This window comes from Falco peregrinus, chromosome 2 (assembly GCF_023634155.1).
Source record: "Falco peregrinus isolate bFalPer1 chromosome 2, bFalPer1.pri, whole genome shotgun sequence".
NCBI classification, from domain to species: Eukaryota; Metazoa; Chordata; class Aves; order Falconiformes; family Falconidae; genus Falco; species Falco peregrinus.
Window position 1 is genome coordinate 52,449,603 of NC_073722.1, and position 144,179 is coordinate 52,593,781.

Sequence of the window (144,179 nt, forward strand, 5' to 3'; positions counted from 1 at the left end):
AAATTATATATTATAATCCTATCTATATATAAGAATTTTGTATATTATTATTATACACATACACATAAATATAAATCAATTTTTTATACATAAAATTTAAGTAAATTGGCATGGTAATCTCCACCTAGCAGTTCAGAAAAGTGCAAGAAGAAAAATCTAAGGCTGGTCAAAGAAGACAGCCTTGCTAGAAAACTTTTCCAAAGATCATGCAAACTTTAGCAAAGTTTGTTAATGCAAGTATCTGAGCACCATCACAGTCTAGTTCACAACTTTACATAATATCCAAATGGCCCAATTTCTTCTATGTACAAGAATTAAAGCTGCTGAACATTTTTCATGGGATAGCATAAAAGTCTCTCTCTCTATACACACACATATATATACTCTGTAGAGATTAATTCAAACGGATGAAACCATATGAAACTGGGATTTAAGCAATTAACTCTTGAACTCATCTTTGAAAATGTAAGCCTCTAGGGAAAATTGTATTTATAATTTTTGTAATCTTGGGCATGTTTGCTTTTCCTAAGTAACTATTGCTTTCCTGTTTTCAAATCTGAACTGTAAAAATATTTATATAATTGGGAGGAACAAGTCCGAAACAAAAGGTGGAACAAGTGTAAAGACATGAGCATTGCATTTAGCTTGACTCGTATTTTTAAGTGAAAGAAATGAGAATATGAAACAAAAATCAACATCTCTGTGTGGCAGCTTACATAGCAGCAGACAAAGTATCTCATAGAAATATAGAACCATAGCGCTGTTTAGGTTATAAAAGACCTTTAAGATTGAGTCCAACTGTTAACCCAGCACTGCCAAGTCCACCACTAAACCATGTCCCTAAGTGAATCTTGTAAATACCTCCAGGGATAGTGATTCCACCACCTCCCTGGGCAGCATGTTCCAATGCTTGACCACCCTTTCAGTGAAGAAGTTTTTCCTAATTTCCAATCTAAACCTCCCCTGGTGTAACTTGAGGCCGTTTCCTGTTGTCCTGTCTCTTTTTTCTTGGGAGAACAGACTGACACCAATTTTGCTACCGCCTCCTTTCTGGTAGTTGTGGAGAGTGAGAAAGGTCCTCCCTGAGCCTCCTTTTCTCCAGGCTAAACAACCCCAGTTCCCTCAGCTGCTTCTCATAAGAATTGTGCTCCGGACCCATCACCAGCTCCGTTGCCCTTCTCTGGACACGCTCCAGCACCTCAAAGTCCCTCTTGTTGTGAGAGGCCTTCAACTGAACACAGTAGTCGAGACACGGCTTCACCAGTGCCAAGTACAGGGAGATGGTTGCTGCCCTGGTCCTGCTGGCCACACAAGTTCTGATACAAGCCAGGATGCTCTTGGCTTTCTTGGCCACCTGGGCACACTGCCAGCTCATCTCCTACCCTTACAAGACCATGCTATTAATGTAGCACATTTCAGAGGTCTGACAGAGTTATATTTTGCTTTTTACCTTTTGGGAATTATCTTAAGCAGCAGCTCCAGAACTCATGCTTGGTACTTTTCTCTGGCATATGAACCAGACTACTAGTGTTCCCACCTAAATAAAAAACCCCCAACAAATCACCAACCAACCAATTCCCTGCCTCCAAAGTCAGAAAAGCATCAAATCAGTGCTTTTACAGCATCAAAAGAATTATACTATTTTCCCAGACTGAGAAAGCAAGCCACCGTTTTACTACCTAAAGACGATGAAAATGTGCTGGGTTTCCTAAGCTTAGAACGCTTTTATGCATACCATACTTTTCTTGTGTACGTGTGTATGGTTGAAGTCACTGGAGGAGATTTCTGTTGACTTCACTAATCACTGGATAAAAGTCTCCTGAAACAATTTCTTCTATGCTTTTAAAGAATCTAAATCCTAGGTTTAAAAGAATTTGACTGTAGCACAACTTTAGCAGGAACATCTCAAGAAAGAGTTTGACCACCCACTGTCAGTGTTTCTCTTAGGTCGTGAAAAAAACAAGATTAATGCAGCTTAGCTTGCAAGGAAGAGGGCTGTAGTGACTGAGATTATGCATGATTGCTTATTGAGCTGTGATTATTTGATTAGGAGTCCAACTACCAAGCTTTTGCCATGAAATTCACCTTTTCACAGGGCTCACTGCCAGATAAAATAACTTGCAGACAGAATTAAGCATGGACCCAAACATAAATTTTTTAACAGCCTGAATATTTGCGTGAACAAACCTGCTTCATAGTCTGAGTCTTTATAGTTCAGACTTTTAGACTGTATCTGAACTCTTGTTTTCTGGAGTCAGGCTGAAAGGAAAAGACCGCAGGTATTTCCTAAGAATGCTTTACTCAGATATGTTCTTCCTGCTGTGTGAGGTGATGGGAGCTCTAATAGTGTATACAGTGATTTTTGTATGAAAAAGCACATAAAAATAGTCAAAGGAAAGAAAGCAAATTTCAGAGTTGGTTTTGGTGTGGCTTTTCCTTTGGTTTTGTTTTTTTTTTTCATTTTACTCTGAAGATGAAAATTGTCCCATATGGCTGAACGGCTCACATCTTCCCCCACTAGAAAGCAGATTCTTGTGGAGTGAAAATTGGCGTCAGAACCTCAAATATGAAATTCAGGTTTTTATACATATTTCAGATCTCAGATTCTGCATATCTTTGTAGCAGCAAGTCATTGACTGAATTTCTCATCATAGCAACTCAAAGTCATCCATTGCAAATGACAACTTCCTGCATAAAAAGCCCCACCAGATTCAACAATTCTTATACACAATTACTACTACTAAGCTCATTTTAATCATTTGCCTCACACTGATGTCTTTATTTTTATTTCTAAATCCCAAAAGAAACACACGAATGAAGTGTGGAATCTGATTTGAGAAGTAAAATGTAAATTATGCTCAAAAAAATATGCAGTTTCAGGGATGATTTTCTTCCCCATAAGTCCCAACCACCCAACTGTAGAGCCCACAACGACTCAGGTCATCCAGGCGTAGGACTTGTACTGGACATACAAAACCCCAGGGAATTGAACAATGAAACTTGTACAGCTGTAGAGGTTCAGATTTACCCAGAACACAATCTACATCATTTTAGTTTAGTTCCCAAGGTTTATTTTGCAGGCAGTGTGCGGGAACATACTGGATCACACACACGTAACCCACTTGCAGTATCTGTACAAACACCATCTCACAGTACCTCATCCCAACGTCACACACAGGAAAAGAGAACATGGCACCACACAACACCTGCTGACAAAGACATGGGCTGTAGATAATCTGATACGTTCAACAAGAAAAAACAAATGATGAATTGCTGATATATTCCAATTTTTCCTCTCATTGCTGGAGAAGCTATAGCAGCATAACAACAGAAAAAACCATTACGGAACAACACAAAACTTTTGTTAGGGTCAGAGATGAGAAAGTTAGTGCAGTACCGGCACATATGAAGTTTGCTTAGAAACTTCTACAACCCAAGGCAGAAGAGACTGCAGCCACCTTCCCTGGCCAGCGAGCAAAGCACTCACACACATACACAACTGCAGACTGGAATTGCTTTTGACATGTACCAAGGGCTGCAGCAAGCTGCTGGTGAAACGTGCAACCACCGTCCCTGGCATACTCGGTTTGTAGCAGCTTCTTTGCAGCTGCACAGAAGGTGCCTATCTAGTGTATGCTATCTCAGGCAGGGCAAGAGATGGGCAAAATGGGGTTACAGAAGAGAAAAACACAAGCCTCTGTTGTTAATGCCGTACAAGCCCCTGACCTGTGATAGTAAATTCTATAAAGCCATCTCTTTACCAACACATTCAGAGCCGGGCTCCAAGTGCGACTGTAAGATGATTTTATCTTGTTGCAGAAGTGCAATACAACTGCCCTATCAGGCCAACATGATATTTTATTGAAGTTATCCATTGGCAACATTATCAACAAGTAATGCCTGTAATGTACATTAATGAACAGCACTAAGTGCCAAATAATAATAATAATGGTTTCCAATCTTGCCACCTTGACTCAAATCAGATCATATTATACCAGTTAGTAGCTGTTATTGCAAAATAAGGTAATTCTCAACCTGAACGAGAGGGTCTGAATTTGCCAGTCTTGCCCTGCAGGGCAAGAGGAAGAATTTCTTCCTGAAATTGTCTGGAGAGGTGGCATTCAAACTCATTTTTTACATAGCTGTTCACTTAGCAAGCCTCATGTAACACATGGAATAGGCAACTAAAACCACTGAAAGACAACATGTTCATTTGCTGTATATATAATTTTCCAAGTGGTTATTAGAAGATATTTCTCTTCAGTTTTCTCTGTAGTATTTGATTAGCTTCCATCTATGATTATCAGTTGGTATAATCATGATTCACTTGGTTTCTTAACAGTAGCACCAATATTATAAATCTGATTTTTTCATTCTTAATTCTCTTGCTCATACATATTTTCATTTTCTTACTTGCTGCTGTACCTCTATCCCAGTAAAAAAGCATAAATTCTGGAATAAAGGCTCAGATCAAATTTTCGTCTATTACCCAGCAGTGAAATTGCCCTTATAGGTCAGCTTACAATGTGTGTAGCAGGTATGCCACATATAAATAACGCACAGTATAAAACCATACACATAATTTAGTAATAACTGAACATTAGGATCTCTGATTTTCATTTACAGTGTAATCTACAGTGTAGAACAAAACAGACAGCTTATCACTTGGGGAAATCTGAAAAAAACAAATACTGGAGAACAATTCTGCATTGTGTGTATATATACACATGTGAATACAAATATTAATCTGCATGTCTATATTTGGAATACATATATTCATATATGCATGTATGTGTGTGTATATATGAATATATATACAATTTTCCCCCCAGAATCCTCCAAATGTATAAACTTCTGGATTAGCAAGTATAACTTGTGGAAGCAACTGGCTCTACCTACATACTTCCTTCTTGTGCCTTACTCCTATCCGAGAGCAGCTCTAAGACTTACTGACTTTTCATATAAAACAGCTATTTCACTTAAAAGTGCTTATTACCCCCTCAGCATCCAGGTACCTAGAAGGATCAAGAAAAACTGTTATCAAAATTACAAACCGGAAAGATGATGTTCATAAAAAAAAAAATTCCCATGTGGAAGGGGATGGATCACCTAACCATTGATAGCCTGCTTTCTACCACGAAATTAGACAGACCCTGAGGACAGTTTTACAAAGCTTAGAAACTTATTAATGCAAACTAGGCCCAGAGCTTCAGATTCTAAGACTTGTTTTAAAAGGAACTTGCAAAGAAAAGCAATAAAAAAATCAACCCCCCCAACCCTTGGAACATTTGGTGTTTGATTATTTTTTTAATGCTACACCCTACATGTACCATCAGTCCTCTCACTTCACCATGAGGTTTAGTGTTTTCATTTCATATTAAAGCTTCTATAGCTATTCTTAAAAAATAAAATTAGAAAAAATATATATCCATAGCAACAAAGTGCCAGCAAACCCAGAAACTAGAGACAACTCTCTAATTGATCAGGACTTGCAAGACAGACAAGGAAATGCATCAGGACCTGGAGCTCTCCATTTGTGGGAAGGTGGGAGATGTTCAAAACAAAGCAAACTGAAAGTCAAATTATCTGGAAAAGGAATGGGAGGTCAGGGGAGTGTCATGAGTCTTTTTTCAGGTCTTCAAATACCATGTGCAACTTGAATGACACAGTGGGAAACATGGAGCAATATGAGTTGGTACCATTTCAAGTTCATTTGCATCAATTCTTAGCAGAACCCTGCTGGGATCTCTTCCCTTTTCCTTGCCACCTTCCCCTGCTCCCCAGTGACTGCATGCACACCTCCCCAGGAGCACACAGGGGTGCTCAGCCAGCTGCTGCTCACAACTCCAGCTCCCCACTGGCACTTCTCCAAGTCTATATTCTCCACCCCATTCACCACAGCACCTGTTTCACAGGTGCCCAAGAAAACCTGGGCTCTGATTTATTTAATCAGCTACTGCTACTCCCACCTCTCATTTCCTCAGCCATCACCCTAGCTGCTAATGAATTCACCCATACTCACTTAAAACATATTAAAGGGGGAAGCAGTTCAGGCTGTCACATTAAAAAATACAAGTTGAGCACTGCTATAAACGTACTGAATGAAAAGAGCATTCTGGGTTTACACAATTGCCACTTTCCCCAAAAGAGCATCCTGGGTTTACACAATTGCCTTTTTGGTTTCCCCATTGTCCATTGCAGACGTAAAGTTTGATTCTTGTTCTGCACTTGATTTCCTCTCCCCCGCATGGTGGTTCATTTCTTGCATTTCTAAAGATACTTTATTCCTTTTAGCAAATGCCTGGCTGATCTCATGAAATGTCTTATTTTTTGTTTCAGGCAGCACAAAAAACAGGTAGGTAGCTCCTGCAAAGCAGATGGCAGCAAACACTAGGAAGCAGTAGGTCTGTAAACCACCCTGTGAAAAGAAAGCAAAGAAGATGGTCATTACAAAAGAAACAAAATTCAGAAGAAAAGCAACATCAGGAATGGTTTGAAAGAAAAAATGGGTGGTATGGAGCAATTTTTAACCAAGTACAGTAAGCGCTGGCATTCACTGCAAGTCAGAGTGCTTAGAAATTCATAAAAATGCATGAATAGTTAGTTCTTCCAACACTGCCTGTGGCCCATCGATAGAAAAGCAGGTTCTTGGCAGAGGCGTGCAGATCTGCAATCTGGGCAATGCTGGGAGACACCAGACTGAGTTCAGGCACCACGGGTGTGAGGCGAGCAGGTGGCAGCAGGGCTCCTGCTACGTGCACAGCTTAACTGAGCCCTGTGCTGCCACGGTATTTCTGGAAATGAGGCTGTTGTGCTGCATATTGCCTCACAATTTCTAGGTACAAAAAAACGAGGCATGCTTTTGCAATGCCATGCACCTGTACACACCTGGGAAACGTACCATAGCCAGGGGGATCTGTATCACAGTAGTTACAAACTTTGAGATTTACAACAGAAAATAAACAAGGGAAAAAAACCCTTTTCATTTTTTTGTACCATTTCTAAGACATTTGTATCATTTCTAAGGTTATGCAGGCTTACAGCAGGAAAAAATCCACAAAATGCACTTTCATGGTAGAACCTAGTGTAAGAATTAACTGAAAATGAAGTATAGGACATCGTTGAATGTTTTGAATCTTACTTCACTGCAAAAATAAGAGATAGACACAAAAAGTTCATTTATAAACTGATATTAAAGGCTCCTACCAACTAGTAGGAGTTGTGCTTCACTGAAACGTAAGTATTTCTTGCCTGGTGATTATTAGATCATTTAAGAGCTTTCAGTTATATTTCAATATTAGTTTTGAAAAACATTTGATAATTACAATATTGCCAGCTGCACTTTGTTGAACTAGGTAGAGGTTTGGTATTGTGGCACCAGTGAAGCCACTGCCAGCCTTTGAGGAAATCTCCCTTCCTCCTCTATTGATTTGCCTTGCTCTGTCCCCTGAAACCAAACATCCAATTAACCCATACTTTGGACTTGTTTTTATTAACAAGTCTGAATTAAACTAAAAGGGACATCTCCACCTCCAGAAATAAGGCAACCTTTCCATGGTGCTGAGGTCATGAGCAGTGAATACAAGGAGAGCCAGAGCAGTCACACATCACCCCAGGTGTTGTAAGGCAGGGGTTACGCCAGGGAAAATCACTCAGGGTGGAGGAAGGAGATGTAGCTTCCTATATATACATATTTACAATTGCCATTAAAGATATGTATCTGAAACAAGACAGAGCTAGACAATGATATAGCCCTGACTTCCACATTGTTCCAGTACATTCCCATCATTGTTAACTAAACCAGTCCTACACTGCAGGCTGGTTAAGCTCCTTACTTTGGGGGCTCAGGGTGAATGCAATTCCTAGGACCATTTTTATGTGTTGCTTGCTCAGTATGTATCATATATAGTGTGGAAGAAGAACATGGATTCATGTGTGGAACAAGAAAGAAAGAAAGAAAGAAAGAAAAAAACCTTGTCTGCAGCTGCTTTTTAACACCATAGCTGATTGCCAGCCTGCCTAGTCAATGATTTCTGTGGATAACTAATTATCTAGTTTAGCCCTTCAGTTCCTGGCTGTAATAGGAAAAGCTGGAAAGCGCATCCTCCGACAGTGACTATGGACTCTTGAGATCATCGATGCTTTTTCTGTTAAATCCTAGAAGCATGAACTCCTGAGCAATCTGACAATTACAAGCCAAACAGCATGGGTGACGATGGGGGAAAAATATTCTGGCATGGGAACAGATAATGATTTTCAAGCTTATACAGAGGCAGAAGCAAATGGATTTATTAGACAGGAAAAAATAACTTCTCAGTGCCTCATAAATCATCCCGTCATGTTAAGAATTCAAATTTTGCATCTGGATCCTCTGCATTTGAAATTGTTGTTCAGCTGAATGGTAGAGCTCCAATATGGAATCATGTTTTTCTCTTTTTAAAATCTTCATGGAACTAAATCTTCTCTGTGATGAAAATGAATCATTAATGGTTAGTATGAATAAGCCTGGCAATCAGATGCCACAAGTTACCTGCATCTCTTGGTGGTGTAGCCACAGCATTGCCCCAGTTTTCTTATTCCTGTTTATTTCTTTGCTGTCCATGATCTAAATTAGTGGTTTTTATCTTCTTTGATTCATGCCTCCTTAAACCTTTTCTAATTGAACTGAACACTCTTATGAGTGCATATTTTACTTGCATTTATTTTACATAATGTATTTACATTTATTGGTAATAAACTTGCTCTCCTTAATTTCTGCAGATCCCTTTAGCAGTAGCCGCCAAGGACCACCAACTGAATTTCCACAGAGAATAAGCTAAAATTTATTTTTTTTTATAAATCCTACAAGTGGGATTGTGGGAAGAGACCAAGGCTTTGCACTCCTTGTGTCCAGCAGGATTAGCACAACCAAGCCTGAATTCTTGGACAGGAACACTGCAGGGTGATTACAAAATGTTATTTTCTCACCAGCTAGTCTTCAGTCATAATATCTCCTTCCAGCTGGTTATTACTGTACACATACAGGAAAGACAAACGCTTATATCCATAAGCCTTTCGTAACTCATTCAGAGTTCACCTCTTATCACCTAAACCTGTATTTGGCACAGAAGAAGGTCACATGTGTATTAAATTACTCATTACAAGCAGAAAACCTTATACCTGCACTGCACGCTGATACAGGATGTAGGACAGAAGTACATGATAAAGCTGAAGGAAAATGTTAAACCCCAAACCCTAACTCAATAGAAGCCCTTAGTGGGACACGGGTGGGATACAGCTCAGCTTAGATGTTTAATGTATTCTGAAAAGCCTGGTGCTAGAGGAAAGGTGGAACAATTAATAGATTGGTCACAGCATATCTGATGTACCCATGAAATGATCCAGAAGGTAGGATAATGTGATGGGAAGAGTAAATGCTGAGTTACCGAATGATGGCTACTACAGAAAAGGTACTGATAGACAGATCTGACAGGAAAATGGATCTGTGTCTTTGTTCCATGAAATTACTATGCTTTCTCCTATTTATATTATATTATATATTGTTTATATTATACTCATGAAGCCTGTATCTCTCATTTACTCTTTGACATCTGTAATCCCCAAATCCACAGTCTCCTTTTGTTGTTTTACTCCTTCCAGCTTGCTAGAGACATCTACAGAGACTGTGCAGCTGCCACTCTAGAACTAAACTCCCAGAGTTTTGCTTATCTTGGGCTGGGGCGGCAGTAAAAAACTGAGGAAGAACTTCAGTTACAGTCTTTAGTGGGAAAGCACAGATACTCTGCAACTCTGTGTATTTGGCCCAAGGGACACGGTCTCAAGATCCTTTACTGACATGTGCATTCTCAATGATATGAGAATAATGACAACATATATGATAAAAATTGAAAAAGACAAATATTTTTCTATACTTTGTGACATTATTTCACTAACTACATGGGATAGAAGCCTCAGTGTTCAAAAACTGGATTCCTATCCAAACAGCTGGAGGGGAGGGTTAGAAGAGAAAAGAAAGGGTGGATGCAGAAGCAAAAGCAAGCCAATTCTGAATGGAAATTCTAACTAAAAACAGAGTAAATTCAAGGAAAGTATGTGGTTTCTGTTACTTCTCAGCTTTCCCACATAAGGATGGGTTACTTCCTCACACTCTGCTCCTAGCAGCCGCAGCAGCAGCAGCAGCAGCTCTGGCCACGCAGGAGGCACCGAGCCAGCCCCATCCATACCCACCTTGCCACTTCCACTCAGGCTTCAGACTGCCTGCACATAGTTCTTGGGTTCAGAACAAGCTGCCACCTTCACAAAGGTGCTTCTCCAACACCAGACAGGCTTGCCAGAGCTAGGAACACATTCCTTTAGCAACACTTGAAGCCAGGATTTTACATACAAGGTTAGAAACCAAAGAGTTAGAAGGAAGAAAGAATAAAGCACTACAATAGTCTGTGCTTTGCTGCCATTTCCCCCTAGCATTTCTTCACTACACCCTCCTGCATGAATATCCAAGATTTAAAGGTACCCAAAGTTTCAGGTGGTTTCCTGAATAACAATGTTTCTGTCTCCTGATAGGCTCACAGATACTGGTTCAGAGTCAAGGTCAGACACACAGGCAAAGGTCCTTGAAAGGCCAGGCTTTCTGTGAGTTACTGAAGGTCACCTGCCCTCCCAGGTGCCCAGGGGAGGGCATGAGGACAGCAGACAAACTGATGCAACTTCTGGAGGAAAGCACCTTGGATATGCATAGCCTGTTCCTACTTAGTCAGCAGGCTAATAAAACCTCTTGAAAGCAGGATTTACACTGGATTTTTCAAGCCTGGTGAGGGATATGGCTATGTGGGATTTTTAAAAGTTAAGCATGAACTTTTAAATACATCACCTTCTATTTTCATACCAGCTTTCTAAGGAGGCTATTTAAAGTGCAACATTTCTGAAAATGTCCTGCCAGATGAATCCTGAACTACTTATTTTTATCTTCTCTTTGCTGCAGTTGATCGTGGCTCTGTATTTGTCAAAAAAAGAAAAACCAGGAAACAATTCACCTAAGAGACACATGCAATTACCACAAAAAGGAATTAAAGCTGAAGGACTCGGGCAATTCCCCCAAGTCAGAGCCCAGGCATGGCAAGCAATCAAACCTGACTTTGAGGATGAGATGTAGCTGCTTAAGCAAGGTCTGTGAATAAGTAGGTGCAGCCTAGCCACGTTTTCTTAAGCAAAGAGGTCAACAGACATATCCCCAGATCGTGCTGCTATGTGCATTAGGCAGAATGTACAGGTATTTCCTCCACCTCCCTTTAAATAAAATGGTAAAGAATACTTAATTTCTACCACTACGAACAGACTTAAAGTGCCTAGAATGAATGAGAAAAAGAGCTCATTTTTTCAAGCTAAAAAATAAACTGAAACAAGTAAAAAACCTGGCATTGAAATGATCAAATTTCTGGGTTTGATTTAAAAAAACTTAGCAATTTGCCACTTCTAAAGTCTGCTAGCTGAGAACAGTCTTCCCACTAATAGCTTACATGCTGTGAACACTGTAGTCTGGAAAAATATAAAAGTAGTTGAGTAAAACACCATCATGTCCTATTTAATAAAGGCTGCTTACTGACAACTCATTCTGTAGCAAAGGTTAAATTCTAAGCAGGAGTGTGATACTGAAAACAGGATAATAGATACTCTAGGGCAGATACAGCAAAACAAATGAGCAAATGAACAAATTCTGAATCAGGTTTAGCAAGCTTAACAAATTAATATTTTTAAAACAAAACTTTTGGCTCTTCCCAGGAAATGCCAAATGTGGTTCTAAATTCTCAGCTTGCAATGTCACAGCTCCTTGGCACTGGCAAAGGGTGCTTGAATTTGGAAGTTGTCATGAAGATTATAGTCATGAGATGGGCGTCAAACTGGATTTTGAAGTGATGAGGTCAAATGATAATGGTTAGTTGTCTTACTAAAATGATCAGCAGCAAAACAGTTATTCATGTAGACAGTTGACTTTAGTTACTTTGCTTCAAATTTATCTAACCCACTGAAACAAATGGATGAGAGTGTGTGTCCTTTACCCCTTGTCCTTCTTCAGATTCAGACATAATTTAAGATTTTGCTGAAGGTGCAGGACAATGAAGAAGGACAGAGCACTAGAACATGATGTATGAAACATATTTCCTAAGTAAAAAATAGAGACATTTTCAGACATGAACTGCAATTTCAACCCCAACCCTCACACAGTCACTACCTCTTCATAAAAATCAGTTCACAGATCCTTGTATTTTATACTTGAGGTGGGTTGCTTCTAATTAAGAGCATTTTTTCTCATACCTAACCTTCTGATAGCCTGCATTTCATTTTCTCAACTTTGAGGGGAACTTTAGCTATTTTAATACAGGTGCTCTGTAGTTACTTTAGTCAGATATAGTTGCAAAAGCTTAAAATAGCTTGGCTGAGGGAATCTATGTATAGGCTTCTGTGCACACCTTTGTTATAGAAATTCTTGTACTGCGTAATAGAAGAAGTCAAGGGGTATTATTACACAATAAGGAAATAATAAGGAAAACCAAAAGAGAATCTTGCTGGGTAAATAAATCTGCATGCACAAGAAGGAAAATCTCAAGTGTAAAAATAAGGAAGAAACAGAGCAGAAGAGCAGGAGAGCCTCCAGTAACAAGTATAATGACTCAGAAGTATTTTTTCACAGGCAGAAATAGATTAGTTTCTGAAAGGGGGAAAATAAACACACATATAGGTCTTTGCATCGTACTAGTAAGCAATCTGAACTAAGGCTACAAGCCTTGTAGCACCTGTATCCCATGTGTTGCTGAGCTCCATCTGGATCACTGATGCAATCAGGTTATTTTTCAAGACACTTTAACTAGTCTAAAAATTAAAGAAAATCAAAGTTTACCCAATTTCTAGCTAGTAACAATTTATACTTTAATTTTTTCACATGCCTTCTACCCTAATCTAAGTAAAAAGCTTATATGAAGAAGACACACAAAAAATCAGAGTACTGTCTCCGAGTTCCTCAATTAAAAACCCAGCTAGTAAAAGCACTCTCTGTTTGGGGGTTGTGATGTCCACTGAGATATTTGTTCTTTCCTGTCATCTCAGCATCTGGCTTTGCCTCTCAGCATCAGCGTCTGGCAACCAAAGCACTGACCCTGACCTCCTATACTAGGGCACAAGAATTAGACCTCCACCCATCAGCTCAGAAACTGGGCACAATCTGACTGTGATGGGCTGCAATGAGCTGCACATCTATAGCTGTGTCCTCATTTTATTATCCTTATGCAGAAAAGTTAGGCAAATATCAGCACTCAATACCAAGGGTTTCTTCATTGAAAAGGTGTTCCCCAGCCACAACTGGAGAGGATACAGGCAGCTCTTCATAATAAATACTTAAATTGATCTTTTGTTATACACTATTTACTATATGAACTCCTTCATAGCCGCCTTTGCTTATGCTCTTACACTTGTTCGTTGTTCTCATTTTCTGAGAAAATATATTAATTGGATATTTTAATTAATTTAAAAGTTTTCCTAATGTTTGCTATGGCTCAGAATATGCTATCACCTTGTTGACTGAACTCCTCTGTGAAAACACACATTATTATGGGAGGGACATCGATGGGGTGCAACAGGACAGCCCCAAGGCTTTCCATCAATTTCTGATATTATTGAAGCCTGCCCCAAATCTAGTGACTTGTTCTTCCATCATAAAAAGCACATAATTTTCCATTCCTAGTGAACTGGATACGAATTACAGAGGTCATTTCTGCCAGTCACTTGGTTCCCCACCCTGAAGAGCCAGGAATTTATCTATAACTTAAACGTTTTACACAAGTCTTCACTAAGGTCTGAATGTTCTTCTCTGGAATCTATAGCACAATATATACATGTTTTATCAACATGTCCCATTTCCAATTACAGGGAAACAACGTAAAAACCCCAGATGATGGAGGATGGATACAACTATTATGACTTGGTAAAATCAAGCTTTTTTAAAAAAAGTGGACAAAACATTCAAGCTACACAGTGACATTTATTAGTCCCTGCAAAAATGATATATTCTATCTACTGCTCTGCCAGAGAGCTGCAAAACATCTTGCAGTTTATTACTATTATTGCCTTGGTCTTGCTGCAAAAATGCTGCAAGAAAATGATGCTTTGCATCCCATTTTGGGATAACACAAATTTCTCCTGTGACAGAAGTAAAAGAGGGGAAAGATCCCTGCAGTCCTCAGGGACTATATGTAGCCCTGACAAGATGAAAAAGAGGTTCCTTCCATTTCTAAATGAAACTCATTTAAGTTTGTCCTTTTTCCTCGGAAACCATAGCAGCAATTCAGTTCTTTGTCATTTTGGTAGTGAGCTACATCATTTTCATGTACATCAGTACAACCATGTGGAAAGATTTGAAGACCTCCATTGACCACTTTCCCAATGCTTCCGATGATTTCAAAACTCTCTTTCCTTGCTGTAGATGTGTAGCCCCATGGTGCCAAAGGCAAAAGTCAAACCCCAGCTGGGAGTAAAATCACCTTTCCACTTAGTGGTCCTGTAATCACAACTGGGCATTCCTCTGCGATCCCTGGTTATTAGAAACATTTGTATTGGGAGGAAAGCCTGAAGAAGAGTTGTTCTGGAAAATTACTGATGGCACAGAGAGGGAACCAGAGGAACACTAAAGATGCAGCTCCTCTCTGCAGGGCAGAAAGATGAAAAAGGAAGGCTCTGGGCAGTAAGTTTTTGTTGCCGAGATGGAGTAACCAGGCAGAGGTATCCCCCTGCTAAAGCACACTCATCAGACTGAAGGCCAGTTGAATGAGGATGGCACAGGGGCTAGCAAAGAAGGGTATGAGACAGAGGCAAGCCTAAGTTCAGCCAGATGCTATCACCATAACCCGGGGAGATGGAGGGATGCGCATGGGGCAATGGGGTGAGCAGCAGGCAAAGGTAACATGAGAGATGTTTACTTAGCGAAGTACAAACCCCCAAGAGTACTCACAGTGGGTAAAAATGACTAATGTCCTTATTTCCTCTCTGGCTTACATTTGCTTCCAGTGAGTTACTGGGAAAGGAAAGTGTGTTCATTTTACATTGTAGTTTAATATATCCATGCTAAGATTCCAATTTCAATCAAGTATATAGCAATTTAAGTATTTCTTGAATATGCCCTGACTATACAGCGTAACTCTTGACACCAAAAAAGACTGCACATTCTTCTAGAAAGTGAAAAAAATTACTATAACAAAAAACTTCTGGAGAAATCTGCTATGTTGCCCTGCAGTACAATAATAATTTGCCATATAGTCTTTAAATGCCTCATAACAATTTAATGGAAGAAACTGAAATATGAAATAAGAATGCATTAGTAAGTAATGAAAACAACATGTCATGAAAATAATTGCCAATTATTAATGCTTAGTAATTCTTTGTATTTACACAATGCATTACAAAAAATAAACAGCACCTTTTTCTAGCTAACACATAATTAAAGGTCATTCTAAACCATGAGATTACAGAAGCCTACCCTGCCAATTTACTGTTACTGAGGAGTAACAGCTTAACACAAGCCTATTTTATTGCACGAGATGTTTTCAAGAAGTTTTGATATGCTTTTTTGCTGCTGTCGTTTGTTCCCTCTGCATGCTTCAGCTCATTGCACCTATTTCCACATATACATACGCTCTAATTTCTGATTTACCAGTTTTCCCTGTTCTCCACACTCTGGCACCTCCTCAGCATACACATTTCTACCAGCTATCACTCACTCTTTAGAATAGATTTTTGAACCACAAGCTCCAGCAAAGTCAGGCAAGACGTCAGATTTTGTTTCTGGCAACATAAAATAAAACAGAAAATCTAAGTAGGTGATGCCAAATAATATCCACAAGTAACAATTTTGAGTCTGGCTAAATTAGTAAGTGTGTGCCTGTATCCATTTGTGTATGTACACATTTACAAGATTTGGGTTTTGTTCATCTGAGTGCTTTGGAAATGGTTTCTGTTTATACACGTGCCTGTGAGAAAGAAAAAGCAGGAGGCTTATGGACAAGCATGCATATTTGTTTTACGTGTTATTTAACCATTCATTATTCTTCTGTTTAAGGAGTTCTTCATTAAATAAAGGACTGGAATAAATATCCTGTGGATAAACTCCTTACGGTTTGCGAGCGATTTACAGAGACTTCACTGCCTGAAATACATTTACATAAACTCTTCAGTCAGCAATGGAAAATATGTCAAAACCCCCAGTCTGTTCTGTTCAACAGAAGATTAAAGAAACAAAAATTTGCAAGAAATAAAGTATCTGATGGCTGACTTTAAAACAGAACTAGATGTGATTTTGAATTAATCAATAGCTTATAGAGAAGTATGAAATCCACTGGAAACCTTCATTGTTAACTGAATACTGCACATGTGAGACACATTTTAGTGCAATTAGGAAATACTAATGCAGAAGTAAGTGATGTTTGACAGCTTCTACCTTAAACCAGAGAAGAACATTTAAGTTCCTCTGGTCATATTTGTTGGTTTGTGGGTTTTTTAATGAGTCACTAATGCCAAAGGGAAAATGATATGTTTCCTCTCATTATCCATAAAAGAAGGAATATATGAAACAGTAATAAGCTTACAGAAGGATGACTAATATAACCTTGAAGGCCTTCAGGTTAGAGATTCCTCAAATTTCCATGGATGCTCTATTCTTGCTCAAGTTGTTCTGAAATTCACAAGGTTTATTCCAATGTGTCAGAGAAGTTTAAATCTTTCTGATCCTTCTGAACTGAAGAAAATACGCGATCTTTTCTCCCGCCTCAGTTGTTCTCAGTTAGTCCTTCCTTTCTCAAATCTTTTCTTCTGATGGAATACCTTTAGGTTTGCTTTCTTTCACTCCAAGTGCACTGCAATTGTTGCTGTTTCTCCCTCTTAATTCTTCTGCATTTTTCAAGAGTTTTTAGGCCAAAGCATCATTACAGTATTCCTACTATGCTGTCATCATTTCCAAGGAGAGGAATAATTGCAGTTGTCTTCTACTTTTTTTTGGAGTTTGGATTCTCCTGCCACCACAACCTGCAGCAGCCCCTCTTGCAATGACACTGATGTATCATGGTAACAGTTAACAAAAAAAAGCTTAAAGGAGACTTAAAAGAGCCACATACTGTGTTTACACTTAATGAGAGACATTTCCTGCCCTGAAGGCTTCAGAGTGTCAATAAACTCATAGAAAGCCAGGAACACAGATGCCAGCCAGTCCGTTCCCATGACTAAGGCAGCCTCAGTTCTTGACAAACATCTGTCTGCCTTTGTTTTATAGAACTCCAGTAATGAACAAGCTATAATTTTTCCACACATCATTACACAGTTACACTGTTCTCATGATTAAAAGGTTTCCTAATATCCTCCTTGATGCGGTTATCTGAAAATATAACATGCATTCTCTCTGCTTCTTCATCCTTCTTGCTGGTAAAATCAGTGAACAGAAACAGGCCTGGACCCAAGATAAATAAAAAATGGGGAAGCAATTGAAAGTGAGTCTGGCATGCCTGGAAACTTTCTAAACTAAGCTGAGTATCAAAGCACCTCCCTGTTAGAGCTGTTACCTGAACTAACTCTTTGTGATGTTAAGTTACTGCACAGGACCTTGTGCTGAACCTTCATTAAATGCAAACTTCACATTCACTGTAGCAATCAATAAAAAAATCAATTAATCCAATGGAATTTGATAAAAAGGTTTTATTATGCTCCATGAGGGTCGCAGAAGCCTGAAAAACAAGGCTCCACTCCTATCTGACAGGCAGCAAAAGTCACCTGGGACAGGGACACAGGCAGGTAAGAAGCTGGGGCTTCTGATTGCTGTCACTGTTCAGCTCTGACCAAATGGGCAGGCTGCCGGACATGATGCAGACAGCAATAAAATAGCATCCTCTTTTCAAAAATACATACTATAGTTTCTTAAATGCTTTATCCTTTCTTTATAACCACAACTAAAAGAAGTATCCCGTCACCACTCCATCACCTGACTTTTTGAATGTGTGGTCTCATCTACCATTGAGTATGTTGTGCTTGGTCTGGCAGATTATGGCATGATATCAGTATCTAGCAGCCCTGCCCTTGATTGCATTAGTAAGATTCCTAAGGGCATATACTGAACCAGTAAACAGTACCACCTGTGAAAATGGGGCCAAGTGCCCTGCTGAAAGTGAAACACAGTTTCCAGATGAGCAGGAATGCAAATTTAAGTTTCTCACATTTCAAGACCCTCTTCTAAGAAGAGGTTTAGATGCAAATACAACTCCAGCCTGGTTTGGGGTGTGCGTTAAGTAGGGAGAGAAAGAGCTTTGTTGCTGGAGGTTGTGTAGTGCTAATAAAAAAAAAGGGAACCACAGGCACCAATATTGTTCCTAATGTATCCATATTTAGCAGTCAACCCATTTTGTGCAGGAAAATAGCTTTACCTATTTTCCAGACTAACACCTTTCCCACTGACAGTGATGAAGATGCTCTTAACTGACTTTGACCTTAAAGAATACCTACTCTCATGTCTACTATACAAACATTCACACTTCCATAGTGTGGAGTCACTTTCCAAGAAAGAAAGTTAAGATTTGCTATCAGGCTGTACATGTTGGAACAACTGCCAGTAAACTTAACCCACATAATCTATTACCTTGGGAAGAACAGAAGCCACATAACCACTGCTGTGATTAGTAAAATTTTGAAAGGCCTGCAAGTGCACATCTAGATTAAAAATGCACATTGGTAGGAAGAAAGCATGCAGAACACAAAGAAGAGACCTTCAAAATTCTCCTTTATGCTGCCTACAAACAGGCATGCTTTTGCTTCCCATGTAAAAAGCCTGCTTCTTTTTTTAAATCTCTTTGTGAATTCTAGTCAAAGACTAATTGATGTCATGTATTAAGCTTCTTAGCATGCTGGAGGGTTTATAAATACCTACACTGTAATTATTGAAAAAATGCTTCAGTCTGAGCATGCAGATGAACATATATTACACATATTGAAATACCTAGAATTACTCACTAAAACTTACATACTCACCAAAACAACAACAAAAAAATTAAAAAATATATATGCTCTTTTTCCCTCTAGAATTTCTGTTGGCTGAAATAAATTAAGGAATGAAGTAGTAATTATTCTGCTAGTATTATCTATTCTAGTTAGTGGATTTAATCTGAAAATCTGACATATCCAGGTTTGTTATCCTGACTTGTGATTTAGTTCTAACCACTGTTAATGAGATTAGGACAGAGACAGAACTGAGGCATTTAAAGAGGAAACACCCAGTGACAAGGAAGACCTCCATGTAAAGTAAGTCTTGGTGAAGGTGGGCTTCCTGCTCCCCTAGTTGGGGACAGTGCTATTTTTGCCCGTAGCATGAAAAGATCTTCACAATGGCTTACTCCTACAGGAAATACCAGTAGCATCATTGACACCTGAGTTCTCATCAAAATGGCATTAGTATTTTTCTCAAGAAGAAGCTAAAGAAACCGGTTGCCTCATACTCATTTCTGCAAACCATTAATATCACCGATCTGTAACTCATAAGGTTATGTGTCCCAGTTACACCTGCAGATCTGTGTATAAGGAAGAACCATTTGGCTGCCCCTTGCTTATTCTGAAACATGAGAGCTTTAATGCAAATGTCTCTACTTCACTACTACAAATATTTTGTATCTCATACGTGCACAAAGTTCACAAAATTCCCAAGAATTCACAAAAATTATACAAGAACTTAAAATGGTCCTACTTTGATTTTGCTTTTCTTCAATGCATCTAATCGTACAATCTCCCTTGTCCCTGCCCATGGCAGGGGAGTTAGAACTAGATGGTCATTAAGCTCCCTTCCAACCCAACTCATTCTATTATTCTATAATCAGCAGTATCTGATCATTTTGTCAGAAAAGGAAGATTATACAGTTAGGTGTATATATGTCCCATAGACTCATCTGTCCCATAGACTCTTCCCGATTAATTTTTTAGATCTAGTTTTACAGAGGGAGAGTAGAACATGGCACCTGTTAACATCCAGAAAGCATGTATTTGTCAAGACAGAGTGAAACATTTGTTGCAATTTACCCTATCAAATACAATGATGAGTGACAGGAAGTTTCAATTTCTTTTCCAACTTTTTTGCCAGTTTTATTCTAACTCAGGCTTGACAGTGAATAATATTCAATGTTTAAAACTGAGATAAAAAGTATTCTCAGAAAACAGCCAAACTCTGGTTGAATTTTAGCTACAATCAGTTTTGATTATTGACTCATCTGAATTTAAATAGAGGCTAATATAGAAGTAAGTAAATCCTTGAGGCTTCTAAGACACAACTGGACAAGGTCCTAAGAAACTTGGTCTCATCACACAGCCGACCCTCTCTGAGCAAGAGGCTGGACCAGGCACTCCCTGGGGCCCCTTCCAGCAGGAATGATTCCATGATTAAACCCATGATTGCCCAAAACTTTCGCTCCTAAGACTTCCTTGGTTTGTTATGTCTGCTCACTTGAGTCATAAAGTATTACCCCTATTCCTGACAGATGACATGAATAAATGATGGAATGATTTGTTGTGGGTGACTACAGAAACTCACTCTCAATATGCTTTCTGAACACACAAAAAATAAAGGTAAGTTGATTACTCACAGGTTGCAGACTGAGCATAAACTCTCTTCAAGTACGAGCAAACACTTGGAGGCTACTTTGTAACACTCCATTTGCTCAAAGTGTTCCAGCTAGCTTAGCACTTCCTGAGACAGACACCACACAAAGAATCTGTTTTATAGTCACAGAAGCTAAACCATTAGGAAACACAAGTTATGCTAGGATCATGGAGAAGATAATTAATCCTCTGAGCTTGTCATTCACATGTTGAGATCTCTTGATATCATAACGCAACCACAAGCCATTTCCATCAATGCATACTATTTTAAAATGAGTAGGTGGACTTTAACAGTAGGGACAACACCCAACACTTTTTCTCGAGAAAACAGACAACAAACCTGTCTCTGAGGGAATTTCAAACCACATCCATGTTCCCACTGCAAGCTCAACTGTGACACAACTTAACATGCTTGGTTGATCTGTACACAAGTTGTCCATGATGGAAATGATTATTTTAGATCTCAAGAAACTGCATTATTTGGAGCATCACTCAAGGTGACGTTTGACATTTCACAAGGTCAAGCTCTATGTTAAACACAAGTCTGAAAGGCCTTCAGACCTCCACCCAGATGTTTTATAATTTCTTTGTATGTTCCAAGATCACAGGCAAGAATGCTTCTTCAATTATTCTATTTTGCACTAAAAAAAAATTTTAAGAAGGCACATTTTTTGACACCTACTATTGGACACCTCTTAGTAACACAATATCAAATGTATTTGTGAATTCAATATAGTATCAGCTATCATTTTAATCTTAGTTCAGATCCTTTGCAAAACAAATTTCTCTTCTCAAATAGGTAGTGATAAGGGCTGGAACAGTAGCCATAATTAAATTTTCTTTAAATTTGTCAAAAATTGATTTGCATACTAGCTTTTCAATCTCATCCATAAATTTTAATGTATGACTCAAGCCAGTGTTCTATTATACATACCTACAGATGGTTGAGGGAAGAAAAGCTAGGCATCTAAGCTAGTTAATTGGTGACATTTGGAGAACTAAGTACTGCTTGATTTTTTGAGTAACTCTAAACTTAACATATTTGTTTCCCAAATGTTTGGGATAATTTTGTAGAAGCACACCAATGATCAAAAAAGTGGTTGCTGTTTCTCCACCAATCAGGCTACTATTTAAATACACAGAAGGGATTATACATTTGTTCTGTGAAGGCACTTAAAAGATTTTTTCCTGTTTTAGACTTACAAAAATGAGCTAAGAAGAGGGTATTGCCTTTCTGTAAAGAAACAGGTGACTCACAAGCTGAAAGAGGAGATGTGATAGTTCTGATCTTGTGAAAAAGCTTTAAAAATCAAAGTCAGAGTAACACTGCTTTCATCTTTAGGTGCAAACTCCAAGTCTTTTCCCTTTATTACTTTTTAAAGAAGAAAAAACTCAAAACCTCTGCAAGGTGGAAATGTAATTTACCTTCATTAAACCTGAACTGGTAACACAATGGGAAATTTTTATGACACAACATGATAAATTCCCCAAGGCTACAGCAAACTTCATATGGATGCGTACTAAATCACTCAAAAAGCTTTAATATGCATATGAAAAGTTAGAGAATGTAGTTTGCCTTTTAATTTGAATTTATTGAGGGCCTTTTTAAACACTTCCCACCAGGTAATCTGTCAGGTAGGATTAGCAGGACAAGAAGGGAGATCCCTGAGTTGCATGAATTCATATCTGATGGACAGCCAGAGCTCAGGTAAATCTGTTTTGTGCAGGAGACAGAAACTGCAGTTTTGGAGATTATTCCTTAAATGTCTCTGGATGATTTAAAAACATAATAAATAAAAGTATTCTGATTATATGCCCCTAGATTTGAGACCTCATTCCCTGTCACCTGCCACAGAGGCAGGGCGTGGGACTGCTAGTGCCTGGCCAGCCAGGGTGGAAGTTGATGTCTCATACTGTCTAAAGTCAGTCCCCATCCTCTTGGAGAAACAGGTATTAAACCACATGGGAGCATCCACTTGCTGGACAAGCTTGTGGCTGCTTCCTGGACCAGACTGATGCTGATGACAAAGGACAGATTTTCAAAAACACAAGGGAATTGTCTAATTCTTTCTATCATTTGGTAGATGTTCTAGTGACCTCTGCAGAAAAAGAATTATGTCTCCACCTGCTTTTGAAAATCTCACTTTAAATGTCTAAGCTGGCAAGTCCTTTACTGTGAAGCTGGTCAAAAAAATTCATTGATTTCAGTAAGCACTAGAACAAGCTCTTAAGACTTCTAGCTCTGAGCAGTCTAATTGAAGTTCATGTTACAAGAGTGCAGAGTTTGGAAGGATGACAGTCTTTATACTCATGTTAGCTTAGAAGGTGATGCAAATAATCAAAACTATTAGAGACTTTTTCCTTTTAGAAGAAATTTTAAATTGTCAAATTTAGATCAAGAGTCAGACTTTATAAAGCTTTCAAGTTCTCCCATAAAGTATGTCATATAATTTATGAGATTTTATAATAATAAAATACATAATAACATAATAAAAAACAGTACTGTTTAATAAAAGCAGTTCTACTTGTCAAATGAAAATGAATATACAAAATCTTGCAATATGATATAATTTTATAGTATCTGCAAATATTCTTACTCATATAATATTGCAGTATCGTATAATTTTCAGCTATAGGAACGCACAAACAGCAGTAACACCTTGCCTGGTATTCAAATCTCTTACTCTGCATTGATTTGAAGAGTAAACCAAAATCTCTCTCCTGGGTGTGAGGACCTGCAAGTAACCTGGAGGGAGGCTTGCTCCCCGCTACGCCCTTCCCCTGCCAGTAGTATTTTCCCCTGTGCGTTTTAAAAAACTAATTAGGACTTCTTTGTTTTGTTTTGTAGTTGTAAGCTTCACTCTTAAAATATTATCAGTGGAACAGGATGGCTCTTTCGAAGAGTTTGGACATAGTCAGTCAGGGGACTGATCAGCTGTCCTTCAGCTCCTGAAACAGAGAATCAGCTCCTATGTGAGCTCCAGAGAGTGCTGACAGTCTTTGGGAGAGGTTCATGGTCAGGAAAAGGACCTCTCATTTTTGAATGAGAAACTCTTGAAGCTGTATGATGACACGCTGACAGTGATGAAGTGTTCTTAGGAATCAGATGGGGAAAATGCTGTTCTATATTGAACTTCAAATTTTATTTTAAATTATTTTTAAATTCAATTTTTTTTAATAACTTATCCTGTTAAAATACGAACACCAGTTGTCTCTTGATGAAACTGTCCTCCGTGTAACTAGTTCAGCCAAGGAAACAAAGCAATCCACTAAAAGTGAAGTCTGGGGAAGCTGAGACAGGAACAAATTCATCCATGCAGCAACTAGGCTGCAGCAAGAAGCAACCAACTGAAGAAGGTAAAAGCCTGACAGAAGAGATTGAAAAAAAGAAAGCCATGAAGCCAAACTTAGAGGGAGGGAGAATCAGATACCATCTGTTCTCCAATGAGACTAATAAGGATTCTCAAAGTATAGTGTAAACCAGAAGATAGGTAGCCTGAGGGCTGAAGAAAAAGGCAGCGACAATCACCATCAGTAACCATGAATTCCAGACACAGATATCAGACTGCATTGCTAAAGCAATCCTGTGGGGAATTTGCCATAGAGGGTCAATTTTCTCTGAGACGTTCAAACAAGGAGACAAGTGGGTAGCACAACTGAAATGTATCACAAACATGATGGGAATTTCATCCACTTTAATAAAAAGACATTTAATATCATGTGAAAATTTTATTCAAACATCATATATCACACTATACCAACTATATCATAGTGTATCAACTATCAAGGACGCTGAGTACCTGAATGAAAGGGAAGAGCAGTCCGACTGCGAAGTTGGAGAGCCAATTCACTGTCCCAGCTATCATGAATGCGGCCGGCCTCTGCGACTGCTGGAAAAACTCTCCAGTGAGCACAAATGGAATGCCACCTGAAACAGAGTCCAACAAGTCAGTGGTTTTAGTAAACTTCCTCTGCCAAATAGCTGTTTCACTTACAGAGATGAACGTGCTCTGCGTTGCACACCTCAGTGACTAGCACTGCTCTACAGCTCTCTGCTCAGGTGCACGCAGGGACTTCTGAGCCAGTAAAATGTGATTTGTCAAAATCATACTTTAGAAAAATGACACTTCACTCTTTCACACCACTGCACCTCCTGTTTTACAACCTTTCAGTGATGGTAAGCAGATAATGGAGCACTGAATCCACACAACAGTTTCCAGAATACCATGTGACAAGTTGTTCATTAAAGATAAGAATGATTGTTTCTACTAAAACACTTGCAATTCTGAAAATTCAGCAGTACTCCAAAATACTTTTAGACTGTAACAGTTGGAAAGACAGCTCCAAAGAGATTAAACAGTTGGGTTTTTTTTAACTCTAGCCACTTTATTTCAGCAATGAAAAAGGCAAAACATTTGCTTCTCCATGAGCATACTTTTCATTGATGCTTATTTAAAACACTGCCTTACTAGATGTACTGCTGGCACTTCTGGCAAGGTCTATTTATCCCATCAGCCAAGGACTCTGACCTCCGTAATAACAAGCTCAGTTGAATACCACATTTGACACTCGTGTTTCCTTCCACTTAGGCAGTGGACTATTTTGTACAGCACTGGCATATTGCTGGTCTGACAGTAACCCCCGGGTAATAGCTGTCTAGTAGCTGAAAGTCTCTGTTTATGATCTTTGGCTTCCTGCATTCCAATAGGGTATTTCAACAAATATTTCTATTTTTATAGAATAAAACATGGATTCCATTTGCTGATTGGCTACATATTTCAGTTACTGTTGCACATCTATTTGCAGAATTATTTCACCACAGTTTGGAGAACTGCAAACCTAGTAACATCACTCAGGTCTTCAGTATTCTGGGCTACCAATTTCCACCACTAGGTCCTCATGTGTGCTGGTATTACCTGCCTCATCACTCAGCTTCGTAAACAAGATCCATGTACACACATACTATGCAAGTCCTTTCTCTGTTTTAAGCATTTTAACAAATTAGTGTGAACAATCAAAACCATATTAATAGCCACACTTCCTTTCAAAAACATCTGTAACAATCCTGATTGCCAAAATACATATAAATTAAGATAAAAACACCACCAAAGACTTATCCATCCACCAGATCTTCTCCTTGCATGTTTTTGCTTGATCTATGTGCTTATCTTTTGTACTAGCCTTACCCTTGGACAGTTGTGAATATATCTCTGTGATGCAGTGCTATGTAGCCCCTTGTGTTCAATGGCACTGCACTTAAAACAGACACATCAGAAGCTGCCCTATGGCAGTATGAGATAGGAACTTGTAAACCCATAAGAGGACATGCAGATGATGCATGGTATCAGATATACCTCCCTCCCAGATCCTTCAGATGCAGAGACCATGAATACATGCATAAAAGAAAGGCAACATGATGCAGAAAATGGCTATATATGTTAGTAGGCATCACTCTTCATCATCAGCTATTGGGACTTTTTGTGAGAACGCATCAGTAGCGAAGGCTTCAACTGAACTTTCTGTCCTAAAGACTGCCAGTTTAAGTCACACCAAAAGAAGTACAGGGTAAATACATTTATTTACTCCTACTTTATACATAGGAGACTGAGATACGGAGAGTTTAGACCATCCAAACCACAGCTTAGTATCTTTCTACAAGCCATATGTAGTATCTGAATTCTGTGACTAAAAAAAGTGACTGCTCCCAATAGCACTTTGAACATGCAGAATAAGCAGCTGAACACGCATAACTTAATGAAATTCAAGCAGCATGTGGTCTTTCAATCCTTAGTGGCCTCCACTGCCTATTCTACCATACGCTTGGGATTTGGGTTCAAACCCTAAGGTATGGCAGGCAAAACAACAATCACAACTGTTCTGTCAGCATCTGTTTTAGGTCTCAAAAGCCATGCAAGGCAGTGGCTTGCCAGGGCACTTACGCCTTGGAGAAAGGAACTGAAGGACTGGAAACACAGAAAACATGTAAGATAATTTATTTATGATCATTTATTCTGTCACACCTTTGCTGTAGGACAATCTACAGAGGTGTTGCTGTTCTTGTCAGTATAATGAAAAAATGCTGTTCGAGACCCATTTGGGAAAATACACATTGTACAAGAGAGGAAAAAAGCCAGAGGCAAAAACCAAAAAAAATCATAAAAATCCCAAAGAGTACAAAAGGACACAAACATATCAGAAAGCATAAATGTTATGGAAATTAAAATGCATGGGCACTATCCTGCAAAAAGGTTCCTTGAAATTCAAATGTAATTTCTAGATACATATTAATCATGACTGAAATTTATTGTTAGTCATACTTGCCACAAAAGCTCTTCAATCTAATTTGAAAAAGAATCCATTAATCTAGTGATGGTAAAAATATTTTGCAAAGTCAAAAAAAACCCCAACAAACTAGCAGCTCCTTTGAGCTCTTTCAAACTTTCTCATGGCATGGGCAGGCATCCTCATAGCATCACAAAACAGAGAAAGTCAGTTTCTGTAGAGGGATGACTTAAGAGAAATTATATGGAGGAACAAAGGAGCCTGAAAAGCAATAGATGAGTTATGTGAAAGACAGGCCAGATCTAGAAACATGAGAAACCGAATTAAGCCAGATCATTGCTGTATATAGATATACGTCTGGAAAAGCAGAGAGTTGACCCTACTAGGATACAGAGCAGGGGATATGAATGCCTGCCAAGAGCTATATGACTGAAGAACACACTCCACAACTGAGTGAAGTGAAAAAGAGATTTAGGCAAACAAAGAAAAATGCAAAGCAACCAAACTGGGACAGTCCCCTACAAAATCATGAGGCCAGATGGGTCCATACTGCCCTGTGTTCAAACATTGATGCTTGGTAACAACAAAAGCAACAACAAAAGCAATCCAACCAAACTTCTGTATTTTCTGAAAGTCTTCACACTTTTTGTCATGGGTTTTGCAACTTTAATACATGTTTGAACGTGGGTGAAATAATTTCACCAAAAAGCTAACTGATATTCTTCCTCATGGGGGATGAACATGGCATTAGCACTTCCCCTGGAAGGCTTTCCACACAATTTGCAGTGAAACACCTTTATTTTAGCTCTGATCATAAAATAAAAAATGTATATTAGGATTTCCTGTAGGAGTTTTTCAAAAGTTAGCTTCTGAACATGAATTTAAAGAGGTAATGCATTGACCACAATAATTACAGTGATTCATTTCTAATTCTTCGTTCTTTTCAGCACTGCAGTGAACATAATAGAAGAAGCTCTTATACTGCAGTGTCATTAAAGACTGTTATAACTGTTACCATGCTACATCTATTGGAAAATACAAATCTGTCATTGCAGGACTTGTATATCAATGAGCTGTTTAATGGAACTAGATTAAGCACACATGACACAATTAGACATGCAACAATGCTTCTATATCTCTGCATTTTATTAATTTCCTTTCATAATCAGGCCAGTTACACTTAGAAAAAAAATCATGCACTGGTAAACATCCACAATCTCAATGCAATAGTCTTTTATGCATGAAATTGGAATGCTAGAACAGAAATTATATTCTTGGTATACATTCTACAGATTGTCAAATATAAATTTAAATTTGCACAAGTATCAATATTTTCTTATGAAAAATTAAGTCCACCTATTTACTATTTCGTTCAGTCAGCAGTTACAAGTAAATACTGCTGAACAGAAGTTACTTGATTCAGTGCAAAAATCTGAATATAGAAAACATAAAAAAGAAAGAAAAATACTGAGTTCCTCATTCTGGTTTTATCCAGTACCAAACTGGGAGTTGAACGTATGGCTATATATATGACTTATGAAATCAGAATGTTAAAAGAATAAATGCCCAATACAAATCAGGGAGATGTATCACACTGGTAAATCGCCTCAAAAGGCAATGGAAACTTTGTGCCCCGAGTACCACTAAAGAGAAGGAACTCTCCCTCAGCAGCAGCTCATCTTTCAATACAGGCTAAAGACAAACCTTTGTGTTCAGGCAGTGGCCCCACAGCCAGCCATAGGATTTGCAGCCCCACCAGGAGGACCACTTGTGGCCACACAGCCCTGTGGCCTCCTGCAAGACTCAGCACTCCAAATTCTGCCCATACAGGAGTTTTGGAATTTGGAAATCCTGAGAGCCCTGATTTGGTTTAGAGCTTCCAGACTTTCTAGCTCAATGCTTTGAAAAAAGTCTTCAAAGGGAGATGTTTTGAGAAAACAGACAAGCACTTTGCAACTTCGCTCTGTTTTGGAAAAAAAAAAAAAGTCTGCAGCTCTAGACAAGATCAAGCAAAATAGCTTTTGACTGCAAAGCAGGGCATGTAGAGAAGATTGATATATCTTGATAGGGTTGGGAGATAAAGCGCTGTCTCAATGAAAAGCTTCAGTATTTGCAATTCAAGGGCTAAAAGATCTACAGGGCAGCTGTGGAAGAGAAGCAATGGAAGTGAGACAAAGATTGTGGAAGAAAACTGCTGGAAAAACAATCCAACATTCTTCAGTGAGAGAGGAAAAGGCTGTTATTGTCTACAGATCTAAGCTATAGAAAAAAACCCCACAAACACAAAGAAAACACCAAGTTTCTTCCATCTCTACAGGTCTACAGACAGAATGAGAAGTTTGCAAAATACTTATCTCCGTCTTTAAAGAGGTGTTCCGTAACCTGTCAGATTATTTTACCTTGTTCATCGTATTTGATAGAATAATACCCCACCAAATAGCATTACATAGTAAGATACAATGGCTATATTGCCCAGCTAATTCTTTTGGGAGAACTGGGAGCAGAACATGTGATAGGGGTGTACTGAGTCACAACTTCATGCTACAGACTCTCCTGTCTGTCTCCAGCTATTCTCCATGGGAGAACTGTTTATCTCATCTACTGCAGAACTGAGTAAAACAGGCACTTTGCTTGTATAAAATGGTATAGTTCATTAACCACGTTAATTTGTACCATGTGGAGAGCATGTCATTTCTGCCTTAGATTAAAGGCCACTCAACTGAATAAACAACATTTAAAGTGAAGTCAGGCTACAGCAAACCAAAACTGCAAACCATACCACTAAATTAGAAAATATAAATAACACAAAACCTGGCAAAACCCCAAGAATATATTAATTAGTACCTATAGTTATTAACAGTCTAGTTTTTAATACAGTATTGTGTGGAAGGGTTTTTTGCATTGATTAACTGACCTTTGATGCCTATAGCATCTATAAAACCTGTTACTCTAACAGCATATAGAAAGCCAGTTCTGGAGGTATTCTGGACTTAGTTGGTGCAAGGTAACCCACATAATTCAGGGTAAATAAATAAACTAAGCAACGGTGAAGAAAAAAAATATTTATATGCTCTGTTGCAGTATCATTAGTTAAAATGTTAATTCTTCGTTCTCAGCTAATTTACACTAAAATGGTTGACATACAACAACAAGGCTATTAACTAAAATATAATAAACCACACAATATTCATTCTATGTCCACTTAGGTAACTATTTCTAAAGCAGATATTCCATGTGATTTTGTAATGCAAAAGACATAAGAATACCCTTATCCAAACCATCTAATAATTTCCTCTTCAGTGAAATTCTCTCCCTCTTGAATAATAATTAGTGCATTTTCCTGTAATTTTAGTTCCATAAGGCAGTGCTTCCAAGCAGAATTTTATGATCAGTCATTTTACTGACTGAATATTTTTTCTCTGAATTTTCTCTGAAAGTTTTTTTAATGAAGTCAAAATACTTACTATGTAACTGAGGAACCCAAATAATTTCAGTACTTTTAAGATATTCCTTACATGAATTACAATAATTTCTTTTAAATACAGCTGTTTCCTGGAAGCCTGAGTAATATCTTCCATTTTTAATAGCTTTTCCTTTGCTTTCTTTATTGTAATAGAAACCAGCAGTCCAAACCTAGGCTATTCTGCCAGCTACTTTAGAAATCCAATACATCTTTTTTTGGTGTTTTCACTTGCAATCTGGTGGGCATTTTGTAATTTTTTTTATTATTGTTCTTTGATTTTTTTTTGTGTTAGCTTTTTTTTTTTTTTTGGTAAAAACTGAACATCATAATTAAATTTCTACTATGTTATCTGGCAATATTTCTTTTTTCTTCACCATTATAATTCTGCATAACGACTGAAGAATAAAATACAATTAAAAATACATTAAACTTCTGACTACATTTAAATAGCCTTTTAAACATTTCTGCTATATTTTCAGACTCACTTTATCATCAGTACCCTATTTATAGCCTGACTTTCTGTTCTTCTACTTGAACGTGAAGAAAACATTTCTTTACTGAGCTATGACTAAGAGTCTTTATAACTAACTTATAATTATTCTCAGTAACAATGATGATCAGACACTGATTAACATCTGTTCTGTTAATATTACATTAGTGAAAACAAGTACCTCAATGATGAGATCAATGATGAGAAAGTTTTTACTTTAATAAAAGCACAGAAGTGTCCCTTACATTTTCATCCACTATACAGATGGCAGTATCATGGAAATACCTGAACTAAAAACTCAAAAAGTGTGTTCAGTCCTAGGTAAGTGAAATATTCACACAGTTATATCACTATGACAGGACTGAAAGCAGGAAAAAAACCAACCCCTTTCTAGTCCAGGCTTATTACTTCTACAATAATCTACATTACCACTTCTATAATAATCTACAGAAAGAACTATAAAGTCATCAGACATGATCTCCCTGTCAGGAATTCACGTTGACAGCCCATTAGCACAGAATGCTGCTGGTTGTGAACTTATGCAAGCTAAAACAGTCTTGAAAACTCAGTGTGGCATGCCAGGCTTTCCCCACAAATATTTTAAAAAACAAATTAATCATAGTAGCAGTGCACAATTATGTTATTGTATAGCTGCATTCATCCTGAAGCACACCAAGAGTAAAAACAGTGCACCAAATTTTCGGAGAGCCTGGGACAGAAGAGTCTCTTTCTGACCTCCTTCTCCTGTTTAAGATGGGTAACAGACCACGTCTTCAATGTTTATGGTTTCTGGTAACTGTTGAAGTCTTTAGGACATGAGGGTTCAAGTGTCAGTAATTAAAGACTTTGGCTGCTGCTCCAGGATGGTAGACAGGGTATGGAGAGCAGTAGATGTAGAACTAATGAATGTAGGCCAATAAAAATACTTTATCTTCCTTACTGTGTCCAATAGCTAAAATGGACAGAGCAAACAGCAATATCTGTTTGCTAGCAAACAGAAAAGAAAATGAAGAGCATGCCAGAAGGTGCCCTTTGACTAGAATTACCAGCTTTAAGACAGACGGTAACAGTTTTGCTGCAATGAAAGATATAAACCCTATTTCTGATGAAACTCAGAAAAAAGTCGCCAAAGCCGTAACTGAGTGTTCCTAAAAAAAGTGAAGTTTTCGGAGTACGTCAGATAACAACTGAAGATTCAAAAGAAACAACTGCCTAATTGACTGAACTAACACCATCAGGCTACCCTTGTTCATGCAGTTGTCCTTCTGATCTGTTTTTTCCCATGAAAGTCTCCTACTGTTGTTTATTTAGCTTTCTACATACTAGACTGGCTAACAAGAAACACTGTCTAGACCCTAAAGCAACTTCCATTGCAACGTAAAACTAGTAAACATCTGCATTTACATGCTAGCCATGCAGCTTAGCCAAAAATAGATGAGATGAGCTTAGAAAACTTTTCTTTGCCCTGCACTGTGCCTGGGCGCAAGGAAAATAAAGTATTTTTATTGTCTTACATTCATTAGTTCTGCATGTACTGTTCTATATATTTAGTAGTTTGCACTTTCCTAAGTATAAATATTTCATATTAATTGACAGAAGAAACAGTATATTTTTTAACTGGGCTTTCTATATCTAGTCCCCATTAATCTGAATAATGTACCTAAGTCACTTACACAGCTTTGGAATAAATCTTTTTTCCACGGTTACATGAAGCTCTAAAATACCTCGGTGCATTTTTCCAGCAGTAGATGTCTTAAGTGTTGGAGTTGTGAGCCATCAGCAAATAATTAATAATCATTCAGGAAAACACACTAGTTCAGGTAAGAGGAGTGCTCTCAAGTGTCAAAGCATTCACATTTTGAAAGCTTCAATTAAGATAATTTGTAAAATCTATTTTCAAAAATATAGTTTGTAAGTTTTCCTGCTGCTAAGAACCCCATGTGTCATCTCCAGCAGTTCCTTTACCCAGCATATACACAGTCACCTACCAGGTACTAGGGGTTCTTTTTTCTTCAGAACTTCTGTAACAGAACTGTTAAAAGCTACACATTTACTCTATGCTGCTCTACAAAGAGGTGTATTCAAACAAAACATAAACCAGGCATTAATCCCAAAGTATATGCTGAATTACACTGTATTTAATATTTTCAAGGGGTACATTATCTCCCCGCCCCCCCCCCCCCCAAAAAAAAAAGAAGCATGGTGTGAAGGCGTGGCCAGATTAAAAGCAATTCTAGTTTTATTTCTTAACAGCCCCAAACCTCAGTTTGTTCACTGAGAGGCAACCAAAAGAGAAATTTTCATGGGATGCCTTAAACTTCCCATACTTTCATCTCCTTGACTTAGTAGAAGTAGTTGAAAATACTCCTACCCCCAAGTGTAGGTAGGAGCTATTTCCATTGCTAAAGAAACCCAGAAAAGGAAAATCGGATCTCCTGTGGCTGTGCTTCACAGCCCACACAGTAAAAAGGAATGGCATTAATATGGCAGGCCGCGATGGCTGCCAGCTGGGAGGGTAAAATGCCAACCCTAAGGCTACTGGTGTTGGATGGATGGCTGTCTGCAGCAACAGAGTGGCACAGTGGGGCAGGGGATAGGGCACAGATCCCTCAGCAAATCTTTAACTGACACTGGTATGTATTGCATAATAATTACACATCTCCAGGTTACTATGAGTTCCTGAACTGAGCTGTAACTCACAGTTGGAATATGTATCTGCTTTTAGTGCAGCATGTTTTAAATCTACTGTTTTGCCCACAAAAGCCTTACAACTATCAACAGACCAAAACTTCTCTTAAATACCCGGGAAAACTAAAGGTTATTTCTGTACAAATACTCTCTGTATCTGATGCAGGAGCTATCTGACATTATCAAAAGATGCTTATCTGCTGAAAAGACTGTAAAGGCTCCTAGTTTATAGAATAAAAGAAATCTTGAAAAATTAACCTAAACTGTCAAGTTTACACTTTTTAATTCAATATACAGCAACATGGCTTTATTTGTTTCTTTATAACATCATACACTTTTCTAGTACAAAGAGAAGGGTTTTTTTTCCACTCAGGCAAGCTCCAAACTCTTTCTCAAGAAGGACTAAAAGAATGCTTCTGTGAGAGACCATGAGTATTAGAAATTCTTACATTTCACTCTAACTGGAGAAGCTAAAACATCACACAAAGCTCCTCTAAGTGCCTGTTTCAGGCAATAATACTGATGCTGCTTTTCATTTCAGTACTTTTATGTCTACATGTGTGCTATCACACCTTTGTGTTTCACATCCAAGAGATTTTTTTTCTTCCCTGATGGCATTTCAGATTGAACAAACCTCATGACTTTCAAAGTGACCCTTTTATCACAACCACTCTGCTGTCAACACAGCTGCACACTGGCATTCAGAGTAAGAGCACAGACTGATTTAAACTTTAAATACCAAAATATCTTTGATACACCTCGGGGCAGAGCAATGATATACTCTGAGTTTTCTTTTGTTTACTTCATAATGTCAATTTAACACATGCTGAATATTACACCATCATGTTTCTATTGTATCAGTATTCAGGAAAGACTTCACTCACAGTCCATAAACATGACAAGGTATTATAAAACTCAATTATAAGACAAAACTCTCAATAAAGAGACAAAAAGAGAAACATTTTTCTGAAATGGTCTGATCTGTCAATGTTTCTTAACTGTGTCTGAAAATGCAACTGCTATGAAACGCAACAGTCAAAAAATTAAGATCTCACTACCATAAAGTTAACTATTTATTTCAAAATCCATCAGTGTGTGCATTTTATTGATTACCCTTTTCTGTGATGAGAGTGTGACTGGAAACATAGCACTGATCTGATTTTGTCATCCTTATGCATACTGGAAAGAAACTTATTTTTAAAGTAGGAATTGAAGCAAAATCGCACAGATTAAGGTTTGATCCTATTCACACTAAATTCAGCTTTACACAAACACCACTGAAGTCAGCAGGACTTCTGAAGGGAAGTGCTACTCATCCACGGAAATACCTACAGGATTTAGGACCCGAATGATTATAGGACCCAAATGATTACTTCTAAGATGTTACACAGCATAAGACAGAAAAGTCAGATGCCTTGAAGCCACGGCATAAGGATTAACCAGAGACTTCTGCTTTCTTCTCACCATTAGCACCACTGATTTAAAAATAGCAGCTATTGATGTAAATTGAGTCAGGGGCTGCACACTCCATGTAATGACCAGCTAGAAAATCCTCTGTAAGAACATGCTCATCTTTGTAGACACGTGGGCTTTCTGACAAATGGAAGCAAAGAAAGACTTCATATAGAGAATCAAACATCTCAGTGATAGAGGAAGAACACAGGACTTGAAGATAAAGAAACCGAGGATCAGATTAGATCATCTGGTTGAAATCCAATCCTCAGCTATTTCAGGAAGCATTTGATTTATAAAACATGTTTATTTTGTTTCTTCTTTTGCTCTTTCCATTAAGAAGCTGATACAGAACTCAGCTCCTGTAGTGGCCAGGAGTTTTCTTCCAATTTCTAGCCCAAGTTTATTCATGGCTAGCTAGCACCTAAGTTTGAGTCTTTGTTATTATTTTCTGCAGCAACATTTACCTTCAGCTTATTCTCCTTTTCAGTGTTATTTTCCCTTTTGCCCATGTATTTAAAAACAGAAATCATATTTTCAGGTTTTTTGGTTAGAAACTAAAAAATTATTCTGTATCTTTTAACATAAAAATCTGTTTTCTTCACCTTCTCTCAGCCTTCCTATGCAAACTGCTGCATGAGCAGTTTTGTGCTCCAACATTCAGTTCCAAGTCATCATCTCAAAAATGATGACATGACACATGACAACACAGTGAGCATTTTTCAAATTACAATACAGGCAATGCATGACAATACGATGCATTAGGTCTCTATGAAAATATGAAAAAGAACATGCATAAACAATTTTTCAAATTACTTAGATAAAATATAAACAGCTATGGAGAAGCCTTCCATGTGATATTTACAGATACCATTCTTATATTCTCCCTTAGCTGACTGACATTTTCAGACATCCTTAAATCCTCACCCTGTTCCTGAGCTTCTTAGCCTCTTTTTCTCTCCAACTGCATGCAGTTACACACGGCCTATTATTAGAAATGGGGAAAATGTGAAAGATGAAGTGAGGTTTCAACAAAACCTTTCCATCTCAAACTTGAAGCGCCACCAAAATAACACAAATTTCCAGCACAAAAATGGCTTGATTTACTGTAATCAGGCAATGGATATAAAAGCAGCTCCTCAGATTTCTGGAACTTCCCCTAGTGTTACTGTTTGTTGTAACAAAAGATGTTTTTTTCCCTCCCAGAAGACTCCAAGGAACTTCTGGGGAATGTTTGATGGAAGGAGGAACACTACCACACACTTGCCTGTGCACACGTGTGGCTGACCTCTCTCCCAGCTATAGTGGTCGAAGGAAGGGCCATACACTCATGCTATACAAACACCTTTTACAGATCTTACTGTAACAATAGGGTCTTGAGTTGTTTCTATTTATTCCCAATGGTAAAATAAGCCCAGTGCTCCAGATCACTGTGTTTCCAGAGCCACCAAATTTGCGAAGATTTGATCTAAACAAGACAAGACTTTTTCAATTTCTGAAAGAAGGTAATAAAGGAAGGATTACTTCAAAGCCAGCAAAATTATTGAAACAGTCCACCGCCTCCCACCCTTTCACTTAGTTCAAGACTAGCATCATACATAACCTCCTTCACCATAGTTTCCTTCCCCTTCTCTGCAGCACTGCCTTATCTATTTATCAAAAGTGGATAGAAAGGTGCTGTACTTAAACAGACTATTCCTCTAAGGAAGAAATATCAATACCTCTCTTCAAACAAAGATAATACAGGGCAACGCTTTATGCCAAGTTTCCAAAGTTCTTAAGGTCTGACTGTATTTTCTCATGCTTATTTCCATTGGGAAGGTTATCTGGGAGTCCATACCAACATTGCTGTAATCCCAAATTAATCAGTTGATTGATTGTTTTCCTGGACCGTGTTCCACCATCTGGGGTGAATCTCTTGACACATGGCAGAAAAGCCATTCTCTGGTTCAGAAGATGAACATGTAATTGTTTTATACAAATTGGAAGAGCATCAAAACCAAAGACTGCAAGCCCCTCATCCCAAAATACATGACAGACTCCCCGACAAGTGGGGTCACATCCCTGCAGGCTAAAAAGGAAACTGGACTGCACACATTCTGGGTCAGCTGGTGTTGTTGCTTTTTGTTGTTGTTGTTTTGTTTTTAAACTATTTGGCTACTAGATAAAAGGGCCAGTCTCCAGCAGCTTTGCAAAACTACGTTCAATCACCCAATGCACACACATACATATAGATATTTTTCAATTCACCCAGCAAAATAAAAAATCACTTGTTTGCACAGCAACTGTTGCAAAGGCACAATGGGTGAACTGGGAATTCAGGCAAACAGATAAAAGTAAGCAGAACCTACACATTTTTTGTTTTAGTCAGACCTTAGCGTGGTTTTCCAGAAAGAGCACAGCTCAACATGCCAGCGTTCAGTGTCCACAAAGAGGCAGCCACAAAGGTTTAGTTGATAAAGTGGGGATAACTGCTTTTAGCTTTTCCTTTTTCCTTAAATAATATCTAAGACAAAGTGAAAGAAGGAAGACTTTTTCACATGTACTTGACCCCATCTATCACAACGCAAATTCCCAAGGAACTGTGCATTATTTACCCACCCAGTAAAGGCATTGCAAATCAATGCATTTGCTCATGATGCTTAACCTGAACAGCACAAATGCTTTACAGAGATACTGAAAATGTTCTCTTACTATTTTTCTTTGATTTGTTTTCTCCATTAATTTTGGGGGTTTTTGCTTGTTGTCTACTTAAGAGCCAGAACCAATCCCCTCAGTCCTTTCTATTCACTTCAGCTGAAACGTATCTCATATTTATTTCAGGTCAAATGTATGACCAAGAAAAACATTTCCATGAAGCTTCTGCATTTTTCTTGAAGTACAACTGTAAAATTATTTACTAACATGTTCCCATAATCAAAAGTAATATTGGAAAGCAGTCTTTTTCTCTGCAACCAAATACCTCCATGTGTATAATTATCCCAATCGGCACAATGAAGCCACTGTCTGGAACAGCATGGCTCCCTAATTTATAAAACAGTAAGTGATTTTTGAAGGGTATTTTTCTTTCAGATGATAGACTGACTATCTTGAACATAAGGATCTCTTTAATTTTTAGTAAATGAAAGCTTTCTGCTGTTTGCCTTTTGAAAAAAAAAAAAAATTAAGTACCAAATCATATGCATGCATTACTGTTTCAGTCCAGAGCAACGTGCTTAAAAAACATCTGCAAGCTGAAAAGCCAAGTTCAGAAAAATGAAACAAATAAAAAACTCCACAGTTTATAGTAACAGCTGATCCTAACTGTAAGGAGCAGATGGGACTCATCCATATGCTATCAGAAAGTGGGAGACTACACAACATCTAAGCTATCAAGAAAGTATCAGATGTTCTAACAAGAGAGAAAATACTGTATTTTTAAAGGCAATTTTATCCCCTAGAAAGTTATAGCGGTATTTTTATAAGCTCAGTTCCTCATGATTTACTATTTTCAGATGGAATAATTCTTCCAAGCAGCAATAGCTCAATGAACGTAAACAGAATTTGTCCTAGTTTAGTTCTGTATCTACAGAATCATTACAACCCATAGGATATTTACTCTGAAGAATGCTGAAATGCTCTACATAACTACAGGAGGAATTAAGTAAGATACTAAGTGCAAGTAACACCATGGCAACAGTACCTGTTTAACCAATACAAACAAATGACACAATTTCTACAAAAGGCTAAAAACATTAAAAACCTGCAACTTAATAATAAAGATGATGCATGTATTTTCTTGGGGAAAAACCCTTTTACTAACCAGAGAAGTGGAAAAGTTACTCCTAAACTTCAGTCTTTTCTCATTAAACTACCAGAGCTCTAAAACAGAATACTAGATATTGAGATTTTCACTAGATGTGAGATTTTCCTGCTAAAGGAGTGTAATAAAATATCGTTGAGAAGGTGGGAATAAGACATAGCCATTCAGTCTGGAAAAATCTGGGGTGATAAAGGCTACAAGATCACAAGAAATTTAAAAGAGGTAGAAAGGGGATCAGTTGTCCCATTTCTTCCAATGCAAGACCTAAAGGGCATCACATAAAGCACAACAGCGGATGTGTTTATGACAGATGGCAGACATGTAGTTTTCTTTGCGAAAGGAGGCTAAAATTTTGCACAGTTTCAGATGGAGAATGGAAAAATCCATGGAAGACTACAAAAATCTTAGAAACTATGTCTCAGGAAGACCCTAAGCCAAAAAAATGTATACCACTTTTAAGAAGTGTCTCACCTGCTTGCCCTGTTTGTACTTTTCTCCAGACTCTCTCTTCCAGCCACTGCACTGGAGATGTGTTCAAAAACATGTTCTTTCCTACTGACTCCCTCTTGCTAAAACTCTACATTAGCAGGAAACGAAAGATAAGGTTAATTGTCAGCACTGATTCTCCCATTAAAAGAAATTATGTTATTGTGTACTGTGATACTCCACTGCCACTGCATGCTTCCATAAGAAAAAACTTAGTTCCTTTGTGTATGATTGATATATACATGTGTCATATCTGTCACATATAAGGTATCTCACTCAGTCTTGTCACAGTGTATTACTAAACAAAATAAAGCTGATTTTAAATCAATCGATAATTGCTTTTGAGTAGTACTTGCCCTATCTAGGAAGATTCAGAAATACAATTTCCCACTGGGCTATAGACTTCTCAAATAAAACAGCATAAGTACAAACTACTCGGTTTTGATCTTTGTGTAGTAATTTAAGGACTCAAAAATCCTTGGTAGCCTGCTTGACTGTCTATAAGCAGAAAGCTTTTCCTTATAGTCACTCTGCATCTTGTTTCAACATACACCTTTTATCTCTCAAGCATTCCACCAGACAGCACCAACAGCAGCCTGGCTCTGTCATCGCAACACACTCCTCATACATACTGGGGCTGCTCCTAGGTGCCCCAAAGCTGTCTCTTCTCCAGGCTGAATAAGTCCAGCTCACCCAGCTCTTTCTCGCAGGGCTGCTGTTACTGACTTGGTGACTCTCCAGTGGACTTGCCCCAGCTTATTCATGTCTTTCCTGTACTGAAGGGGGGCAAAACTTGACACAGTAATTGCACTCAAATACTGAAGTTGCGCCTTGTGATACAAAAAGCAGCGGATGCAAAGTGGATGTCTCAATTTTCGGTAATATTTGTTTAGAAAAAAATATATATGCTCTCTTCTTATTCATCCATCTTAAAACAGTGCTAATAATGAAAGCGGCTTTCATATTCTGAAAGATAACTCCTCCCAGCTAAGAGGTAGCAAAGTAGTTCAGATCTCCTAAGCACCACTAAACAGAACAGAGAAGTTTCACTGAAGATAAATCAATGAAAAGTCAGCTAAAAAAATGCTATTGATTTACAGAGGACTCAGAATATGATTCTTCACGACTTCTTCTCAGCTGCTGAAGTATCAATTACCGACATTTTCATAAAAAGAAAATCAATGTTCAATGCTACTGAAATACTCCCACTATTGTCAGGTATTACAAATGTCTGAACACACAGAGGAAAAGTGGAGAGGCCAACTAAGTAGCTACTAGTACAGTACTAATGTTCTTGGGGTTTAAGAGCAATGAGCACAGTGAAAAACACAAAAGAAGATTTAATTCCAAAGAATTTCTGTAGAAAGCAAATAAGTAATATCAAAACAAAAGGTGTTGTGTTCATGTATCTGCAGACACTTTCCTCCAAACAGAGTGCAAAATACAATAGAAAATCCCGAGCAGCATGAAGGAAACCAGAATCCATTCTGAAGAATGGGTGAGGTGAAGTGGAAATGTAGAGGGTTCATTTTAACATGCTGAAAATACAACATGTAAGAACGTACTGATCTGTAAACTCTACAGATCAGTGGAACAAGTCTGTAAAATGAAAAAAAAACCCTGTACAATTTGTTTCAACAGAATTTTTTTAGAAAAAACAAAGGTAGATTTTGCAAGTAGCTGCATTCAAATTGTTTGAGCTACTTAAAACATTGAGGGAAGTTTTCAAGCAGTTTCAAGTCAACATTTGACTTTCCATAGGTATTCAAAACACGAGAGCAGTTCTCTTCCACAGAATCCCTCTTAAAAAAAAAAATAAACTAAGAAACATATGTCAGAAATACTAGGGACTTAGCAGAATCTGAGATTTGTCCTTACAGAAGGACAAAGGCATTGCAAGACTTCCTGCAGTATTTGCCTTGCAAGAAGAGCTGGAGGTGAGGGAGGGGAATAGTCTTCATAGGCCACCTACAGTCCAACATTAACGACCCTAGTCAAGACTGTTTGACTTGTCTGTTTTCTAGTCAGCTACCATATGCAGAGGAATAAGCACAGAGATCAGTGACCAAGTATTCTCCAAGAAGCAAGGGGAAAAGGAATATTTTGGTCTCCCCATTTTCCTCTAAAGCAGCACTATCTTTCCTCAGAGGAAATTCCAAAAGAGGATCCATAGAATTACAGCAATGTTTCATTAGAGTCACATGAAACAGCAGCAACTCCTTCCTTCCCCAAATAAACCACAATCAATTAATTAGATCACTTCAGTGGTGAAGATATACAAATAGTTGATTAATGTCAAACCCTTTATAAAGAAAAAGAGGCAATAAATGGTGCGTGAAAAAACCCGAGAACTCAGGGGAACAGAAGTCTTTCAGTTTTACAGCTGAACTGTGAAAAAACTAAAAAGCTGCTGATTTTTCCCTTTTTTGTGGAGAACAGTTTGTAAGATAATCTTTGAAAATTTAAGTGCTGTTTTGACATCTCGTACATGAATTGAATTTGGATTAAATTCTTCTTTATCTGCAAATCATTTTTGTTAACATTTCATTATTTGATAACTGCAGGATCCAATCCCGACCAAGTATCTGAAGGCTAGAGCAACACTGTTTAGAGAAATACTATGCTCAGGCAAGTATTTGCATATTATCCATATCTATTAAAATGTGTTTTCCAAAGATATGCTGCAATTAGAATCACAGAATAAATTAGGTTGGAAGGGACATCTGGAATTCATCCTCTGATCAAAGCAGGGCCAGTTGCTCATGAACTTGCCCAGCTGAGTTTTGAATAGCTCAAAGAATGGACATTTCATGGCCTCTGAGCAACATATTCCAGCGTTTAACCACTCTCAGTATAAAATCTTTTCTCTTCTATACAGTCAGAATTGCCCTTGCTGAGCCTTGACTGTTGTCCTGTCTTTTCATTCCACACTTCTGAGAAAGGTCTGGCTTTATTACTTTTTTACACTTGAAACGTGTTCTTTGTTAGAGAAAATTAAATACAAATATTACAGCCTGTGAATACTGGATTGTCTATAAAGTTATATCCAACTCCAAGTAATCAAAACTAGGCTGGGAGAATAGCTCTGAAGATTTCATTACAACCTACAAAAACAGTTACCCAAGGGCACCAGATAAGAAATGCATGCAATCACTAGAGAACTGCTAGACAAGTAGCAGCTCCACCATCAGGACAACTACCTTTTCCATCATCTTCCTAAAGAAAGTATGTGTAAACCCTCTTGCACAGTGCTGCTCTGTCTCTGGAAAGGAACAGAAGAAAGGAACCAGACACAACTGTCCCCTTCCTCCCCCTCCACCAGTGTCCCATTTGCATCCTACCAGCACTGAACAGCTAAAGGAAGCATTGATAAATAAAATAACTTCCAGAATGAGTGTCTTTTATAGATTTACAAAATCGTAGTGATCCTACAATAGCCCACATTTTAATTTGGTACTGATTGCAATTTAGGCACTAGTTCTCAATTATGCTGATGTCTAAGTGGGAATGCATGTGTATGTGGGGTTTTGTCAGGAATATTGCTATCACTTTGTGTTACTATTACCTTTTATTGTCTTAGACCCCTTGCAGTCTTCAGAAAAGGGTAAAATGAAGTTCCTTACAAGCCATTTGTTAATATAGTGCCGGTGCAAAAATAACTGTGCTTTGATGTGCAAAGAAACATGAAAAAAATATAGACTTACCTGGTCCAATGCAGAATGATGCAATGATTGCAAGGATGCAAAATATACTGAGGTAAGGAAGCCAATGCACCGTTTTCTGGGTAGATACAAGACATTCACATTAAGTATATTGTATATGTACCAGTATTAAAAATATAAAATGTAAAAATATATTACAGATAACAGATAAGTGTTTTCCACAGTTCTTTATCTATTTCAGAATCTACTCTAGGATTACTTTAGAAAATTGCAGTATTTCTGTAGAACCTTATTAGATTATTTGTATTAAAGGTCTTGGTCTCTGTGGAATCCCTGTAGTGAAACACTAGACAAGCTCTTGCACCACAGAAGTCACAATCCTAAAAGTTTACAACTTCATGTGCTGAAGTTCAAGCCAACTTGGAAAAGGATTTTCTTGCCATTGAACTGATTTGGCACCTCCATCCTCCTCAGGTATTTCAGTCATGTTTAAAAAGAGCAATGATGACCCAAAGAGCTTCAAAGCTCACCAAATAAAGGCTAGCCTGAAGTCTAGACGTGATAGACTGCCTTTCAGTAGGACAGCTGTATCTGAACCTTAGCAAAGCACGTGAAAACCAAAGTCTGGGGATTTTTAGCCATAATCTGATTTTGCAGACAAGGCAGGCCACGTGTACAAACAATAGGTACGGGGGGAAAGAGAACAAACTATAAATGGTTCTTTAAGGGAACTGTAAATGGAAACACAGCAAACATGGAAATTTTTCTCTACTGGGAAAAAACATCCAAACCTAAGAATAAGCATGATGTAACGCATGAAAGAAATCTCAAAAAGACTGCATTACAAACAAAGATAAAAGAACAGAATATGGGTAAACTATTTACCCAACTATAGGTAAAATTGTCTTCATAATAGTTCATGATACGTATGTATCTTTGAGTTAGGGAGACTGAATGATACAAAGCCCCTAAGGCTTTTTAATGCAAAAGCTGCTATGGCTAACCATATTACTTTGAAACCTACAGATTCATAAATAAGCAAAAGACAGACCTTTGGATCCTTATGCCAAACTGATTAACAGGACTGGCTTATGTAGGAATGCTAAGCAAACCCGTACTGAGCAGCTGGTATCCAAAACAGGCAAAAAAGAGAGTAAAAATATGCAGTGACCAGAGTGTTACCTGTAAAGTCAGAGAGACAGTAAGTACTGCGAAGAAGACAACCATCAACCCGAAACCTCCTATGAGAAGAAGCCTGCGCCCAAGTCGTTCAATAACTAAGCCCTGGAAAACAGAAAGTGGCATGTGACTTTCTTGATAAAGCACTGAAGGACTCGTACCACGTAGTATGTTTTCCTAGTACATACAGAATCATAGAATGGTTTGGGTTGGAAGAGACCTTAAAGATTATTGAGTTCCACCACCCTGCCATAGGCAGAGACACCTTCCACTAGACCAGGTTGCTCAAAGCCCCATCCAACCTGGCCTTGAACACTGCCAGGGATAAGGCATTCACAGCTTCTCTGGGCAACCTGCTCCAATGGCTTGCCACTCTCACAGTGAATAATTTCTTCCTAATATCTGATTTAAATGTACGCTCTTTCAGTTTAAAGCCATTCCCCCTTGTCCTGTCACCACATGCCCTTGTAAAAAGTCCCTCTCCAGCTTTCTTGTAGGACCTCTTTAGGTACTGCAAAGCTGCTGTAAGGTCTCCCTGGGGCCTTCTCTTCTGCAAGCTGAACAACTCCAACTCAGTCTATCTCCAAAGGAGAGGTGCTGCAGCCCTTTTATCATCTTCATGGCCCTCCTCTGGACTTGCTCCAACAGGTCCATGTCCTTCTTATGTTGTGGGCCACAGAGCTGAATGCAGTACTCCAGATGGGGTCTCATGAGAGCAGAGTAGAGGGGGAGAGTCGCCTCCTTCGACCTGATGACCACACTTCTTTTGAAGCAACCCAGGATTTGGCTGGCTTTCTGGGCTGCAAGCACACACTGCTGGGCCATGTTGAGCTGCTCATGCACCAATATTCCCAAGCGGTTCTCCTCAGGGCTGCTCTCAATCCATTCTCTGCTCAGCCTGTATTTGTGCTTGGGATTGCCCCAACCCACATGCAAAACCTTGCACCTGGCCTTCTTTCATTTCATTTCATGAGGTTTGCACGGTTCCACCTCTCAAGCCTGTTAAGGTCCCTCTGGATGGCAACCCATCCCTCCAGCATGTCAACTGCATCACACAGGTTGGTGTCATCAGCAAACTTGCTGAAAGTGTACTCAATCCCAGTGTCCATGTCACTGACAAGGATGTTTAACAGTGCCAGTTCTAGTACCAACTCCTGAGGAACGCCACTTGTCACTGGTCTCCACTTGGACATTGAGCTGTTGACCGCAACTCTTTTGAGTGTGACCATCCTGCCAATTCCTTATCCACTGATGTCCACCCATCAAATCCATGTCTCTCTAGTTTAGAGATCAGGATGTTGTGGGAGTCAGTGTCAAATGCTTTGCACAAGTCCAGGTAGGTGATGTTAGTTGCTCCTCCCTCATCTGTCAACACTGTGACTCTGTTGTAGAAGGCCACCAAATTTTTCAGGCACGATTTGCCCATCCTGAAGCCATGCTGGCTGTCACTCATGACCTCCTTATTTTCCATGTGCCTTAGCATAGTTTCCAGGAGGATCTGCTCCACAGTCATGAATACGAACATCAAAAATAAAATAATGACAGCTGATTTTATATTATTTATCAGCTATGACATGTTCATAATTGCATTCACAATTATGTTTACACAATTTATTTTAACCTATTCAAAAAAACAAGTCAGCACAACATCCTTATTTGAGATCACTGAAAAACTTAAGAAACCATTAAAGTGGTACTTGGTTTTATGTCTGGATTTCCTACTTCAGAACAAATATGGCCATATAGATAGGAAAAATGTGCAACTGATAAATTCAAGTTTAAAGCCATTAGTGTGGTAGATTTCAAACTTACTACTATATTTAACTTCTTTTGCAACAATTTAATAATAAAACAAGCACTGTACATTAGCTATATGAAAACAATTAGTATGATGATAACTACATGAAGTTTGATTATTTTTTTTCAGTACACAAAAAACCTACATTGATTGAATGGCTTACAAATGTACACCAGATTTTTAAAATAATACTTTTAGAATATGTAATTTTAAAATGTCAAAACATTGAAATAAATTACAGTCCCTTGCTTTTGTATTTTGAATTTCTTAATTTCAACATCTCTCTGAATTTAAGCTTCAAAGGTTTAAAATTTAAGATTAAAAGCTTTTTAGCATAGATTAAGTCCAAATTTTGTTTTAAATTTCTTTTTTCTCAAAACACAGAAGAAACATTTAGTCATGATTTCAGACAGTTAATGTAATTAGACTATCCAGATAAAAGAAACCCACCCATCAGAAAACTCTGCTCAGACAAGTGATTGTAACACTGGTATTTATGCACTCACGCACACTTTGAATCTGTATTTAACACCTGAAGACAGATCAAATTCCTTAAGAGCCATCATAAAATTGCAATACTTACCTGCTAGAGAAGAACACAATTAAGAGTTTCTTGAAAAACAGCAATGTGAAACTGTCTTTGCTAGTCTGACTCATTAATATAGGCTAATGAATATTTCAGGTCAGAACAGCTGACACACTATTCTCATTGAAAACTACTCTAATTACTAATTACAGTTGGTTTTCTTATGAGAATAATAAAACAATTTTACAAAGCGCACAATGTACCACTTCAAACAACTTAAAGCCAGAATCACGCAACTTTGCCACATTATTTATTGCAGACTGAAATCCCTCTTGTGCACATCCTTTAAGCAAAAGATAAAATGAGTAATGAAAACGAAATCTGCAGTAAACCTAATTTTGCACACAGTTTCACTGTCAGCATCTAGAAGAAATGCATTAAAGGAAAGTACAAAGTCATGCAAGGAAGAAACACCTTGTGTGGCAAGTGCATCTCCCACAGCATCGGGTTCACCAGCAGATTTTAGGACAGGCTTCAAAACATGCCGACCCTGCACCCTGGCAAGCTGGGCTTCCACACCAGAGACGTGCACTGTGATGCTGCAGAACATGGAAAGCAGCTCTGAGGCAAGCTTTAGCATTCTTTATGTCTTTAAATTAGGAAGTATACTCATTTTGACAGTTTCCACAGCTCCCATAATAGAATTTATTTCAGATACATGTTTAAAATAGACCCACAGTGATGTTATTAGCATTTCACATTGTGTTCTCAAGGTCCAAATGTTCCAAAACTGCAACTTCTGCACTGTCAAAACTTCTACAAGATGCCACGTATTTTCCACTATGATTAATGAATCCACCTTGCAAACATATGCAGTCACGCATACACTCAACAAGGAGACATTTTTTTATTGCTCTGAGGTATACAAAGTTACATTATAGGTCCATGAAACCACAGAGATTTCTGCAACAGATCCTTCACATGTAATTTGATATGAATTACATGTTCAGCAATAGGTGCTGCACATGTAATTTGACATACCAGGCAATTTCCCTTATTTTTTTCAATTCTGGATTGGTGATCATGATTAAAAAATCTTGGTGTTACACCAGCTGGTGTATTTTGTATTAAAATGGGGTAAGGAATGAATGTTTCTCTTAGAGGGAAAAAGGTTCACAGATACCTCTCATACAAAGCAAAACATGGGGGAAAAAGTGACATTTTTTGGTTGTAAAGCTCAAAGCAAAGCCAATCCCAGTTAGGAAGGGCAGTTTGGACTATGTCCTCCATAAAGATGTGTGTATGCCCTTGTGCCTACATATACTAGGAATAAGCAGTGTGGACATATGTCGTGGTTTAACCCTGGCTGGTAATTAAGTACCACGCAGCTGCTCACTCACTCCTCCTCACCCAGAGAGATGGGGAGGAGAATCGGAAAGGAGTGTAAAACTTGAGGGTTGAGATAAGAACAGTTTAATAATTGAAACAGAATGAAAATGAAAGAACAACACTAACAATGATGACAATACCAATTATAATTAAAAGGGGAAGGGAAAGAAAAAAATCCAGAGGTAAAAGGAGAAAGAAAAATGTGGTGCACAACACAACTGCTCACCATACGTTGACCAATGCCCAGCCAGTCCCAGAGCAACGATCTGCCTGCCCCAGCCAGCCCCCCAGCTATATATACCGTGTATGCCGTCCCATGGTATGGAATACCCCTTTAGCTAGTTCAGGTCAGCTGTCCTGGCTGTGTCCCCTCCCAGCTCCTTGTGCCCTCCAGCCTTTTTGCTAGCAAGGCCTGAGGAACTGAAAAGTCTCACATCAAAGCCAAAACACAGCCCTGCACTACCTCCTAAGAAGACAATTAATTCCACCCCAACTGAAAACAGGACAACATACTTTGGCAAATCTAGGTGAGCCGATGAGGCACTCAGTTTTAACTGAGACCAGCCTAACAAAGATACAGTTACAGAAGGTCTGTGGGCTCCATATCTGTTTTTATATATGAGTAGTTTCTTGTACATTTAAATTCTTTCTTACTCAGACATTTTGGGAAGAAATAAAGCAAATCCATGTGCAGTTATTCTTTTCTCTGAGATGATGCCAGGCTCCTGAAGCATTTGTAATACAGTAGCAATGAAGAACTTGAATGCTTCAGCTTCTGGGCACTTCTTGCAGTTTCTGCCTGAAAGAATTTCCAGTTACAATTCTTGGTGGCATTCCTTGTGATTTATGGAATGGATCAACTTCATTCACTAGAAAAAATATGCAGGAATTTTATCCTTATCCACAGGGACACTATGATGTACCAGAATTGCTGGGAACCCTATTACCATTTCCAAAGATGATATGAAGTACACTGACAACACTAATAAATCTAGGAAATACAGACTCAGAAGACTTCTCAATTAGACATGATTAACTTGCATAATTATGAGAAGATTAATGCCTCCTTCCATTTTTAAGCTAAGAACACCTCTATTTTGTTCAAATGCGTGACCTACCTTTTGCATCACCAGTTCCAACCCAACAAAAGACATCTGCTTATGGCAGAGATTCAAATGAGGCACAGCAGCCTCTGCTGAAATGGGATACTACACAGAATAAAGCTCATGAAAAGCCAAGCACAACAACCAAAACCACGCTCCACACATGCGGTCTGCGAGTCTCGTGAAAGGCAGTGTGTGCGTTTGGAAAGACATGGGTCTGTGGCCTTGCTGGTCACGAGGCAATACAGAAGCAACCCAGGGCCCAGGGCCCAGGCCCACTGGCTAATCAAAGCTGTTCAACTGGGAGGCAGTCCACAACAGAAAAGCATCTCAGGCGGCACTATCTTTCACAAAGGCCAAAAAGGTTTTTTGAATTGTTTAAGCACACAGACGCTTCAACAGCCAGTCCATCAAGCTGTTCAGGTCTACAGTATTTCTAACTAAAATTTATTTTTGAGGATTTCTTAAGAAAATCTATGACAACACAACGGTACCTCAAATTTCTCTGCTGAATTATTTGTTCCCCTTTTCTTCATGGAAAAAAAAGCTCAGGTAAACTCTGAAGTTTCAGCAAATACTTGAAAAGAAAGTTCTAACATGTCTGCTATAACAGCAAGCTTTCCTGGTGAAAAAAATGCTGGGTTTCAGGTTATAAATGGACAACTAATTAATTTTTAGTTACGATTATACAAATACAGAACTTGTTAACTTGCAAAACCCACTAAGATGCTTATGACTAATAAGAAATGGAAGATGATTCACCAGTTTTCAAGTATTTATAGTTCTAAATGCTCCACTGCTATGTGCTGGTAACTGCTACCTACTGAAGACCTGTAAGTCGTCAAAATATACTATATGGTAGAGTAAATGAAATAACAAGAAATTCAGTATATGCTCAAGTACAGTCAAAAAAAGAATCTTACAACTGTTTTATGTGATAGCACACTGAGTTATTTGCCAAATTGTGTAGGCTGGTACTTGTTTATGTGTGATTATAAACATGCATTTGTAGAAGCCTGTACCCACAGTCATGGTAATTAACACAGCTAAAATTACTGAAAACGTGTAAAAAAATATTGCAACCAAAATTCCCTTTACACAGAAACGTTTGGTGATAATAAGGCAACTGATATGCAAACTAAGTTAACAGTTCACACAACTTACTTTTATCTGGCAGAAAACACGAATGAAGTTAAAAAAGCAAATGTCAACTTTTCACTTGAGTCAGATGCAGATACTGGAGCTGACATAATGAAAGCAGAGCACATTAATAAAGATCAGAAAAGCTTCTCTGAATAAAATTAATGTGTAAACGAGTTCTACAATCCAAACAGGTCACTAAATACTGTTCTCTTCTTATTTCCTGGTTCTAAATTATACTAAGAAAACCCTGTTAGATTTTCTTGATGTCTCAGCTCTGTAAAGAGGTTTGATCTATATGTTAATGTCAAGAGTAGCCACACTTTTTTTCCCATGTTTTTTGGATACAGGCCTGAGTAAGACAGTATGTTGAGATTCAGACTTAATACAGCAAGCTAACTCCGTGTTATTTCCATTTTATGCAGCAGGCTTAAAATGGATAATCACATTTATATCACTGTCAGGTCTATTTATGACACAATGTGTATTATTTTGTATGCAGGAAAAGGAGAGGAACAGGAGACAGAGTTATAAATATTTTTTATTCATATTTTTATGTATATCTACTTGTCTACTGTATTAATTTTACAGTTGTAAAACAAAGAAATAGGTTATTTAATTTAAGTACCTATACTGGAATTTAGAGGCATAGCACCAAGTTTGACCACATAAGTACAAGCTCTAAACAAATCTTTGCCTACCCTCACTCTCACATCAGTTTGTCTTTATCTGTGTTAATGCCATGACAGGGTAAGTTCCTACACATCTTCTGCAGGTAACAGGCTAGGGATTACTATCAGCAAAAGGTGGAATTGATTGCTAAGTTTCTATGCACAGTCTGAAGTATTTTGCAGTAAAGCATCCTCAAGCAGCTTCACTTGGCAGTGAAATTTTCCATTCACTAAAGAGGGTCTCATACTCAATGCCTGCTGGATGAGCATGACCAAAATGTAGCCCATGCAGGGATTCGTTTTAGCCAGCTGCTTTTGCCTCATCAGTGCCTGGGAACAGCCCTTAAGGCAGCATAACAAAATCCATTACCTTATTCCTATTATGTCCCTTCAGTAAATTGTAGATATTTTTAAGCAAAGCTCCTTCTGTTGATGATTTATTTGTTAAAAGCATTAAGTTTTGTCTTGTGTCAGATTCATGTTATAAAACTATCCTGGTTTTAGCTGAGATAGAATTAATTTTCTTCTTAGTAGCTGGTGCAGTGCTGCCTTTTGGATTTGGTGTGAGAACCATGTTGATGGCACACTGATGTTTCTTTCTGGTTGTTGCTAAGTCAAGGCCTCTTCAGTTTTTCAGGACCTGCCAGCGAGAGGGCTGGAGGGGCATGGGAAACTGGGATGGGACACAGTCAGGACAGGTGACAAACTAGCCAAAGGGATATTCCATACCATATGGCATCATGCTGAGCATATAAACTGGGGGAAGAAGGAAGGGGGGGCATTCAGCATTATGGCATCTGTCTTCCCAAGTAACCGTTACCTGTGCTGCAGCCCTGCTCTCCTGGGGGTGGCTGAACCTGCCTGCCAGTGGGAAGGGGTGAATGAATCCCTTGTTTTGCTTTGTCACAGGCTCTGGAACACACATTAGTAACACCTTGATGCATCACCTTATGGGATATGCTTTATGGCATAATCTTCTCAATATAGTCATAGTTAGTCTGTTTCTGTGAACATTATATAAAGACCAAATGTGGTGCCACAGATGGCAAAATTGGATGTGGGACGCTTAATTTGAATAACATCCCCTTTTATTCTATGCTGGTGTCATGGAGGGGGGGAGGAATCTTTTCACACATTTACTTCTCCCTTTCCGTTCAGCCTGTTGCCTTGTCAAAGGCAGGCACTGGCAACATTGTTCTTTCTGTCCACTGAGTAAGACAACAATTAAATTAAATTAACGTCAATTACTAAAAATTATGAAGAAGCCACAGTAGCCAATCTTAAAGAAAACTAAGTTTGTGGAGTCCCCTTACTGCAGAATTTATAGAACAGACTTGTAATAAACACATATTTGCCAGGGAATTATTTAGGTATATTCATCCTGATTAAAAGCATGGCATCGGGTTAGATAATTTACTGCTGCGATACACGTATGAGAAGGAAATCTATTTAGTATTTCATTCCAGAGTATATCAAACTTTATCAGAAGCAAACTGAAATTAGCTTGTCCAGTCAATCCTCTAAGCTGAATCTGTGTTCAGCACAATGGGTGGAGAAGTCTACAATTAACCAAAAAAACACACAGAAAATTTACAGCATTCTTCCCAGAGAGAAGCCAGGGCACCAAGTACACAATGCTACAATACAGGTATTTCATTAAGTAATCTAGGAAGTGATGGTGTAAGCAGGAGTTATGGCCAAATTGTATGAATGAAAGGAAAAGATGATGCATTTGTTTAATTTTTCAATGTCTTGTTTATGTGGCTTTTGCTTGAGAGGAAGAGGGATGAAGCTGTAGGCAAAGCATGCTGCTAGCAGGCATACAAATTGATCTGAGGCAATAAAAGGCTGTAAGAAGGATGTGATGCTATTCACCTTTTCTCAGGGACCACATCAACATTTTTACTATTATGCTCCCAGGAAACATAAAGGGAGACTTTCAAAATTCAATTTTTTTCACAGTTTGAATGATATTTTCTCCTAAATATTGTTTTGCTTCTCTCTGAAATTTATTTCAGTCTTCTCCTTCGGCATTCATATAGGGCTCATCAATGGAGTTCATCAATACCTAAGTATTCTTACTGAGGCTCAGAGTCTCATGACCACCTAACACATGCATAATGATAAGAGATGGTACATGATTTCATTGTGGACTTCTCCAATAGCTATTTCATTTACGAGAACAAAAAATCTGCCTCTGTTACTGATAGGAGTATCTATTGAAATCCTGGAAATTATTGTTAGTAAAACCTGGTTTCTGCTAGCAAGCATAACATATAAAAAAATATCAGGAAAATTAAGGTCTCCCCTTGCTTTCTCCTGCCTCTTCCCTTCTTCCCTCTGGATAGCATGTAAGACATATGCACCTGACTTAATATTTAATGCTGTCAAATAGATCTTTTTTTTTTTTTAATAAAAAAAAAGGAAAAAGAGCAGCTGAGAGGTTGGGAGTGGGAGGAAATATCCACCCTTAGTTCTAGACATGAAAAAAATTTAGAGGAAACTGCCTGTAGAAATGAAAAGCTGCAAAACTGTCATTTGAAAAACGAAATTCATGTTGTTCTTTTAAACAGCAGCAATGAAACATTTATGAAGATTACTGAAATAAAATTAAGGCTACAAAGCAACTTTTCTCTTGAACTGAAAGTGCAAATTTGAAGGGAGCAGAAATGTCAATGTATCAGCATTTTCAGACCGAGTAGCATAAACAGAAAAATTATTAAAAACACTCCTCTTAAGGCACAAAAAAAGTTACTACACATACCAGGAACCCAGGCAGACACATCCACCTCATTATGTGTGAACAGTATGCTCTGAATAAGCCCAAGAAACTGACAGCAAAGAAGGAACTGAAAAGATGTCAGACTCTATTAATAGAACAGCTTTAATATCATGGAATCACTTCCATGAATTTTCATCCATTTCCGTAAAAATGAGGTGCATTCTTCACTTAAATCACTGGCAGGATTATCGTTATTATTTTTACATATGTCTTAAACAAAGAAGCATTTTTGCAGTATCAGAAAGAAAAAACTGTAAGAGGCAGGGACTTTCATACTTCACTATTTCCACATATTGAGAAGAATGTCCCTTTAATTAAAAAAAAAGACGGTTTGCCCATAAATAGATTTGTACATTCACAAAGATCAGAAGAAGATCTTTGTGACCTTACAGTCCTTATGTATAAGAAAATATACTCGATAGCTGGATTTAGTTTAACATTTTATAGGTCGTAAGCAGTTGCTCTGCCACTGGAAAGGATTTTTTTGCTGAACTCATTCTTCTGACATTTAAAAATGCTTGTCTAGTGTGTCCAGTATTGTGCAAATACACTTGGTATAGAATATATGAAGACAAGGAAAAATTGTAACAAAGAAAGAAAAGAATATTAGCTTGTTTGCAACTTTCCATTCCAAAGACCCCTCCCATTGTTTCTTATTTATTGCCATGCAAACAGAAATGTCTTTCTGTTAGCAATCAATCCTGTATTCACCTACTAAAACTTTCAGCTTTAGTTTGCTCATTTTTTTTCCTAGTCAAATTTTCCATTCTGAAATAGGAAAGAAAAAAGTTTGTGTGGATAATGTTTTCTATTAACATCTTCCTTTACTTTCAGTACATAGCAAAGGTACACAACCTACCAAGGAGCTCACATATTATGAAAGGATGCCTGCTTGCCCTTGTTGAATGAGACAGCAGAATTTTACATAACATGGGAAAACGTTGTTCTAGCATGCTGGCTATGCTTCCACCAAGGCAGGCTACAAACTTTTACTCCCATATTTTGAAACGGCTGAAGAATTTTCCTCACTGCCTGTAAACTGCTATAAAAAACATGTCATTAGAACATGCCCAGTAAGACATATGGCTGTTTTTGCAATCCACACTGAACACACCTAGCTGTACTATGCCTGAGCCTTCTCCAACAACACTGCCCGCTTTCCAGCAGGCACATGAAGATCAAGATGTGAATAAACTTCTACCAAGTAAAGTTATTCTACCAGGTGAAATAATTAATGAGTTATCACTTAATATAGTTCAGGTCTTACTGTTCCTGCCTTCTTCCACTACATTCATACAAAGCGCCCTAGGATATGCCAACTTTTTATGCTCCTTTTATGCAACTAAAACTAAAGATCGTCTTCCAAAAAAAAAAATAAAATCCCAAGCCATGAAACTGGGTTTACGATTAAACCTAGAAATAATATTTTCAATTGTTTTATCAACCATTACACACAACTGTCAATATACTATTCTGTTTATATTTTAACCTGTATAAGGAAACAAAATCACAAATTTAAATAGCAAGCATGTTAATGGATTTTTATAACCACACTTACAGAAAGAACAGCAGCCACAGTCTCAACAGCACCAGTACTTAGAGTAACATAGGGGATTGTTTCATGATTGATTCCAGCTTCACTAAAGATGCTGTTTGTGTAGTACCAGATCTGTACCAGAGAGAAGAAAATGAGTTATTAATCATTATGTTTTGAACTACCACATATCAGTATTCACTTCAAGCGTTTGATCTGCCAGAGAACAGGCTTGTTAAAACACTGAGCACTCCCAAAAGACCAAGGGTTGGTCAGGGCAACAAATGAAGGGAAGGTGCAAACTTCAGGTGTATTAGTCACAACACTGCTGTACTTCTGCTTGCAGATCCAGGCAGAATTACAAGTAGCATTAACTCAATTTAGCTTAATTCACTTTAGGTGTAAATCAAAGAAATGCACTTTAAGCTTGAACAGGAGGATACAAATAGGTTTGGTACGGCTGAGCCACACTGCTTAAAAAGCAGGTTTGAGTGGCTTTACAGAATACTTTGATGGCATGTAACAACAGAAGAGAGAACAGGAAAGAGATGGTGAGAGGCAATGCAAAAACGGTTCGATTTTGGTCAGAAGGTGTGAGATTTCTCACCTTAACCTCACTGCAGTCAAGACATCACCCTAATCATAGAATCATTTATGTTGAAAAAGACTTTTGAGATCATCAAGTCCAACTGTTAACCCAGGACTGCCAAGTCCACCACTAAACCATGTCCCTAAGCACCTCATCTACATGTTTTTTAAACACTTCCAGGGATGGTGACTCCACCACCTCCCTGGGCAGCATGTTCCAATGCTTGACAACCCTTTCAGTGAAGAAAATTTTCCTAATTTCCAATCTAAACCTCCCCCTGTGCAACCTGAGGCCATTTCCTCTCATCCTGTTGCTTGTTGCTTGAGAGAACAGACCGACACTCACCTTGCTACAACCTCCTGTCAGGTAGTTGTGGAGAGCAGTAAGATACCCCCACAAGCCTCCTCCTCTCCAGGCTAAACAACCCCAGTCCCCTCAGCCGCTTCTCGTAAGAATTGTGCTCCGGACCCATCAGCAGCTCCGTTGCCCTCCCCTGGACACGCTCCAGCACCTCTGTGTCTTCCTCGTCCTGAGGGGCCCACAGGTGAACACCGTAGTCGAGGCGCAGCCTCACCAGTGCCAAGTACAGGGAGATGGTCGCTGCCCTGGTCCTGCTGGGCACACGGTTTTGGATACAAGCCAGGATGCCCTTGGCCTTCCTGGCCACCTGGGCACGCTGCCGGCTCGTATGCAGATGGCCGTTTGCTGCCCCAGGCCCTTTTCTGCTGTGCAGCTTGGCAGCCGCTCTGCCCCCAGCCTGCAGCGCTGCGTGGGGTTGGTGTGACCCCAGCGCAGGCCCCGGCACTGAGCCTTGTTGAAGCGCACACACCTGGCCTCGGGCCATCGCTCCATTCTGTCCAGGTCCCTCTGCAGAGCCTCCTGCCCTCAAGCAGATCAGCACTCCCACTCAACTTGGTGGTGTCTGCAAGCTTAGTGAGGGTGCACTCGACCCTCTCGTCCAGATCATTGATGAAGATATTAAAGAGAACTGGCCCCAGTACTGAGCCCTGGGGAACAACATCTGTGACCAGCCACCAAGTGGATGTAACTCCATTCACTCCAGGCCTGGCCATCCAGCCAGCTTTTGACCCAGCAAAGAGTCCACCCATCCAAGCCATGAGCAGCCAGTTTCTCCAGGACAATGCAATGGGAGACAATGCTGTGTCAAAGGCTTTACTAAAGCCCAGGTAGACAACATCCACAACCCTTTCCTCATCCACTAAGTGGGTCTTCTTGCCATTGGAGATCACATTTGTCAAACAGGACCTGCCTTTCATAAACTCACACTGGCTGGATCTGATCCCCTGGTTGGCTTGCATGTGCTGTGTGATGGCACTCAGGCTGGTCTGCTCCATGACATTTCTCAGCACCGACGTCAGGCTGACAGGCTGTAGGTCCCCAGAAATAATCACCATTATCAACACAAAGAAAAGACACTTTTAGAGTGAGAGTTGCTCGGTGAAAAGTAAAAAGCTGCTTTTAGGATGAAATGAATCATAGGCTAGATAGATAGGAGCTGACACAGCAACACAGGGGCATAGGGTTACTAGCTTAGAGGAAGCCATTCATGTTTGGTCAATAAAACCATACCCAGTGGTGACAATATACAGATGAGAATATATGGTGGTAATACTCCAAAATAAGAAATCTGGTAAGTATCAGAGCCCCATTCACATCACAAATAAAATCTGAAAACCATATAATATTTCAGTTGGACTCAAGGTGACAGCAAAGAACTAGCCAAAGATTTTGGTGGCCAAAAGCGTGCAACAAGAAGAGACTGCCTTGGAGAACAAAAAGATAACATATTTACCAGAGAATATGAAAAACCATTGAAACAACAGATTATCAGAATAAAATAAAATAAAATAAAAATAAATAAAATAAAAAAACCCTGAAAGCCAGAGTTAATGGTGACACTAAACATAAAAGTAGCAGCAATATATTTTACCATATGCTGTCCGTGTGACAAGCCCTAACAGGGCAAGCACTGCTAAGAAAACGCTTGTCTGATGAATGGAAGTGTTTTGATCACATGAGGAAAACCCCGTTGCCTATCAGCATATTATACATATGCTACATCTGTTCAAGATACTAATTCAGGAGCTTTGCAAAAAAAAAAAAAAAAAAAAAAAAAAGTAATTCTATATTCTCAACTGGCCCTTCAGCAAAGCTGCTTCTCCCAGACCAAAGAAGAAAATCCAACTCACCTTACATTTAAAAAAAAAGTAAAATAAAATACCAAGGACTAAAGTCACCAGATCACCTTACAGATAAAGAGAATCTGACTGTAGACTTCTATGCCTACTGATGGCACATCATTTCTCACCAGATGCAGTGACAATAAGTGACAGCAGCAAACCTCCATATGAAGTAATCTGCCTTCATGTAGCATGCACTGGTGCTAACTGTGCACTTCATTGGCCTGCTGATACAGAGCACAGACTAAAGCAAAACCAAGGATCAGCTCCCAATTCCCTCTGCGGTGTTTATGCTCACTAATAATTTTTTTTGGACCCAGTACTCTGACAAACTATTGACATCCCATATACCTAGTCAGTACATAAGGAAAACAAAGTAAGACAAAACTGTGATAAAAGTAAATTTTTTCTCCATACGGCAAGTTACAAGATTGAAAACTTCATGCAATAAAAGTCAGAGACCCTGTAGTTTAGGCATTTTGTTCCTGGTATCAGTTTTGCATAGCAGGCAGAGTTTCTGAGAAGGATAGCAATATTGCAAGTATACAGCCCTTGAAAGAGAAGAGGGCAAAGAGACAACTCCTGAATGCAATTTGCAAAAACATGACAACTAGAACACAAGACATTTTGCAAGTGGTTTTACAGAAGAGCATGACTAGCCATTGATGGGAAGAGGGGTAGTAATACAGATGGATTAAAAAACTGGCAGAGCAAAGACAGCATGTAGTGACTTATTAGTCTCTGTAGCAGCACAAAAATAAATTAGTGTAAAAATTAACAAGAAGTACACATTTCAAAACAATAAAAGTGAATGTTTTTCAACCTGTGTATCATTAAACAGCGAAAGACATTGCTCTAGAATATTACTGGGACAAATTTCCTAGGCTAATGATGACTGTTTTACTTTCACCAGTTGTTTTTCTGACATGTTTTTTTTTGTTTAGCTAGTGATTTCATTAGCTAACAAAATTTGCTAATGATTGGGCTAAAAGTTTTGGAATGAAGGAGCTGTGGAAAATAGGGCAGAAGGTCCAAAAACCCAGAAACAACTGCTGTCGAGTCCAAATCAACACTGGGACATCTAATTTCCTCCACCTATGGTCGGTTGCTGCTGCTTCATAGGCTGAAGTAAAACTTTGCCACTTTGGTCAGTTAAACAGCTGTCATTAAGGAACAGCTGCATCTCTGTAGTACGATCTCTGTGAGTCTGGAGGGAACAATTTAGCATTCTTGTCTGTAGATTGCCATTATCTGTATGAAATGTGCTTTCTTTGCTTATCATAAGCTATAATCTCTTAGTTTAAAGTGGCATGTGGTATATGTTATCAGTGGTATTCCCAAACTTTCTCACACCATTGATACCTCTAGCATTCACTCAGATTTCTATTCCTTTTATTTTTCATCCAGCTCCCTACATACATTTCTTCCTAAGCAATTCAACTATTCAGCAGGAAAAGAAAGCAACAAACAAAAAAGATGGGCAACAACACAGACATATACGGTGTTGCACACTGTATACTCTCCCCTTCCTACACTACCCAATGCCCAGTCTTCTCCATACCAAGTGTGCCATGGCAGATTATTTGCATACTTAAAACATGCATTGCTGTACAGACACCTGACCCCAGCATGGTTTCTTGCCCTCTGCTTTAAGGACAGATGCAACAGATGCCCAGGGATCCCACTTTGGGAATTATTTCCTTAAAGTGATACGCAGTATAGTACATTTCTTGATATGAAAAAGGATAAAGATCACCAAAGAGAATTTCACTGTAGTTTTGTGTCTTCTAACTGAGATACAATAGTGCAAGATTAATAAATTTATTATGGATGATATGTATCATGAATTTTATCAGATGAAAAGAGACTAATACAGATTAATTTATTTATGTAAATTTAGGTCAGACTGCCTGGCATTTTGTTATAATTGAATACACTAATACGATCAGGGCTTCACCATCATTTATGTTCCATGTGGAAACCAACAAATGTACTGTTTTTAAGCAAAAAGAATTTTTATTGCAAAGTAAAAGCCTTAAAAGGAAGCAAGTTTTCTCAGATACCAGCAGGATGATTACAGAAGTCTGCCAGTTGGTAATTTCCCCAGAGAGTGACCTGAGACTCTTGCCTGCAAGAAGTCCAACTTTCCCATATGCCCAGCGCAGATGGTAGCTGTGGAAAAGACCAGACTGACTAATAGAGCACTACAGACAAAGCAATTGGTGGGAGCTATGAGTTAGAAGGAAGCGTTCACAGCCAGTTAAACCTTGCTGATGCTGGCTCACACCCAGCAGGTTAGTTCAGATGCAATCAGGCAGACCAAGACCCAGGTTCAGCAGTATCTGTCACACTTGTACCTGTCCACTAATCTCTCAGCTTCAGGTGACTTGAACAGTATCAGCCAGGAGAGCCATGCAAAAGAGACAAAGAATTGAAACCTGGTCTCTTACTCAAGTGGTCCAGCTATTTCTCTTCACCTCTCTTATAATTTGATTATTTTTACAATTAACTATTATTATTAACTATTTAAATAATCAATTTCAGAATGCAAATTTTGTGTGAATATATTTTCTTCATGTTTATTGGCACTGCATGGGAGGAGTAACAAACAATAAAAAAAAGGTAAGGCTTGAAACAATCAACTCGACACACAGGTTTCCTGACAAAGTTCTTCTGAGGCATATTTTCAGAAAGTGGGCACGCAATAACACTGTACAAGAACTCTGGCATCCATTCTGGACTGGTCATGTCTCACTGTCCTCCTCTGCCTCCATTTAAGCTATGAGAGTGTGGCTTTTTTCTGCCATGGAATACTGGACAATTTCTGTCATCTATGAAGTCTCCTCCATTAAACTTCTATTTCCCCTGAAAATTTAGCTGTGCCATTTTTTGTTTTTATTGTTAAGCAATGTGCTTTATTATTTGAACAGTCTAAGTGTCATTTTATTTCACTTATGCATTGGTAAATCTTAGAAAGATTGGATGACAAGAAAATTTCATTTCTTTTCTTAAAATAAGTATCCACAATAAGGAACAAAATAGCCTGTCATTAGCACTGAAATTCTACAATTAGGAAAACACCACCTATACAAATCCTATACAAATCTTTCCTTCCTAGGATTTTGTCAAAAACTTTTTGATACCAGAGTTCTAATTGCATTAATCTTTCAAATGGTCTTGAATGAACTACTTTGTATTGGGAGTTTTAAAGTTTAGCGATACCTGAGATAAGCCTGAACTAGTTGGTTTAGGTATCACAAGCATTTACATTTATTATCACTGATTAGCCCTTGGGAAGAAAAAACTAGGTGAAGCATGCTATAAAGCACAAAGCCAGAGTGAGAGGTCCTTTCAGCAGTGATAATACTGCCTTTCATATACATAAGCATTGTACACCTTTGAACCATGATGAAAACCTGTTTTGCTTTGAGGTGCTTCATGAGAACATTCGTGCTGTGCAATATAAAGCACCTAAGCCAGATGTCACAAGCTGCAGCAAAGAAAATTCTGACTGGATATAAAGAAAAATCTTTCCACAGTGGTGAAAACACCTGGCACTGGTTGCCCAGGGAGGCTGTGGACTCTTTACCCTTGGACATGTTTAAAACTCAACGGCACAAAGCCCTCAGTAGCCTGAGCCAACCCTGAAGTCAGTCCTCCTCTGAGCAGGAGTTTGGACCAGATGACCTCCAAAGATCTCTTCCAACCTAAATTGCCCTGTGACCCTCTTCTAGCTGATGCAATAGGTTCAGACAGATGGAAATGATGACTTTGATATCCATTAGCCTCAGCCATATTAATAGTCAACAGGACTTCCCACTATTAACTGTTCTGCGTCTTTTTTCCTCTTTTGCTCCACTTTCTGAGAAAGGCATATTGAAAACACAGCTTACGCCTCAAATTGTATAAAAGAACAGCAAAAATCAAACATCCAGTGCAACCTCTTAAAATCACTTGCAGGAACTTTTACTGACTTCTACAAGTACAGAACTGAATTAATCCATTTGATTTAAGCAGAAACGTCTTCTTAAAAGACCAAGTTTACCTAACAAACATGAACAAGCAAGGGGCATAGCAGACCAGATCTTAACTGATCAGAAACAAAGAATCGGAGTATCAGAAGCAGAAGCTGCACGCTCTTTGCTGCTCTGCGCTACCTTTTCATGTATTCCTTCCAAGTTAACACAACATAGCTTCCCTCCCTTTTTCTTTCTTTTGTTAAAAAAACCCCCAATAAATGATACAGATCTCCATGGACCTTCCCACATGCTGGTCTAACAAAATCACTACAAGTAAGAAACAGCCAAAAATGAAAGTCATAGAGGTTGCTGAACGGTATAACAGAAATCTTGTATTGAGAAGAAAGAAAGAAGCAACCCAGGAGATGCCATGAACTGAAGAAGGACACTTACAGCATTTAGCCCACAGAGCTGGTAGCAGCCCATGGTGACGACCACCGTAATGATCTGCCATCGCGCGGCACGGGTTCTCAGCAGCTGAAGTATTGACACTAACTTGGTGTTTCTTTGGACTCGAGACTCTGCCAAAACTTCTTCTACTTCCTGAGACACGTCATCTTTCCCAAGGAAAGTCTGAAATGCTACAAAGAGAGGACATGTATTTCAGGCCAGGCACTTGGCACTACGTGTGCACTTACAACAGACTTGTTTCACAGAAATGAAAACGTGTGACACAAACAGGACACGTACATGGGCTACATATTAATTATTCTTCTGCCAATAATATCATTCTGCTCTGGGTATGATCTGACTCATCCCTGCAACTGGTCTCAGAAACTGCAACAAGAGTAGAAATTATTTAGCACCCTACCAGATCTCTCCTTATATTATTTCATATGTATTTTAATACAACCTAGGGTCCAGTGCAGTCAAACCCCTGTGTAACCTGAAAAAAAAAGGGTTTAATTGCAAAACAGTTCTGAACATTATTTGACTTGGCTACTTTTGCAGCCCAACAATACAGCAGACTTAGTTGCTGGAGATAGATTGGATAGAGAAGTAATAAGATGCAAAACCATAGGTAAGTCTGGTAAAGCAAGAAAAGGCAAACATTTGAAAGGAATAGCTATTACTCTTCACATTACCTCATTTTTACTAGCATATAGACAAGAATTCACTTTGTCAGGATGACTAATATTAGAAAGAATTACCCAGCGTGGTTCAAGACTTTCTATTTGTCAACACTGGAGACATGGGAGTGAACTTACCTGGCAAATGTAAGCAAACAAACAACCTTATCTCCCCAGAAAAACAGACCATTTAGTATTATATTATTGCACATTGATGACTTACTGAGATATCTTTCCACTGTGAATAATAAAAGCTTTCCATCTCACACCTCCTCCAAGAAGTAGTACAAAGAGATATACCCTATTGGAGGTGGTGTATCTCCACCAACCCTGTTTTATGGATTTTGTATATGCTGATGATACTTTTGTCACAATCTTATGAACATACCCCAGGGGCTGGCTTTTTAAGAGATGTTTAAAACGCTCATCATCTTGGAATGACTGCAGAGAAACCATTACATTACATATACCCCTGCAGCAAGGCTCTACAACCCAGTAGGATGCTAACTCTAAAAACAATCCTTTACACAGCAGGTCACTTAAAATTGTTATTTTCATTAAGTGAATAAGTTGATTTAGTTCTCCTAAAAGTCAATTTTTCTCTTATCCACAGCTTTGCTTAGTACTGCTTATAAATAAATGACCTTCACATTTTTCATTCAGTATACGTTCTTTTGGATCATCTTGACAGGATGGTCAAGAAAGCCAGAGACACTGACTAGTCATGGTTAAAACGCCTGGACTCTATTTATGGTTTGAAGTTACAAAATTTTAACTTTACCCAGTAGGTGAAAAGACCAAGTAGTGGCATTTCAATGTTGTGAGGGATAGGTCACACAAATGAACCAGTTTCTCCGACCCCCCAGAGAACCCCTCTCCATCCCTTTGGCAAATGCGCAACGCTCCACACTCTGTTAGCTCCCAGTCTGGCAGCATGAGGAACTCCAGCTCTGGGCCAAGATCTTCAGAGGCAGCTAGCACTTCTATCACATTTTAATGGGCCCTACATGACTCTGCTTAACAAGAAGGATCATATTTTTAAGGGGTGAACACTGACCACCTCTGGGCATTGAGTCAATTAATAACATTCATTTACTCTGATATCCAGTTTCTCACCTGGGAGAGGAGAGGTCAAAATATTTTAAACCCTTGGAAACAGCATGAGATTTATTTTTTCACACAGGCCTTACAATCAGAAATGAGTTAACAAATTCAGACCTCAGAACCCAGAATTAAAGCTGCTGAGTTTTGTTCTTGTGCCACTGCCCATTTATTATTAAAGGACATTCTAAACTCTTGTTAAAATGAATGTGATGTATTTAAAGACACCAGTAAGAAATGTAAACTTAGAATAATGCATGTCTATGGTATGTTAAAGTCAATGCCTCATGCTTAAATTACACTTCCCTCAGTGTTTATTAGAGCACCAATAAAGAAAAATCCAGATAAAGATGAGAACAACCAGACATCTATCACCACACTCTTCTCAGATTTTTAAGCATCTGGTTTATCGGTGTGAATTAGGTCAGTGCACAATTTTCTTTATTTTTCCTGTCCTTGGAATCCTCGGCATTACTGTAGGGCACACAAGTCAAAAATATAGGTGCAGTCAAGTAAAAAGAAAGCAATCTGTCTTTTCTGCACAAGGGAGCTTGCTATATTTCTAGAGGAACAAGGAAGTAAAAAATGCAATTACCAAAATTACCAAGTACAAAGCAAGAAAAATACAGACAACTCTTTCTTTTTCTTTCCTCCCTGGTACTAGGACCAGAGATTTGAATGTCACTAGGAAACTCTGACAGATACTTAAAATTACCAACAAGTCAAGAAATGCTAAGAAAATGCTATGCTATACATGCATAGTTTTGAGTAGACAACACTCGGTCTTCCTGGAAAAACACATTTTCCTGCTGCTCAACAGATCTTCAATTTTCTTCCATTAACATTTTTTCAGTACAGTAAAAATCACAATTTTATACATAATTAATGTGGAAATAAATTCTGCATTAGCAGGGAGATTGGAAAACTCAAAGGTCTTTCAATGTGTGATGTTCAATTCTATTCATTTTACATTTTAAACCCCTGCATTATTGGCACTGAGAAGTACAGCAGTCATTCCTCTCCCCATTGCAGTGACTCATATCCCTCTGTGACCGGCTGCTTCTCTCTCTAAGGAGGTTTTATTTTCACTTCATGCTTAAAACCATCTGAGGAGTTACAGTTGTAGCAACTTTTAGACTTTTCCCAGATTTCTTTTTAATTCCCTTGGATCAGAAGGTCCTAGATGCTCAGCTTTCAAATGTCGGGACACTGCCTTTATAAACAGCTAAAAAAGCGGATGGTTCCAATCAAGGGGAAAAGAGCTAGGAAACCCTTCCATTTACACTACCAGTTTTTATTCATCTCCTCTAAGTGAAGGTAAAACATTTGAAAGCGGTTCAAAGGTCTGAACAAAATCAGTCAGTACTGCCTTGAAAACCAGTTAGGCCTTTAAATTAACTGAAGACACTCAAGAACTCAACTACAAAGGGAACTACTAATTCTTTTTCCACTGTAGTACTTCCAGCACTGTGCAAAGAAAGCAGCTGTTATCGTAAAGACTGAATTAGCATTAGTGAACTTCGAGAAGACATTTTAAAGGATCAAAATGCTATTGTGTGATTTACAGGATAGAGACAGCCCCAGGCAAGAGGAGGCAGAAGAGAGAAATGGTCACAGGTAGTAGTGTAGGCTTATGCCTTTAAAAACTTAAAAATAAGCTGCATGAGTATTATTGTCATCTGTTTCCCAGGGACATGTTCACCTTCACTTCACTGATGATTAAGCATATTAAACCCAGTGTCTTTAACACAAAGCTTTGTCTACGCTCTGCTTAAACAGCATCTTCTTTGACCACTGTGGGAGACACAATACTGCGCTGGACAGACCAAGTCAGGCATCTCCTGTTAATGCTAGCTAGTATTCTGAGTGACAGTAAACATATGGAGTGCATTGCTGTTTGTCTCAATGCTTTTGAATTCAATACGCAGAATTGAATTGAATTCTGTAGAAACTTCATGTCAACACAAAAATATTTGGCAAAATGAAAAAACAGTTATTTTCATAAACCACTAATTTATTACAGTACTGAATAGCCATGAGACTAATTTAGATGTACATTGCCAGAAGACATTTAAATACCTGTTTAAATGTAGCAAAATATTAACTACTAGCATGTAGCAAAGTTTGAGAACAAATCTCAAATTTGCTATTCCAATTCAGTAAATATAACTGCAAGCAAAAGGTTTTAGGCTTTTCCCATGTGTCACTTCCTTCTAAGTAAAGCAACATACGGATCTTCTGTGAGTTATTATCCAGTTTGGGATTACATCTTTATCTGCTCTTATGTCTGGTTTCACAGACCATCAATAAAAACCAGGCCTGTTCAGATTCACTTGAAACTAGCCAAGATGTACAGGTAAAACAAAATACCTGCATGCCACCCTAAAATAACACAATTGGTAAACTGAGTTGTATCAAAGGTCCAGTGACCCAAGTATCCTTTGTAACAGACAGGAGATTTAAGAAAAGTTTTGGTTTTAAACAGACACACCACAAACACTCCAGCTTTTGGCAGCCAGCAACCATTTGAGATGGAGCCTCTACCATAAGCCAGCAAATACAGTAGTCATGGCTGTCTCTTCCTTTCCAATAAACACAGCTTATAATGCTTAGAGACATACAAAACCCACAGATAAACAAAACTAAATCATGGATGTCCTTGTCAGCCCTTACAACTTTATCTAAATCACTGGATTTGCAGTAATTTGTTCCTGTTGCAACTTTGGTTTTAATCTCTCTCCTGTCCATGTGGGCCCCATGAGGAACTTTGTGAAAAATTACCTACCTCCTTTTATAAATCAGGAATGGACTCGCTCTTTTATCACGTGAAAAGTATCAACTCTAATCCATCTTTCTAAGACTGATTCTTAAAACTACACTTCTTATTATACCTGTTGTAATGCTACTTTTGTAACCATGGGAGTTTTAATGTATGACTGAACACACTAGATGAGCAGACTTTGTATGTCACCAACAGATGTTGCTGTGACATTTTGTCTAAGTTATTTGACCCTTAAGACATTAAGAATATTCTGTTCTCTGGCAAACTGGGATGCCAGCTGAATTCCATTATTGATTTACAACGACCTGCAGCTGCATCAAAAATGCAAGTTTCCTCCTTGTAACAGTATTCTCCAAAAGAAACACATAAACTCTCCAACTGAAAGTGTTTATAACCAATGTTGTTATTCATAAAAATATTCTGTTTAATCACACTACTACTACTACTACTACTACAACAACAACAACTGTTTTTATTTATACTGCATCACTGCTACAGTCACAGACCAGGGGTCTACCTGGCATGGAACTAATAGACAACTCATGTCAAATTCCTGTCTTACTGTCCTACAGCTTGGATGGTAAACTGCCTGATTACAGCAGCAGGGTTTTTTTCTTCCTGTTTCTACCCCTGTTACTCTCCATTCCTAGTGCTCTCTAGCAAGTGAGTAACAATCTCCTTCCAAAGACCATTTCCTCAACCATTTAAATAGCCATTTCTCCTCTGCTGTCTGGTGAGCATTATTAAAGAAGGATCACATCGGTTAAATACTAGGCATTTTTCTCCCTTCTGTTCTTACCTCAAGAGGACCATGTTAGTTACAGGACCTGGGCGGGGAGCTGGAATGGCTCCACCTTCTCCCCATTACTAGACTTTCAGCTTCCTGAGCAAAACAGGTTTACAGATTGTGTTGGTCCAGTCTACTGTTCTCCCCTCACAACATATAAATTAGTTCTCCCACATTCAGCAGTGAGACAGGAATATGGGAGACAGCTCAGCTCCTGTTGATCCCAGTGAGTTGGATACAGACCTCCAGGAAGATAAGCAGATCCTTGCTGTTAGCATTGCATTTGAAAGCAGACAACTACAAGTCAGCCACGGTGTCTGTACAGCTGATGAGGCAGACACTGGCTCAGCCACCCACAGAATGCACTGTTCGCACTGCTAGAAGGGGAAAAGAAGGGAACCGGGTCGACCCCTGTTAATGGAACTCAGGAGACATCATTCATCTGAGGCCTCACTACTCCTCTGCTCACAGAGTAGCTTCATGGTGGTGTGGTTTATGCTTGCACATGACGTCTGCCTGCTCTAACCTCACTCCTTCTCTTTTTTCATCACTTACACAACACATTTTGGTCCTGCTCCCTCGTTCAGTCTCTTATTTTCCAGTTAAAAGACATGCTCTTTTACAGCTCTGCCAAGAAAGAGAACGAGGCTGCTCATATTTTGGTAGTTATAGTCTGGTTATCTCCTGAGGACAGAAGAAAAGGAAGGAAGAAAGCAGGAGCAGAACTTTGTGGGAACTCAATGACTTATATTATCCCACTGGATTTTTATTGCTCTAAAATGATTAGGAAGATTAATGTTGTCATCTCCATTTTAGAAGCTTTGACATACATGTACATTTTAGACTATTTCATAAAGACTAATGTAGTCATCTGCCTTAAATACAGCAGACCTTTTACAAATAACAGTTTTATATTTCTCCAACAAGATATAATCCACAGTGAAATGTATATTTGCATGAATAGCCTTGATCCGAAAGAAAAAGGATTTAGTCAGAAGAAAGGCTTGCACATTTCTGAAATTAATATGCAGCTTTAACTTAAGAGGCAAATAATTTAAAAGCATTACTGTAGTCATTAAAAGGGAAAATACTGCATTGTCATTATATGGCTTACAAGCAGTAGGTTTTTTTAATAACCCACAAACTCCTCTGATCCCTCTGATACTTAGGCTTTTCCTCCCTCATTTCTGCAGATAATGCTAACATCCAGATGATTTTTCTTGATTGCTGATTCAAAGTTATTCACTGCCCTATTTTGTGAATTCCCCTCCCTACCTGCTTTCATTATTCCACTACCTTACTCCAGATAGCTGAAACTTGGCTCATACCTAATCTGGATTTCTCCACATTCCCTGGGGTGGGGAGGAGGGCTCCAAACCCCCACTACTGGTCTAACATCACAGGAGTCCTCTGCCCAATAGTTCCATGAATCAAACTCCTTCCCCAGCTACTCACATGCTGAACAGAGATCCAAAGATCCACTTGCTTGCAAATCTACATTAGGAGAGGGGAGATTACAAAGGATGTGCAATGGCAAGAAAATTGCTTGTGTTCCTAGCATGCTTCATAATAAGATACTTTATAACACAGAAGTATATGATGATATGATCTATGCTGCCTTACAGGTAGATTTTATGAACTCCAAAACAATGTCTAAGAATCATCCTTACCTGTTTTGCACCTGATATCCTACAGGCAACCTTGCCTGTGCAACAAGGTGGACAGTTCTGGAAGGATGGCTGCTTGACAGGCAAGGAACAGGAGAGAAATTCAGGGGGACGTATACATTTGACTTCCTATGGTCCTTTGCAAACCTCTGTCTAGAATCACCAGACCCTAGCTGTTCTGAAAGCTCTGTAAACTATACTCAAAATGAGTATCACTCTGTACTAAAATGTATCTCGGTATTAATTTCTTTTAGAATTAATCAGGTCCAAAAGCTTCTACTGATAAGTAGTTACATTGAAAGGTTTTTTATACCAGTCTCCTCTTTTTTTTCTGAGTATCTAAATTTATAGTCTTTAAGGTGGTTCATGAAAGCCACCTTCTCGTAACCAGCAAGCCAATTGCTAAAACTCATTTCCCTTCAACCACCAAATAAGTGTGGGTAACTTTGCTCTCCTGATGTCTTCTCCTCCAAGATCCACCTCCAATGCCCCTAGAGTAGCTTTCAAATCATTTTCAGAACATGTATGCTGAAAACATCCCGGATTGCAGCTGGCCCATTACCAGTAACAGTAAATGGTGTGAATTTCAAGGCAGGTGGTGCTATTTTACTGCCAATTTTTTACAGTTTTTAAACTCTACCTATGAGGTCCAGCATCACTGTGAGTGCTGAGGTTTCCAGGTGCTGTGGCAGGATTTCCAACAGATCCCTGTAACAAGTGTGACATTATGCAATACCATCGCAGATCTGGACTCTTTGCCAGCCATAGTTTTGGAAATGCATCTAGAATTTATCAGGTAGAAATGAGCCAGTTTAAACTTGGCACCCAAAGGTGTTTCTTCCCAGCCCAGCTGCGGTGCTGCAGAAGTTACTACTCAAGAGCCAGCCTCAAGCTGCTCACTACTGCATCCCTGTTGGGTGCCCTGATCACGGCTGGTAGGCAAGCCCTATCCTTCACAGTCCCTGGAAAAGCTGTTCTCTGCCTCACTAAATCTCTGCTGACTCTGTAAAGCTAAAGAACTCTCCCCAAAGCCTTGTTGCTTTTGCACATTTTTTTTTTAAACACTGAACTGTATCTAAACATCTCAGGCTCCAACATTTACAGAATTATTCATTCATCACCAAACTGAGACAACACAGGAGCCTCTTCATTAGAGTGCCATTTCTGCTTCAGAGCGCTCATCAAAACAAAAAAGGATGGTTTTTCATTTCATAGCAGAAGAAACAGAATAGAGTGAGTTGTACTAATTTCATGCTAAAAGATTACTACATTTAATTTTCAGGTGCTGATTCACACCTTGCAAGTAATTTTGCAAGCAACTTGTTGGTGACTAAAAATGTTAAGAGTTATATTCTAATGAAGTTTTTGGGAATCATTTTTAAAGTCCAGTTATATTCTGCAAACATTTTGGTATTATAATCAGACTCCTTCTTTGTACACTATTTTTAATGTGTCCTTATAATCAGCAAAAACAGATTTTCAACATTCTTTCAGCCATAATGTGATGATATCTTGGAACTCAAACTGATCATAGTAATTTTACTGGGGCAGAGTATACAGTAGCTGTGATGACATAAGCAAACTCTTTTATAGATAGAACCTAAAGTAAGAACAAAACACTCTGGTCTGTGACTTTGAAACTAAAGCAAGCCATATGGAAGCATCGGAAGGCTTCAGTTAAATAGGTGTATAAGGTTTTTATTAGACCTAGAAAGGTTATTGATTTACAGAAGCACAGGGTCAAACACACTGACTACTGAAAATAAACCGGCAACAGAATTGGTAGTTTTGTTAGCCAAACTGTAAAAACTGTAGAGAAGGGAGAGTCATGAAGACTGAATCACCATTCACTCCCAAATGAACCCTGCACATAATGGCTGACACACAACAGCAAGATGATTTGGTTGGGTTTGCATCACATAATGCTATAGGTTAATTTGTTGGAGAATTTATTTTAGAAAAAAATTCAAAGCAACAGTCATATTTACACACACACAGACAAACAAAAAAGGTGAGGGAAAAATAATTCCCAAGATAATTTCTCCTATTGGAACAGTTCTGCTTTTACTGTGATTGCAGAATTTACTTAGCCTGCACCCCTACCATAAACAGCCTTTGTCGCAAGAAAGTAACACCTCATACCTTTTTCTGCCTTGCTTGTGTTATGTTTTTCAAGTAGGAGGTAACGAGGACTCTCAGGAAGAAAAGGCAGAATCATGACTTGTATCAATGAAGGAACAATGATTGCTCCAAATAAGTAAGGCCATCGAGATTCCTGTAAACACATGCAAACAGAAGTCAGTAATACCCTCCCACAGTGACACTAGGAAGAAAAATAGCTTTAGTGTTAACTTTTCATCATTCAACATATTGTGTCAATGAGCAGAGTAATGTCATTTGCTTGAGCTTAGTAAGCAGTCTGAAGACTTCCCCTTCAGATCACCTTACTCAAGGGCCAAGGAAGACAGAATTCAAGCTATCAACTGGCTGAAGAGACACACACAAGACAGCTGGAAAACAGCAATACATAAAATGTTCTTCTGCTCCTTCAGCATTAACAACTATACATGTAAAAATATGATATGTACTCAAATACTATTCTACAAGTCATCCCCACTCACAGCAGATTTCAGATACAACTTGACTTTGATAATTTTCTTTGAAAGCAACTGAAACAAAGTTGTTAACATCCTCAAATGCATTCATTATTTAAAACCAGCTACAGAGAGCGACCTGAGCAAAGCTCTTTCAGGAAAAGGCTGGGAAAGGTAGTAGAGAGCTCATCTGGCTCTGGGCTTACTCTCCAGACAGAATACTTTAAAGTAGCTGAAGGAGAAAGGTGCCAGCAGTATTATTTTCTCCTGCAAAATGGCCCTCAACCTGTTCTTAAGATACCTTCTGTTCCAACTGAATGCCAAGATGAAATGTTATACTCCTTTTCTCCAAGTTCAGCATTCATCTATTAAATTCAATGTTTTCTAATCTCAGACTTGGTTCTTAATTGAAAAGCCTGCTGAGACTTCAGTTGGCCTACTGTTCAGGAATCATGTCTAGCACATTTTCAAAAGCTTGGCTAGATCAAAGGCAGATTGCACTGCATCCTTGCTGACTGAGCTCCAAGAGGCACTGGGGGTTTGGATCCTGTCCCTTCATCAGAATGAATCTATTTATTCAGAACCCGTATCTCCCTAAACAGAGCTGGATAAATTTTATTTCAATATTATTTTTTCACAGTCAAATCAAAGGTCAAAAGCCCCCAAACTGTTTTCTGTTGATAGTTTTTATGTTATATACTCCTACTTCAGCAATGTCTAAAATACCATGTACCACATGGTACAGGGCATAATCCAAGCCCCAAACCTGAACCTGGGCCTGAGATAACTGAACAAGTCCCAGGCAGAATATGTGGGCTATCTCCTAATCAAACTTTTCACTTGCCCTTTAAGTGATAGAGATCTTTTCTTTTTAAATATCTCCTGGATGGGAAAACAACTTGAGAAAGGGATTTTTTCGAACAATCTAAAGCTTGAGATTATTAGTCTTCCTAAAAGCCTCCATTACCATGAAGAATTCAAGATCCTGTTTCTTCATTCCCAATTATTTTTTTTTAATGCAGTTGAGTGGAGAACTTTACCTAATACAGGAGAATCAAGAGCGGTTAACAGTCTGTTTATAAACAGATGAGCCTAAATCTTACTTCAAGAACCAGAAAACTGAACTAAGATTAAGACTTTAAGAACAGTTAATAATGACATAATCAAAGTAAGCATCTGTTTGTGAAGAATAACCTAAGAAAACAGGCAGTATAACTCATCAGTTTCAGTCTGTGCCTGCCTGGAGTAATTTCCTATAATATAAACATATTGAGCGTAGTGAGGCACTGGAGCAGGTTGCCCAGAGCAGCTGTGGATGCCCCATCCCTGGCAGTGTTCAAGGCCAGGCTGGATGGGGCTTTGAGCAACCTGGTCTAGTGGAAGGTGTCTCTGCCCGTGGCAGGGGGGTTGGAAATAGGTGATCTTTACGGTCCCTTCCAATCCAAACAATTCTATGGTTCTATGAAACACACTTGCTATGTACCATATAAAAAAATATATACAGCATGATAATTTCTTACAATACTTCTAGATTAAAAACTTACTTTTCATCAGCACATCATATTTTCTTTATATATGATATATAGTTTCTTTCCATAATGTCAAGGACACTTCTTACGGAAAAAAAAGTATCCTCTGTATATTGTTATTATGAACACTGCCTACTTATGGAGACTTACTTGGAATATGCTTATATGCCATTTAAAGTCTCCCATAGTGTATGTTTTTTCAGTTGGTCCATTTCTCTCAAATAACTCTTCTGAAAGTGTTTTTTTGGAAAAAGCTATGAACAAGACTGCACCTCCGAACTTACCCTTCACAATAAATAAGAAATCCTGACAGTCTAATAAAAAGCCCTCTACTTCCACAAGACACTGAGCTTCCTTCATTTCCTGTGAAAGATTTCTGATTTACTTTTTATTATGCTGACTTTTAAAACCCTAAGGTAAACAGTCATAAATATGTTCCCACTTGCCATTGCTGGTATGAGTGATCAGTAAGCCACTGAAGTCAATGGAAACTTCTCCATTCATATCAAAAGTTTTCAGGTGACACCTGTTTAACACTACAGAACATGTGTTCTACTTGCCTTTTTCTTAATTTACATTATCCACGTTCAAATTCTTCATCACTCTACAGAAAAGGGCTAAAATGAGTTTAAAAGATCCATAAAAAATTGCTGAAAATCAAGCTGAACTAGACCCTATAAAAAGAAGTAAAAGAAGCAGGGGGGAGGAGGGTTCCCTAATGTCTTTAAGAAGGAACAGACCAGGATATAAGCTGGGACAATGCTCAGAAACAATAATAAGGTAAAGGCAAAAGACAGTGTAGGTGTGATTTAGAAGACACGTTAACACTTCATCTCAGCTGTCATCAGTAAGGAGAAGCACACAGGCACTGCTGAGAGAATTGAAAACAATCACATCCCATTTTATCTCAGGAAAAACTTAAAAAACCATTAAATATTTTAATTACAGGGGACTTGATTCATCACCTGCTTGGAATCAGTACAAATAACATGTCAAGACAGTAAAATTTTAATTTTGAACTGTCACATTATGGATATTTGCTTAGGCTGGAGCATAAAAAACACAGTTTTGATGTATTTACAAAAGGCAGTTAAATAGTAGAGCAATTTTGACAACCACAGACTCATTCAAAGGTTGATATAATAAAGAGCAAAACTGCAGAAATACAAGGGGGGAGGTGGGGTGGATAAAGCGTGACATGGATTTATCAACTGCAAATGAGATGAGATTAAGCTATACCAAAATACAGTAAAGTGAATGTTACCATGTCAGAGAACCATCAGCTACAATGCAGAAAATGGAACTTACTATAACAATTAAAAGATGGAAAAGAAACTTATATGGGGAAATGTTTACAGGCACTGCTGACAGCTGAACTACTGGTTCATATATTACCTATTTAAGCATCAGTTACATGTAATATTTTCACTAATTAGGAAGAATTTAATAGAATTTGAATACACAACACAGAAAAGGCTAATATACACATTGATATAAAAAATTTAAAAGGGAGAACTGAGTCATTGACGGGGTCATACAACAGAGATGGGAAGAAATGCTGTACTGCCCTGTATGTGGGCACTCAGTTTTTGAAAGATCTAGTGAGGGCAATTAAGTATCTCAGTATAACATGTATGACGGGATCAAAAAGATTGAGTACAGACATACACAACTGCCAAAAGCTCTGCTCTTTCTCTCTCTCTAAATAATTTTATTTATTTATTTCAAAAGCATAATTTGGACATGCATCCCATGCAAGTATCAACCACTACAGCACAGTCAGGCTTCTTGTTTGTTACCCTAAGTTTGGTCTTCTGTGCTGTGGAGACCCTCACGTCTAGCTGAGCATCCTTGATCCCAACTGCCCCAGGGCACACTTCCCACATCCCTGCCTCCTGTCCATTCTAGAGCCACAGGGAAACTACTGCACCCCAAACACAAGCCCCAGACACCTCCTCCTAGGCAGCACCCTGCACACAGGGTAGCACATGGTACTGCCCCATGAACTCCAGCCCCACCTCGCACCCCAGCGTAACAGCCACGCTGCCTCACAGAGCTACCAAGGGCTTGTTTAGCTTTACTGCTTGAAATGTGCAGCAGAACTTATACACATAAATACTCTCTCTTTTTCTTGTTCAGTGCACAGGACGACCTGTGATGTCTCAGTGAGCAGATCTATTTACCAGTCACTATTAAATAGTACTTAAATATTAATTCTGGAATTAATTCCTTGGGGGCTGTGGCGGTGGTGGTGGTTATGATGGGTTTACTACAGTGCTAAACACTTTACAAACAGCAGTGATTTTATTGTATAATACCTTTCTCATTTCAAATGACATATTTTACTCATTTTATAAGTGGGGAGCAGAGACAAAGCCCTCTTGCATCCAATGCAAGATACTCAAAATGTCCAGGAACTAGTGATTTGGCAGGCTCTTCTTTTTCATGTTCCTATAAAAAGCAGGAACATATAATCATGCACACACACAGACAAAAAGAACTACATCTAGTATAATTTCCAGATGCCATGAAGCATCTTGCCTCACTTCCCACAGCAACCCCAGAAAGATGCAGGTCTCTGGGTTTTTTTGTGTCACATCTGTCAGTCTCACAGAAATATTCCATTTGCCATACAAAAAAATCACATCCCTACTCATAACAGACTGCGTAGACTTATGTGGGTGTGCAAAGTCGGGAAGACTGCACAAGTCCAGCATTTCTCTGTTAAACTGTTACTGTGCCACATAAAACACACCTAAAGGTGACAGAGAACCTCACCAGCCTCGGGCCAAGGACTGAAAAAGCATTGAGATGGAACTAATTCCTTAGCATTAGAACTGTCTTTTCTTCCTTGAGTCAAGGGTATGGCACAGTGGTGACGATCATAAGGCAGCTGAGAAACGAGTACTTTCTTATCTCAGGCTTCATGCGCAGGGCAACTACCTTCCTCTCACCTTCCCTGTGCCCATCCAGACACTGCCCTACAACCTCCTCTGGCCGCAGAGTGCACTTACCTCCCCGTCTCACAGCTGCATCCCTGCTGGATACAATTTTCTTTTTGCACGACCATTTCTGTAACCCACTTCTGTCAAAATGTGTTTTAATAACAGTGTTATGGATTGCTTACTTTCTCGTTTAAAACAGAGGCAACCCAGATAGCATGCGTATTTCACCTCTGTTCTTACACCCACATGTGTATTTATTTTTATACATCATTACTACAGATACAGGTCTGACAACAAGATTACTCAAGTCTGGATATCTCCCCAGGTATTAAACAGCACAAAATGTTACCAGACTTAAGGCTGTACGACCCTAATCTAAAACTTAAAGAAGTCAGCAGCAGGTTTTTGTTACTGAGAAAACCACCTTTGGATCAGGACTTAAAACAGCCTTGAAAGTGCTTGGTGTCCAAATCCCATGATTTGTTCATTAAATTGCATGTTAGATCATGTTGTACACATTGAGAAGGAGAATTAAAGTGTCTGTTACAAGTTCCCAGGAGGCGCTTTGGTCCAACCGTTTATTGGAGTAACTAGCTTCTTACTGCACACTTAAACGGCATAATTTGTTTTCACTGCTTATTCATTTCTGAGAAAAGCAAAAATTTCTGAGAAAAGCAATGGGAAACGGCAAGCTTTCAAATTCTGATTACGATCAGCAGCCAGCATATATACTTGAGCTTCTTTAGAAAGAAGTATTAGAGGTATGTTGGAGTTATAATTTCTGATAAAACTTCCTTTCAGCTATGCATTTAGACTCAGGTTAACTTCTATAAATAATAAAATATAAAATATTAAAATAAACTAATTGAAGAGGGTAAAATTCAGTTCCTCAAACATGAGCATACAGTATCATTTTGATGCCCTAGGGTACCTCAGATGTCCCTGTGGGGCTGGCAGATGCAACACACAACTCCAGAGACCTGCATCCTCCTGAGGCTGCAGCAGGAGGTGAAGCAAAATTCCTCACGGCATCTAGAAATTACATTAGAAGCAATTCCTTTTCTGTGTGATCATATTTTGACAAACTGACGTTATAAAGGTTAGACTAAGATATATTAAGGTTAAGAAAAATATTTAAAAGAACCCCAAAGCACATCTGTTGTTTTAAAAACAACTGAAACAATTGCATGTTTAATCTTGACACTTTTTAAATGGCAACAGATCTGTTTTAAACTTTTTTTAAAAAAAATCTCATGATTTGATATTTACTTTAAGTTAAGAAATCCCTCAAAACACTGATCAGGAATATATGTCCTGATTCTTCTTTTTTTTCCAGTGGTTTCAAAAGCAAATGAAGAAACAAAAGGCTAGAAAATACACCCTACTACTCAATATGATACTACTACCTTATGATGCTTGACTGATTTTCCACAGCATTAATATCAGATTTGTAAAGGACGAATTTACATATTAGGACATGAATTTGCAATAATGAGTGATTTTATAAAGGACAATGGAAATTAAAACTGAAATGTTAATCATCTAGAACCTTCAAAAAAGTTTAAATGGTACTGTCTCCCCAGTGCGTGAAGCACACTGGGAAGGAAGTCACAGGTCAAATAAATTTAGATTTATTGCTTAATAACACACATATAAATATTATCAGATACTCAAGCACTAAGACAGGCAAATCTAAAATGTTTACTTGCTTATAAACATCTGAAGCAGAGTCCCATTAATGCAGGGCAAGATGAGGATCAGAGACACTGCCTGTTATTAGGTCAACTATAAGTGAAAAAGTCCACCTCTGTAAGTCTGACAAAGCAGCAAAAAGTCAAACCTTAAATACATAGACAACATTTACAGATGCTTCAGTTTCAGTTATATGTGTTAACTATGTTTCAGAGGATCAGGAGAACAGTCTGACAAATTATATGCAACTGCTCTCAACTTCCATGGTATTTCAAAGTCTTCCTTTACCATGAAAGTTTGTCTACTGCTTTGCCAACTAACTAATTAAACAGAGTACTGCTACATAGAAATCTTATCTTCTCAAAAGCTAGGTGGGCACTGTTTCAGCTGTCTATGAGAATGTGGTCCTCACTGATGACAAACTTTTATCCAAACATTAGATGCTTTGTCATTAAGTCTGTTGTTCAACAATGTCTAAAAATAAATAAATATATATGTATCCACTGTTTTCTTTCTTCTATAACTATGCTTCCACTTTCGCATTCAGAGAAAGCCTCTCATGCAGGATGTTCTCCTTCCCAAATGCAAAACCGCAACATTTGACTATTACATATGGCAAATCAGCCATGTGTTGGTCCTAAAACTTTGGGAATTGAGGTCTCACAGCACAACTTTCATGGACTGAAACTCACTGGCAAATACAAAGACTCACAGCTGTCTTCAGATGTATTACTTAATGAGTTCTGTACAGAAAAGGGATGAATAAATACCTTTGTGTCTGTCTAGGGGAACCAATAAAAAGTTGATTTATAATCTTCAGTAAATACATAATCTCAGCTGGTCCAAAAAAGATATAAACAGAACACCTCATTTAATGTCTCCATTACAGATATATCAACACTCACTACATCCCACCAACAGGGCTGGTGTAACAAAGTAGACCTTATCTTCCCACGGGGACTACTGAACTATGAATATGCAACAACTCAGAGGGTCCTGGCAGCGTTTCTTGTCAGCACCACCAAGGCTATGTATCTCTAGCCTGGTGGCTGCACAGCAGCTTCCCTTGGCTGCATATTGGGTGAGGTGACCTCCATGCCCTCGATCAGCAACTCACAGCTTGTAATTAAGTGCAAATGCCTCAACAAATGATACAGAAATTGCTTCAGCAGTAAGAAACTCTGTGCCTTACGTGTTACTGTGAAAAGATGAAAGAAATTTCCCATTGCTGGATGAGAGGAACCCAGAGAATATTTTAAAAAGGATTGCCATCTTCAAAATCACTACCTCAAGCAATTCTTAACTGGTGTGTCTAGCACCAAGCCTGCAGGAAGTGCAGGCGGATTTCCATCCAGATAACAGAATCAATCCAGGCTCCAAAAGGCATACAAACACCTGCTGCAGTCAGTGATTACCTGAATAAGAGCTGAAATGTTTTCTTGTTCTATTTTCTGGTTTTGTTTCTTTCCCCTCTGCCCTGATCATATTTGGAGGTTCCTTTCTTTGTATGGGCGTTTTTCTGAGCTGTTCTTAGCAGATACCATCCCCTTGTAGATTTGAGCAGCAATTGACAAGCACCAACATGTCTCTGGAATCCTTAGCAGAGGTTTTAAAACACTCTTCTGGGAAGGCTCTAGTCCTTAATTCAGAGGCTTGCATTTCATTTCAAGAATATAAAGAAGCTTTGCTTCTGTGCTTATGAGAAACACCATACAAACTTGGCAGTCCAGAGGAACGGCAGGGACCAGGGTAACCTGGAGTCACCTTTTGCAAGTCTGTCTCAATATTAGAGCATTTACAGGAGTACTTGAAACCACATCCTCAAGCTCTTGCTCCAAATGTAGGCAACTCCTGTTCAAAGAAAAAATAATTGGGGACCAGAACCGATGAGCTAAATTCCTAATTTACTTTTCCTCTCTCCTACACTAATTTTTGCTCTTAAGATCTTAGTAAGAACTAGCAAATTATATACTATAATAGGCTCCCCAAAGCAGCATGTTTGTAAGGATACAAATACAGGAGCCTTTTCTCCTGAAGAACCACTTCCTATCTCTGACCACTGCTGCTCCCTCTGTACCCCATATTATTCAATTACACTCAGCTGCATGTGCTATACAACCAAAAATGTCTCAAATTACATAATCTTGTAGTCAGTAGCAATAATTCAGTGCCCACATTACAGCAGATAATGTGATTGCACACTTGTGGGCCAGCACCAAATTGTAATCTAGAGTTGCCATGACTTCCTGAAGAATTTAAGGGCCCTGGCTTACAGAAGACTAAACCAAGATGCTAGCACATGAAAACAAGCACACTGCTGTCAGCAGTCAGGGTAGTGGAGAGAAGCAGGTCACAAGCATGTAAAGTCGTGCTGTGTAGTCTGATCACCAGCCAGCTTTGCCATTGTGTAATTTCCCAAACCTCAACAGAGACATAGTAGATGCAGTTTCCTGTAGGTTATGTCCTACAAAATTAGAATATTGAATAAAAAGCACTGCTGGGACTTGTTGGATGGGAGGGAATTAAGACAGAGGAAAGAAAGTAAGAGTATCAAACCACCGCAGCAGAGGACCATTGTCACCACTGCAGCTTTTCTCCTTCAGGTAATCACTCTTAGTAAGCAATGCATGCTAACAGAACACCTTCTTCAGACTCAACACTAAAATTAGTACCTTTGGACACAAACAGAATAAAAGTCTATATACTCAGAATCCAAAGGAATGCCTGTATTTAAGTTGTACAATCATTATTAGATTATTATATTATTTCTGCATCTGCTCTTTTGTGCTATCATTCTAAAACTGGATATACTAGTTTTGACAAGTTCGTGTCAATGTGGCATGACACACAAAAAGAAAGTAAATGCATTTCTGTAATACTTCAGCCAAAACACTTCCAGGAAAACCAGGAAGTAAGTATTTCATATAGTTCTGTTTTTAGAAGTATCATTTCATCTGGGTTATTTGTATAACCCTGTTCTCCTGGGTTCAAATTTAAAATCAGAATGACTATAAAGAAAGGCACATAGAGTGAGAAAGAGATTGAAGAGCTTGTTTTACTAAAGGAGATGAAGTCTAACCTGAAATGGAAAGATCACAAGTGATAGGGGAGGAGAAACAAAGCACACCGCAGTAGGGGGCGGGCAGGGGGTGGGGGGTGCAGGGAAGGGAAAGGAGAAGATATTAAGGGATCAATAACAGTTGACCAGAAGAATAGTAAGCTGACAGAACTGGCATGAGAAAAGTATTAGAAAGAAATCAGAAGACTGTCAACCCTCAGCACTTCCAGCAGAAAGCTTGGGAAGACTGAAGGAATAGGAAACGGCCAACCAGCCTTAAGACAGTAGCACAGTCAAAGCTGACCATCGCCCCCCAGCACCAAACCTGGGGCTGCCTATACACCTCCTGCTTCACCTGGGCTGGTCTTCATAAATAAAAAATTGCTAAAATTGGGTCTCCTTAACTTACTTGATACAAAAATCAGTAAGGACTTTCTGTATTGCCTCAAGTAACAGTGCTTTGAGCTATTTTTATGACAGTTCTGCATTTAAAAGAACACTCTTGCATTCAGTATGGGAAGAAGTTATCAGTTAGGTTGTTAATAAATGCTTGTAAGGCTATGTCCCACAGCTGATGTAAACACTCTCCTTTTCTGTGGAGAGACTTCTACACAACCACTGAAGGCAATAACCTCATATAATCCAGACAAATGCATCAAGCTCCAATGTAAGAGTTAAATTTTTCTGCTCAAGCTACTTCAGCCAGGAGTCTGTTCCAAACATCACTCTGCTTAATTTCAGCACACAATTACTCACAGAGCATTTATAACAAGTTATTCTTGTAGTCATATTGTCCTTGAGATTAAGCTATTTATTCCTTATGCAGTTCTTCCTTGTGTTAACATGGTGCAGTCCATTCCTCTCAATTCCCTCTATTTACCTGGCCACACAAGCAATGTTGCTGTCCCCTCCTCTTACAAGACAGGATCTCAGCCATACCTGCAGCCCTCCCCATGTCCATTCCTGTTCCAGCTTGGTCTTTGCCCTTCCTTTCTTCAAAACCATCATTGCTTAGCTACCATGGTTAATATAGTCTTAGATACTTGCTAAGGTTACAAGTAATAGTTACATGACAGAGCTTAGGAGAAAATTGTTACAAAACTATGACAGAAAACAAGTATTCGTAATTAGTACTATCTACAACAAACTCTGATAGAAACAACCAACCAACCACAGAGCAACAAAAAATACTCCTGAGAGGTTTTACACGATCATTAAAATGCTGAACATTGTTAGACAAACTTGACAAAGGTGCTTCTCCACATGCTAGTGCAAGTAGTTGTGCAGAAGAGTGACCACTGGCAAAAAGCTCTTACTGATCACAACTTACCTGTCTAATTGCTTTAAACAGTTCATGAATTTTACAAAGGCAGAATTATACCACTGCCACAGGTTGGCTTATTACAGAGTGGCTTAAGTATAACGCAAATAACCTCAGGCTTCTGAGAAAAACAAGTTTGCTTCCCAATTATAGCTGAAATCAATAATACACCATGAATGCATAGCTGTCTCCAAAATATGGTGGCTGTGGACCTGGAATACTGGCCTCACTTCAAATGCAACAAAGACTTCTCCAACAGAAGAAAAGGGAGGGGAAAAAAATCAAATAATACGAGAATGAATTGCTAAGAAGCTTTTACATCATTAGTGAACAGAAGTCATGACATCAATCAGAAAGAAGGTGACAACTAGAAAATAGCCTGCAAACATCCTGAACCTCCTTTTGAACTTGATCAAATCAAAGTGACAGAAATTGGAGCAAGGTGTTTGCTGGGGAGGAGAGAAAGTGTTGCAAGGACTAAAGGACACCATGTTTGCCACCTCTCAGCTTCAATAGAAGTGAACTTATCACACATACCCTCTGTAGGAATGTCCTGTGGCAATGATTGCTGTTCCTGGTGCAAACTGCCCACTGACTTCAGTGGGAACCACATGAAGCTAGGGAAGAAAATCCTGGCTTGACTGAAAACAACAGAAATTTTGACAAAACCTTCAGAGAAGGCTAAAACTGCACTAGAAATCATCTTTCAAACAGCCTGAGGTTTCCCCTCAGTGCTAAATTTTATTAACGTATTAAAAGGAAAAAACACCCGCATACCCAAATGGAAAATTCAAGCTGGTTCCAATGATTTTGCTGGAAATACGCTAGTTCACACCAGCCAAAACTTTGCTCCTTTTACATGCTGATGTTTCCCATCTTGAAAAGAACTAATTCTACAGATAAAGTGTATTTCTTCTTACGTAAAGTAATAGCTATCTTTATTGGTGTAGTATTAATTAACTGCATACTACAGCAGGTTGTAGAAGGACAAATGCAACCTCAGTAATTTGGTAGAGACAACAGTCAGGAGGAAGGGAAGGGGAGAAGAGAAATAAAAAGAACAAGAATGAGCTGAAACCAAGGAATAAGTACTTCCTATTCAAAATATCCCAAAGACCTAACAGGGGAAAAAGAAACTGCATGACACCTCACCTTTAGTGTATGCATGTTTGAAAAAAAACAAACCAAACCAAAACAAAACCCAAACCAAACCCCTAACAAAACAAAAATCCCTACTACATAAGGCCTGACATAAATTCTGAAAATTGCATGAGCCTCTTGACATTTAATACACTTGTTTGTAACAGACTAGCTTTCAAAGCAAGAGAAGAGACATCTGTAGAAGCCACGCAATTAAGGTCAGTGAAAGGCATTTGAAGCTTTTTCCTAAAATCCGTTGCTTTGGCGGGGGGTGGAAGTAAGTAATCTGCCCTTCAATAAAGGATACATTTAATCAAACCATTTGCCCTCAGGAGAGCTGAACAGGGTAAGTGAGCCCAAGGATAAAGGGGCAGTATAGGAGAGCCAGTCAGACAAAAATAAAAAGTGTCAGAAAGGATGGTATCGTGTATTTACAAGGAGTTGAATTTGGATGGACCCAGGAGGACAAGCTCTCCTCACTTTTCAACAGTTTACTACTTTTGCTGGCTGTCAGAAGAGATTCTTATTCCAGGTTTCATTGTGAGAGGACTGCTGCAGACATTTCCTCCACACTGCCTTGAAGATTCATCTCCGGATGAAAAGCATTTCTAAATGCCATCCCGAATAAACCTTGACTTCCTTTATTCAGAGTAATGACGACATCAAGTGGCCAACAAGTTAATCTCAGTTTACAAAAGCAAGACAACCTCTTGTATCAGAACAGATAATCTCCTTCCATAAAGGTACATATTAACTCTGCTCTTCCACTTCTTAGTCTAAAAGGAAGAGGCATTACAAGGAACACTACAATCATTGAGCAAGAGTTTTCCTATTCAGGTCCTCACACGAACTCTAACCAAGCCTTTTCCAGTTCTGTCTCACATTGAAAAATTGCAAATGAAAACCACAAAAAACTCTTAAGCACTTTCACAATGCCCAAAGAAACCATAAACCAGCAAAAATAAATGTATATCAAGAAGGGTACACACATGACATCTGCGTATATACACACACAGAAGCTGCTCAAGCTGTTAAAACTGCATCCCACATCTACCAAACTCAGTCACACACACATGCTTTTAAAAGACACAGAAGAAACCACTTTTCAAACTGTTTCAAAACAAAACCCCAATGTTTCTGGTTTGCACTTTTGTAAGGAACTCAGTCAAAATATGAAAATGTAACACTTTAAGCATGCTTGTGTCCTTTCACAGAAAACATCTGTTAAATACTCACTTGCCCAAATATTTCTGGCAGCCCCAAAACTTGACCAGTGAAAACACCAATACAGATGAAAATTGCTGTGACCTGACCCAATGAACCACGGATTTCCTTAGGAGATATTTCACTCAAATACATGGGAAGGGCACTCAGAGAAATGCCTATAAAGGAAGAAAAAGCCCATATATTACATCAAATCGCTTTTTCATTATGTCAGGTATGAAACAAACATCTATTGAAGGAAGTTGAAGTGCTAATCTGCTCACAAGAGTGGCACAAAAACAGGCAAAGAACAGAATTATACCTATCCACAGATAATATGAATTATCTTCTCCGCATGTCTAATTACTCTTGCACCATTTAATGACCATGGGATTGATTATCTGTTAAGAGATCTACAGTGATGCGAGTAGGCTATTTGATGAAATGCACCAAAGGTTACTCAGAGATGAGCAGCACCTGGAAAACACATGTTTTAAATTTGCTCATCCCAAAGCAAGCAAAATCAAGTTAGCACTGGTACAGGTAAGGAAAAAAAAACACCCCAATGCATCAGGCAGAGAAAGCAGACACAGACAGGTGAAATGTTTTTACTGTAAACGGTATTAGCAGACATTCCTTTCAATACAGGCTTACAGCTGCAATGAACTCTTAATAGCAGGCATAAATTAAGTGTGAGAATGCTGCCCAAAGCAAGGAGAAAACAAATACATTATACTGACAATATTTACACAGCTCCAGAAGTTTGGTAGCAATTTGAGACAAAAATTAGCAGTCAGCACCAGAATTACCCATGAACTTCACACTGCCTGTGACAGACACATTCACTTTCAAACAACCATAGTTTGTGCTTACTAACATAGCCAAAGCTTGCCAAAAATGGGGCATAGCGATGCAAAAGTCAGAGCACTTTCCACTGTTTAGTCACATAATTACACTGAGAGTGTAAAACCATCTAAATTCATTAAGTCTGTCTGCACATTAGGTAAATATTTTTCACCATCTAGCAATCTGTGAAGTTGCTGAAACCCTCGCTGCTTGCTGCAAGACTATTCTGGTGCAGCATTGCCTCCATGGTTTACTTTTAAATGGGTAAGACCATGTTGCTAGGAGTAAATGATGATGTACCAAACCTTCCACTTAATCCTACTGGTATTAGCATGGGATCCAACAACTTCTTAGTCTGCTGTTTTGTCCCCATCTGTGTGGTTAGTGCCTGAAATGCCTCTTTAAAGTAAAGAAACATCTAGCTGGGGGAGAAGAGATGGATCATGCATTGTGTAAGCATTTCAGGTATGTACAGCACGATAAAAGCTTACCTGCATCAACACCCATTATAACTCGGCCCAGTATGAGCATTTCAAATGACCCTGCTAACAAGGAGAGGGACATCAACAATGCAGCTGTCACCGCAAACACGTTATTGAGCAGCAAAGTACATTTCCTAAAAGGGAAACATATTTTATGTAGATACCAGCATCACAACAGTTGGATCTAGTCATATTCATATCACACCAGGTTATTATTCTTAAATATCCATAAGACCAACAAGTGCCTAACAAACAGTGCCTCTTCGATGTTGTGTGGAGTTCCAAAATATCCAAATGTATACAATTCCAAACCTATACCACAGCTTTAAAATAAATCATATTGCAGTTAACTAAAGAGCTGTACTTCAAAGGCATGGCAAATAGCCAGCCCACACACCCTAAGAACTCAAGTGCGATGACCAAGTCTCTATGTATGAATGTGAACTAAACAAGCATACTCTGGGTAAATGTATGTATGTAGGAACCAGAGAATATACTTCAAATAGCAATAAGCTGATGTAACTACAGGCATTTTTAAGCTACATACAGTTATGCCATTTTGGGAACTCCCCAACACTGACATATTTATGTCATTATAATTCATCCTTAAATCCATGATATTAAAAACATACATTTATGAAAATTACTTACTCCTTGCAGGGTTAGAAAAAACACTCTTGGAAATTCAGAACTCTTAGAAATGAGCTTTCATAATTTGAAGATGTTATGTTTAAATTTGCATTCTGTTGAAGAGGGTTTTAAAAGAAAAGTAAAGCCTTCTAGAGAGCCTAAGTGAGAAACTGCTTTAGAAAATAAAAGTTTTCCAACACACTTACCGTCCAAAGAACTTCACAATTGGGGTAACAATAATGGCACCCACAAGGCCACCAATGGCAAAAATAGAAACAGTTATGGACCAGAGGAGAGTCAGTGTGCCTTCATCCACTGAGAAACCGTATCTTCTTTCCCAAGTTTCATTGTAAAACTTCTTGATATACTGAAAGAAAATACATAACAATAAGAATACATGTACAAAATCACACTTTAAGAACAGAACTGAGAGGAAGAGAACAAAAAAACCCCAGTAGCTTGCTTGCAGGAATCACCCTTGCTCTTCTGTCTCCCTCCTCCAGAAAATGGGGCCTCACTTCTAGATGCAATTGCAATACAGACCAACTGAACCAGTCAAAGCATACAAATGTTTAACTACATACATAAACAAGGCGGAGAAAAAACCATAGGTGTATATGAATTTAGAAGAGGCTTTTAAAAGACAAACTCCTATAAATCAAGGATGTTGACATTTAGGTTGTTGGTACAAAATTAACAACAGTTTGCTTTACCCTTACTAGGTACACATATATAAACATTTCAGCCTGAACTGGGGCTAAGGGCTCAGACATAAAATCACAGAACGGTTGAGGTTTGAAGAACCTCTGGAGGCCATCCTGTCCAACTCCCCTGCTCAAGCAGGGCCGCCTAGGCCCCAGGACTGTGTACAGAGGTTTCTGAACATCTCTAAGAAGGGAGACTCCACAAAATTATGTCACCTGTGCTTGGCAAGGTACTGGAGGTCAGCTGAGCTCTGCTCACTGCTTGCATACATACTCTTAACCTCATGCATTTGATATACCACATCCTAGCACAACAGTTTTTTGGACAAGCCAAGGAAAACTGCACTGCCTAGCATTTGCCATGACTTTTAAAAAAAGAACATGCACAAATCTTAAATGCTAACTACTATTAGCCAATGATCATTAATCAGAGTCTTAGGCTAAAAGCAATTATTTTTACTGTTCTTTCATAGATCTGTAGTGCCAATAACTTGGAACTAAGGAAGCAAAGGAAGAAAAGGAGGCTCCAGTAGCAGGTACAGGTGAAAACATCTTGAAGAAGTTGGTGAATTGGCAGAAATGTAAAGGTAACGTAGAGGAAGGGAGTTGCAACCAATTCCTGCCAGATGGAGTTCACATGCAACTTGGGAAATTCCCTGGGAAATGTTTAAAGATGCTTTAAAAGTTATAGAAGTAGGAATCGTTTTGGCAAAACTCTACACTGTACTCACCATGAAACAACATTTATCATAATTTCTATTTTCTGTTTCAGTCCCAGAATGCAGATCTCAGATTTGCTCAAAATTAAGTGCCTTTCACTAGTCTATTTTTTCCAAAGGGCTAGTATTGTAAAAGTGAGTGATTCTATAAATTCTTTAGCATAACACTAGAAAAAACAAGATAAGAGTGAATTGAAAACAACTGGCATTCATGCATTGAGGGAAGAAGGGAGGTTGTGTCCACTTTTGCATTGTATTTATGACAGTGCCACATCTAGGAGCTATGCAAAATCAAGGACCTACTAAGCCAAGCAATGAAAGGCAACATTTTTCTCCCAAAGAATTTACATCCAAGACAAATAACTGTTAGATGAGGGAGGCAAGAGCTGACAGCCATTGTTTGATACTGATAGGGGAAAAAAGCCCACAGTATCAGTCAAAAAGAGCTAGCTGTCTGACACTGTTAAAATTAAGGATCCCAAATCACTTTTATAAGTCTGTTATAGCTTCTCCTCTTCAAATTTACATAACCTGGTTTTTGAATGAAGTACAGGTTGCTGAATAACGTAAGCGATGTATCAAACATGAAGTTGGACACCTAAGACCCTGATATGAATCTATTCACCAGACAAGCTGGTTCTCTGAAGAAATGAAAACCTAAGACCTCTCCTCTAATGCTTCAGCTATCCTAAGACCTACACTTTCCTCCCATGGAAGCTTAATTTCCTTAAGACCCTTCCATAAGGGCCCTTCCAGGGTATCTTTTGAAAGTCCAAGGCCCTCTTGAAACTTTAGAGAACTCTGATAGATATCTGAGTCATAGTTCTCCTTCACAAAAACCATGCCAGCTCTTCTCCAAATTCTCACTTTTCTACTACAGTGTCTGCTGGTTTATCAGGTACAAATAATTGATTCTTTGCATGCATGTTCCACGTTTGTCCCCTAAAAACTACTTTTTTCTTAAAGTCACATTAACCTTCTCAGTAACTGAGGCTATTTAAAAAGAAGCAGCACTGTGATATGAAGGCTATATTTTGAGTTATTTTTCCAGTCTTGAACAAACGTTAAGGTATTTTGGCAACCTGACACAATATTATCACCAATTTTATTCCTTACCTCTACTGCCATTTCAGCATCTCCAATACATCCTCTACAGCCTGACCTTGGTGCTAGGGAAAGTTATGGAGCAGATCACCTTGTGTGCCATCACGTAGCAGGTGCAGGACAACCAAATGATCAGGCACAGTCAACAGTGTTATAAAAGTCTGGTCCTGCTTGACGAACCTGATGGCCTTCTGTTACAAGAAGACCCAATTAGTGGATGAGAGAAAGGCTGTGGATGTTGTCTACCTGGACTTGAGTAAAGTATTTGACACTATCTCCCATTGCATCTCCTGGAAAAACTGACTGCTCATAGCTTGGATGGGTGTACTGTTCACTGAGTAAAAAGCTGGCTGGTCAGTTGACCCCAAAGAGTGGTGGTAAATAAGTTACATCCACTTGGTCGCTGGGTACAAGTGGTGTTCCCCAGGGCTCAGTACTGGGGCCAGTTCAGTTTAAGGTCTTTACCAGCAATCTGGATGAGGAGATTGAGCACACCCTCTGTGAGTCTGAAGACAACACCAGGTTGAGTGGGAGTGCTGATCTGCTTGAGGGCAGGAGGCTCTGCAGAGGGACCTGGACAGAATGGAGCGATGGCCCGAGGCCAGGTGTGTGCGCTTCAACAAGGCTCAGTGCCGGGGCCTGCGCTGGGGTCACACCAACCCCACGCAGCGCTGCAGGCTGGGGGCAGAGCGGCTGCCAAGCTGCACAGCAGAAAAGGGCCTGGGGCAGCAAACGGCCATCTGCATACGAGCCGGCAGCGTGCCCAGGTGGCCAGGAAGGCCAAGGGCATCCTGGCTTGTATCCAAAACCGTGTGCCCAGCAGGACCAGGGCAGCGACCATCTCCCTGTACTTGGCACTGGTGAGGCTGCGCCTCGACTACGGTGTTCACCTGTGGGCCCCTCAGGACGAGGAAGACACAGAGGTGCTGGAGCGTGTCCAGGGGAGGGCAACGGAGCTGCTGATGGGTCCGGAGCACAATTCTTACGAGAAGCGGCTGAGGGGACTGGGGTTGTTTAGCCTGGAGTAAAGGAGGCTCAGCGGGGACCTTCTCACTCTCCACAACTACCGGAAAGGAGGCGGTAGCAAAGCTGGTGTCGGTCTCTTGTCTCAAGCAACAAGCAACAGGATGAGAGGAAATGGCCTCAGGTTGTGCCGGGGGAGGATGACAGTGGCTGTTGGGGAAAATTTCTTCACTGGAAGGGTGCTCAGGCATTGGAACAGGCTGCCCAGTGGAAGCGCTTGAGTCACCATCCCTGGAGGTATTTACAAGACGTGTAGAGGTGGCACTTGGGGACACGGTTTACTGTGGACTTGGCAGTGTTGGGTTTATGGCTGCACTTGTTGATCCCAAGGGTCTTTTCCAACCTAAATGATTCCATGATTCTAGGTTCCCTCCACTTGGGACCTCAGGTCCCCATCACCTCAACAAGAAGCTTGACACAGAAAGGGACTCTGGGGCACAATTCCCTCCCTCTTTTCACCTCCAGAAGGCTTTGGACGGGAGGCCCATCAGATGTACAGTCCTGCACATGCTGAACAGACAGAAACACGGCACCCATGTCGGTCTTGGTGGATATTCAGCAATGCTAAAGAAAGCTTTTGAGCTGTCTGGGTCTCAGGGCGTGCACTCATGCAGTACAGGCCACGTTTCTGGGAAGCCAGATGCAGCACGCTGTACAGAGGGCTGTCCTGAACCATGGAAATATCTAAGGGGAGCGGAGAGACGCGGTCCCCGGCGTGGCCTCTCCAGCTCCTTCGCTTGCCCTTGCAGGGGGCAACTTGGTAACCAGAGACAGGAGCCGCAGGATCTTTCCCACCTGCACCAGGGACACAATTTGCATTTGGCTTAACCGTCAGTGTCTGCAGGGCTCAGTCCTGCCCCGCCAGAAGGAATCCGAGAGGAGCACAGGGAGGAGGAGTTTTGTCTCTGCCCAAGGGCTCCTAGCTCCTCTTTTCAAGACAGCTCGAAGTCAGACCACCCGGCCCAGAAAACTTTGCACCTCTCTACATAAGTCAGGGACATCCACCTGCAGTCCCTGTCTTCATTTCAGTTTTGGGGGGTGTCTGCTCCCTTGGTCAAGAAGCCCCTGGGGACTTGCTCCCGCCAGGCTGCTTTGTTCTTGGTGCGATGCCCAGGACCCGTTGAGTCAGGCGGTGGGGACGAAGGCTGGAGCTTGCTGGGTGGGTGATGCTGTCCGGGCGGCTGTGACATCACCGAGGACGTGTCACAATGGGAGCTGTCTTCAGGGACATCACCAGGCAGCCCCACTGCAGTTTGCCTTCGGCGCTCGGTGAGTGCAGCATGCAGGGGGAAGGCTGGGCTGGGTGGGGGACGGGGCAGATGCCCAGGGCCTTTCTAACCCAGAGCGAGAGGCGAGCCCCTCAGGGCAGGGCACGGTACCGCCCTCGGGGCTGCGGCAGAGCTGCTGGGGGCTCCCGCTGGGGGCAGGTGCCCAGAGCGGCTTTGGGGATGGGACGCGTGCCCGTGGCTCCATGGGACGCTGTCCTGTGGCAGGGATGGGGCCTCGGGAGACTCTATGGGGACAGCCCGCGGCTCCCGCCGGTACAGTGCTCACAAACCCTGCCCTTGCTCCCTCGCACCTCCATCACCCCCTCTCCTACCGGCCCCCAGCTCCAGCCGGCTCCTGCCCCGCTCCCCCAGCCCCGCGCTCCCTCCCACCCAGCCCTGCTCAGCCCCCTTTTCTCCCACCTCCTCTAGGCCATGGCTGCGGCAATCGCCCTCATCCTGGCTATACTGGCCATGCAGCCCATGCAGAAGGGCCTTCACCGCAGAGATATGGCCACGGACGAGCGGATGCGGCAGCGTAAGGCGTATCTGGATGAGCAGACGACTCGGGTGATGCAGGAGGTTGACCGGAGCTGGGGCACGTTCCTTCCCGCGTTGCAGCAGTGGCCGCTTTGGACTGTTGCGGGGGCCCTGGTGCTGCTCGTTAGCGTCTGCTGGCTGGTCAGGAAAATGAAGCTTGCCTCTGGCAGCCACAGTGAGCAGGACAGAAAGGAGGATGACAGGGAGGAGGAAGACCTCCATGGTGCACACAGCGGTGTCAGCTATATGGCTGTGCCCACCCCACCGACAATGCACGACCTGCCTGACACGTGCGAGGCCCTGAAGGAGCTGGTGGGTGACCTCCTTAAGGTCTGCCAGATACTGTGCAAGAGGAGTTTCATGCCAGAGCTGTACCCAGCCACTGGGGAGGAGGGTGCCCGTGAAACCTGGAGTGTGCACGGGAACAGCATCACCTACCGCCTGCCTGTGTTCCTGTGGCCACCCCCCGGGCACTCTTTCACCCTGGAGCCGGACACCACGGGGCAGCTGCCAGAAGAGCAGCCCAGCATCCGTGTGGGGCTGGAGTGCGTGTGCTTGAGGCAGCAGCTGCTGGGAGACACACTGTGCTTTCTCCACCACCCCGAGGACCAGCTGCCGAGGGACCAGAGGTCGCCCCTCCTCCACACCCTCTGCACTCACTCCTGCCTAGACGTGGAGAAAATCGTCTGCTGGACCCAAATGCTAGTAAAAACAGCCTGGCTGCTTTTGCCTGAGTCGCGCCACTGCCAGCTAACGCTGCTGCCCTCCTCCCAGTCCTGCAGGTTCCAGCTGACAACCGCCTCCAAGATGGACATCTGCACTGAAATGATTTTTGCGGTGTGGCAGGACAGCCAGGCTGAGCCTTGAGTAGGCGGAGGGAGGCCAGCTTCACCAGCAGCACGCCACGGCCAGAGAGCCACGCTGCTGTCGAGATGCTGCTTTGCAGGAACATGGCAAGGCGCACCCAGCAGGACAGTTTCCACCTCAGAGGTCTTCAGCTCTGCACCCGTCTCCTGGTGGTCACAGGCTTTTCCACCCGTGCCTGCGACCCTGAGGATCTCCTCTCATCTCTCAACGGTGGGGCCCGAGGGACAACTGCGGACACTGGCACAGAGAATCTGCTCACCCCAGAGACTGCCTGGGGAGTGCGTGCCGCAGCTCTGAGCAAGCTGGGCACGGACATGACACCGCCCAAGGGGAGCTCAGCATCACCGGCGTGTGGGGAATGTCCGCCGGTCCAGCTGGAGATGCCACTGCAGCTGAGGCTCCTGTTATCACCTGTAACAGCATGGGACCACCCATCCTGTTGGAAAGAGCTGTCTGAGTGTGCCTATGGAATACACTGGATGCTCTGTCTGGGTGTCCGTTTGCAGCTTGGCCTGTGTGTCTTTTGAAGAACTCTGCGGTTTCACTGCACATTTCATTGACTCTTTGGGCTCAGCTGTCCAGCCAGCTTTTAACCCAGCAAAGAGTTCACTTGTCCAAGCCACGAGCAGCCAGTTTCTCCGGGAGAATGCTGTGGGAGACGGTGTCAAAGGCTGTGCTAAAGTCCGGGTAGACAACATCCACAGTCCTTCCCTCATCCACTAAGCGGGTCACCTTGTCATAGAAGGAGATCAGGCCAGTCCAACGGGACCTGCCTATCACAAACCCATGCTGGCTGGGCCTGATCACCTGGCTGTCCTGTACGTGTCATAGGTATTAAATTATCCTGGGACAGGACTCAGCAGTATAAGCTTAACACTACATTTTCCCTGTTCAAACTAGGAATTTCAGACTTTAGGTATTCCAGCCTTGGACACATGGACTATTCAATTTGAGGACTTAGTTTGAAACACCACCTCTCCATCTGCAAAGTACCTAAGAAAGGTAGAGGTAGAATGTACCACTTACTGTCTTCCTTCTATCAAGTTTCTATTAGGTCTGTTATGCCCTCTATTGAAAGGAGGACAGGGATATTTCTCCCATCCTATCTTACATGTTTCTATACAAACATATATCTATACAGACAGAAAAAAGCATAAAAAAGAAGGAAAAAAAGTCAAGCTGGTGCTTAATCCATTTAGAAGAATCTCACAGTAAAACTCCAAGTTAATCTGCCATTAAATCAAGTACATACAATAAATACATCTTATTCTTTAACATCAATACTCAGACTATATTTAGATTTGGATATCTTCTTATTTATTTGAAGTTCATTTCTGATACTAATAAATACTAAAAGAACACATTTTTAGAACACTATTAGCATTTCTTGCTAATGATAATGGCTAAAAATAGTATGCAAATTATTCTCCCCTTGTGTTACGACTAATTGTCTCAGCATAGCTTTGTTATTTACAAGGAGACATAAAATAACTGCAAATATTCAAGAAAAGAAAGTACAAACTACTACAGTCAACAGTAGCAGATAAATGTGCTGGCATGTACCTCACCGGTGTCTGGATTCCCATTGCCAAGAAATGGGAAGCTAGTAACACATACGAGTTTTGAGAAATTGCACATGAAACATACCAAATCCACTGGATCTGAATCCACTAATTCTGTGGAAAGGCTCCTTTGGTATTTTAATCAGTTGTCTGAACAACACTAATGGCATAAAGCTGTATACAAAAATTATAGCCCCTAACCAAAGCCTACAAGGAATGGTAGCTGACTGATACCAGTATCTCATTTTGGGCTGCCTCAGCTCATCAAAGCACTAGTGCTGGAGTGGGAAATATAGATATAAAAATATCTATGCCTTATAAGTATAAGGGATATATTTTAAATACAGGAGAACATTTTCCTTGTCTTACCCATAGTTATGAAGGTTACTCACACACAGAAACAGCTACTGAACTGGCTGATGCAGCACTCTATACATTTTTGCAAGAGTCTTACCTTCCCTGTATCAGCTCTAAAAGGAATGCCAAGCTGCAGCCACCTGTGGGAAGGGGGCAAGCACCGCCCGGCAGTCAGTAGCAGGGACTTTGCTTCCCATACAGAGCACAAGGCACATCGTTGTTCTACAGACCTTGCCCGCAGTCAGTCCATGAAATGAATTGTAGAAATTCAGCTCAGAAAAAGACAGCTTCAATTGCATTTCTCTACTGCCAAATGCTCCCATATGTTTTTAACAAATTCTTGTAACTCTTTGAACAAGCTAATGGAGGCTTCTAATGCTGGTTTCTCATGTTGTCAGGTGCTATGGGCAGGGGGAAGCATACCTGCGGTGGGTCACTGCTCTTTCCCACAGAATAGCAGGGGGCTGAGTGCAAAGCAATTCTGCTCTGAGCAGAGCTGGTGCAGTTTATTCCCTTGCAACAAAAAGGAAGTTGGACTGACTCCATGTTATGAGGTCACCTGCAGTGAAGTTCACTGGTGAGAACTGCAGGGGTACTCCCCTGTAACTTGATGAGCTGGCACAAGTTGCCACACCAAAAGGAAATGTACACATGAATTTACAAACAGTTCTTCCAATGCTTCAGTCATAAATTAACTTCCCCCCGCCCCAGCTCAGTCATTGTGCTGATATGTTCAGTTCCAGGATCCTGGAAACATCCCATATTTTAGTCATTATCAACCATTTATTCAATACCTCTCAAAGCATCATACAGTCCTTCTCTAAGGCTGGAGAAATTTAGACATCAAAAGGAACTGTAGTGAAGTAAATGGGGGCAGCAGATATCCAACATCCTACAGAGAGATGCTCATACAATGCAAGCTGTAAGCTGCATGTCACCAGAAGAAGTTATTTGTCCTACCAAGTTTATAAACGAAACTTAGCTCACAACTTCTAGGAATTACTGCATTCCCAATATAACCTCTTACAGGACTGCTGTTTACAGGTGCTCCCCTTTGGTCTACCTCAAGTCACCTCACATCGCTATTCCCAAAGGGTCGCCTTGCAGCAGACTGATTTGGTGACATTCAGGGGGGAAACAGATGGGGCAGAGGTTCCTTTTCTTGTGCTGCAAGAAGCACAGCTTTGGTATAGCTCGCTCCTCCCCACCACGGCTACCAGCAGAGCCCAGACTCTTCCCTTCAACCTAGTCACCACAGCTCTGGGGACAGGGACAGGAAGGTAGTCTGTCCTAGGCAAATGGATGATACAGATTAACCCTGGGACTAGAGGGGGGACCAGATGCCACACTGGTATTTTGCTCTTGAACTACACAGCTATGCATTCCCTGTCAGTAGGACTATTCTTAGCCCTAGCTAATGTGTGACAACATGAATAAGACAGACATAAAATGCTCAAACACTGAAACACCACAATGCAAAAAGGAGGACTTCATGCAAACCTGTCAACGGTATGATTGAAGCCATTACCACAGTGCCCGGTTTCAGTCCAAAATCAACAGAAAAGATTTCAAGCAAAAATGGACAATCCTGGAAGCGTTACTAACCACAACGCCTGGAATTTAGCATTTCTCATGGTATGGTTGCACCTCCATCCTCCCCACCCACACTCTGGTCATCACTATAATCTATCAAATGGCTCAAACCTAACCATTTGAGTGTTGCCAAAGAGCGCATCCTGTCATCCTTTCTTTCCTTTACTCCCGCAGAAAGTGACAGGATAGCCCTGACTACCAGGACAGTCCATTTTTTAAATGGCACTTAACACTTTAGAAATCAGATAATTCTCACCCCTCTGTTGACAGTACCGAGGCTGTGCAGGAAGAATGTCTACCATCAGAACAATCAATACCATTGCTCACAGAAATTCGGATTCCTGTTGATTTCTTCTAACCTATGTTTATCTTCTGACGAATGCGAGGTGAAGTGATACCCAGACATGTCATGCTAGAATAAATACCCAGTTTGTCCAACCCTGTGTTATTTGTACAAAAAGGACCAGGAACTTCCAAGAAAATTCCCAGAAGTTAAGAAGGGGGCAATTAGAGCTTCCAACAGAGTAAGCCTCTTCCTAGTTCTTCGGGTCATCAGTTTACCAAATAAAATACACGTATGAAACATAATTTAAAAAAAAAAATCTTCTTTCATTATTTGCATAGATATTGTATCCATCTTTAATTTAACCAACCTGCATAGGTGGAAACCTAACCACACGGTTTCATAAGAGATTTCCATAAAAGAAGGAGCTTAGCTTTGGAAAGGAACTGTTTCACAATAGCATTTCCACAGTTAGTTCCCAAAATTTACTAGCTACCTTTTCAAAATAGTGTTGCTTGCAACCCCACTGAATTGCTTACCTATGCTATGGTATATGCTTACCTATGCTATTACCCATTGCTATGCTTGACTGAATTGAGGATCTCTAGACAGCCAGTGTAAAACCCAAATGTTCCGAGTTCCGTTTGTGATAACTGATATTTTAATGAAATTCCCCCAAATACTGCACACTGATTTCACAGTACTCTATTCATCAAATCTATTCCATATGTTGCAGCCAACAGATGGTCAACACAGCAGTTTTGAACTCAGAACTAAACAAGGCATCACCACGAAACACAGAAGAAGAGGCCCATTATTTAAGATGATGCCAGAGGCATTATTTATAATGTCAGTACTGTGGGAATGAAATGTTGTGCAAACTTCCAGAACTGAATGAAGTGAACAGAAGTTGCTGAACATGTGCATAGAGCCACCAAGTACTCGCTAGTCATAAAGACAGACTATTAAAAATACCTTCTGCAAAAGTGTGCAAGAAGATTTAGTATTAAGTCTGGGCTTAGGGAGAATGAGAAGCAAACCACGTGCACTCTCTCACCTCAGCAGCAACATTTAGTTTCATGACAGCTACTGCAATTGTGCAAAACCCTCATGGACAGCAGAAAGAGGTTTTCAGGCAAAGGAAAGTTAACATATGAGATTTAACCTCTTTTACTACATCAAGATCATAAAAGCAGCATGTTGAGGAGTGCACACTAGCTGGACAAGGCTGCCCTCTACTGATACTAAATTGCAGTTTTGTCAGCCACTTACCGTTGCAGGAGCGTTCACCACTGAGAGATTGTAACCATAAAGAAAAGATGATCCGAAAGCACCAGTTAAAGAGGCAACAACAAGACTCCCAGACCAATTCTGAAAAACAAAGAAAGATGCAGCTGTTGTTAGTATACTTTAAATTAACGTGCCTCAGGTTTTAAACACTTTTTACACTATCTTGTATAGCTTCTGCAGGCATATATCCTTGCGGCAAAATAATACCCTGAAACACCTCCCCTTGCTGCGATGAGGAACAGTAAATTTGAGTGACAGCATCTCAGTTAACGTTTACCAAGGCATAAGTGAACATCTGAACTTCTTTCAACCTCACAGATTTTTGTGTAAGCAACCCAAAAAGTAAAATGCTGAAGAAGCACATTCTCAGGAAAGGTAACTTGGCAACATAGCACTAATGCAACAAAGCAAGTAGTTGTATATATTTGATGCAACGGGTCCGTGGGTAGACCTGACTTCTGTGAAAACCTGTCAGATCGTGTGCCCCCCAGTCCCGTGAGTATAAAGATTAGTGAAATTGTGACCAAAAAAGCAAAATTATGCCTACAAACTAGGTTTTGTAACCCAAATGCAACTCTCCAGCAGCAATTTGCTGACACACACACACTCTCTGGTGGAGATGCCATTTGCCCTTTTCCCCAGTGACACACCTGTACTTCTCCCTCCTCAGGTCTCTCCCCTCCATCCCCCTCATCCTGTTTTTAGCCCACCTATGCTAACAACTTCTTCCACATTAGCTGTTGAATAAAACGTAGGACTGCTTTTATTTGACAGATTTTGCATTTTCAGGGTCCTTTCCACCTTCCTCAGTATGACTTTCTGCCACTCAGTTCTCCTACTGGATTATCAGAGGGCATCAGAATTGACCGTTGCTATCCCCAAGAGATGTTAAAGTCAGTGTTTTGGTGGCTGGTCAGTTGTGAATGAAGTTTTGCAGATCATGGAAAACACCTCACTTTTCTTGACTTCTGAATGATAAAGTAGGTGGCTTTTTAACATGTTTTGAATAAAACAAAACTGCTAAGAATCTAGAATTTCAGACACAGCTCACTGTCATTTTATGCCCAGCCTCATCACTCACTGAAGCATCAATCCTTTCTAAAGGAGAAAGGCCTGCTTGAGCAGGCTTAATAAACTCAGCTTCAGTTATATCACTTACAGCAGGCACAATGGGTTAATGAGTCAATAAATTCTGTCAGCTGCACAAAGCTGTATGTTCACTTTGGAAAACGAAGACGTGGAGCACGAACTAGGTTTGTGTAACCAGCACATGGCATACAAGCAGTGATGATGGACTGAACAAGCTCCACCAGCATCACCAGCAGAGAAGGGCAAGTGAATGCACTGTGGTTGTTGGCATGTGCCAGAGCTGATGTTCCACACGATCGTTGTAGGCTCACTATGACCCATGAAGAAGGATGAGATTCTCAGGTGCCAGGGCAGAGACCACAGTGTACAACCCAGCAAAAGTGGGGTGCTCCACAGCTGCCCTGTGGAGCTCAAAACAAGCCCTGTGGGATAGCTGAGTGTTTTTAATTTCTTCCACATGATGCGGGACCTTTTAAAGACATTATACAGTTCATTAACCAGCCTGTTTTCAGTCAGGTCAGGAGGAAGTGTACGAGGGGGGAAAAAAAGCCTCATTAAGAAATATATCCTGTGGAGTTCGTTACATAAGCCAAATACAATTTCTTATTATTAGCCAGCTTCTTAAAATGAACCTGCCACACACACACAGAGCTTTGCACCATTACTTTGGTAGCAAAAAGTAGAAATGTTGACATAGGACTTTATTTAGCTTCTGGTGATAACACCTCATATTAGGTGTCCATTATTTCTCTATTATGTGCAAGTGTTCCTACACTTAGCAGAAGCTGCTACTACTTTGAACTATTAACACTGAGAATATTCCTGGACGTCTACCAGGCTGCTCCCAAAGGGTTCACAAATGGTAAGTGCAAGTTCACAAGTGCTGTGTGGTAATGTTGACGCAATATTGCTAAAGCGCTCTACTCTAACAGTGTTAGACCCATCAGAAAAATCCTGCAAACAGAACAATTCAGATCATACAGTGTAGTGGTTATTAAAAACTCCAGTGAATGCTTAAACCTCTCAGCGCTGGCAAATTATATGCACATGTGGCTAAGTGGAAGCTAAGGCAGGACAAATCACAAAGTGCTGCCAAATTAGAAAACTCCACATCTACTTTATTTTAAAGTATCACAAATAACCTACTTCAATACCAAGAATTTTTCAAGTATACAGCCCTCTGCAGAAAACCTCAGACTTAATCGATTCACAGTTCACAGTTCTTGGAACACGAACTTCAATTTCTCCATGACCTGTCTCCTCATTCTCCTTATACACTATTTTAAATATTTGCTCAGGCTTCAGCAACACCAGATAAAAGATGAAAGCATAATGAAGACAGAATGCAAAAAAAAAAAAAAAAAAAAAATCTGTTGCTCAGACAAATATTAACCCTGTGACAACGTTAACAAAAAAAAAGGAAAAAAGAACCCCCAAAAATCCAATGTGTTTTACAGTGACCAGGAAACAAGGTGGCAACCACGCCTCCTTTATAGGTGTTCCTTGACTTCACTGCCATCCGTGTGCTCATGCGTAGCAGCCACCAGCGCAAGGGCAGGTAGGTGTGACCGCCACCACAGCAGTAAGTGTTCAGGCAGGAAAGTTGCATGTCAGTTCACAGCAAAGACCTCCAGATACCTGGGAAGTGCTTACCTGTGAAAGTCCACAGTTTTGTTCTTACCACAGATCCCAGGGCACCATGCTCTGCAAGATGCTTTTGCCAACTCCCATCCCAGCTCAGCATACACTGTAACATCACTGTCAACTACGATAAGTCTTAAATTGTCTTTTTTTTTTTTTTTTAAATGCATGACAGTTCGCATTTCGGTTTTCAAAACACGGTTTAGAATACTGTACTTCGGTTAGTTATAAACCCCTTCTCAGCCATAAGGAGTAAACATTGCACGCTCCTACGTGGAAGTTTTAATATTCTTAAACGGATATTTCTAAGACTCTCTACTGATATTGGGAAGCTGGAATTGGCGCACCTTACTCGCCACCCTTGAGGAGATGCAGCTGTAGGAGAGCAGCAGGTACCCCAGCACCCTTAAGCCCGGAGAAGGGCCGTGCCGGCAGGTGCGCGCGCGGACACGGGGCTCCGCCGGCTGCCCTGCCCTCGGCGCGGCGGCGGCGGGCGGGGAGCCGCCACCCGGCTCGCCCCGCGCTTGCCCTTGCCCCGGGGACCGGCCAGTCCCGGTGGTCTCGGGAGGCAGCGGGGGGGCGGCCGGCGCCCCCGCCCTGCTCCGCTCCGCCCGCGGGGGCGGCTGCTCTCCCCGCGCAGCGGCGGCCGGCGCTGCCCTCCGCCCGTCCTCTGGGTCCCGGCGCGGCGGCCGCGGTATTTTTAGCTCTGCCCCCGCGCCTGCCCGCCGCCGGCCTCTCTGCACCGGCACCAACAACTTCCCGAGCGGGGAAGGGCTCGGCGTCGCTCCGGCCCCCCCCGCCGCCGTGCGCCAGCCTCGCCGTTCCTCCCACCCCGCCGCGCCGGGAAAGGACTGAACTCACCCCCCACCCCGGTTCCCCGTCCCCCAGGCGCGGACAGCGCAGGCCGAGCTCCCCGCCCTACTGCCCGCTCCGCCGATGACACGCTGCTGAAACGGCGACGGTCACCTCCAAAACAAAACGGCCCGGGGGAGACGCCGCGCTGCCCCGCGCTACTTACGCTCCTGCCAGCGCGGCGGCGGCCGCCCCCCTTTCCCCGCGCCACCAGCGTGGCCGCCTCCGGCCCCGCCGCACGGTCCATGCCGCTACCGCACGTGCGCAGCGGCCGCGCATCTCCGGCGGGCAGCGCGCGGGGCGCAGCGGGGGCGCGGCCGCAGGAGGCGGTGGCCGAGCGGGGGGGGGGCGGGGGGGCGCCTGGCACTCGGGGGTGCCCGGGCCGGCTTTGCAGCGCCGGCCGCGGGGGGAGGCGGCTGCCGGGGGGGCAGGGAGTCCGTGCCCGGCGCACGCCGCCCCGGGGTGCGGGCGGGACGCAGGGGTCGGAGGAGCGCGAGCTCACCTATCTGCCTGCTTGTACGTAACTTCAGCAAATGTGCGTGCCCGGCGCCGTGCGGGTGGTTTCCTGGCAGGACCCTTCCCTCAGCAGGGATTTACCCACCAGTGCGGGGAAATGTCACGATTGAGTGTCCCTCACGGCCTTCCACTGAGTGGCATGGGGGCTGGGGTCCACGGCTTGGAGTGGGTGGCTGCCGCGGCTGCGGTCTGGAAACCTGGGCTGCCTTTCTGTAGGCGAGACGCTAGAGTAAGGAGGGGAAGAGTTTTCCCGTGTTGCCGAGGCTGGCAAGTGAAGATACCACAAGCCTTGTAGCCAATTAAGACGTTAACCGCACGGCGCATGGATGTATGCCATACTACAGCTGTGTAACAGATGGTGATGAGACATGCTACCTGCGGAAGGTAAAAGCTGCTGCTATTATTTTTGAAGGTACCTATTTGCAAGCATGGGCATCTTGGCCTCCCCAGAGTTATACTACACCTTCAGGTTGGCAGTGGATGAGTATTAAGTGCATAAGGAACTATTCCCAGCTGGCTGCGGTTAATATTGGTGTAAATCTGTGCTGTTGCCACTTCTGACAGGCTACGGACCTCACAGCTAGCTTAGAGCTCTCAAAGCCACAATAAGTAATGCCGTAAAGCACTGCAGGTTTGAAAGCAGTTTATGATGCAGCAACTTCAATATGTCGTTGACTCAGATCAAGCTGAGCAGTATTTGAGTAGAAAGCCAGATGCTACTCATTAACATGTAAAATTATTGTACTTTTTGAGAAATGTCATCGTAGATAGGTGATCCAGACATAATTTGTAATGTCTTTGAATGATCATAAGCAGTAAAAGGGTCAAGTCAGGAGAATCAAGCCTCTAAAATGCATGGAGTGTATTTGAGATGAATCACACACCTGTATTTTATTTGGTTTCATTTAAAATTGTGCAGTGCAAGTAGTTCTGTTAGTACTCAAATACAAATAATATGTCTGCATGTGATTAATGCATACATAGTTTCTCACCTTAACACACTCCCATTTTTTGACCTTTTACAGCTGCTGTTAGGAAGTTACAGAAACTAAACACACGCTACTCTCTATACCCCTCAAATTTTCATCCCAGAAGCCTCCATTTGCTCAAGTCTCCATATTCCTATGGAAAGAAGCATAATTTTGCTCTTCTTGCGCATGTCAGAGCAGAAGGGCAAAAAGGGGAAGAATACACAGCTTTGTGGGTTCTTGTATAAGAAAGGTATCAGAGACAAAATCAAAGCTTTTCTCCACAGAATAGATCCTCCAAAAATTTCCTTTTGAAGGCACAGAAACTCTCCTTCAAAATGTTACCACTGCTCTCAAATGACAGAGTCCCTCCCATAAAAGGGAGGCTTTAGTCAAATCCTAAAGTCAGGTAATCCCAGTATGATTTGCCTAAACCCTTTTTTGGCTAGTTTAAAAGTAGACATACATGTTAAAGAGAAACACAGGAGAAAATGAGAGTCCTGTGGTACCAGGTGCAGTGCAGGTACCAAAGGCAGAAAGGAAACAGCAGCATTCCTGCGTTCAAGACACTGAGCCTGCACCTGCAAGTATTCAGATAGGTTCCAAAAAGTTATTTTCTGCCTCCAGTCCCCAAATAGCAAACAAATGTGTTGACAGAAGGTTTGGGGAATTCACTCACCACTTTTTTCTTCACCACCTTATTTTCTTTCATCTCACCATTGCTTTGCTGTTTGCTCTCCATTCCGTTACCTCGTTAGGTGATAGCTGAGGAAGAAAAGAGGGAAAGTTGTGGTACTGTTCAGCTGATGCAGATTTTCTTTTTTTAATAAAATCATAAATCTGACCCAGGAAGGACTTGACAAAGCCTATAAGAAGTCTAGCTACTCCCTTCAAAAGTCAGATCCTCATTCAGGAAGGCATTAGCAGCACCAAATTAGCAGCAATCGAAACGTACATGCTAACTGTGTTTAAGTAGTCTACTCAGAGGGCAGCATGCAGTAGTTCCTAGCCCAACTAAAGCGTGAAGGGGAAAAAGCTGCAGTATCAGGCCCTTCAGTGAATGTGCTGTCTCTATTAGAATAGGAGCATCAGACCCATTGCAACTACAAAAGGAGTTTAGATAGTCAGGTGGAACTACTTTACTATCGCTGGGTTGCAGCCAGGACATCTGGATTAATTGGTGGTGTGATTCTAATGATTATTAGACCTTATAGTAGCTGGGGCATTGCCTGAATGCATTTGCAAAGGAGAGGTCCATTTATTTACTGCTCTGTATAGAAAATTCTTGCCTGAACATCCCCTTACATGCTTTAATAATGTTAAAGGACATTTTAATCATCATTTATTAAGAAACTAAACTGATTTCTGGAGTTCCAAAGAGGATGGATTATCTGTTATTTACACTGTGCTTCTTTGTATAGTCTTGGGCAGTCCATCAGTCTGTTCAGTTCATTTGGAATATGGGTTACCAAGTTCTTCTATCTCAACATCTTCAGATGACAGCACATTTCAAGATCTTTGCTTACTTGGTCATTATGGTATCAGTAGATCCAATCTTGGATGCAAGTTGTCTTGTAGACAAGAGTCTACAAGATAGCGAGCTATATAATACATGGGGAGTAACAGTCAATTTAGTGAAACAGCACATTGGAGTGGAAATTGTGTTGAGGCCATCACACAAACAATACATTTTCTAAGAAGAAATCCTGTCTGATAGAAGTACTGCCATTGGCAGTACTGGGGACATTATATCAAATGGTTCCAAGACATCAGGCTGAGCTTTTAAGTTAGAGAAGCTAGAGACATGACAGCATACTGTAAGTGCTGAAGCCAGAAAAATTACCTTCATCCCTCTTTACCTCCCAGTGCACTCAATACTAAAAACCTGCAAACAACTCCTTTTACTCTGCTGCAAAGGGCCTTTGTCAATCCCTGCTAAATTACTCTTCTAAAAGAGCTTTCAAGGCAAATGTATTTCACTTTCTAGGAGAGATGCTCAGTCTCATCAAACAGTTCACATGTCTCATATCACATTTAACAAGCATAGCAAAAAATAACATCAGACTGGCTCACTGCAGCTCCCACATGCTATACTGTATCTCATATATAGATAATGTGGATAATTAAATTAACGAAGGTTCCAATAAAGCACAAACAAAGTGTGATCAAACTGGAATTTAAGAGCTTACAAGACAAATAATGTATGGGGCGTAGCACTTGAACAGACAGCACAGGCTCAGTCAAGAACAGTCTGCCAAGCATCTAAAGAGACATAACGCAGCCTCACAGCTAAGCCACTAGGCAAGGATAACTTGTATCTACCTTCCCTCACGGCATTGTTTTTTATATGTCTGATTCTTTGTCTTGTTCTTTGAGCCATCTTTAAAATGCTCTTAAGATATGTCTCCTGTGTCTGGAAGGTTTAATTACTAGCAGTGCACCATCTGCAGAATTGTTCAGACTGAACTGTCCCTCCTGTTCCACTTGTTTTTGAACATATCCACTTGACTGTGGAAGAAGGCATGTTATGATATCCAGGACAGACATTCAATGTGATGCAAAAAAAAAAAAAAGAAATCTGGGCTGAGGAGGGAGTAGAAATCACTGAAATCCTGCATGGATTTGTCAGTATTACTTTTGTAGTCTTACTGACTTGTGTGCACGGAAGAGAGACATGATTACAGCAAGCAGGAACCCGGTCTTCAAATTGCAGTGTTTAACAAAATCTGAAGAAGTGAAGTTCCACTTAGGGGAATGAAAGTCTGAAATGTGCACTACTGCTGCTGCTAGCCGTTCATTGAAAGGTTTTAAAAGATGGGGTGGAAAAGTGTATTCCTTCCCCCTGAAGTTCATATTGCTAGTACCAGGTAAGTTGTTTAAATTGTGGATCCAAAAATATTCATTCATGATTCATTCTTTATTACGGAAGATTAGATCTTTCTGCTTCCTAGCTTCCACAGTTAGTCAGGAGGTGACCCATGAGTCAGGAATGGCTGATTTACGCCAGGCCAGGGGGCACCATCTGTTTCAGCATTATGATCAGAGCTACAGTTTGCTTACCTACTTATCCAGCAGTTTATTCAGCAATGAATGGGTTGACTTCATTAGTAGGACATGCAATCCGAGTCCTACAAATTGTTAGCCTTGGCAAGGATGGCTCAGCAGTTTGCGGAGCAGGAGCATTATGGCTGGCACAGCAAACTGACTTGAGGGAGGTGTGGATAAATCTACTGTAATCTAGGTAATCTAGGTTTGGTTCTGAACTTCTACAGAACATTCAGCATTCATTAACTGACGGCAAGTCAGGAAAAACAAAAGACATTGGAAAGCTGTTGTGTTCACAAGAAGCAAATATGCAAAGGGAGTTGTTTCAGATGAACTCAAATTTTAAATGGCCATATTTGTTATGTTAGATGACAAAATCATGAAGGAGTTGACCACCTCAGAAAAGCTAAGTTATAAGCCACAGTTACTAAAAAAAACCAAACCAAAACAAAAAAAGCAACCCCAAAAACCAAAATAAGAAGTGTATAAGACCTGGAATAGATCAATTATTGTTGTTGTCCAGTCTGACCATAAAGCACTGTTTGGGCCAGTAGCCAGTGAAGGCCCATTTGCCATCTTGTTCAGATGTGCCTGGACTTACACCAAGTCACTGGTCACTCCACCTAAGGCACAACACAAGCAGGCTTCAGGCAGTTTATCAGCAATATAAAAGGTTATGCTGACAAAAATTCCTCATGATGGGCATATGCAGCTTCCATGTCTGTCTCCCGAATGCAAAATATATTACCTCTGTAGAAAGATTATGTCTGTGTCAAATGGACAGGAAAATGTGTGAAGAGAAGCCTCCAGTGACAAAATTCACTTGTAATTATAAACCAGCACAGCCTCTCAGGAATGGAAAGGGACTGCTTTGCACTCCTCAGAGTAAACCTCTTTCAGGTGTAGCACAGAATAGTTTGGTATCTTTTAAATGGGAGAAAGACAAAAGAGAGACGACACTGCAGTATGGTGAATCATAAAGCTTTGGAAAACATGGTGGTATAAAAATAACTGAGACAGACTCAGCAAGTCCTATTTGGCCATGGTAAACTGATATCTAATTGTACTGGAAATCGGTAGGTGCTTCAGAAGACCTTTATTGGTTGGGGGTTTTTTTGTTTGTTTGTTTTGTGGGGTTTTTGGGGGGTTTTTTTGTTTGTTTGTTTGTTTTTCCTGATTCAGTACTAGAATTGTAATAAAAGAGGACAGAGGAGAAAAGTTCTGAATCTTACTTCTGTCCTGTAGCTTGTGTGCTGCTACCTTTTTTCCACTCACCTACAGCTGAAATTCTCCATGGGTGAACACTTGTACCTTTCAAAACAGGAGCTGTCCTTGCAATGTAACAGACAAGCTGAAGACCTCTCTGCTTGAAGCTAGATGCTTCTGTCATTAGTCTATCGCGTCTATTTCAATAAATGTGCTCCTCTCCCTGGTACTGTAAATCACACATATATACCCACACAAAATAAATCCACCATTGATTAATGAAAAGATTGATTAATGAGAGTATGCAGTGTGAAGAATACATTTCAAGTTTCTGTGTTGCCCAAATCAGGAACACTTTATGTATTAGATCTTGATTAAGTGACATAACTATCTGGTTAAAATAGGTGTTCTGGAACCCCATTAGAAACTGAAGGGATTACTTTCTTCTCAAGTAGTTCTGTTAAGCTAGATGTATTCTGGTGCAAATAATACTGTACTAGTCAATGTTTCTTATACTGCTTATGCAAAAAGTCAAACAGTCCCAATATTAAAATACCATTGCCGGAGTTAGGTGTGGCATGACTTTAATGGGGCACAGAGCATTTCTATGGTGCTGAACTATTTAGTAAGAGTTCTCAAATTATGTATTCTGATTCTTAAATTCTCAAATACTGTAGACCCCCCAACTTCCAGAAACACCTGTTCTTTTAAATAATCAGTTGACATAACATTAAAAAAAATATGTCGCTTTTTTCCTCTATCTGTGGCATCAGTCCTAAAGTGTGTTTACAAGGTGATGAATTATTGTACCTGGATTTCAGTATTCCATACAAGTCACAATCTGATCTCTTATACTGAGAAGGGGAAAGACTGAATTTCTATTTCAAAATTAAATGCTTTGTGTGGGTTTTAAAAATATAAACTAGGGGAAAAAATAAAGTTATTTTCCATAGAAATCTAATAACCAGGAGAGGATCACGGGAAATTATTTGCTTACAATTTTCACAAAATTGGTTTATACCAAGATAAATGTTCCTCCCTCCCTGAATCAAACCCTTGAGAACATTGCCAAATTTGAGAAGTAGCTCCAAAGTATCAAGTCCAATTTCCAGGCGCTACTCACCACTTATCCAAAGTATTCTTCACTTCCAGCGGTTTCTCAAGTTCAAAGCAGTTCAGAAGCAGCCCTTGTCAGGGTTGCTACAGCAGCCCACTTCTCTGAAAGGGACAGTTAAATTGCTGAATTAAATTTAAAGCCAGCTTTAACTCTTTTATACCTTTTCAGAAGTAATAAATGATTAACAGTTAAACCAAAGCATAGTATGATGCTTTAGCCGGAATTCATGCAATAATTCTTTCCTACCCAACTGAGAACAAACTGCCTTGTATGGCTGCAATACCATACAATAGGTCTTTGTTTCAGTCACCACACAATGTGAAAAAGCTTTGCTTCCCACATTCAAACCATCAGACATTTGAAATGCAAGTGCCTAAGGCTAGGACTCGCATTCATATACTCTTACAGGATTACAAGTGACCAGGTGGAGGAACACCCACAGCATTCCATGTACTGCAAAAGGCTTTTAACAGTGATGTGTTGGGCCAGTACTTGTGCACGTGAGACAGTGTGTGCTACTTGTTGGGAGTCACCTCTTCACAAGATTTTGAAAGACTGGGGCAAGACATACTGTACAGTAACAAACCCCACGGTATTTCATAAAAAGATTTACCTTGTCTACTCTTCTGGCTTTGTGCCATAGAGAGGAACTCCATATCAGTGTTGGTTTAAATACTAAACAAAACACTGGTCAGGACAAGGGTGTGGCAGTTCTGACTTTGCTTTTGCTATCAGTTCCTTACACCCCAGAGCTAAGCAGAGGTAAGAACACTCTTTGATGTGAAGAAGTATGCCCTGCTTTGGCTTTTCTCCGCTGGTGTATTGATTTCTTTGAAAATCCAACTTATGTTAAATTAGGGTTATCATTGTTTCCTCAAGGACCTTGGTAGCAAATTTAGTTGGATTTTCTGTAAGCTTGCAGACAATAAGCTATCCAAGATGTGTTAGGTAGAGAGGCAGTTGTACAGATGTAAGTTTGCTGAAACTGTAAATTCTGTCTAGGATTTGAAGTAACTGTGTTCTTTTAGGGAAGGTGGCATTACTGAACAAGCGATGCTTGGTTTGTATTTCAGGTTATGATTGTTCTGGCAGCTCCTATGGATCACTTTTGACCCTGTTCCATAAATTTCAGTGAAGTTCTCAAAAGATATTACCATCAAATTTACTTCAGCTAAATATAGGCATCCTTCTTGGGTTACAAGAAGCTAATCAATGAAAACACCACTTTTGAGAGACAGGAAATTCTCCCTAATATCCCCTAGCATATTTTATCTAAAAGTGTCTTTAGACTTGGCACCCAATATTTGATAATTAACATTAAAATAATAAAGTCTTGTACTTTAGCTCTCTGTAACACAGTAGTTATAAGACAATAGGAGATTCTCTTAATCTCTGGTGTGAGAGTGGGCAGAGAGGTGAGTTTCAAACAGATCTTGTATCTCAGATACAAGTGACAGGTGATGCCTTCCAGACCTATATATATTTTAATTTACATTTTAGATCATCAACATTTTAACAGAAATGTTCACAAATTCTAAATTAATGCAAAGTGACATCTGAAACCAAGATGCCCTACTACTTAGTAGCATCTGTCATTTGTGTAAAGGACTTGTTACTCAGCATGACCCACAATTACCATAAGGACAGGGAAATAAGACAAGGCTATGAAGCTGGCACTGCTACATTATAGAACATGTTACATGTGGTTATGTAGGCTTTGGGAAGACGTGCCTGTTCAAAAAGCAGGAATTAATGATTATTGAAGAGCAGCCCATTCCACGCTGGAACTAATCTTTTCAGACTAAATAAAGCTACCTCTTTGTTCCAAGTTTTCCCAAGTTTTAGATTCAAGGTTATACATTTGTCCTGTATCAACCTGAGCAAGAATACAAAGAAACCATCTCAAGGGCAACTTACGCAGTCATGACCAAGCAGTAGGACAAACAAACCAAGAATTACTTTGTTAGACACCACAGCAGAAAGTAGCAAAGATACTCTTGGTGGAAATTATAAACAGAACAGAAAAAATAGAGAGAATCTTTACAAGCAAGGCTAATATTCAGGCAGCAGTCTGTGAAATTTTAATTTCAGGTTCAAGAATAATTAGGAGGTTGGAAACAGAAATGCTGGCGTAAATGTGGCAACCAGAGAGCATACAGTGTCTCTAACTATATGTGTGAATGCTTATTCACATGTAAAGATGTAGTTGGTTTCTACGCAGATAGGCCCCTTTGGAAATGTAGTCTCAAATTGCTAAGCCAAATTAATGCTTAGGTTTTGGTTATATAAAAATGCCCTGATCTGGCAAAGCAGCAGTATACAGTTTAGTTTTAAACCCAATTCCATAGGAAAATTAGTTATGTACATAAGTACTTCACTAGTGAAAGTGAGAACATCTAGCTTCTCACTTAGTCAAACCCTCAAAACTGGAATTTGGTGTCTTTCATGGCTGCATGTCTTGATGGAAATGTATTGTATTCCCAAACTGCTAAAAACATAGTTTTGAGAGAAAAGCCAGGACGCTGACCATCATTATTAAGTAGTCTTATCATCTTAAAACCCTCAAAGTTCCCAATATGTAGATGTTAGTATAAACAGATCTAACAGATTGGGGTGGGGAGGAAGGAGGAACAAGAATATTAAGTGTTTAAAAATACGTTTTACTGATTCTTACAAAACAGTGCCTTGAATCAGCTGCAGCAGGGTATTTCCCAGTTCTTTGCAAGAAAAAGCAGTTAATAATTACCTTTTGCTGTGTGGCCATTAGTGATGTTTTAACCATTTTCTCTCATTTACACATGCAAGTCTGGTATGTCATCATTTAGGAAAAAAACTTATGAGCCATGCATTTAATGCTGTCATTATATTAGGGTTATTTCCAACATTACCTTCCATGTAGATTAAAGCTAGTTAAATCTTTGCCAAGTTATTTCCAGTGAAGTCAGTATAGCATCCACCTGCCATTTAGTAAATGTTGAATTAAATATTGACAATGAAAGCTTTTATATTGTAAGGTCATGCCCTGAGTTAAGACCAAAGCTGCTCCTGGGTACAGGTTCATTCCAGGTGGAAAGAAAACACTCTCAAAATAACTCTTGTTATAAAGGATTATGCCCCAAAATGAAGGACTTCTAGGATGGTAATTTTGGGGTCAATCCTGAAGAAGGCAGAGTACGCAGCACCCAAGTAATTTTTTGTTGAGCATTGGAGAATACTTTCAAAATTCCCAAGACTACCACATTTGAGCAGTTTCTACTGCTACTTGAGTAGTCTTTATTAATGCTGTAAGCAAGAAAACTTCTTCTCACCAGGGTAATAAGGGCTTCAGCCTTCCTCCTCTCTTAAGTGGTAGCAAAACCTGCTTCCAGCAGGCAGCTATACCCTGGCAGATGCATTCTTTATGAATCTTTTTCTAAAATCTCATTATAGGCATCAAGAGCAGGCAGACAATTTCTACCACAACTGTTTTTCCAATCAGCAGTCTGTGGTGGTTTGACCCTGGCTGGGCACCAGGTGCCCACCAAAGCTGCTTTGTCAGTGCCCTCCTCAGCTGGGCAGGGGGGCAAAAATATAACAAAAGGCTCATGGGTCAAGATAAGGACAAGGGGGTCACTCAGCAATTACTGTCACAGGCAAAACAGGCTTGGGGAAAATTAGTTTAATTCATTACCATTCAAATCAGAAAAAGACCTTCCCCCCACCCCTTCCCGGGCTCACCCTCACGCCTCACTCCCAATGTCTGTCCCTGCTCCCCGTGGGCTCCATGGGCTGAGGGCACAGCCGGCCGCGCCGCGGCTTCACCGCGGGCTGGGGGGGAACCTCTGCTCCGGTGCCTGGAGCCCCTCCGGCCCTGCCTGCACCCACCGGGTTTCTGCGGGGCTGCTGCTCGCACACCTGCTCACTCCTCTCTTCCACTGCGTTTTTTTTTTGTGCAAAATTCACCCCCCCACCCCCCTTCCTTCTCTAAATTTGCTATCTCCAAGGTGCCACCACCATTGCTGATGGGCTTGGCCTTGCCCAGCGGCAGGTCCATCCTGGAGCCGGCTGGCGTTGGCTTCATTGGGCATGGGGGGAGCTTCTGGCATCCTCTCACAGAAGCCACACCTGTAGACCTCTGCTACAAAACTCTTGCCATACAAACCCACTACACAGTCCTATTACACTTAGGAATTGCTTACTACTCCTTTTGAAATCTTCAGAGGAGAACCACTGATTTTTTTGAAAGATCACTGAAATTCCTAACCCTCCAAGTGAAGCTCCATGTTCTGACTCACACAAGGATCATCCTCATTGATATAGTGGCTGCTTCTAGCCTTAGACATCAGTCTTGACCTTTGTGGAGGGGGAAATTAAACAAATTACCTTTGCATGCGTTGCATTCTCAGCCAGTCTCTAGCTTGCTCAAAACCTGAGTTGCCAAGCTTGAGCTCTGGCCCCCTGGGAGCAGCGAGGACTGCTCGAGCCCAGAGTCCACACATTCCTTGCAATGCTGAATGTGCCTAAAAAGGATGCAGAGCAAGCCCAGAGTAGAAGTACATACTCATGTTGCTTTCTTGTGAAATTTGGTCCTGGAAATCAAGCTAGGAAAATAAACGTTACCAAACTTTGCCCTATCCAACCTCCCCACTTATTTTAAATAGCCCCAGTCCCAGCTTCACTTCAAGCTGCAAGACCCTTTTAGCTTGTCTAGCTGTAGTCTGAAGATCTAATATCTCATTTTTCTTCACCTAGGGACTAAAATTAATGCAGAGATATTTGTGTAGCAAATTATTCTCTCCACAGCTTCATGAAACCCGGCAAGCAGCAGCTCAGCATTTATTCTCTTGAAGGCTAAGAGATGTTACAGAAATACTCCCCTCTAAAAGCAGGGAAATATAATGTAACATAAGAATTGCCTCTTAAATATCACTACCTTAATTTGTGTAATTAAAGCTTTATAATGTAAATACAGTTAAATTCTGCATGTTGTGAACACAGGTGTTTTCCTCCCACTTTGAGGAATTGGAGGATGAAAGAAAGAAGTAGTGAGATAGATCCTTCTGCCTCTCCCAAGCTTTCGCTGTGATTTCCAGGGGCATTTAAATGTTCTTTGTTGTAGCTTTAAAAATGTTACAAAAAGTGTTTTGTCACACTCAGTAGTTTTCAGTTATAGGGACGTGAAGATATGAAACTCCCTTACATTTCCAGGGGTTGTGAAATACTGGAAAGGCTGATGGCTGAAGTGCCTGCTTTGCATTTCAAAAGCTATCGGGGTCAAAGTCTGTTAGTTATTACCATTTTCAGCAGTTCTTGGTGTCAGGGCCTTGAGCACATAGCCTGTACTGGGCTCAGGGCCAGCTCAGAGGATGGTGCGGGCACCCAGCCATGAGGGAGAGCCTCTCTACAGAGGGGACTCCCCCTCCATCTTCACGCAGGAAAGCCCACTAAGGGGACGTTCTTGGACGTTGTCCTCAGTCCAGGTTAAGCTGATCCAGACCTTTACCTTGACCAACAGGCCTGACTTTGCGGCTCAAACTCAGACCTCCCTTGTCACCATGGACTTGCCTGTTGATCGCAGGGCTGTGCCTAAGCTTGGGTGCTGGGGTCATGTGCTGACTTCAGTTCTCATCTGAACCCCAGACCTGCCTCACCCCCTGGGGGCTGTCTGCAGATGGGGGCTCTTGGCTGAACCTGGCCACTGCTACCAGATGTCTAGCAGTCAAACAAAGAGATAGGCAAAGGAACAGTATCTAACATGCATAAAAGGCACCATTATCTAGTAAATTCAGAGGCCATGTGGAGCTGCAGACCAGTAAAAAAAGAACAAAGGACTGGAGACGCAGATGACTTCTCATAACCCACCCCCCACCAGGATGAGACCATCAGCCTTAGGGCCCAGAGGAGCAGGGGATGGCTGTGTACAACTCTAGGCAGAGTGTGTGGGTAACACTTCTGACCGCATTGTTATTCTCTCTTTCTCTGTAATAAATAGATCCGGACTAATAACGAGACTCATAAAATTCCAGTTATAGTAACAAGCTCACCACAGTAAACTCTTAGCAGATCTAAGGTGTGCTTCCTCTTTGCCAATAAACAATATCTTAAGCAGAAGTGTTTCCATTCCATGTTTTTCTGCTCTGGAAAATTTAGTAATTTGAACTGTGTTCTCCAGAAAGGGAAGTGGATGACACTACAAGAATTTAATATAGTATCTTTATTTGTCAAAAACAGGACTCTTTCAGCTGGTTAGCACTAGTAACAGCAAAAGGAATTCTCTATAAAAAAAGATTGTCTTTGCTTCAGTTGCAGTCAAATTGTAAAACAATTTTTCTGCAGTAAAAGTTGTCAATCTTTGCTCAGGATGGTAAGTAACACTTCTTAAATACCTAATTATTTAGGTGGTCTAATAATTTATAGGAATTATTATGTAAGCAAAACAGCAGATTCCAGGAAGACGTTAGAAGTCAAATTAATTTACCTTTGATTTCAAGTGAATAAAGTATCTTTGTACTCAGTTTATGGAATAAAAAGGCATTTACAGAAATCCATTATTTTGGATCCAGACTTTTCCTGGGGAGAGAAGGAGTAACTTCTATAACAGGCAAGACAAGGACAGGGAGAACAATGAAGCCCCCATAATCCAAGGGGAAATGGTCAGCAACCTGCTACACCTCTTAGGCACACACAAGTCTACGGGGCCAGATGGGATCCACCCAAGGGGACTGAGGGGGCTGGCTGAAGTGCTCACCAAGCCACTTTCAATCATATACCAGCAGTCCTGGCTAACACAGGGCTCCCAGTTGACTGGAGGCTAGCCAACGCGATGCCCGTCTACAACAAGGGTTGGAAGGAGGATCCAGGGGACTACAGGCCTGTCAGCCTGACCTCAGTGCCAGGGAAGGTTATGGAGCATATCACCCTCTGTGCCACCATGCACAGATGATCAGACCCAGTCAATGTAGGTTTATGAAAGGCAGGTCTTGCTTGACTAGCCTGATCTCCTATGACAAGAAGACCCACTTAGTGGATGAGGGAAAGGCTGTGGATGTTGTCTACCTGGGCTTTAGTAAAGCCTTCAACACAGCATTGTCTCCCAGGGCAACAAAGCTGGGAGAGGGTCTAGAGCACAATTCTTATGAGCAGTGGCTGAGGGAACTGGGGTTATCTAGCCTGGAGAAAAGGAGGCTCAGGGGGACCTTATCCCTCTCTACAACTACCTGAAAGGAGGTGGGTGTCAGTCTGTTCTCCAAAGTAACAAGTAACAGGACGAGAAGAAACAGCCTCAAGTTGTACTGGGGGGTTTAGGTTGTATATTAAGAAAATTTCTTCACTGAAAGTGTTACTAAGCATTGGAACAGGCTGCCCAGGGAAGTGGTTGGGTCAGCATCCCTAAAAATATTTAAAAGGTGTGTAGAGGTGGTACTTAGGGACATGACTTAGTGGTGGACTTGCAGTTAACGGTTGGAGTTTAACTTAAAGGTCTTTTCCAACCTAAATGCTTCTCTTATTCCATGATAGTCTATGCTGTAACTGCACAAGCTTCCAGACAGATGCCTGCACAGCTTCTCAGCTGACAGAAAAGCACCAAGTTATAAATCTGCATAATGCCCTACGATAGCCCAGTATCGTCTGTTTGGGTTGCTACTCAGAGCTACCATGTAAGTTTTCCTTCCATCTTTTCCACCTCACCCACACTCAAGCATTTCTCATTGTAGCATACTTTTGGTCTGCTGTGTCTTAATTTCTGGCTTTTAAGTTCAGTTGGAGTTGACCTCTGCCCGCTATTGCTGCTGAAGATTTGCAAGTTGAGCAAGCTACTGTAATGTCATGGTGTAAGCTAGTACAGGAAAGGAAGAACACTGGTACAAGGCAAGTCATTAACAGTAAGCTTGTCACTAGATTATCAGAAGAACCTGGGACATTTCATGAGACTGAAGTTTGATTGCCAATTACACCAACAGGATGTGATAGTGACGGAAGTATATCCAAGTGCATGACTCAGGCCATGCATTTCGAAAAATCTTGGAACATTGTTACTGCATTACACTTTGTTGATGGTTCAAGGGGCATTGCTTTCATGTTAAGACTTATGTCGTTAATTAATAAAACATTAACCTGAGAACAGAAACAGGAATCTATAGGTAGTATACACTAAGCAATCAGGAAGAATGTATGAAGTTGTGAGCTTATTCCCCAAGTGAGTGTTGAAATAATTAGTAATTACGTAGCAGAGTTTTGGGTATAGATCCCCTCACCTCCTGTTTATGGTTGTAATGAAAATCAAAGGTTTAAAAGTACTTTGCGTGACTCAATCTGTGAAAGGTAATTCACTGTTGCAGACCCATGTAGGATGCAAGAACATGCTACCTAAGCTTACAAAAAAATTATGCAAGCGCCAAAACTCCATGCTAAACTGGATAGTGGTCATACTGCTCAGCTTAACTACATCTGCATAAAATTATTTCCATTAAATGTTAGAGTTGTGCACAATACCACCTTCATCTGGGGATTGTATTGCTCAACGTATCATTGAGTTATTTTGAAAAGGAGGTCAGATGTGAAGACAGTGTTTGCACAACAGCGTACTGGAGATGGTCAAATATAAGGCTGATTGCAGAGAGCTATACAAAGTCACTTTGTGTTTTAAGTGACAGAGAAAATTAGTTACTCATACATGTATTAATCAATGCAGAAAAAACTTAATACGTATACAGTAATGGACTCACAGGTAGCTATTTTAATTTTGGGAAAATCTTGAAACCATTTTCGATAGTCCTAGGAATCTGTCAGTTCAGTTCTGAGGCAGACAAAACAAGCAAAGCATTAAAATAAACCTTAATAAAAGAGTCATTATGTTGGTACCAATCCAGACTGCAGCCAGCAGTACATTCTGGTTTGGACCTTTTCTCTCACAAAAGATGCAGAGGACTGAAATGATGAAAGTAGTCTCACACAGTAGCAATGGAATCCTTAGCTTAAGAGGAAGATGTGCCCTTTCCCTCAAGTTGTCCTTTCCTTGCAGAACCTTTGCAAGGTACAGATAACTACGCAAACAGTCTCACTTTAATAAAACTAGCCAGCACTCTATTTGGTCCAGCTCTTACAGTCACGTCTTATAATGAGTGGTAGTGGTTTTTCAAGGGTGCAATGAGAAACAAAGCAAATATAGGAAAAGCCTTCCCCAGTTCACCTGTCCAGCTTCTGGTTATTGGTTTCTTAGGAACTTCCTAACTTACAGTATGTATTTGGCTTCACTTCCCATGCTCCTGTTTAACTTCTCCAATTATTTTTTTTTTTTCATTCCAACATTCTGTGGCAATGAGTTCCACAGGATCAACAGATGAGGTTGTAAATTTTAGCTTCTTTTCTGATGACTTCTATGGAAGCTCCCTAATTCTTGTGTTGTGAGACTTATTGGCCATGCCTTTCCTAAGCTAAGCTGTGCTGGTTTACATGCATATTTGTGCATCGACTGTTCCGTTCCCTGGGCACACTCCTGTTGTGCCACATTAAGCAATTATGCCTCACAGGCTGTATCTAAATTAGTCATTGAAACAGTTCTCATTTTCCTAAACTTTACAAGACATCCAGTTCACATGCTCCAAGACTTCTTTGCCTCACAAGTCAGAACATATCTTGGTTTACTGCAATTCAAACAAAACCACCACTGTGGTTGCAGCATAATCTTCCCACTGTGCCCAAGGAATCTCCCCTCATCTAATTCCATAACAGGCAACCTCAGCTTTAAGTTTCTCCCCTAACAGTAGTGGTTCAGTGTATTTATTTTAAAGAGGAATTGCTCTGCGCAGGAAATAACCTTTTTGGTAAAATTCTCCACTTTTCCTGAGGTGATGCAGTACTGCCAGGAACTGGGGCAAGAGATCACTCAGAACAGAGGCAAGACCAAGCTGGAGCTGGATGTTCCAGGTTGAGGAGAAGCAGGGCACAACAGCCAGCACTGCTTGCTGGGGAAACCAGTAAAGGGGAATTGGGCAGGAGTGTTGCTCTGCTTGAGGGCAGGAGGCTCTGCAGAGGCATCTGGACTGGCTGGAGCAATGAGCTGAGGCCAACTGTGCGTGGTTCAACAAGGCTCCGTACCAGGGCCTGCACTTGGGTCACTACAACCCAACGTAGCGCTACGGGCTTGGAGAAGAGTTGCTGGAAGGCTGCCCAGTGTAAAAGGACCTGGGGGTGCTGGTCAACAGCCAGCTGAATATGAGCCAGCAGTGTGCCCAGGTGGCCAACAGCAACTTGGCTTGTATCTGAAACAGCGTGGCCAGCAGGACTAGGGCAGTGATCACCCCCTGTACTCAGCACTGGTGAGGCCACGCCTCAAATATTGTGTTCAGTTGTGAGCTCCTCATGACCAGAAAAAGACCTGGAGGTCCAGACGAGGTGCTGGAGGATGTCCAAAGAAGGGCAACAAAGCTGGGGGAGGGTCTAGAGCACAATTCTTATAAGAAGCAGCTAAGGGAACTGGGGTTATCTAGCCTGGAGAAAAGGAGGCTCTGGGAGGGATTTTAACCCTACAACTACCTGAAAGGAGGTTGTAGACAGGTAGATGTCAGATGTCAGTATGTTCTCCAAAGTAATAAGCAATAGGACGAGAAGAAACAGCCTCAAGTTGTACTGGGGAGTTTAGGTTGAATATTAAGAAAATTTCTTCACTGGAAGTGTCACTAAGCATTGGAACAGGCTGCCCAGGGAAGTGGTTGAGTCACCATCCCTGGAGGTATTTAAAAGATGTGTAGAGATGGCACCTGGGGACATGATTTAGTGGTGGAATTAGCAGTCCTGGGTTAACAGTTGGACTTGATGATCTTAAAAGGTCTTTTCCAACCTAAATGATTACCAACAAAATGGAGCACTACAGCCTACAGAAGCAGCCTGTTCATAGTATACAATATAAATATTGCTAGTATACTACAATATAAATACCCTCTCTTAGAGCAAGAGGCTGAGAGTGGGAAGCAACTGCAGAGGAAATCAATTACTTTTTGAAGAAGACTGGACTACCATCAGACTAAGTTATTTGTTTGCCTTTGGGGCAATATTTAATTAATTTCTTTTTCCTCACATTTTTCCCATCCTCTCAAGCTTCCTGCAATAAAATTCCTTGCTCAGTTTTTACTTCCATTTTGTGGTTTAATCAAAGTTCTCTCTGCTTCACTCCCATCTTATTTGATAATTGCTTATGCTGTTTCTACTTCAGTTGTGATACAGCAATCTTTATTGTCTCAGGGGGAGCGGGGTCTGACAGCTCCTGGCTATCTATCCCTGAAGACCTGGAAAATGTATAGATTCTTGTACTTTACTGTTTTTTTTATGGGTGAGGAATACATCCATCAGTGTTAAATATCACAAGTGTCTGTCATGCCTGCCCCCTTTTCCTCCCCAGCTCAACCCCTCTCTCAGAGCATGGCATGCACGTTAGGCTTTCAGAGTGGTTTTTGTTCACTGACATTGTGCAACAAAGGTTTGTTCACATCGGATGTGTAGGATGTGCTCCTGAGCTCCACAAACTGCTGCAATCCCATTACTCTCAAGTCTCACTGTGGAGGGGGACAGGGAAAACAGGCCTATTGGCGAATGTATTAACCTTTTTCCTTTTGTTTATTTTACAAAATAGAGTGTTTTCTCAATTACTGAGACTAGGTCTGGTCTAAAAATAAGGGCTCAGCTAGGCAGGTAACTGTAGCAGCAGAAACAAGCACACTTTACAGGACCTTCTGAGAGCTTTTAGCAATATATTATAGTAATACTTCTCTGCTCTTATGCAGATTTTCTCTTCTTCTCCTCTGCATCTCCCTGACAGTTAAATTCTGAACATGGAACCCACAAGTCTATTGTACAACAATAAATAGATGTTTAAGTCTAAAACAGTTCATTCATCTTGTGAGAGGAAGACAGCATATTAGTCTTGTCCCTGAAAGAATCTTCTGCATGGCGTTTGAAGAAACACCAAGAGCAGATATCCACCCTGTAGTGAACTATCAACAAATGGTATCGCATTTAAACAGAAACAATGGTTTTATCAGCTGCATGAGAACAAGCTGATAATTTGCAAGTAAACACAGTAATAATGCCATTGCACTTCATTTTCCCAACTTTCTACTCAAGATCTTAACAGATGTAAAGAGAAAAGCCACCATGGAAGAAGGAAATCCATTAATTTGTCTGAAACTCATGATGATGTTTCCCTGGTTAGTACAGACTCTGCTATTTCCCCTGCTTCCCTAACAGGGAACAGATCAATTCTCAAGCCAGTTAACAGCAGCTGAAAACTTGCCAGAGTGTTTCATTACACTGCAAAAGCATAATCCAGGGAAGCAGGCAGAACAGTAAAAAAACTTACATAATTACTGTTGCAAAAGAGGCATGTGCTTCTAGCCAGCCTTAAGAAACAGCTATCTAGTGTGTCAGAGTAAAATAGACAAACTTTTAATGTAGCCACTCTTACTCCTGTATGAATTCTTACTGTCTCGAAGCAAAATGATGCCATACCATACAGACATAACCTCTCTCACTACAGCATCTGCCATCATAACAGCATTGGGTGGACACCTACGCCACACACTATAGACATATATGCTCTATTTATGGAATAACCTGAATGTATGCAACTCCTTGAAATAGTTCAGTTGCTGGTGTCAGCTCTAGTTTGATATGCTCTCAACAATTCTCAAGAGTGTAATGATGTGTAAATGCCATATTCTGCTGATCTAAGAGACTTTTCACTTCTTTTGAAATAGAAATTTGGAAAATTTTCTCCATTCAGTTTCCTGTGGCTGTTCTTTTGTTACTATGGTTTCCTATTCCACCCCTTGCAGATTTTGCTCAAGGCACAAAATTCATTCCTGAAGCTCCTTAAGCTGCTGTCCCCAGCTTGCTTTTCCTCATATTTCTGAAAGACCAGAACATCATGTTACCTGAGGCTCGGTTCTGCCCCATTGACCCCCACATCCTCATGGCTTGGTTTGCCACTTTAGCATTTTGATTCATATTTGTTTACCCCTAGGTGCAAAGTACTACTGCAGCATCCTGCTGTCTGCAGTTATCCCAGTCTCAGTTTTGCTTGAAACCCTAGCTTTAACTCTCCAACTCCTTTCTCTGTGTGTAAGTAATTTAGACCTAATTCCAGCTGGAATGAATACATAACGTACTGTTCTTCATCTTTCTGGGGACATTACCCTATGCTCACACTTCACTCCAAAATCCACAACAGAGGATACTAATGCTGAAGACTGTTTACCACACCAGTGCCTATGGCATTCAGACCTCATTAAGTGACCTACATTGGTTGATTAAAGCCTAGTATCCTTTGTGGGATAGGATATACCAAGGACAAAGTAATCTCTCAAATCAGAGGTTAGATTGCAGCACATTTACATGCACATCTTTGCTCTGACTCATGCCTGTACACATAGTTCCATAGAAGCCACAGCCCTCTCTGGCCAAATCAAGACTTGTTTGTGTTATACAAGTCCCTGACTGACCGCAGATTAGATATGATGTTATTCCTCAGATCTACACTTCTCTGTTGAGGTGGGCTGTATGTGAAAGCAAACAGGGAAAAGACTCCAACTGTATTTGGACACTGACCATCCAAACCTATTCTAATTCACCATTGCCTCTAAGCTGAGGTGATCTTAACTACCAGTACAAATTGTTGTTCTATCCAATTTGCCAAGGAAATGCTTGGAGATCAAAGCAAGGGAGCTTGCAGACATGAGTAGTAAAAGGGATAATGTGACAGCTTCAAATAACTTTGGAGGTTGAGAACAAGACCTTGCAACTTTTTTTTCACATTCCACTTAACTTTTTTTTCCAAAATCCAAGGAGGGAGGAATCTGGCTGTGATTTTTTTTTTAACACTGCCCTCTTCTCTAGAACATGTTCTTTCATGTTTGCGGGGATTACCTTGAAATACTGACAGCTCGCCAGACAAAACATTTTTTTTTTTTTTTCATTATAGTTGCTCCTCTTCAAGTGCTGTGAAGTGCTTTTGCATGAAATGGAACCACTGTTTCTGTAGCAGAATACGATGACTTCAAACCCTTTGTCTGAGTGTAAGAGTTGATAACAGTCTCTTCAAAGTGTTCTGGCAATACATGCCTGTGTTGTTATCTCATTCTATCTGCTTCACTTGTTCAAAAGCTCCATTAAGTTATTTTTTAATCCTTGTGAAAAACAGTTTGCAATAGAAAAAAAATTGTACTGGAATAGTTTCCTATTCTAGAACCTGATTATTTTTTTTTTTTCAGTTGGCAATCCAGGTACCTTCCAATACAACCGATTTGTTATTCCTTTTAAACTTAAATTAAAAATGTGTAATTGTTGTATGACCACAAAAAACCCTTGCCAATTTGTAAACTAAGAAGCAGTAATAAGGTAATGGAACAGTAATAAACATTTCTTCCTCAAACTGTGGTGCAACTCAAATTCCTCCTGCAATTATAGCAAGCTGATTTGACAACTCCCTAGTTAAACTAATCTGTACTATTTTCCCTTCTACCCATTGTCTGTGATGTTTGTTCATAAATTTTCTTCCTAGTAAAAGTCTAGGACAAGTCAAAAGCTTCATTGCCCTCTCCACTATAACACCAGGGTTAGGAATGAGGAACAGCTGGCTGCTAAGACAAAGCCATGAGTGCCTGTCCCTTGGTAGAATTCTTCTATTTCAGTGCAGTGGGGAAAAAAAAAAACCAAACTCCATTACTTGTCCATTTTCTTCTCTCTCATTCATGGACTAGTTTTGTCTGACTTGAAAAATAGAATTAGAGATAAACTCTTTTCAAGAAGTTTGGTTTATAACCTAGCACCAGAAATAAGGCATTCATTTCTATTTCTTATCTGCCACTGTTTTTACTATTAAAGAGGACTGAAGAGTAATCTTTGGTGATTTGCTGTACATAGAACCTGTAATTTTACTTATTACTATAACATGAGACTCACTGGGAAACATGCACCCCTGAAGTACAGCAAGATAACCAGGCGATTAGGGTCTGGCATTGGATAGGGAAGACTACCCCATGCTTCAGCACAGTGCTATTTGGAAGGATTTGTTTTCTGAAAAAAACAAACAAAACACAAAACCCACACAGATTATCAGAACTGAGAAGCATATTTTTTCCATCCTTTAGTTTTTTCCATACAGCCACCTTCGTCCTCCTTCCCTTTCACCACTAAGGCTGAACAACATGCAACAAATTTCACCTTCAGGCTGAGGACCAGGACTCTTCCTCAGTGTTAGGAGGAAAGGAAGGGGTGATTGGGGAATATGAGGCTGGCAAGGCTAGAAAAAGGGCTTATAAGAAGAGAGCTAATACTGTCTGGACTAGGATCCTGGGAGGTATCAGGTTTTGTTGCCTAAGGAGCAGAGATGCATGGAGACACTAGCATCAGCTGGCTCTCCTATTCCCTGCCAGTGGTACTGAGCAAGTCAGACCAAACACTGCAGATATCTGGAACTAACAGAAACATTTGGATTTTATACACATTTGACTCATCCTTTTATATTACAGTTAAATGTGCTCACTAGGATAGTCTACCAGTATGAGGGGAAGTGCTTACTGCCAAACTACAGTTCTTGACCAGCTTAACTTCCAGCTTTGCAGCCTTAGTTTTGAACTCTATGACTTTGTGCAAGTGGATTCTTTAGCTCTTCCAAATAAAGTATTTTGGGAACTGAGCCATTATGTGGCACTTCAACACTGGGTACAACTGGTGACACCATTTCTGAACAAATACAGAGAAACAAAATTCAAACCAAGCTGGTAAGCAAGCCTACAGACTCCACCTCTGTTTTTGTCAGTTGTTGTCTCCTGCCTCTGAGGACAGATGCCCCAAAAAGCACTTGCAGGAGGAAGGTATTTTATAGGCCTTGGATATTGTTTCTCTTAAAAACAGTGAAGTGAAAGTTTACTCCAAATGTTATTAAAAAGAGACAAGTTTGTCTTTCTGATCTGCTTGACAAACTTCAGGCAGTCTGCAATTTTTGCTCACCTTTCACACTGTGTGCCTAAGCAAAGGGTGCTTTCTGTGATTTGCTTTCTTCTGTCTTAGGACTCAAAAAGATAAGAGATACAAGATCAGAACCTCAAATTAAGCCTACAGTACTTTTCAGTGTTTTTCAGGAGAACTGCTTAAATCTTTCCTCCATGAATTGCCTCACCATAGGTAACAAAAAACAAAATTAGACCCCTTGTATGAGTAAGGAACGTCTGACTTTATTTTGTTAAGAAGGATATGGTGCAAAGATTTCCCACACCACTTTCCTCCTTCCAGTTAAGAAAATACCCTTCAGTTTAAAAAAAAAAAAAAAATTAGGCCTACACTAGATCCCATAAGACCAAGTGGAGAAATTCCCATTAATTTACACCAATATTTGACCAGCCCTCTTAAATACAAACAAGCAAGGATACAAGAGTGCCCATCCATCTGTAGCAAGTTTCTGCATACATTACTACACACTCTTAAGAAGCCACCATAACCACCCCCTTTTTTCTTTAGATCTCGCTATTTTAAAATTATTTCCTTGTGTATTGGTTAGAATATTTATGCCAGACCCCAAGTTTAGAATTCAGAATTTGTGCCAAGGAGCTGAAACTCACCATAATTTAATTTTTTTTAAATGAGCATTTTACTGTGCTTGAAGACAGAATCAATTTACAATAAAACCACTTGCCGAGCTAGCATATGGTTAATTTATACTTACATCAATTAAAGAAAACATTAGAGAATTTTTTGCCCATGAGGAATGCTGTGGTTACAGAACAATGCCTTCAGAAGATAAAAGCTGTAGCATTAAATACCCAGACTCCCCTCAATCAGATTTCCCTTAAAAACAAACCTTTTGTGAATCAGTAAACAGATGAGTGATTGCTGGGCATCCTCTGCTGTGCTAGCACCAGAGAGAAAGGATGAGAAAGTGAAAAGCCTCTTCTTTCCCTCCCAGTCAGCAGAAAGGGCTCCAGACAGTACTAGGAAAGATAGCCAGCCCCTATGCTTGCAAGTTGGATTTCAGTCAGCCATGGCTGATGGAAGGTGGGGGGAGGCGTGCCTGCTGTCCCAATTGGCTAGAAACAGCGAAGGTCTCAGCCTGTTCCTTTTGAGTACAGTCATGGAATACATCATAAAACATACCTCTCCATTCACCAAGTGAACTCTTCCCATGACCTGCACATTCACCCTCTGTGTTGGGGTGGTAAGTACTTAGCCTTAAGTTTCTCAGGAGGGCAGAAGCTGAATGGTACATAAGGAGCAAAGTCAGCTAACAGGTGAAGAAATGTACAGCAGCTAAGCTAATCTGTTGCTTTATTATCAAGCAATTAAGTGTACTAGAATAAAGATGAAAGAAGAAAGTTCAGTATAGCAAGTCTTCAGTCAAAGCATGCATTTGCTTTGTTGCATTAGTTTTCCTGTCAGTCAATCTGTTTTAATGCAACAAAAGCCTTAACAATAACACCTATCTTAGAAAGTCTTTGGGCTAGGAAAAAAAATGAACAGTTTCCTGTATTAGATGTTAAAACATTTATATAGAATTAGTATTCATTGAAATATCCTGTTCTCTTCTTGCTACTTTTTGTTTAATCTTACCTTACAGAGAGTTCCGAGGAATACAAAAGCTGAGCATTTAAAGAATAGGCACATCTAAGAAAACCTGCATTTTATAGCTTCAGTCACATGGATGCTAATAAATAAAGTACATTTGAAGTTGACTACAGAATCTAGTTGGTTCTTTCAGAATTCTTTCCTAATCAATCTCTTTTCCTGACTGAATCTTACTGGAACTCAGCCTTGGGCTCACAACTATCACAGACATTAGCAACTTCTACAGACTCAGCACTATCCAGCGAAAGTGACCATACACTGCTTGAATAGGCACTGACAGAGAACACACTGTTGTATTTACATTAGTGCCTCACTTAAGGGTCTAAGTGTGCTTCCTCTAACATCTGCCAGATCTTCTGGCTTGGATCCAGGAGACTGTAATAGCAGTCAGTGCCAGGAACACTTATGGGTGATGCACTTTTTTTCCCAGAGAGCCATTATCACTAATACTAAATATTTACACAGTAGTGACTACAAGCCCCAGGATTTGCATTCTGCTTCACTATCCAGCAGATAAATAGTTTCTTGGTAGGGAGTTCACAGCACCTCGAATGAAGAAGAGAACAACAAACAAAAGAAAAAAGGACAAGTCCCAGTTAGTCATGCAATATACTTGCACCTCATTGTGCTAGCACCTCCTTACCACCACAGTACAGGATTATTCTAAAACATGGGTGAGGTTTTTCAGGAAGTACTGAACAGTTACACTAGTTTTCAAGATTATGCTGAGCCATAAAGAGTTTGCTGAGGAGTTTGTCTCAGGACTATGAAAACACTTTAAAGAAAAGCATATACCATGGACAATGAGTCAGTGTGCTGCAGTTTGTCTCTTATCACATCATTCTTACTGGTTTGGAGACTTACAGCTCAGAAACCTGCTGGGAGGACAATGCCAGCAGCCGTTCTTTGTGGGAACGGATTAACACCCACTGCCTGTTTTTCCTCTAAAACCCCAGGACATGACTCCACCAGTTCCACTACCATCACCCATAATGGCCTCAGAAGTGGGAAACCTGGCTTCAGTCTCTTCCTCAGCATAAGGAAATTCAGTCCCATTCCTCTAGTTCCTACACAGATCAGGCTCAGACTACAGGAGACTTGAAAAGTTTCTGCTCCAACCTGTCCTGATAAAGTTGTACTCAACATAGAGTAATAAAGATAAAGTTGACTTAGGGAAAAAAGCATAATCAAGGGAAAGCTTGAGGCTGTGGCATAGGTGGGTATGATGCTCCAGTAGAGCCAGGTTCACAGCCTAGGAGTCACTCTTACCAAACAGGCACAAGAAAGTGTGTTGTTGGTGTGATCTTGTGATCTTTTGCAATGACACAGTCCTAATCTCTTCAACCATTCAAAAGCAGCTGACAGCCTGTAATTTGGGGTGAGCAAACCTTTGGAAGTCACTGGAATGAAGAGGGCATTGAAGCTGCTCCTCTAGCTACCTGTCTGTGGCTGCCTCTTTTTGTCAGGTCTGTTCCTACCTGCTGCATGGGGGCATACAGTAAGCGCACCTGCCCAGAGAGCTTCTCAGTGTGCTCAGAGCGGACTCCTGGGTGAGATTATTTCTTTCACCTTGGCCCAGCTGAGCACTATGGGTACTGCAGAAACAGCAGGCATCTACAGAGTTACCTGCTGTGTTTAGGACTATCCAGTTTACACAACCAAGTTTAAACATCAAAGTTGACTGGCCATTTATAGGGTCAGTTTTGAATGTTCCAATTCCATATAAATCCTGTGTTGAACTAAACCTAATAGGCCAAATAGCCCCCCATATAGTCCTGTTAATCTGCAGTCACCAACTGATCATCATTCCAGCCTGGAGCCAGATTTACAGATTAGAGTGAAGAGGCTCCAAACTGGTGCAAGGCAAGCAGCGGTGTTAGGCATGGCAGCCCACAGCAGCCCAGTGGCCACAGAGCAGCACATGGGGAAGGACACGGAGCAGGACCAGCCCCCAAGACCTCACCTCCACACCGGGTGTTTGTACCAGCTCACTGCACTAGTGTAGGAGTCTTGGCACTATGTTCCTATAGTCACTGTAGAAGTAGCTGCAAATTGGCAAAAATACACAGTGGACAGATTGTACTAAAATAAGTCTTAAGTTTTCCTGTTAACAAAACAAGATAGTGAAAATGTTGAGTTAGCAGGGTAAGTATCACAGGCTGTTAAACCCCCACTGGTCAAGTTAAACTGGGCTTAGATATATCCTGGAAGGACACAGGCCATAACTGAAAACACCACACAACTATCCAAACCCAATGACTAATCTCTGCTATCAAGAGACAGCGTGCTGATGTTTGTGGCATCGCCTGTACCAGAATGGCTTCTCTATGGAACTGCATGACAGCTTAATCCAGAACCCAAAACTCTGATGAAATAATGGAAGAAATTTCATGGATTTCAATACTCACTCAAGTGTATCTGCAGTCCGGACATTTATCTTGATTTTCCACAGGGAATCTTTTTCTACCTATATCTGAACCTTATACTGAACCAGAACAAGCCATACTTAATCCTGGAGCACAGAAAAAGGAGTAGAAGATAAAGAATAATCCTAGATGATAAGTAAAAACCCAAACTTGGTTTCAGTGTATAATATTTATGTTTTGAACAATTTAAGACCTGTCCTTTAAAATTAACTTGGTTTCTTAAGAACTGTGTCAACTATGCACAAATGTTTACTTGAAATTGTAGAAAGCACAAGCCATATTTATTATTTAGTGATGCAACATTTACGTAACATATTTCCTCTCCTTTCTGCTAGTATTTGCATTGATTGTTGCTTTATTCTACTTCTTAGGAAGATTATGTGCACTTAAAACAGAGTTTAGTCTTGCATGAGAACTTCCTGTTCTAACACCCCTCTCTGATCCTACTAAATACATTCTAATCTGAGAGGTAGCACTACTAGACTAGATTATGCTAATAAATATGCTCAATTATGCATAATATGATGAACTAAGATTTTGTGGAATAAAAACATGCCTCTAGGATTTTGTGGTAAATGCTAAGTTTTATTGAAGAATAAATTGTGGTTAATTATCTGCCTCAGAGGATGGGGTTCTTATTGCTAATGCAAACAACCACAGCATCAGTTATTCAGCATCAAAAGCAACTAGAAAGTTATCCAAAGGAAAAGACCCTGGAAGTTGTGCAAGTGCTGTAGGTGGGTCAAAGAATATAAACAATTCATAGTTTTAAGGTGTGTTATAAATAAAATAATTTTAAAAGTTTATCATTACTTAGCAATACTGGGATTTTTGACCTAGAAGCCATATCATGAGTAATTTTATCAGAGTAAGAGATACAAAGATAGATATACAAGTGGAAGAAAGACCTGGAATCTGATGTGTGCCAAGGCTATTGTAATAGGTATGTTTAAGAACAACATGCACACCCCATGAATTAAACCTTTACCTGAAATACAAGACAAAAATATATATGGAGACATTCAAGTGATTATAAAGACACAGTATTAGCATATAAGGACTCTGGTCATACAAACTTTAAACAGATCATAACCTATGCAGCATGCAGTATTTATATACAGTTGAAAAGGGCACAAAGTAACCTCCCACCTTCCTCCTGTACACATATACTCTTAACATACAAGATCAGAATGCTCCAGTTCAACATCTTAGCTTGTAAAATAGATAAATATATCTATATATATATATAAAATTCACCTGTTTTATTAGATATACTTACTAAGGTCTTAATTCAGCCTGAAATTTATTCTCTTAGACATTCTTCCAACAAGTCTTCAGGTTTTCCTCTTCAGTGTTGACAACCCTCTTTTATACTGCTTGTCTAGGAGTGTTAGTCCATCCTTAATTCAGATAAACTGACTAATTAAGCAAAGCAGTTCAGCTGCATTCCCTCTGCTCAAGTGTTCCTGGAAGGGGAGGAAGTGTTAACCCCACTCTGAGAGGAAGTTTCACACCTAGTAACTGTTGGGGAAAATGGATCAATTTCCTTGAGCATTTTTCTATAAATATTGCTCTTGGAAAAAAAAACCCACATTAAAATATTACATGAAATATATTCAATTTAAAGCAAATCCAAGAGAAAAAATTGCCTTTATTCAGTATTTTCAAAAGTTTTCTGATTTCAAACAAAGCAAAATTAGGCAAAATTAAACATTAAAAAAATGGTTGGTGATTTCTGTAGAAACATGATAAGCTAATCCTGAATTCTTTCATAAGACTTACTTCTTATATTTAAACATTAATTTATAGTAGGGATTTAGCTAACCTGAGATATGAATACAGATCTTTAAACTCAGACAACTGAAGAAATTCCCAAATCAGATTATCAAAGAAAAAGTATAGCTCGGAGATCTGTTCAATAATTAGTTACTTTAATTCTTTAGTATTAGAGATTTCTATATGAGTAAGCATTGGTCTTAAAATGTGCTTACAGGAGAAAGACTAATGGCACCCTCGGCTGTAAATCAAGGGAAGTGATAATGGATGATGACTTGGCGTTTGTGATGCTGCCTCTGCAATACCCTGTCAATCTCTGGGTCTCCTGGGACCAGAGAAAGATGTGCAGATGGGTGGGAGCTCAGCTGAGGGCTACGAAGCTTCTCGGGGAGTTGGAGCATTCAACACAGAAGCAGAGACTGAGGGAGCACCAGGTTTGTTTTGTCTGGGGAAGAGCAGTCTTAGGGGTGAATTTAATTGCTGTCTTCTGCTTCCTGAGGTAAGGAGAGGAGAGAGATCACGTAACCAAACTCTTCTTGGAGGCAATGATCAGCAGGTGCAGCAAGGGAAGTTCTAGTTGTATATACAAAAAGACAAAGTTCACAATGGTTGGTGAAGTACTGGAAGAGGTGCCTGAAGAAATGCTGTCTTCTGAGCAATTTGATGTAGCATTGAAGTTAGCCCCACACCGCTAGTCCAGGAAGCTGGTCTAGGTGAAGTGCAGAGGTACCTTCCAACCTAAATTATTTCGTGATTGCATGGCAAAAAAACCTGAATAGACATAGCTTTTGACAACACAAATTATACAAATTCCCTTAAGGAAATAAATTCTACTACCGAAAGCGCTAACTGGCATACTTCAATTTATTTTAAGGCTTTTCCTGTATATAAAGACCACAAAAGCAGTCAGACTAACAAGACCAGATGAGATATTGTCATACTGGCAACTGTCTGCTGTAGTTCCAGTCTAAATCTCTATTCAGTGGTCAGCAGGAGGAATATACATATACAAATCCTAAATCTTTCTGATTAAGTGTAGAAATGAAATCAAGTCTTGAGGAAAACACATTAATAGCCACAGAATATTTTAGGCTATTTGCCATTCTCCACTGGACTTTGCACTGCTGGACTTTTAGCTAATACAAGTGAAGACCTTATTGTAATAGGCACTTCCCACATTTAGAAGAAATGGTTAATTTGTTATTTATCCCCAGATTTCATTCTTCCTCAAAATATTCCCCCTATCATACTTCGGTTTTTTATTTCTGTCGTACATGACATGCCTAAAACAAGTAGTCTGCCAGACATGCTTTCTTAACATCTTGAAGTTTGAGAAGGGCAAGTGAAGATTTGAGAACTCTTTTTTTTAGCAGCTCCATAACAATTGGCAAGTTAGTAGTTTGAGGAGCTAGTTCCAGGCAACTGACAAAATCATCCTAGTAGTTCATTCATTGATACATTTAAACTAGTAACCCCTTTAAAATGTAGGAGTTGAAGGATCAGGATGTATTTCCCAAGTTGGTACTTAAATTACTTTGTACATCATTTACAGTACAGTAACAAGTTAATGACAGTCTGTTCATCAGGTGACCCTCAAAAATGTCATTATTTGTTGACAGACTTCAGCTTGATTAGGTTTGGGCAGAAGGAGACTGACGATTAGCATTAAGAGCTCAGATTTTACTTTGTGTGAGATCTTTGTGCCAAATGATTAATGTAGCATGGATTCCATGACCTTAAGTAATGTTTTTTGTGTGCTTCATTTTGTAGCCTGGTTGCACTGCAGACACAGCCAGCTATTGGTACGGTCTGAAACATGGCCTGTGATAGGGGTTTAAAAATGGTCTGAATGTTGGAGTTGGATAATACGAATTGTTTTCGTATCAGAGATTATTTTGACTCTATAGCTGATGAATTGGGGCAGTTCACAGAAAGAAAGTCAAGGTCTATTTCCACTCTAATATTAACCTATTTCTGGTTTACCCTGCTGTGATTATACAGCTTGCTCAAGTAGATAGTTATTTGTCATTATCTCTTCTTTCCTGCTATTTGTGGTTGTAGTCTTCTCTTTCTAGTCCAGCTACATTTAACACTGCTTTCATGTCCTCTTCATCATTCTCTGGAGTTGGGCACCAACACATCATATATGCTCAGGAACAGCTCTGGTCCACTGGAGTCCTGACCTTATACAGTGTTACCCAGCTGTCCCTGACCCTGATGATCATAAGGGTCTTTTCTAACCTAAATCATTCTATGAATCTATGATAGGCAAGAAGCTGGGATGGTGGCCTTCTTGGCCATCCAATGCCTTCTGCTCATGCCAAGACTCCCTGTTCTCAAATCTTCTGTACTTGTTTCTTAATGACCTTGGGAGCCTTGTTCTGCCCATAGGCAGTCTGCTCACCTTCAGAGGCTCAGTCCCTTCTATTGCCATCCCCAGTCTGCACTGGCATGCAAATGCTCATTTCTACTCCATACTGCACATAGTTGAGGTCTCTAGTGTCTTGTCTATCTCCCAGCACTATGCTTTTCAGCCAGCAGCTTGCCAGAAGGAATATTTTGATTTTGTGTATAACAAAGTAGAATTGAGGGGGGAACTTCTCCCTCTGATAGAAATGAACCTATGGTGGATCTTTACGTACCTTTTAAATTCAGAACCTACTTTATTGTCCTTCAGTGCTGTCAGTGCTCATAGGCCAATTTCTTCCCTTGTTTTCCTCTCAGAAAGGGGTGTTGCTGCATTAATTCATGAAGGATTGTTTTCTGTTCCAGGGAAACATCTTTCAGAGTACTGTCCCTTCTCATAGAACACGCAGAGTAAGATGACATGTCTGATTTTTCCCTTAAGGATAGAGAAGGAGTAGGAAAACTGTGGAAGGTGATGCAAGGAAACATTGGCTAGACTCCACTCACTCCGGTTTTCAGGCTATGAAGAATGCTTCTGTCTCTGAGTAGATCATGGTTACCCTTCCATTTATTTCAGCTTCCTGCTTCTACATGGAGTTTGTTCATTCTTTAAATGCACTTCTCATCCATACAGTCCAGGTGGCCTATTTTTTGTACTTAACAGCCACAATTGAGAGGTGATGTTTTCCTTTGCTTTATTTGTAAACATGACTCATTGGAAATCAGGGCAATTTGTAAGCACATCGGTTGCGGTATTCATTTCCTACTGGAACTTAGGCTGCTTAATCAGACTGGGCATTGCAAAGATGTAAGGAAACACGCTTACTAGAAATGTGACTGTTCTTAATTGTTGGTAATTATATTGTGGATAATTGCACATCATTCTCAGATTTGGCTGAGAAAATATAAGCACAAGTTAATGTGGTTATCAGGCTGGGAATACCTGTGGTTCCCTAAAACCTATATGCTATTGCTGTGGGCTGGCTGGGCTACCTGCTTGGATGAACTGAGAGCTGGCAGTACTAGCAGTGCACTCGCTTTATTGTCCAAAATGCATGGAAGGACAAGGACCCAAGGGAACTACTCTGTCTCTTTTCCCTTCACTGGAAGATAAACGTGAGGATTTGGAAGAAACTGCCTGTACTGAAGAGCTGTTGATGTACAAGAGTAAGGAATTACCATGCTCTCCTTCCCCTCACCTGTACCTTATGGTTGTACAGTAAAATACTCAACTACTCAGACTCAGAAATTAATGTTGAATGTACCAGTTACATTCCCGGGAGATCTTTTTGTATATGTACTATGGTATAGGCTTTAACTATAAAATCATATGCTCTTTTACAATTCAACAATACAGAGACACAGTCTCTCACCAGCCTTGATCTTGTGTTAGTGATCTTAATATGTCTTAATTCATAGTGCCTTATGAATCCCTATTCTTTTTAGCCTGTTACATTTCATGACTGATAAATTCAATCATATTGCGCAGGAACTTTCAAACATATTTCAAAATAAATTTCTTGAACGCCAGGAGATTTATTTTTTTTAAAAGGTCATTTTGAGAAACCACAGAGTCATAGAACATCCCAGGTTGGAAGAGACCTCAGAAGACAGTCTGGTCCAGGCTTTCATGGGAAAGGGAGCCCAGATGAGATTATCTAGCATCCTGTCCAATTGCCCATTGAAAACCTCCAGTGATGGGAACTCTGCCATGTCCCTTGGAGGTTTTTTCTCTGATCAGTTGTTCTTACAGTAAAATTTTTCTTTCTTCTATTGAAATGAAACCTGCCCTGGTGCTCCTGGTATCCATTACTCCTTGTCTTCTCCATGGGGCTCCTTGTGAAGAGACAGCTTCTGTCTTCTTTGCAGCCACCCTTTAAATACTGAAATATTGCAGTCCCTTCTGAGTCTTGTCTAGGGAGAAAAGACCTGACTCCTTCAGTCTTTCCTCATAGGGCAAGTTCTCCAACCCTTCGATCATCAAATGTATCACTTCAGAATTATAGTCACCATGTAAGTGAAACACAACCCATTTTGAGCCAAGTCTTGCTGTCTTCACATAATAAGAGAAGGACACGTCTATTTTATATAAAGCTGGACTTTATTATTTATTCTATTCATTGTTTTCCTAGAATACTGGTAACAGCTGTCCAAACACAGCTATTAGTAGATGAAAAATTCTATATTATAGGTTAAGATACTAGATGTATGGTTAATTTTTTTTGTTGTGGGATCAACAGAATTTGATAAAGATTTTGCCATAACATAAAAAATACTTTATATTACCTATTGCCCAATAAAATATTCATGTAACAGAGCTCAAAGAGAGAAAAAAGGAAAAGGACATTTACATTGAAACACATACAAAAAGTTTTTTTTTTTAAATAGCTAGGCCATAGTTTGTAGGTAATAAAACCATAAACTTTGCTCACAGTGTCATGACTTCCTTTTATATGCAGTTCTTCCCTTTGACATCAACAACCACATACTCAAATTACACTTGAGCTTCTACTTCATAAAAAGTGATTCCTCATTTATACTTACCCATGAGAATAACAGATGTAGATTGCAGCCGACCTCCATCTCCTATTTCTAGGCTAAAAATAAGCACTTAAGCTTTGGTGGAAGATATGAGGGCGTTTGCTAAGAGTGTTTTGCTGAGAGTGTTCATGGAGGATGCAAAGACAATCTGCCTGTAAGGACAGAAACTCCAAGGACTTAAGCCCTTGCCTTCTGGTATATGGAGAACACCTTCAGTGTCACTGTTTTCAACCTACAACGATGCAATTTGAGCAGTTTCCAACCCTACTCTGGCTGGGTTTAGGCTACAGTTATCATCAAGGTTATGTTAAATAGTGGATAGTAAACTTCCCATCTAGGTACTATAAAATACTGAATAACAAATATCTAATTAATTCTGATCCAGTTCTTATCAATTAAGGCCTGAAAAGATCACCTTGTGGAATATCTTGCAATATATGGAAGCCAGGTACAGCATTTAGCATGTCAGAGTCTTTAGCCTTGTAATTTTCTGTGGCTTACTACATCATTACATTTTGTATATGATAATAAATTATATATATATAATTGGAATCATGCATTGCAAGTCCAATTGATATAGAAGTATATAATTCACTTCTATATTATAATACATAATGCATTATATAAATCTTACAATTTATTCCAGGAGTTATAAACTCAGGTTTCATCTGCAGAATTCAAACTGTTGGTTGAGTCTTACAATTTCCTGCCTCTTAGCTCAACTTCATTCCATTCCAAGATCAAGACAGAAATGAAAATTAGAAACAAAGTTAACTATACTTTTCAGCACTGTGGTACAGTGAAACATTTCTCTGAGTCACTGAAAATAATACAAGGAGATTACTGTTACATGAGATCTCTGGGTTACCATTTCAATATTCTGGATGAGCTCCCCTGCTGAATACTCCTGAAGAAGATACTACCACCAACTTCTCAGAAAGTTTCAGGCCCCCCAGGCTGTGAGGTTCTGTCTAACCAGGTAACTCTCCTGCCTCCAGCTGCCACCTGAGAGACAGGAGTCCTTGATCTAATTGCCTGTCTCTGGGTGTAGTAGGAACCCCTCAGAGTGACACAGTCCCCTATAAAGTTTGAATATTCTGTTTTACTGATGATCTTGAGTTTATAGATTAATGATGTAAACAAGCAGGAGTTTTTAACATTCTGTTGTTTTTTGTTCTCAGGATAGGAACAAGAAAGTAAGGGTCATTTAGAAATGGTCCCATTTCCAAAATGCAATTATATTCTTTCTGTTTACCCTTCACACCTGATTCCCTTCTTGAAGCCTAGAAAAAACAGGTCCCTTCTCCTTCATCAGGCTACTGTAAACACAGCTTAGTACCTCTGCTGAACTTTTGTCTGGCTGAGACCAAGCCCTCTTTGCTATTTTTTTTCTCTCTTCTGCCAAAGTGTACATCTTCTGTGTAAGATGTGCTCCTTTCTCTTCTAACACCATATTTCTTCATTCAGATCCTGATAATGTCCTATTGCTCCAAAGCCTCTTCTAAGGGGAAAAATAATTTATTTTCTGCTTTATGCCATCTCCTGACAATTCAAGTACTTTGTTGGTCACAGTGCAATTGTTAATAAATGTGGGGTTTTTTCTGCAGTAGGAGTACTGCCTCACTATAACTGAGGCAGCATCCCTGAATGGGGCTGCTATGGGTTGTAACTGAAGGAGCAGGGGAAAAATACAAATGTAAACAGATATTATTGTAAATCAAGTGGCAACAGTAGGCTGCTTTAAGGACCAACACAGCTATAATCTGTAGGATTCTTTGCCTGAATCTATATTGTAGCTTGATAGGAATCTCCTTCCTGAGAGCTCCTGTTCTTTTTCCCCCAACTTTAGCTTCTGGGCAAGGGGATGAAAAAATGCTTTGCTAGTGCAGCCAGTTCTCAGCTACTGGAAGAGGCTGTGGGAGTTATCAAGTGCTAACATAAACTGGAGCAGCCATTTCTATCACTTTTTTTGGATTCAGCCCCATAGATTCTTGGGTAAGAGCTGTCATCAACTCAGATCACAGTCTTTCAAAAGTCTTTCAGAAATGCAATACTTCCAACACTGTGCAAAGAATATAATTTGATGTAGACTCTGGCCGTCCACCTTAAAAGAATATATGCAAAATTAAGTGCTTCTTAGCTGTAGGGTAACTCCTTGTAAATGACAGTAGTTGGCCACAGTTTCTAGGGCAGAAGCTACACGGTAAATAGTGAGGAAACCACCAACATATTGGTACTTGTTGAGCTTTTAGTAGGTTTTAATGTTCAAACGAGAAGAGTGTATTCCTGAAGATGTATGGCAATAAACTACCAAATAAATGGTTTAGAAAAAAAAGGGGAACACTGCCTTTTACTTTCTCTCTATCTGCATTGAAAATGCACTTCCAGAAACACTGCAGTCAGCAAAGGGCCTGTAGGTGCATGCCTGACACTGAACAGAATAGGAGCAAGATGTAAAAGTCTATCTGCAGAAATAACAAAATTCTCCATCTATTTCAGTTGCTGAGTCTACTACTCAGAATGATAAGCTCAAGAATGCTTTACTGCAACGTTGTTGGAAGAAAGCCCAGGTTAAAAGATTAGAGCTTTGTACAATCCTTAGCCACAGGATTTCTCCCTGAAATTAAATTCTCTCTATTAATATACCTTCTCATCCCCTGCCTTTCTTAATCAAGAAACCACTTTAGTGTATTCCTGTACCCTAGAGAGCCCTCCGGTCACTGTGCTGCAGTCTGTCTTCTGGTGGCAAGGCAGAGAGGGTTACCACCATCATTGTCTCTTGGTTCTCAAGGAAAGTTTAGTTCAAATGAACATATTTTCAGAAATTTTCAGTTTAAAGATAAGCTATCAGAGTGTTCCTGACAAATCCTACTAAGCAGATGAAGTAATCCAGAAAGTTAAAATATGCCATGTTTTAACATATATATGACAGTGATTTTTTGGAGCCAACAGAAGAGTAACAGGCGTGTGGTGAACAGGCAGATCATGACTCACGTCTATATCCATCTCCACTACTTTCCCTGGGGCATTTTCACCACGGTACATCTTGAATTTCCTTCCTTCTACGCAGAGTGAATGACACAAAAGCAAATATAAACATCAAAGAAACAAGAAGTATGTACTCTTTCTGCCAGGACTAGTGCAAATACGTATTAGTTTCAGGAAACAACTGCCTGGGGAAAACCTTTTCTCTACCTTATACAACCCTGAACATCTTGCGGCTGTATGTCATGATGTCAAGATCCTCTGACTGGCTTTGACCTATGAATCCTAACCCTACCAGCAAGCAGATCTTGTTTCATTGCTCTTCTTTTTCTTCCAGATTATTGTTTATTAGTTAATACTTCCTGAATTGTTAACAATATATAGTTATACCTTCTTCTATATATTTGCTTCAAAACAAATTATGAGTCAGGAAATGCAGACTGCCGCTGGGAAAGCAAATAGGGAGAAGAATAAGATAAGAACAACAAAACCCAGGAGCGTTTATGCAAAGCACATTAATAAGTAGAGCTGCTTTAGAATAGCTTCTCTTCTGGTTCATTTTAACTGTCTTTTTTTAAACATTGAAACAGTTATTGCTTTAGTGAAAGTTAATGCAAAAAGATAAGATTATTTTCCCCATTTTCAATGACTGAACTATTTTGGGAAGGTTGGTGTACCTTTTAAAATGTCTTCTCAAATTTATATAAAATGAAGAACTCTCACAGAAAAGCACATTTCAATAAAAAATAAACATTGTTAAAACTGCTGATAAGGATTTCATGGTTTTGTGCTATGATCTTTTTTTTTTTAACATTCCAAAAGACAGTCTTAGCTGGGTTAATTTTTTCTAGTTAGAAGTGTGTTGAGGTGCTCATTTAAAGGAAAGTGTTCTAAAGCTGTTTTGAAATGAGACCTGAAGAAATCAAAAGGCTGGGGGTTGGGGGATGTTAAACAGCATCATATTTTACATCTCTCCCTCTTGGACAACTCCATCTTCTTCTGGGACAGTCAAAGAATAGTTACATCTTTCCATACATTGACTTAAATTGTTGTAAATTAGATGAATAAAAATTCATTTGGACTGGGATAACAGCATGTGAGGTTTTTCACGTTATGTGATAGTAGATGTGAAAACTACCTGCTGAAACCAGAAATTATTAAAGGCATTTTGTCAGTTGTGAATCTTTTTGTTAATTATTGAATTTTTAACCTGAAGGTCTCAGCACCTCTTTCCTTGTGGGACAGACCTAACTGTGAAGAAACAGCCGTTATTTGAAGAACAACTTCATAAATGGCCCAGAAGAATTAGGAGAGTTTGGAAGGACCTTTTCTTTCCAGAAGCAGAGAAAACAAAGAGCATAGCCAAACATTTTCTGTAAAAGCCAGAGGCAATGAACAAACACAGTTTGTAAGCAATCAGATCAGCAGTCAGTGCTATATTGATTCATGTCTGCTATGACTGGTCTCCCTGATATATAAAGAGGATTTCAGTGCTGGGAATGAGAAATTAGCTGATAGTAAAATGGCTGTGACAGCCAAGAGGCAGAGGCAGCCAGTGACTTCCTGCCTAAATTATTTTTTGTCTGTTTGCTGGCTCAGGTGTGTGTGATATATGCACACTCCTTAGAGATCTGACATATCTCCCATCAATCTCATGAAATTTGCATGTCCTGAACTTTCAGTATGGACTCCTTTCTTTTTTTTAACATCAGAATATCTCAAAAATTCAAGAAAATAACAGAAAACATTGGAAACAAAGTTAGTGACATTGTCTTAATGTGATCTGAGTCAGGCTTTTCCTTCCAGCTAATTGGCATGTATCAAAGTTAAATTCTACTATAAGCCATCCTACAAAGATAAACAATCTGAACAAACGAACACAGAATAAAATTAAAAAAAGAGACTAGGGGAAAGCATAAAATTAGGGTTTTTTTTTGTGTGAACACAAAATACAAATCTTCTGCATTGCTCAAATGGTGCTGCTTAACAAGGAGAAATTTCCTTGAGTCCACGTTTAGTTGAAGTTTGCATGCTTCCCTGGGTTCTAATTTGTATTAAATGAAAATTGCACTTCAAATTAAAAGTAATGTTAAAAGAGGACAAACGCGAACATATTAATATGTTAGTATAGGGCTGTCCATATCCTCTGTCAAGGAGATGAGGAAATTTTCTCTCTAACTGCACATCTGAGAGGCTGGGCAGTAACACAAGTAGGCAATTTCCACATGATCAGCAGGTCAGATTTAATCACAAGACCTCAAATTTGAGTGCTGCTGGCCAGGAAGCATGGATAGTAAAGCTGGGAATATATTAATTTGATATACAGTATTCTAGTGAAGCCCCTGTCGATTCATTAGTGGAGATGAAATCTACCCTCACATCGAATACTGGATGATTGAGGCTTCCTTGCTGTTCTCTAAGCGAAGTGCCCTCAGACCCAGCTCTGCAAGGCAATGCCCTCTTCACCTTTCGGCAGTTCAAAGGCTGTTTGGCCTTATATCTATGGTTGATTAATTTGAACAATTTTCTAGAAAATGAGGGCTTTTGACCTGTTTTAAATTCCAGATTTACCTTTTAGAGCAGGCCTTCTGTAGAGTATCTCAGTGCACTGTTCCTCCTGCGCGAGAGAAGACAGCTGGCCAGGAGGCCTGCACTGTCCCCGCACACCGCTGGCTGCTCCACCTCAGGGGAACCCAGAGCCACCATGGCCTTTCTTGTTTTGCCCCTGAGGCAGCTTGGCTGTTGCTGTTTGGCACTGCGGGCTCTGGGCAGATCCCCAGTATGATGCAGGCAGTGCAGCATATTTTTTTTGTTATACACAGGCTCCAAACCAACTGGAACTGGACCCCAGTTTTTACCTTGAATGTGATTGTGGACTTTGTTAAATATAATCTAAGTTTACTAACAGCAAAGAATTTACCTGGGTGTACACATGGGCCCAGCTGACACTTACAGCTCTGAGTCACGCAACATTGAGTTCTCTTTTAAGCAGATTTGTATCTTACCTGTAATTCTGATGGGCACTTTTGGAGAGAGAAAGACAGGCAGTGAAGGGATATTTTGCATTTTTACAAAAAGCTAAAGCAACAAAACCTGGGGCTTGTGATTCCATGACTTGTGATGGATAATTAAATACAAATGAATGAAAATCAGATTACTTCATATGAATCCTGGGCCTATTGAGACCAATGGACATTTTGTTACTGGCATCGACATACATAATGACTTCTGCATCTTTTCTTGCATTTCAGATAAAATACAATCTTTCAGCTCAATTTGAAAAGTATTCGGAAATGAACTCATTAACTGCACAGTTGGAGTTCTCTTTATCTGCTGCTTTGTTAAACTCATGAAGTGGAACCTCTAAAATTCAGGATGGTATTAACAAGGATGAAAACATAATAAAAGTATGAGCCCATCTGAGCTAAACGATTAACGACACAAATTATTCACTGAGTTTTACAGCTGTCTAGCTATCACAAAAGCATAAACATTTATGCATTTTTAAATGCTGCAAAGTACAGGCTTATTTCTGCAGACACCTGGCTTTCTTCACAGGCTTCCAGAAACACCTCCTCTACCTCTCTAAAGAGCTTACCTACTCAGATGGAAAGGAAGAAGGTAGGTTTCAGAAGATTCCTTGCCTATCCTTATAGGAGCAGTGGCTTGCTTGGTGGAAAGAACATGCCATTTCAGGCCTAAAAGATCCTTCCAAACATAAAATATCCTTCTTTTGTCCAGAGAGGGTATTTCTTGTCCAGAGAGGGTATTTCTTTGGGTTCACTGCCCCTTTATAGAGGTTTCAGCCATTTGAGTCAGTCAGAGCTAAAGGGCTATGTGACTCCAGATGTTTTACTGGAACTTATGCTAAAGAACTGTAGCAAATCGCTGCAACTCATCAGTTTTCCAATAGTATTCCATATATATGTTAGCACCAAGTGAAAGCACAGAGGTAGGTCTAGTCAATCACAGAGAGTTAAATCTATTTGACAACAAGTTATGACATTCCATGTGCCAGTTGTCTCCTTTCTATCAGGTTTTAGGAATAATAACACATTATAAACACACAGACAAATGCTAGCTGCAGCTGAATGTAATCTGCAAATATGCCAGTGAGGTTCCTTGATTTGGATTAGGAACAGAACTTCAAACCCCCTGATGTTTGTGCTCCTGTATCAAAAGACTCAAAGTTTGTGCTGAGTTTTCTTTAAGAAGGAAAACAGAAAGTGGAATAGGTATACCTTAGTCGTATGTAGGATAAGGCCTCAGAAATATTTAGCAAAAGCTTAACTGTTGAACCAGAAATGCTATAGTGGGTGTGATTTAATTGCACAAGCAATAAAGTGGTCTGTTCCAAACCTTTTGCATCTTGTCATGTAACTTACTAGCGATGAACTTGGGCTCTTCATGGCCATAATACTGATGTGCTGAAAAAAGTCGAAGAGTAGTAATTCTTGTTTACTGACGAAAAGTCCAAATTTTTAAAACTGTAGCTCTTACTCTCATGTTTTTTATTTAACAGTTCATTACTATGATGAGTCACTTGCAGTTGAAGGGAATTGGGATGGGTCAAGGCTAACACATACTCTCCTGACCTACTTGCAAAGGGCACCTCTGTTGCAAAATTAATGATGTTTTTTAACCTATAACCTGGCTTGGCATTGCTACCACGTATTTCACCTCAATACCTGTCTTAATCTTGCTGTGCCATGGTTGCTTAACGATGCCATAGCTTTCCCTCACTTCAGATTTCTGTTGCTGCTTTTTCACAGGTAAGGCCTCAAAGTTGTACACTGCTGTTACATTTTTGAGGCAGGTGAAAAACGAACTGCACACATGGACAAGAAGCCTTGTTTGCTCTAGAGAAGCACTTTTTGATATTATTTCTTGTTATATCTAGAGAATTGTTTTTATTAAGGGCTGCATGAACTATGTTCATAACAGTGTTAGCAGGATTCCAGCTATTTGAAAACGTGTTAAACTCCAAGTTACCTGGACTTGTAAAGGAGACAGGCTCATCCTTTGTGCAGTGAGTGGGGCATCAGGGAGCACTAAACTGCCCTACCCTGCTTGGTCACCAGGCTGCAGAGGGGAGGTCATGCTCTGATTCTGTTGGGAAAGGATTCTTACATTTAACTCCTTTCTCATGTTCAATATATTCAAGGCCCATTGTGAGAAACATTTAGTAACCTAAGATGTGGCAAACTGGGTTGAAATCTGGGGCAGAACCCTTGAGTACATGAGAAGGCCAGGAAGGCTGTTTTATGCAGTATCATGGTTTCAGAAGGAAGAATCCCTCCCTTTTTAATGAATAACATGGTCACAGACAGCACCCCAGTTAGCTACTTAAAGATTAAATTCTATTGACTTGCTTTTAGTTCACAGGTTTGATTTGGTCACAGACATTTTGTGCCAAAGTGCTTAAATGTGGTTAAGCCACAGTGAAAAGAGTATGAAGAAACAAACAAAATATTGCCTCTATGTTTTCGCTTCATCAGTGACTGTGTTCCTTCAGTTTTTATGTCAGTATAACTTGACTGAAATCAGCTTTTTCTGGCATCCCATGGGATTTTAAATTCAGCCAATTGCTTGTCTAGCAGTTTGTTACAGATTCAAGGAATCTCCTGTGATGTTTAAGTGCATTAGTCCTTCATTCAGTGTTGGTACTTTTAAGGGGAAAAGACAGAATTATTCCATTACCATCCTTTTTTCATTTATTTAAAAAAAAAAAAACTACCGTTCAAAGAAAAAAATATCTTTAGTCAACAAATAGCTTGCACGTATATCTGCCAGGAAGGCATGCGACTTCTTCATGGGTTCATAAGTCCACAGTGAAAGACACGCCACATCTTCTTACTGGATTTGGAACTCTAGATCCCATTTCTGTACTGGTTCTTAATCTGAGCTGTAATCACATTCTCCCTAAATCAGAACTGCTGCTTGAC

At 40.2% G+C, this 144,179-nt stretch overlaps 2 protein-coding genes across 3 annotated transcripts; one reads left to right on the forward strand and one right to left on the reverse strand.

Moving 5' to 3' along the window:
* Positions 1–3,048: 3,048 nt before the first annotated feature.
* SLC2A9 (solute carrier family 2 member 9) lies at positions 3,049–108,595 on the reverse strand. 2 transcript variants are annotated; one of them, XM_027794767.2, is made up of 13 exons: positions 108,515–108,595; positions 103,820–103,905; positions 98,057–98,155; positions 86,974–87,134; positions 86,147–86,271; positions 84,843–84,988; positions 71,470–71,602; positions 62,314–62,501; positions 55,136–55,246; positions 44,172–44,273; positions 43,032–43,107; positions 24,465–24,592; positions 3,049–6,418 (listed from the first exon to the last, which is right to left on the reverse strand). In XM_027794767.2, exons 2-13 carry the CDS (start codon positions 103,880–103,882, stop codon positions 6,161–6,163), a joined length of 1,590 nt encoding a protein of 529 aa, XP_027650568.1. In that variant the 5' UTR covers positions 103,883–103,905; positions 108,515–108,595; the 3' UTR covers positions 3,049–6,160. The 2 variants fall into 2 exon arrangements, with proteins under 2 accessions (XP_027650568.1, XP_055652685.1); XM_055796710.1 differs by lacking the exons at positions 103,820–103,905; positions 108,515–108,595 and adding an exon at positions 101,823–101,949.
* Positions 91,739–93,048, forward strand: LOC129783877 (inositol 1,4,5-trisphosphate receptor-interacting protein-like 1). The gene has a single exon (XM_055796712.1). It carries the CDS (start codon positions 92,018–92,020, stop codon positions 92,987–92,989), a length of 972 nt encoding a protein of 323 aa, XP_055652687.1. The 5' UTR covers positions 91,739–92,017; the 3' UTR covers positions 92,990–93,048.
* Positions 108,596–144,179: the final 35,584 nt, after the last annotated feature.

Coding starts and splice junctions, on each gene's coding strand:
- LOC129783877 (XM_055796712.1), top strand. CDS start 92,018: ATGGCTGCGGCAATCGCCCTCATCCTGGCTATACTGGCCATGCAGCCC.
- SLC2A9 (XM_055796710.1), bottom strand. CDS start 101,903: ATGGACCGTGCGGCGGGGCCGGAGGCGGCCACGCTGGTGGCGCGGGGA. Junction 98,156..101,822: donor GCCGCCGCGCTGGCAGGAGC/GTAAGTAGCGCG, acceptor TTTGTTTTTCAG/AATTGGTCTGGGAGTCTTGT. Junction 84,989..86,146: donor TATAATGGGTGTTGATGCAG/GTAAGCTTTTAT, acceptor CTTCCTTTATAG/GCATTTCTCTGAGTGCCCTT.